The sequence below is a fragment of the Thermobia domestica genome, chromosome 5 (assembly GCF_964235325.1).
Source record: "Thermobia domestica chromosome 5, izTheDome1.hap1.1, whole genome shotgun sequence".
In the NCBI taxonomy this organism is placed as follows: domain Eukaryota; kingdom Metazoa; phylum Arthropoda; class Insecta; order Zygentoma; family Lepismatidae; genus Thermobia; species Thermobia domestica.
This window is the reverse complement of record NC_137458.1, coordinates 237,181,675-237,303,570: the sequence shown is the minus strand read 5'-3', so window position 1 is coordinate 237,303,570 and position 121,896 is coordinate 237,181,675. Positions and strand designations below refer to the sequence as shown.

Here is a 121,896-nt window from a genome sequence, read left to right as displayed (position 1 = left end):
GCTTAAAGAAAGGAACTAAATTTAGTATATACACCCTCCATTCCAAAAGAAACCGAACGTTTTAAAAAAAACAAAAAAGCAATGTACATTTTGGAACAAATCATTTTTATTAATCAATGTATTCCCCTTCTGCATCGATACACATATTTGCACGCTCCAACAAGTTGTCAAACGACTTCTCCATGTCCTTTATTGGAATGGTCTTTAGGACGGCGGTCGTCGCCTTCTCAATGGCATCAATCGATGCGTGCTACTTTCCTTTCATCGCCAAATGCAGTTTCGGGAACAGATAGAAATCGCACGGAGCGAGATCTGGTGAATAGGGCGGATGATGCAACCGAATAATGTGATTTTTGACCAAAAATTCAGTTACAAGTCGCGAACGATGTGATGGTGCATTATCGTCCAAAAGAGTCCAACTGCCGATTTCGCGATATTCGGGCCGAATACGACGAATTCTTGCCAGCAAACGCTTCATGACGCCCAAGTAAAACTCTCCAGTGACTGTCTGGCCGGGCTGAACAAATTCTTTGTGGATAATTCCTTTTGAATCGTAAAAACAAATCAGCATCACCTTAACTTTTGACTTCACCAAGCGACTTTTTTTGGGTGTTCCTTCATCCGGCGCTCTCCATTCAGCACTTTGCCGCTTTGTTTCGGGCTCATATTCAAAACACCACGTCTCGTCACCAGTTACAATCGATTTCAAGAAGTTTCGATCCTGCCGAGCACTTTTAACGATGTCTTTGCAATGCGCAATTCGATCAACTTTTTGGTCTTCGGTGAGTTTGTGTGGTACAAACCGCGAATTAACCTTCTTAAGGCCCAAAACTTCGGTCAAAATGCGGTATGCGGTTGTTTGAGGAATGCCTAATTCCATTTCAATAACTTTCACCGACGATTTTTTGTTATGTTTGATGAATTCACGCACTTTTTCGATGTTTTCTTCCGATAATCCGGTTCTGGGACGGCCTGATCTTTCGTCATCATCCAGCGTCTCTCTACCCGATTTGAATCGCCTGAACCACTCGTAAACTTGCGTACGGGATAGACACTCATCACCATATGCATTTTGTAGCATTTGGTGCGTTCCACTAAAAGTTTTACCCAGTTTAACACAAAACTCAATTGCAGCTCGTTGTTTGAAATTCATTTTCCGACCGATGTACACAACAACACTGACAGTTGAAACGCAATAACTTTGTTGCCGTGCATCCAAATGTCATGACATTTATACCAGTTGTCAATGAGGGACTACGCCATCTACCGGTAAAATATTACAACAGATGGCACTAGTGGTACTATTTGTTTTCAAAAGTTCGGTTTCTTTTGGAATGGAGGGTGTATGACAGAAAGACGGGGTTGGTTTACAGAATACCAATCATTCACGGACACGAATTTATTATGGATAACGCAGAGAAGCGGACACAAAATATTGACCGCCGTAATAGCTAATCATTAACGACTGACTAATCTGATGAATTGTCTGAATTTGGAAAGTTTCACTTTGATTTAGGCACAATATTTTCATCAGTCGAAAGAAGGTCTTTGAACATTTATTACATACAATCAGCTTTATTTAGTGTTTTTATTTTTAAACACACTGTAGTAGGGAACGTTTCTAATGAGAATAAATATTTCTCAGGGCTCTCATTGTTTATTTACAATTTCGTCTTCAAATAGCAATTACATTTCTTTCAAACAAACAATACATTTAAATTGATAGGTCATTGTCTTAATTTCTTGTTCAATAAAATCAGAAAAAAATCTTAAACCACTCCAAAGAATCTCAGACTGCATCATCTTGCTTAAGGTTATTATTTAATCATAACATATTGAAACACATGTTATACTGAGAGAGAAATAATGGCAGTCAAGTACCTTTATTATGCAATTTTACTGCTCCCAGAACGAAATTAATAAGCTCATGCTAAATGAAGTTTTCGACTTACGTCAAGTTTCATCTGAGATCACAGATTATTAAAATACGGAGATCACACACTCACACATACACGTATATATTATATATAAACACACTTATCTATATACAAGTTTTGACGATACTTTTCTATTTACAAGACAGTCTTGATATTAAAAGGAAAGAAATACACACATATAAATGCTAGAAAAGTTGTCATAACAATTTCTAGTATTTCTTCTCTTTTTTCAAAGAAATCAAATACTTGGGTATCACATTCATGCTGACACTGTTACAGATTTAATTCTCTGAGAACACATTTATGTACCCCTTCACATTGAGATATTGGCAAATGAATGACATAAGTTCGTATTTTTGTGTACCTTAAATCACTATCATCGATGCCGTGCTTTTTTATTGCCTTTTTTAATACGATGTACAGTCTTTGATTCTTTACTTAGAGTATCCTTTTGTGGTGGTGTATCTGTTCCATTCACTGTACCATTTGTATTTTTCCCAGAATCTTTACTGTTATCTTCACTTCCACTATTTCCCGTCTGAGATTCTGTTTCACTATTTCTGTCTGCAACAGAAACAATAACACTACATGAAATATTTATGATTTTTGCAATCACTGTTTAAACATTATTTGGTCATAAAACATAAATAAAAGCAATATTTTTGGGAATAAATCACAAAACCCAGAACAAAACTGTCTATTTTAAATTGTCAACTTTACAGCTAAAAAAGACATTAAAAATATATAAAGAAACTTGAACATTTTTCTGTTTTTGAGAGTTGTAAGTTAGTTCAATATAACTTAGTTTCAATATATATAGTACTAATTATACAGGGTGATTTTTTTTAAGACTCACGGATTTCATTTGGGTCTAGAATTTCTAACTGAAATCGATTTTCATGCGGTTTGTGACAAATGATTAAAGAAGGATGGGGGATTTATGAAACTACGTTCACTGCTTTAAAATCATACGGGTTAATATCGGACACGTCTAAAGAAAAACAGTAAATATAAAAGGTCTATTCACCTAAGGTGGCCAAAGTTTGTGCGCTCATCTGCTCACGACAATCTCTTCCTCCACCAATGGTTGTGCTCGATGTGGTGGCCACGAGCCTGGACTATCGCTCTGCAAGTCCAACGCAATTTCCATTGAAGCAGTGCGCGTCGAAGTTCTGTGAGGGAATTGTAGACCACACAGCTTGTCAAACTTTCAGAGTCCCGCTATGGTGATGGGACGCCTTCAAACGAGGCCTTGTTTCAGAAGGCCAAAGGCGCAGAAATTCTCGGCGACGCATCTGGTGACTTCACAGGTGTGGACGAGAAGGGTATGACAGACACACCAGTCTCCGTGGCCATACGCCGATAATACGCGACAGAACTGCGAGCAGTGTGACTGGATGCTTTGTTCATGTAGATCCACACCTTCCGGGTGTCCCTGCCATACAACTGTGGGATGTGCGTTGTGTATATAAGGATTTCATGGTATTCGTTTGAAAGTAGGCTGTATTCACCTTGGCCTTCGAATCCACACGATGCATTGGCAACTTCCCACGGATGCAGAAACCTGCCACCACCATGAAGCCTTTCGAAAACTTCTCGCGACATTCACGAACGAATTCGCACCGGCCCTTCGCATCATGTGGTGAATAAAAAATGGTCCTGGGCTTATTGGTGTCATCAAGGTAGATCCAGACTTCATCCAAAGTGACAACCCACTACCATTTGTCACCTGAGAGGTACTGTTCATATAACTTTCATACAGTGCTGGCTTACACTTGGTACTGTGCGCCTGCTGATATTGTTGCTCCCTGCAGCACACATTTTTACTATCACTGATGCACTGAATTGTGCATCGGAAAGTGCACATATGTACCCTTCCCATAACAGATATAATAGCTGTTCACCACAAACTTCCACACAGCGTTGTACGTGACTCACTACTGGATTCACGGGCTACTGACTTCTGGTTCCTTCTTCTAGCTGTGTTCGTCATCAGTTCTGTAAAATTGGGCACCTTAGGTGAATTGACCTTCTGTATTCAGCACTGTACCTTACGATTGGAATCAGGTGATGTTTGGTATGGAAATTTCAGTTTTCTTCGTTAGATGGCAACCTCACCAGGGTCAATAAGAAACATGAAACTGGTCCGTTGTATTGGGAATTGTGCTGCACAGCTCTGTGTTACTGTGTGAGTATGATCAGGACACAGTGAGAATAGTGTACTCTTTGGAACAACATGAGTTTATCGTTAAAATTTTTTGGAGAACGGAATCTGCTGCTGCTACGTAAAGGGCATTTAGAAACAAATTTGCCTCACGTTCTGCCTTAGACAGGAATATAATATGATCGCTAGTGAATTAATTGGAAGAAACAGGATCGCTTCTGAGTGGGAGAGGGAAGCATCGCACCCCGTAGGCGCGTGTTGTGGAAGATATCAGTAATCGACTTCTTAGCTCGCCAAGAAATCTTTCCGTCGTTTGTCGCAAGAAACCGGCTGTAACTATTCAACATGGGATTTATGGGCGTTACCACTAACACTTAATATTCTGCAATTTCGCTTCAAAAATCCGAAACCTCATTCCAATTGTAAGGTACATTGGCGAATATTTGCTGTTTTTCTTGAAACGAGGTCGATATTACCATGGATGAATTTAAACCAGTAAACATAGTTCCATACATCTCCCATCCTTCCTTGATTATTTGCCACAAACCGCATAAACATCGGACTTCAGTTCGAAATTCTAGACCCAAATGAAATCCGTGAGTTTTAAAAAAGTCAGCCTGTAGTATATAAAATCTTTCTTAAATACATACAAATTACAATTATAACTCATAGATAAAAACGTAGTTTGAATTACGACAGTCTTATTCGGGAAATGCGATACATTCTTTCAATAAGCTCCTTTGAAATCTGGAGTACATAATATTTTCGGAAAACTACCATGTTTATCAACAGTGTATGTTCCTGGAAACTATGATAGTTATGGTTAAATTGGTGTCAAGCGAAGAGAAGAAAATAGAAACCATTCTATAAACAAAATTTCTGTAATACAACCGCATTATCTTGAAACGTACTTACTTCAAAATTTCTTTTGTTGTGGAGAGTTACTTCAATATTCATTAAACAATACTTATCCCTAAGTATGCAAAATTATCTAAATATGAACATTTCAGAAAAATCACGGGATGTAGTTCCAAAGACAACGTTAATTTTTTGAAACGATACGTGCTGAAGGCAGTAATGTTTGGCCGAAACGCTCACACGTAGATAATTTTGGATCGTTTTGGGATAAATAGTTTTTAGTAAGTATTAAATAAGCATCTTATTAAACCAAGTAGCTACTTCAGTATTGCTTGTTCAATACCAAGTTAGGAATATAACCGAATTTTAATAAAAAGATTTCAGTATTTTTATGAAACTTAATAATGTTTTGTCATTATTTATCGAGATTTCTAGTGTCCAAATTGAATTCAAGTTCTCCCGTCAATATTTAATATGGTTCGTGACTAATTCTGTTTCTTCGCTTTTTAAACTTAAGTAAAATAAATTGCATGCAAACACCATCTATATTAGTGGTCATCCGGATAATTATGACTACAGAAATTTATTTTAGTGATTAGAATAACCTATTTGCATATACAAGCAACTATTTAATACTAAATGACTTCTACCCACATGTCTACTCCAAAGTATGATTTTGAATCCAAGTATACTTGTAACTATCTCAAGTATACTCTAGATTCATTCTATAAAGAAACTAGAAAATACGGGAGATTTATTGAGTACTTCGGTTAAAGAAGCACAGTGCGCTGAAAGAAAGCTGAAGTCGTAAGAAAAAGAATAAGGATTTGTAAAAGAAAAACATTGGGTATAAAACCCTATGTAAAATATCTGAAGTGTTGGAAGGCCAAAACACAGGTGAAGTTGATGGAGTGAATATTCGGTATATGCCCCTTTCCAATACGCATGGTTAACATCGTGTGATGTAGAATGTTCCTTTTTCTAGATTTAAGGCATTATTCCGTGACAATAGGCTTAGCTTTACGATAGACAATTTGGAAAACATGTTAGTTATTCACTGCATGCATATGGAATTTCGACATCTGATGAATAGGAGCTATTAGTGAGTACTAGTGTTTATTTTTCTTATGTGGGACGTTTTCCCGTACTTTTCCTTGTTATTTTTTGTTAAATATTTTAAAATTTTTTTCAGCAATTTTTTTTTCATTTTTAGCACATGAAAAATAAATATTTTACAGTTTTTTAGCACAAAAATCAGGGCCCTAATTATCATTCTTTATAATCTACCCTGTATTTTTTAACTCTGAAAGTCCAGGGAATAACAATCTTGAATTATAACTAGAATAAAATAATACACGATTATTTATACAAGTTATAATATAACTGAATAATACATTTATATAATACAAATAATGCTCTTGGCTCACTGTATCAGGCCTACGAGCATGATGTCTACGGTCCATGAAAGTCATGAATTGAGGTTGTCGGTCCAAGGAAAGTAGTGAAATTGAGCTTCAGATCATGATAAAAGTGATTTTATAGAACAACAATACTTACGTAATACAGTACAGTTACTGAAATAATAAACTGTGATTTTCCCTAATGATCCGGCGTTAACAAGTGACGCCATCTCTCTTTGGGTTGCAGATAGTCACTAACTTCCCCCTTTCTACTAGTACTGTTTTCAGTTTCCGCTTTTTTTCAATACCTCACGTATAATAACAATGGATGCATTATATCATATGCAATGCTTCAAGTACTAGTCAGTAAAGTAAGTAAAAGTATGCCCAATGATGGGAAACTGAGGACCAGTTTTAATGATGCTTGGTATGGATGTGGCACATTGCTTGTGTAAAAATTTCAGCGCTTTCATGAGCAGCTACATACACCTAATCATTTGTATTTCAAAGTAATCAAGGCTAATTAAATTTATTAAATATAAAATAGACATTTGATGGTAAAAAAAAAAATTACAAACATGAAATCATCAAGAGTGTGATTATTCCTAAAGAATTAAAAAAAAAAAAAAAAAAAAATCATTGTATTAGGTACTGGAATTTTGCTCATAGTTATACTGAATATACTGAAAATATACTGGAATTTTGAAACTGAAACTCAGTTGACTCCCTGTATCGTAACTCTAGGAAACCTTTCCTGCTTTACCGACCTCTAACAAGTCCTTCTCAGTAAAAACAATGTACTGCAAAACAGTGGTTTGTTGATTGTTCTCCTTCCTAATTTTTTGAGGAGTGTTAGAAAACACAGCGGTTTATCATTTAAGAAAAGAGTGCCTGTGATTCAAAATGTTGTGAATAGTGAATGAAGCATTAAAATGTTGCAAATAAGTTAACTCAGGACATTTTAAAAAACAAGGACATTTCTCGATTTTCTAGGCGCCTTCGCAACACGCAGGACAGCTCTAAAAAAACAGTACTGTACTGCGAAAATCAGTACGTCTGGTTACCCTACCCTACTATTCTCCATTGCTTCATGTGAAAAGCATAGTAAGGCAGAAAAAATAAACTAGGATACCATGTAAAGTACACTGCTGCCTGTTAATGTTGTGGTAAATTTAAAATGCGCTTATGTCTATTTCTCTTCGTAGTCTCCCCCCCCCCCTCCTATCTGACGAACTTGAATGACGAAATTCATAAAGATAATGTTATTTGTGAAGAGGAAATGACAAAGAAGATCCTACTGCTTTCGATAAAACCTCAAATTTATCCAGCTATTTTTGAGAACTCGTTTTCAAATTGGAATGTATTTCTAAATTTGACGTGAACCTAGACGGTGATATCCAATAGAAATTATATTGTAACAGAAACCACTTACCTTTATCTTGGTTCTGATCCACAAGTCCACTTACAGCCTACAAAGAGACAAAGTGGAAGACATGATAATTATATACATTGTTTCTTTTGATAATCTAGAACTTATTAATAACAATCTTCCCTCAGGTTCTACGTGTGACTCACTACTCTGAACCTCAGTTAAGCACAGGATCAAAAGTCAGTTTTACCTTGCGCCAGACCAGAAAGAATAACAAAATAATTTGTTTAAAGAGAAAAATGAAACATATCAGTAATAGTAATAATTAATAATGATAAGTTTTGCACTTAATTGCATTTAACGAAGTTAAATTTGTACCGTTTCGTAGCTTTTGCTTGGGTTCTTACAAGCACATCTAATCATTTATTTGAAAGATATCTGCATTATATTTACCACTGGAAACACAAAATTCTTAACTTAAAATCTTAGCATCTAGATCTCCAATACACTAATATTATGTTAAAATAGCATTTCTTATTGAATTATAGTATTAGGCCTATATAAACAATGAAGTATTTTTAAGAAATATAATATAAAAAGAGTAATATAGGAGAAACGTTAGTAGGGAAATTTGCTGACAAACAAACTCATCCAGGCTAATTGAATGTTCAGAAACGTACATTGGAATGACAAAACGGAATATAGAAGCTAGAATTAAGGAATTTATCGGAACAAAAATAATGAAGATTCCACAAACAATCTAAACAATATATATATATATGTATGTATGTCCAATATGTCCAATTACATGATGATAAATGGGTTTTTTGATATGGACTAAGCATTTCAAGAATAACCATTTCGATCTTTCTTCCTCTATGAATACCGGAAGTGGTGGAAATCTACGGTTTCCGTTTCCAACACTGATCGCCATAGTGAAATAGGGTAATAAATTGCGATAAACAGATTTTTGAAAGGAGTTCAGTACCTCAAGAAAAGGTTTCCATTTCCAATTTTACTCCTGTATTACAACCAAAAGTGGTAGGAATCAACGACCGCTTCCTGTTCTAATATAGATTCTCATATAGTAAAAACATTAACAGGTACAACAAACGGATTTTAGTATAGATTTTAAATCTCAAAAATGGATTTAATTTATTTTGTTCTTCTATTGAAGCCGAAAGTAGTAAGAACTAGTGCGACTTCTGACTTCGATTTTGATTTTTCTATAGTAATAACAGTAACAAGTAGTGATTAATTATTTTTCATGTGGATTCGGCGTTCGATGCACAGGTTCCACCTCTTACATTAACCCTCTATTGCAGCTGAAACTTATAATCCACTCCCTCCGATTTTAATACTGAATTCGCATAGTTTGGGAGTGTGCCGTACTTTCACCATGTGTAACAAAACTCATTTGCCTCTCAGAAACAAAGAACGTAACCAAAAATCACTGTTTTTAATTGGCTGCAATTCTGCCCCTCTTTCTATTATGAGAAAGTGCACTTTACCGAAACATCTAATGTGTTGAAAATATTTCAAGTCTGTCAGCGAGAATCAAACCCATGATCCCGTGCAACAAAGACGTGCCCACTACTCTTTAAACCAGCGAGAGCAATTATTATTTTCATCAAGATTTGTTTATCATCCAGAGTTTCATTTGCAACTGTCAACAAAAAATGTTAAGAAAATCGATTTACTTCAAACCACAACGAATGTTTGAAGTTCATATACTATAATTAATTTTCTATTTAATTTTTGGGAAGTGTGGAACGCAGACTGTCTATATTTATAAATATTATCACACTAGAAGTTGTAGTTTCTTCTAGATAAGACATTTTTAATTTTCAGTACTAAACAGAATAATTCTCAACACTATATAAAGGAACCCGGTTTCTCAAATTTTCTGAGTTCATCTTTACCCAGCTTTGGTCCAAAATGTCTTTCTATGAAGTAACTAATAAGATGCGCTTGTGAGTAACCCAGTTGTGTCAAAAAAGATAAAACTACCGACACTGTTTAGATTCATTAGACAAAGTTAAGATAAGTGCAGAACTTATCATTATGATTAGTAACAGAATAATACTACCATGAAAATACATTTACTTTATTTTACTTAAAACCATTAAAAAGTACAAGTAAAACTACTAAAGATGCTTCACTGCAGCTGACTGGAAATAAATTTTAAGCATGTTAAAAAAAAAATCTTTGTTAAGCCTAATGAGAGTAAAGGACAATAACCAATATTCGAAAACATTTATCTTATTTCCCTAATGTCCGATTAATGATTCGGATCGCTGAATTTAAGTAAACTGTGCTGCAACTTATTCCGAAGCTATGGCTAGGAGTTTGATGAATTTGCAGTTGGATATGAGAAGGAAAGCTATGAAGTTTATAATAAATATTTTTTCCTCAATATTAAGGAATAATTATGTTCCTTTTCTGTTTCTACTATTTCAGTACCTGCTCGTGGCCGAGTGATTAAAGAGTGAATGCCTGTTGTGCGCGTAGTCCTGGATTTGATTTCCGGTGGAGGGACTTGCTTCCGATACAAACCTGAGTAATGGTTCGGATTCTTCTTCAAAAAATAGGCTCCGTCTCATATAGCCTCGGTGCTGAAAAGAGGCTTAAAAACTCACAATTAATCCACTGCAATTTTTCTTCTCTTTTTCATAATGAATATTAAACATAAATTCATAACTCAACACTGCTATAATTTAGTAAATTGTCTTTCCTTTTCAGTTTCTTCTATGACATCAAAATGTATTTTGCCAACTCTTTGCACCTTCCAATATTTTGCTTTGAAAAATCTCTAACTGAATAATTAGTAACAAGTGATACACTAACAAAAGTTGTACTTACCAAAAGCGCTTCCACTGTGAACGTTTTAGCAGAAATTTATTGTCATTCTTATCAGAAAACGAAAGTTGCTATAAGCATTACACCACTGTCAATAACCTTTCCTGTATCAATCACTTGAGGATTTCTAGTAGTAATGTTTCTCTAAAGGTAGACAGAGAATTTCGTGGAAACGTTACTACTGAATGTGTACAAGTCATTGTATACAGGGAATTGCTAGGTACAACTTTTGCTAGTATTTAATATGTATCATATCAAATCATGTACCAACATATGGCATAATTAAATTATGAAGATCGTAATGATTATTAATAAATAAGTGGATAATTTTATTGAAATCTCTGCTTGCTATTATCTATCCCGTGTTCAATATAGGTTACTATTCTGTTCAACATGGGATGTTTCGGCGTAGGAGACCCGGGTTCCCGATGGGCGCTCACGTGGTTCGGATCCCATATCAAGCTAGGTCCACATCTTATATAGCCTTGATGCTCAACGGGACGCTAAACTCTAAATTAATCAACCAAAAAGGATGTACTATATGTGTACGTGTGTGCAGAATGACTCTTATATATATATATATTACAATCTGTGAGTTGGATTTATGGAAGATTTCTTCATATTTTATGTTCCTTATCCCTAAAAGTCTGGAAAGGCCATATAAATGGCAGCATCGTTGTTTTTATATACACGCGCTCTTTAACTCTTTTTATATTCCTTTTCGTCATCTCTGTACATATGCCTTCATTCATATTCAACTTGATGCACTCATAATACTTTTTGCTGTTTTAAAATACTGTCTAAACTGGTTAATTTCTTGAAAATTCTCTAAATTTTAAACTTGGTACTCCTTAAAGACGTGTTAACCTTCGAGTTTTTTTTTATTTACTTATTTATTTATTTTTTTTACTTTTAACCGTTTTATATCCTTATATAGCACTTCTAGTTTAATGTCCCGCAGATATGTCCTGTGGGCTAAAGGAGAGATGATTAATAAAAGTTACTGATTATGAGACAATTGATACATGAGAATATGGGAGGAAACGGGAAAACCCCAAGAAAACACATGCACATGATGCTGGCACCACAAACTCACGTAGCTCTGGGATCGAATCAGAAATTCCTCACACCAGAGGTAAGCCGCTGTGCTCTCCCTTATAAGAGACTGGACCTACTATTAATGTGGGCTTCGAACTACGACTGGGACTTAAATCTGGACACAGATCATCATGCAAAACCAGTGATTTCATAGTATAGACCGTTCACCACCAACCCAAAATGCAAATATTAAAATAAAATTACCCATAACTTCTTACAATAGATGTTCTTTAATCTAGCACGTTCGCGACCACAGCCGTGCCGGATTAGTGTGTGTGTGTGTTTCAGATTATCGAACGTCAATATTATTTTAACAGGAATGCCACAGTCGTGCCGGATTTTTTGTTTTTTTTTCACGGAGTATGGAACATCTATATAATTTAAAGCGTAACACCAAAGATATATCATTTTCGATACAAATACAAACAATTAAGATAGTATTTTAAGTGTTTACGCACACTGTAAGCATGTGGAGATGATTTATATGTATTTCACTGTATCAAGTATTTCCTCATTTATTATTTGATAAATAATCGAAGAACCAATATTGAAACCACGCATTCTTAAGTTACTGTTTTCACCTTTTTCGAGATTATTAATTATCTCTAATTGCTGTATAGTGAGAATCACATGCTTAAGCTTATTTATTTTATTAGTAGTTAAAAAACTCATGCTGAACTTCGAGAACATTTTACAATATACTACACTATATGTACACAGTTGAATTTTTGTAATTTGTAACCCACTACAAAACATGAAATATTGTACTGAAACGAAAGCTGACAGTCATGATAAACACTTAGTGAACTAAAAACCCGGGCAGTGCAATGGTGCGCCGGATTGCAGAATAAGCCGAACCGTAGAATTCGGGATTAAAAAGTGTCTACTGTAATAACCATTTATTACTACAGTCACAGAAGGGTGTTCTCGTTAAATCCATCCGATTCTCAAAGTGTATTAACCCTGTGAAAAGCGGTGCGACTATCACCGGTTGTGTTCTCTTGGACAACCAGACTGTGAACTATCGCCAGACATTATAGTTTCCACTGCAACAATCTAAGTTGAAGCATAGGTATAGCAATTCCATCCCATTTCTCCCTACAGGTTTTCCATAGACCAGTGAGGAGATGCAGCAGACATTGTCATAAGCAAAGCATTATCAGTCAGCGTTTTTGACAGGACTGTAATGAAAGGAATTAACAATGATTCCTGTTTCCTGCTTCATGTTACGACAAAACCCGTGGGTATGGGTGGACGCTTGGAACATGTGGATTCGCACTTGGTCCTTGGCTACTCCGATGAGTCTTTCCGACAGATTAGGGACATGACGGATCCCATTTACTTTCACATTTTAGTCTACCTTATGCACAGTTTTCCTTGTTCAAGGAAAACATGACATTCACCTCTCTTTCAAAAGCCCTGTATACTTATCTACAGTTGGAATTAAATTAAACAAATGATGATCCCCTTTTGTCATTTGAAATCTTAAAGCCAAAGTATTATAATTCATTATAGTGTCAGCTAAATGGGTGAACAACTTCCCCTTGTAACCGTATCCAGTGAAAACAGTGATTTCATATGGGAAACTTCCTCTATACTGGCGGCAAAACTCGGTACGTCCATTATCAATAAAGTCACGGTATGTAATCGCCCGAATGATACCACTACGCGTGAAATAAATGCAGGCCTCTTCAACATTCGTCGTCCATTTTTACCTTCACTCCAAGTGTCCTTCCTACAGCTTGCGGCAGTTTGTCTTACGTTTAAGAATGTGGCTCGAGAGGAGGCTGTGGCTGACAGTGGACTGGGTCAAATTTAAACTCTAAGCCATGTCACGTTCGAGTAGTGGATTATCCTGGCCGGCAGTCGACGAATTCCACGAAATACCTTTAGGCGTCATTTTCGCTGGTAATGTCAAACAGGTTCTATTTGTTGGCGAATGTTTCTGAATGGGTCCCATTTATGTTTAACTATCCACAATATTTTCAACTGTGCACATTCCGATACTTATGAATATTTACTCGACACTAGATTGTACGAAAAATATGTATGGAGAAGACTATGATGCACATTCGCAATAACAGTTCACTTTTGGCGGTATTTCACTACTACCAACACGATAGCCTGGCACCTGCAACCTGAAAGACCACACTGATAACACGGCTGGTCTCAGGTTTCTGGCGCAGCTACACAAGTGACAACAGCTAGTCCCTGCAAATCACATTTTGATGTTATAGAAGCACAGAGAAACCTGACTGAATTACAGGACTTTTGGACCTTTTTAGTTACTGAATTTATGAATAGTACGAGGCATATTCCAAAAGCAAAATGAATGAATGAAAGGAAGGAAGGAAGGAAGGAAGGAGAAAAAAAAAAAAAAAAAAGCTCGTGTGGAACGGGATTTATTGCCAGAAATAGATGCCAACAGAGCTACTTCACTTTTCCACTTTTCCACATAATCACCATGCCATTCCAAACACTTTTCGTAACGCTGCATCATCTTTCGTAAACCCTCTAAAAAGAAGTTTGCCGTCTGGGATTGAAACCAGTTGACAACGTCAGTCTTGAGATCCTCGTCGTTTTCAAACCGTTGTCCACCAAGCCACTGTTTCAAATGCAAGAAGAGGAAGTAATCGCTGGGGGCAAGGTTGGAACTGTATGGAGGGTGGTCAAACAGGTCCCAACGAAAATTTTGAATTTTCTTCTTAATGACGGCAGCGGTACGAGGACGCGCGTTGTCGTGAACGAGGATGATTCCGCAGTACAGTTTCCCGCGCAGTTCCCACGTCAGCTGTGACTATTGTCCCACGTTCTATGAAATCAACCAACAGGACACCTTTGTCGTCCCAAAAGACGATAGCTATCAGTTTGCGACTCGAGTGCGGCCATTGCTTAAACTTTTCTTTGGTTTGGGAGAACCTGGATGGCGCCACTGCATGGACTGTTGTTTGGATTCCGCGTTGGTGTATGAGATCCACGTTTCGTCGACCGTCACAATGTGGGAAAACAAAATTATCTCCCTGATATCGATAGCGATCCAAAAGCTGTCGGGCAATGCACATTCGTTGCTCTTTGTGCTGATCCGTTAGTATTTTTGGGACCCACATTGCACTCAATTTGTGATATCCAACCGTTTCTGTGACAATCCTGTACATGTGGTTCGTGCAACGTGGGAATCGATCACTTCGCAGTTTCTGGTTTACTTGCTCCACGAGGTCATCAGTTTGAACACTAGGCCTACCACTCCAGTCTTCATCGTGCACGTTGGTATGGCCATTTTGAAACTCGCGAAACCATTTGCGAAACTTTCCTGCACTCATTACTGTAGGTCTATACCTTAGGCACAACTTCCGATGGATATCAGCAGCAGAAGTGCCTTTTGCAAGCAAAAATGATATCACACCGCGTACTTCACAACTAGCAGGAGAAACAATTCTCGCGGCTATTGCGATCTGCCTTCCACGGCTGCCAAACTCCTACTGACTCAAGACAATCACTGCAGTGGCTTCTTCAATAATCAGTCGTTTGCGCTGCATGCGTGAAATTGTGTTCCGGCCTACTCCATTTAACTATATGTCGACAGCCCTTACTTTTGGAATACGCCTCGTATTCGTCGTTAAGACGAAGATTAAACAGATTAACCACCATTTAGAGTTTAGGATGAGGTATTTATAATGAGAATTCAATTTTCCCCTTCTCGTAACTAATCTCAAACTCAACAAACTATAAATACATTCATAGCTATAAGCTCGGAAGAAGGTGGCACTGAAGCTCACCGAAATTCCATCAGTTTACAAAACCAACCAATCTTACTTCTATTTTTTGTTTGTAGAGGCTATTTCTATAATTTGGCAGTTCTCGAAGTAATGAAGAGGTTTTGAGTATGAAAAATGAGATATTTAATGCAGTACTTTCAAAAGATGCAAAATTCGCATTGTTGATAATGATAATATCCTGACAAATAAAGATGGCTATTAGAATTTTACATACTTTCACAGTGCTGTAATTAAAAACTCCACTTCAACTTTCACTCATTAAAGAACTCAAACCTCCTTTTTGGGCGTCGAATTCTACTGAAATTTTGAAGAAAATTCTATAAACACTTGGGAGACACCAAATGAAAGCTACTTACAGCTCTTGAAGTTATAGATGACTTTGAGAATAATCTTTCTGCTTCTTTGAACTTCCTATTCCGCTTGTCTGCTTTACTATTTGTGTTTTTGTTGCTGGCAAGATAACGATCCCATCCTCTGATTATATTACCATACAATTGAGTGTCTTCTAAGTAACTTCCTTCAAACGCATATATCTGCCTTTCCAAATTTGCTAATGTTTCCTATAACAAAAAAATTTGACTATTATAATGTAAACAAAATAATATTAAAAGGCAGTACTACAGTAAACAACAGTACAAAAAAAGGCAGACAGACAGGCAGAAAGGAATAAATATATTTTTAGGTGCACTCTTAAATCAAAATATATCTTTACACTTCTTTTACTTCTTACACATCTTACACTTCAAAATACATCCATCTATAGTTCTTTCACAGTTCCTTTTGGATTCAAGCAGTTCCAGTTTCAATTATTACGTAAGTTCCTATATAATTCGTTAATCAGTTCTTCGCTCCGAATCTGTGTAGTTGCTGCACAATGTCTGGTTCGTTAGTGATATTTAATAGCAATTTTTTATTGGTGTTTCTCTAGCAACACGCGGAAAAAATAATTATTAAATTAAACTACTAACAAGTGGTTGCGACAGTCGGTAACCGAACTCAGAAGCTCCCAGCGTACAAAGTTGTGGCAGAGCTGAGCCACGCAAAGCTTGTCCCTGACCGAGCTAGGCCACCAAATATGGTATAGATTCGACAGTAGATATTGAGAAATAAAGTGCGATGTAAATTTGAGGCGATCCAAGTATGGCCCTGGCCCAGCTCGGTCACCAAATTGAGCGACCGTTATTCTTTAGATATGGGTTACTTCCCCACCAAATTAATACAGATCCGGCCAGTAGTTATCGAAAAAAAAAAAGAAAAAAAAAAGTGCCACACAAGTCGAGTCGAGCCTGTCCCTAGTGGAATTTGGCCACCAAATATAGCGATATTTATTCTATAGATAATGGCCTACTGTCCCACTAAATTTTGTTCAGATTCTGCCAGCAGTTACCGATAAATAAAACTACAATATACAAGACGAACAGAGCCTGTCCCTGTCCGGGTTCGGCCACCAAACACAATGGTTTTTATTCCTTAGACGATGGATTAGTATTATAGGGAGCTGGCTTGTTTACCAGCGGGAGCTGAGGAAGAGGGGGAAAATTTTCAACATTTTTTCTGCCTGACTCTTGCGATACTCCCTTGCCCTCCTTCTATATGTCAGCGTTGCCAGGGTTAGAACATTGTCATATGAATGTCATTCTGAAGAGTTAGTGTGAGTTGGTTATTTGTTGGGTGCTGTTGTGGTTTTGTTGCTTATTATTCATTTGACAATGGCTTCACAGCGTAAGAGAGGGCAAACTATACACAGCGAAGCTAGAGAAGTAATAAGGAAGGTCATAGTGCAGTGCGACGAAGAAGGGAGGGAGAAAAAACTGTATCATTTGTTATCACAGCCTAATCTGCGCGTGTCTACGTATACAGGGATCTTCGATAGGGATTGCATAATTACATAAACTCTTTGCATTAAGTGAGTATTAGGTGAATTTTTTGACAACGCACTGGCAACCCTGCCCACGACCGTTTCTTGGTGACGGGGTGGGGCACCTGTCAATCAACTCTGAATTCCTCAGCCTTGCAGTAAAGCCAACTCCCTATAATACTTGTTCATCAAATTTGGTTCAGATTTGGCTAGTAGTTACCGACAAATAAGGGATCATAAAGTCGAGCCGAGCCAAATAAAGTGATCTTTATTCCTTAAAGGATGGTTTACTTCTCACCGACTTTCGCACAGATTCCGTCAGTAGTTTCTGAGAAATAGAGCACCACATACACTTGGAAATCTAACTGTAAGTTTTCGTATGCCTAGGCCGAAATCTATTAAAGGGTATTGGGAAATATATTTTTGTAACGGATACTACGCATTTACTGCACTAAACAACGGTACTAAGGATCCTACATCGAAGTATCAGAAAAAAAGTTTTGGGCGCTGCTGTAATTTTCGCGCACAACTTTTTGAAAGATTTACAGGTAAAATTGAATACTTTGCATAAAAAGACATAGTTACAGTATAAAGAACAATTTTCTGCACGTGACAGAATTAATACGCTGTAGGCCTATTTTAAGTTTATAAGTGTAGAGTTACTAGTGTAAAATCACTAGAAGTGCTTTACGACGGATAAAATAAGTGAGTACATATGAAAGATAACTATTAGAAGCTACTTTCCATCCTCAGTGTATTTCTGTATAGTGTATGAGTTGTATTTAATTTTCAGTGGAGAATTACTATGAAACCACGACAAGTGCTATTGAAACTCGTATCATCAACTACTACTTTTCACTACCCTCGTTTATGCATATACACTCATCGCTGAAACGCCTGCTCCCTACGGACGTCCCCCCGCGCTGTGCCGGATCACTCTTTTCGCCCTGCTCTTACTCGGTTAGATAGCATTCGTGATTTTTATTGGTCACACAACACAAGTTGGTTTGTATTTTTTGCACTGTAGCTTTTATGTATTAGATTCGGAAGCCGTATTTATATGCAGATCACAAAAGAACTATAATTTTTCAACAAATACTTCTGGTGAGCCCTTGAATTTTATCTATGCCAAGTGAGATATTTTCATGTCGCCCACCGCAAATTTTTAAGGAGACAATTAAAAGAAAATTACTGAAAGAATTATATTTTTTCAATAATTATTTTGAATGTTGCGCCAAAAGTAAACCTGCACGAAGTTTTGATACGACGAAAGCACCTACTATGCAAGTAAAGCTTATGAAATATGAGTTCTAAACTCTGTTATTTTGTAATATTGTCAAAAGAGAGATGCAGTTGAATTTCTGCATCGATGTTAGTATTATTTAATGAAAAAAGTACAATGATTCGTGATTTTGAATTTCTTTGTGTTTGTAATTAATATAAAATACTTCAGCTCTATCCTAATTAGAATAAGTATGTTTATTTCATCGTTATGATCAATTAGGCTGATTACAATACATTGAAATTACTGTTAGATTTAGATCGGTTTATTTTTGTTTTTCATTTAAACTGTTCTAAAAATAAATTTACACTATCGAGTACATTCATATTTTGTAAATTTACTGGTTAGTACTTAACTATCTACTGGATTATGATGTTTTTATTTACTGCTCCAAAAACTGTGATATGCTCAGGTGATTCATCAGATAATAAAATCAATTGTAATCGCAGCAGTAAAATTGAGGAGCATTACTCAAGGAGATGGTTCTCGGGAATTTTGACACATTTCTTACATTTCCAGGTTAGGTTACAGTTATGTATATCTTTTAGCAGAGCCAACTTGTGCTAGCACGAATGCTATCTAACCGAGTCAGAACAGCAGCGCAGCAGGAGGGTCTAAATGGTATCGACTGGGTGCATCCGTAGAGGGCAGGCACGTCATCGAAGTGGGTATACGCATACGTAAGGATAGTGGAAGAGCGCACTACACATACAATATGTTTAGCAGAAGGGGTCCAGCTCTTTTCTCCAAAAAATGTTATGATTTTGGTCATTTCTGTTCACATTTGGATAGTTTAGGGTAGGTTATGTTAGTTTAGCTTAGGTTGGGTTAGTTTAGTTTGTTATATTAGTGTAGGGGTCCCGCATAACTTTCCAAAAATTGATAGAATTTCGCTTATTTCTACTAATATTACGTAGTTTAGGTTAGCTTAGGTTAGTTTATGTTAGATTTGGTTCCGTTATGTTACGTCTAAGTACTTGCATCATTCATTTCTACTGTACATTTAGTGTTTTTTACGTGCTTCTGGACCCCTTGTACTAAACATACTCCTCACTATCACTCAAAATTTATTTATTTTAATATGGTGTGCACTGGCGGTAATTATTTATATTCAACTCTCATTCCTTCACGAAAAATGTTTTACATCGTATTTTACCTAAAAATTTCTATTTGGTGGAACCGTCTGTTAGAGTGAATCCGAAAACTGTAATGACTCTACCATAAACTATGGGTTAAACTCAATAACACTGTGTTGTTTATATTATAGTAAACCAAGCAGAATTTAATTTAATCGAATTTAGCAAAACCTAATGTGTGTTTTATAACCTGGCAGGAGTTAAAAAAAAAATTGCTAAAATAAGAGCTAGTACTCTTCTTTAACCTCAAATTAACAACGTATGCATTTCCCATTTTCCTAATACAAAACGTCCAGTTTGAAGCACAACTTCAATTTCCATCAAGGTATTTTCAAATTACTTGACGATGAACTCGTAATATTTTTCACACATATGATAGTAACTTGTACAGTTGCAAAAAGGGGATGAACTCTTTAAGGTATAATAATTGCTCCTATACAAAAAAAAGTGTGTGTTTAAACCTACACAACATAAATAAATATCTTCAAAAATTAAAACATCAAAGCGATCTCGACAGATAGCGTTACGGAAATTATACTAATTTATGAATATCAGTGCTTAAATCATTGCAGCAACAACATAACAAAAGAAACAAACATTTATGTTATATTGTGTAAACTATTCTTACCGCTATTTCAGCTTTTCTTTTAACTAATTCCGCCAATTCTGCTCGCGTGTCAATCGTTGTTGTTGTTTTGGAAGCCATTTTACAATCGCGATATATCGAAATATGAAAATTCGATTACCGGAAAAGTTAAAAGCGTCAGTTTAAAATTTATGCCCATAATACTTCGCTTAAATGAATACAATAGTATCAGAACAGAAAAAGACTGATTTTTAAACATTTTGTTCACTATCCTCTCTTTTCTGACAAGTGATAGAATGCGTATATACTTTCGTCCCGTTAACCGAGTACAATTATGACACAAAAGTATCAATGGTCCGAAATGTTTATGAACGAAATGGTAAATCATCAGTATGTTTTATAACGAATCTTATTACATAGGTTAAAAGTTGTAAAATATGAGCGCATCTACAAAGTAATCCTTGAAAGTAACGTTAGTAAAAGAAAAATATATGATGTAAGTTAACCTGTGTTATATATAATATTAACTTGAAAATATTACGGAAATAACTGTTCAAAAATATTGTAGCGTGTTGTGATCATACTTCGAGCTTGATAAGATTTTCTAGAATTTGATAAATAATTATGATTACAGTTCTAGTGCAAGGATAATTGATAGTGTAGATTCATGATATGAAAAAATGAAATGAAATCTTTAAGTTTTACGTCCCACGATTATGCCGGTTAGGCTAAAGGAGACGGTGATGATGAGAGATGAGTGATATGGTGGAATGAAGAAAGTGGGAGAAAGCGGGAGAACCCCGATAAAACCCACGAGCACGGTGTTTGTCCACCACAAAGACCACACGGCGCACATTCATGATATGGTACGCAGGGTAATCTAATTGACAATATTGGAAAATTCACGCAAAATAAACTCATTCGCAAAGAAAGAACGGTGGGGATTGAGGATACAGGACCATACATAAATTTATTGTGTATGTATAGGTACTACTTTCACGAATTTTTGGTGCATGGACATGCATTCCTCGGAGCAGATTCGCTTGAGGAGGGCGTAAGTGTACGTATACTATAAAACGTATTGTGCAAAGAACACTAACCAACTTGTGCTAAGTAGTCACTAAAGAGCAGGAATGCTGCCATCCGATTTGATTTTGAGTTTAGCGTTTCTTTCAGCAGCAAGGCTGTGTGAGACGGGCATACCGGACATGAGCTCCGGCCGAGTATTGAACCCGAGTTTCCATGCCAAAGGTGCGTACGCTAACGGGTTATGCACAAGGGAGGTCATGCTACTAATTGAGTCAGGGCAAGAGCGAAGCAGAGCTGTCCGTAGGCAGCAGGCACGTTCGCGATAGTGGATTTACACAAACAAGGACAGCTGAATAACACTATATGGCATAAGAGCACCTTACATGTTGGATTCATAATATTTGTACGTTATTATGAATAATCCAAGTAGGACCTATATATTTTTTAAGTGCTCCCACTTGCTGTATTAAAATTCAGGATTAAGTGCTGCAGATGGTGCCCCGACTACAAAATTTATGTAGAAATCAACAATCAAACTAAATGTCAGCATGAAAATAAGAAAAAGGGAATTAGTGTCATCAGTGTAAGATGATTAATTAGGAAGAGAAACAAATTTAAATTCTGGACTATAAGAGTTTGCGTAGTGATATAATATTCGGTGTACAATCAATGGAGCATAGTCAGTGTTTCAAACACACTGTCTTATTAACTAACCTAGGACGTGTGTGCTGCATTAATGGAGAGAAGTACAGAAATATATTGCGAAAACTAATTAGAGGGGAATTGCAACTGAACTAAAAGTGGTAAAATGGGGCCAAATTTTGAATGCTTCCATTTTACGGAGGCATAAATTTATAAAATCCACGAAAGAAATATGTTATTTGATTTCACAACAAGATTTTATAAGTAACCAAAATATATCGAGATCCCACCTCTTGCAAAGTAAAAATATGAAATGGAAAGTGTGGTTTTTACCACATAGTATTCCATAAGAAAGGCATGATGAAGTGAAGAGCTGTGTAAACGCAATGAACAAAATATAATCATAGAAGTTTTAGAAAGCTGCGTCATATGCAAAGCATCTGGTTTTATGGCATATAAAGTGTTCTTCGAGTATCCTCGTTTATGTGTATACCCAGTGTCGCCGACGCGTCTGCTCACGTCGGGCGAACCCTTGCTGCCGCTCGGCCCTGGGCATCGCTGATTATGGAGGGCCAGGCGTACTTCCATTGTGGTACCAAAAGTGAGTTCCTGGGTGCAATGTGAGAACGCACCGTCTCAAAAAACAATAGCAACAATAGTAAAACGTACCTTAATGACCTTAAGTCTCATAATTGCACAAGATTTAATTTGATAAAAAAAGCATAAAGCTCGTATTTATTTTTCCGTCCGTGACGTATCATGGGCAGAAAGACATACAGTCGGAGCTGTACGGTACGAACGCCATCTTGCTGGAGACAGGAGGAACTTCGTAGCGTCTCTAGATGAGCAGAGGTGTCTGTCCGAGTGTGATAAAATGAAATATCTTCTATAGTCTTCGTGATTAGAGAGCGGTATATAAATGCAGAAAGTTTTCTACGTAGTTTATGGTTGTTGGTGTTTATTACAAGAGGGACAGAAAGGCTAAAATAAGTGTAATTATTACCACACAAAAATTTTGGAGCCATTAATATATTGCCATGATATTCCATCCCCAAATGGCAGGGACACATCTCACGCTGTCATTCGGGACGACGAGATGTCCTGCCGTACGGCGAAGCCATTAATGACGTACATGGAGCGGATGGCACATGAAACGGAAATTTATGCAATACCGTTTGCAGATATTTCTGTAAAATCCCCTGATGCATTTCCGATGGAATTTTGTGGGTTCCCTTTTGATGAAACGTTCGCTGGATCGTCGACAGCTATGTACGCTCTGCGGTCTTTGAAAAGTTTATCAAGAGAAATAGAATAGACTTGATCATATTGCGTCACCCAAGTCTTATTCAGTAGAAACGGAGATGTAGAGCGATAACCAACACAGAGGGAGGACTTACAAATCGAGGTCAATCGTTGGTGGCATTGGGGTATTCTTAAGCTGGTAAAGATGGAAAATTCGTTACTACATATCAGGGTTGGCTGGTTTAAACCAAGGTGGTTTAAACCATGGTTTAAACCAAGGTTTAAACCAGCTGGTTTTTTCAAAAAAACCAACTGGTTTAAACCAAAAAACAAAAAAATGTTCGTAAAAATGTAAGTGTTTGTAAAATCTTGATGAACACACATTTGTAGGTTATCACGTTTCACTCCCGTATATTATTCGTATTATATTCAGACCTAAATTCCCCATTCATTACTCAAAAAGATTATACTACAAAAGCAACTTTTTTTTTACAAGTTTATAAATGTTTATTTTGTGATTTTTTTGTAGTTGTTATTATTGTTATGTAATTGCAATCGAAGAAAAATTCTAAATATTATTTCGTTTCAATGTTTACTATTGATAAAATACATCGAAAATGCCATACTTTTTGTGGGGGGGGGGGGGGGGGGAGAGTCATACAGACCCCACGAGAGGCATTTAGTGAAATAAGTATCTTAGGTATCTATTTATGTATAAATGAGTTTGAGCCAAAGTGGACTCAAATAATTCGTATCTTTATTCACTTTTCTTATTGATATGCAGATTAAGTCGGTGCATTTCTTTAATTTGGACCAATAAAAGTCGTTGTTAACTAACTTAAACTAAATTAGTTCTTCAGTACTCCGTAGTACTTTGATATTGTTCATATGTAATTCTGTGTAATGGTTTCACTTGTGCAACTGTTTATCTTTTTGTTCTTCTGAAATGACTTCACAGTTATATTAACAAGTAGGCCTACGTAAAGATCAGTACAACGTATTTTTTTTTTTTTATCAGGATTCCTTCGTGAGTGAGTCGGCAGACGTATCGCATTTGTGGCCAAGTAGTCCTGGTTCTGAGTTCATATGGAGGACAATTTCTCTCGGATGTAACTCGAGAAGCGGTTTTTATTCCGCTTTAAGCTTATGGGACCCCTTCCAGCATAACCCGGTTGTTGAATAACAACATCAAGGCGAAACAAACTTATTTCTGTCCATATATGATATGAATATATGGAGCAAATCATTTAAACCATAAAAACCTGGTTTAAACCAAAAAAACCTGGTTTAAACCAAAAAAACCGTTTTTTTTGTTTTTTTTAATAAAAACCATGGTTTTTGCCAACCCTGCTACATATATATACTGGATAAAGCTGGAAACTATAGTTTAGCTCCTCCCTTGTTCATATCCTGGATCCGCCAATATATATATATATATATATATATATATATATATATATATATATATATATATATATATATATATATATATTATCTCTGCGTTCCTCTTGCTCAAGAAATTTCTGGATCCGCCTATGCGTTTTATATAGCCTCTGTGCTGAAAAGGCTGAGTGATGAGCTGCCGGTACAAAGAAAATGATACAAATATAAAACTCTTTTGGTAAAACATTATCTATCTTCAGATTACTTATTAGGGGGCGCGGTGGCTTAGTGGTAGAGGGTTCACCTCCGGTGCTTGGGGTCCCTGGTTCGATCCCAGCTCGCGCCTTGTGGACTTTGTGGTGAACGAACATCGTGCTCCTGGGTTTTCTCGGGGTTCTCTCGTTTCCTCCCACTTTCCACTATTTCATTCCTCATAATCACCGTTTCCTTTAGCCTAACCGGCATAACCATGAGACGTAAAAACTGAAAGATTTTATTTTTTCAGATTACTTAGTCTATTGGCAGATTTCGTAAGCACACTTTCACAACTTTACAATCTAAGTACACACTGATACACACTGATAAAGGCTACAAGATTACTCTTTTTTTTTTTTTTTTTTTTTTAAATATATATATATAAAGCGTTCTTTCTCCTATCGTAATAATGTGCAATCACCATAGTTCTGCACAGATGAAGTGTTTCGGGATAAAAAATGATGGCTATACTTATGATGTCAATGATTTCAGAATTCTTAACCTCATGAGTAATTTTTCATTTGTATTAGATGTGTTTGCACAAGGGGACTTCTTTCGTGACTGTCCTAGAAGAGGAGAAAGTCAAGAAACACAGAAGGTTAAGGCGCCAGAAAATAACGCGGTTAATTAGTGCTCCGGAGGTACAGTAGAGTTTATGCTTCCTACTTGATCTTGTAACAAAAGTAAAAGGTTGTAAATCAAAAATCAATTCGTCAATCAATGATTATCAATCTTACATGACAAGGATATGTAACCAAGGTTTTATTCCCGGTTGGTATACAAATTCTCGGAGGAAATCCAAAGTAGTGGTTTGGTCTTAAATAGGATCAGTGAGTATTGAAACTGTAACTTAAACTCCAGTAATGAGTGAAGAAACGACCTGTATTAAAACTTAGGGAAAGTCACAAGGGGAAAGGGGTTTTGACAAAGTTGCTATTTAAGGTTGAGGGAAAAGAAAAGATGTTGAAATTAGTGAGAAACAAGAGATTGAATAAAAGGTGTGTGATTTGCACTAAAATAACATATTTTTAAGTTAAGGTTGTACCTAGAGCTAAATTTGTAAGTATTGGGCGAAAAAACCAGTAAGTTAGTTTAAAGGCACCAGAACAATATTAACTCCCACTGGAAATCGATCCCAAAACATCTGCACAGACATGGTTTTCTTCGTATTTATATAATACTGACAAACAAGATGCAAATCTGTTGCCCGAGAAACTAATAATATTATTTAAAGTCTGCTCTCTAAAGTATGCTTTAAAAAAAAATAAATATTTTTTTTAATCTGCTCTCATGCTCAGAAAATTAAATGATGTTTACGTCGTTTCATTCTAGCTTTACATGAGTCGATCTCGATATATATTGTAGCTTACATCGAGAATCACTAATCTTAAGTCAGACGCTAATATAAGGCTACTGTCTTTTTAAAACTAAAACGTAGTTTTAGTCTTGCAACTAAAACTTCAGCAATAAAAAAAAGAAAGAAAAAAAAAACGTGCCAGTTCGTCGGTATCATTAAACTTTTGATTCAGTAATAACCGGTTTACATAATGCTCTGACGAAGAAAATATGTTTTTTTGAACGTTTGAGTAGTTAAAAAAAAAGTCCAATTACAAATTACTATCAGGTGTAGTATCTGCTAATTTTATAATTACCATTTTTTTCTGTTTCATTCATTGTTGATCAGGTTAGATTCATCTGCTCATATAATTCTGGTTTATTGGACTGTACGCCACTGAAAACGGAATTCTTGTTTCAACTTCGGTTTTTATTTATTTTTATTTATTTATTTATTTATTTTTATTGAATGCTTTCGGTCTATTTCTCTAGGCAGGACCATACATTTCTTCCCCAAATTTCCATTAACACTTCAATCATGTAACTGTGAACTGTAATTGTACAAAAGTTGTCAAGTTTCGTAGAATGTTGTCTATAGTAGGTAATTCAATTACCTTCTGTTCTTGAATTTTAATAAATACTAATTGTTTCAGATGATAAAAATGACCGAAAAGGGTGCTTCAGGAGTTGAAGATATCAAGAAAAATTCCGTTAAAAATGAATTCGTTCAAAGGGTTACTCAGGTATGTATATTAATAACAGTAGTTCTATTAATAAATACCCCTCAGTATTTTTGACGCCGAAATAAGATTTCTGTATTAATATGTACTAAAATAAGCAATGTAAAAGAATAATGAATTTTAATATTTAGTAGTATTTTTAAAGATGTTTCATGAATGGAAACCGATGGACCTCGCTGCGCGGTAGCAAAAAATAAGCGCAGTAAATATGATATTACAGGGCGCCTATCCAACCGTGAAAACGGCGAATAAGCCGTGGATTTCGTATACCATGAAAAACATGGAATAAGCAGTGAATTTCATTATCTAGAATTTTATTTTTATCTAGAAAATTTTCAAGTAATAATAATAATAGTAATAGTAATAGTAAACTTATCAAAAATTGCACTGCGCGGTTTCTGTTGTTGTGCAGTCATTAAAGGTTATTTTTATGAAGTCTGACTGTGAAATTGAGAAAATGTGGACCCTAACAACCTTGAAACCATGAATTCGATTATTTAGTTTGAATAGGAACACTGTATTAAGAAATATTAAATTCTTATACAGTGTAAATGCTCTATGTATTAATCAGGTTTAGTCATGAAACTCCAACAAGTATTTATTATTATTATTATTATTATTATTGTAAGGTAGAAGAGTGTACTAATGACCTCGAAGTTGAAATAATTCTTTCCAATTGTGACTTCGTAATACTTTACTCTTACTTTTTAGACTTCAGAACTATACCGTGCATAAGTATGGGAGCTCTTGTCAAACGGCTGTGTCAGTCGGTCCGTTTGCCTGTCGACAGGTACCGGACAAACAACGGCAAAAGGTAGTGAGAAGCTGTTTCTTTTTTAAAACCGATTCAGCGTCAGAAGAATAAATTCCATCTCCCTGTATTCAAATGAAAAGTGGTAGAAGTTAAACATTTCCAATTTCAACGTTGATCACCGCAGACTAAAAAACGATAATAGATAGCGAGAATCTTATCTTTTATTTATTTATTTATTTATTGACTTAAGTCACAGTGAGAAAATAGTAATAGATAGCGAGGGACAGTTTTATATTATATTGTATTATATATTGCATTGTTTTCGGTCCAGGATTTAAGCCCTTCACCTATTTATTTATAAATATATATATATATAATTACAAAGTTTCTTTATGATATAATAAAATGTTTCTTAGTGTTTAAAGAATCCTCAGCACACAGTAGTGGCTTCGGAGATAGGCACAGTCGTTTTAGGTTAAAGTAGATGTCTTAGGTTCGTTCATTGCAACCTCAGGCGTAGGTGATTACAAGAAATCTTCTTTGTCCAATGCGACCTTGGGAGATAGGATTCCTCCGTAGCTCAATGCAGTCCTAGAAGGAAGGTAGTTCAGGGGCGTCATTTAGGGGGGTCAGGGAGGGGCATTTGCCCCTCCCTGAGTTTGAGATTTATATAGATTTTATCAATAGAGTAGTAGTAAATGAATGAAAAACGCGAAATTTTACTTATATCGAGGGGTTCCCCCCCCCCCCAAGCAAAATCTGAAATGACGCTCCTGAGGTAGTTGTTGGATATCTCTTTCGCCCAGTGCAGACTCCACAAATAAGGTTTAGAAGGATTTTTCCATGGCTCAAGGAAAGATGTGTTGGTAGGTTAATGATCAGTTGTTAACTGATACTTCTGTTCACTTATGGTCCTCTTTTATGGGTGTCTTCTGAGAGGGTCGTCCATTTTCGTTTTCCTTCCGAACCAACTTCGTGATTTCCTGGTGCTCTCTTTCGATTGTTTGCTGCTGATTTCTATAGAGTAAAAAGTGTTATTGAAGAAGACTTTAATGTACGATTCAGGATTTCAAGAATAGATTTCGTCTCAGCTTTTATTTCTATGCCGAACCCAGAAGTAATAAAAACTATTACAACTTCGGTTTCAGTATTGATTCCTATATAGTGATAACATAAGAGATTGCGAGAAACTGATTTTTGATGTGGATTCAACATCCGAAGAACAGGTTCCATATCTTCTGCCTGATGATAGCACAGTATTTCCAGCATTTCCTATTAGAGGCGAAGCGTCCACAAACAAAATAGTAGTAAACACCACTTCTTGAACGGTGATACGTTCTATAATTTGATATTTAGAACAGGCATTTACTGTTAAACAGAGTATTTTTAACATGATGGTAATGGTAAATTTTAATTCTAGAAAATAGTTAAAGGTTTATACCAAAAAACCAAACATTTTAAAAACTTTTTTTTTTTTAATTTTTAAGGAAAAAGGAAGCTTGACTGACTTATATTTTAATTAGACAAACATCCACTCCAAATTATAATGTCAATAGGGCAGAACGTGATTTTATCAATACCATAAAAGTAAAACATAATTCTGTGATTTCTGTATGTGAAGTTTGCACTTGCTATCTCAGTATCAGCTGCTTCTATTTTTATCAGACATACAGATGGTGATCAGAAAAATGGAAACACCTGGACAAAATTGCAACGTACCAGATTAATATGGTGTCGGGCCACCTTTCGCCTTCAGAACAGCTCTGATGTGACGTGGGATGGAGGCATAGAGGTTGTGAATGGTAGCAAGCGGAATTTTACACCATTCCTCGTGCAGGGCATCGGCCAGTTCTGTGAGAGATGATGGAGGTGGAAATCGTCACCGGAGTCGTGTTTCCAAGACGGACCACAGATGTTCAATTATGTTGAGACCTGAGGATTGGGCGGGCCAGGGGAGGTGTTGAACTTCATCCCGATGATCCTCAAAGCACGCTGCAACAACGCCAGTTGTGTGAATGGGTGCATTATCATCCTGGAAGATGGCGTCATTGTCCGGGAACAACATCCGGACCATAGAATGCAAGTGGTCTCCTAAAATTGCGACATATTCGTTGGCAGTGATTCGTCCGCTAAGTGTGACCACAGGACCCAATGAAAACCATGATATGGCGTCCCACAGCATCACCGAGCCGCCGCCATGTTTCACAGTTGGGCGGAGACACTGCAGATCATAGGCTTCTTTGAGCGTTCTCCACACATAAACACGGCCCGTGGTTGGGAATAGGGTGAAGGATCACTCATCCGACCATATCACACGTTTCCAGTCCTCAACGGTCCAAGTTGCATGGTCGCGGCACCATTTGCGGCGTGCGAAAGCGTTATGGTTCCTGATGAGCGGTTTGGCCCGTGCAACACGACCCTGTAAGTTTATGTCATGTAATTCGCGGCGGACTGTGATTGTCGAAACAGGGTGGGGGAGGTGCTGATTGAGTTCCTCCGTCACTTGCTCCGCAGTGGCACGACGGTTCTGCGTGACAATGCGCTTTAATAACCGGCGTGACCTGTCACTCATGATTTTCTTCCGCCCACTATTCCGCTTCCCCGATGTGGTTTTCCCGTGTCTTGTGTAGGCCGTCATCACCTTCGACACTGTCCCACGCGACACACCTAACACAGTAGCCACTGCCGTCACACTCACTCCACATAACCGCGCACCAACAATTTGCCCTCTTTGAAAATCTGAGAGGTCTCCCATTTTACACTACCTCCGTCTGCTGCAGCCACTGGACACTGCTGTTCCACTGCGCCTGACGTAGTATGGAGACCGACCTAACACACCACCAGCAGCGGTCCGGCGCTGCGGGCGCCACCACATCACTACCAACCCATACATCTGACGTGTTGCCAACTACAGGTGTTTCCATTTTTCTGATCACCATCTGTACATGTTATATATATAAAGGTGTATAAAAAAAAAAAGGTGAATTTTCGATTTTCTGAAAAATGTGCAGAGATATATATCTGAAATGGTAATATTCGACACTTATTACCAGAGTAACATTCAACATACAAGCCATTGCGGTCCAACTATACTTCCAATGTGACACCAAATCGTCCATGCTCTTTGCAAAGAAATATTGCTCCATGTTTCCTAACCAGGCAACCGTAGCCTGTTAGCCTCTTTCAAAGTATCGAAATGCCTCCCACGGAGGTGAATACGGGTCCAAAAGAAAAAACGAATAGTTGTTGGAATTGACTAAATCAGGGCTGTACGGATGATGGTCAAGAATTTCCCAGTTGAAACTCGTGATGTGGATACGGACCCGTTGGTCTGCATGAAGTCTTAAGTTATCGTGCAGTAACAACACCTTCTCTCGTAGTGCCCCTTTTCGTTTCTGATGTATGGATTCTTTCAGCCTGTCTATGGTTTGGCAGTACCTGTCCGCAATAATGCTTATACCTTTTGCCAGAAATTCAATATAAGTAGCGGGGCCGCGGTGGCTCAGTGGTAGAGCGTTCACCTCTGGTGCTTGGGGTCCCGGGTTCGATCCCAGCCCCCGCCACGTGAACTTTGTGGTGGACAAACACCGTGTGCGTGGGTTTTCTCGGGGCTCTCCCGTTTCCTCCCACTTTCTTCATTCCACCATTTCATTCATTACTCATCATCACCGTCTCCTTTAGCCTAACCGGCATAACCGTGGGACGTAAAACTCAAAGATTTCATTTCATTTTCAATATAAGTAGCACCCTGATAGTCCGAAAACACAGTAGCTAGTATTGAATTTCTTGGCCGGCGGTGAGGTCGGATGTTTCCATGTATTTTGATTTGTATTCTGTAGTATTTTGATTTATATACCCATAGGGATATTGAGATTCCATCGCCCGTTGTGATGCGATGAAGAAATCAATTTCCTTCATGGACATATCATATGAGGTGGATCAGGAAAATGCCCATTCGAAAGTGTTTTTAGTCCTCACTCAGATGTTTTGGAGCTCAGCGCGCGCACACTTTCTTGAAGCCAAGTTGGTCATGGACGATACTCCTCACTGAGCCATCTGCATGTTACGCAACCTCACTGTTCACGAATCATTGCATCGACGTCACACACATTTCTGCCGGTGATGGACGTTGCTCCTCTGCCACTTCTGTCATCATTTGCCACAGTCCTCTTATCACTTACGAATTCGTTGCATCACACATACACTCGTTTCTGTCACATAACACTCTCTCCGTACACTTGCACCAATTCTCGATGAATGTCAGATGGTTTCTTTCTCTTGATCCGTTAAAAACGAACAACACCACGCATATCTCCTTCTTGGGGTAATTCAAGTTGATGCGCTACCTTTAAATTGCTGTAGATAAAAGGCTGTAATTACCATCAGGCTTCCCTCATTTTGGTATCTACAACACACAAAAGAACTAATTGTGATAGCTACACAAAAAACCCTTTGTTTTAGAGACGAATTCACCTTATTTTTTGATACATTTTTCTATATATATTATGGTGTCCCTTATATAAGGTAATTTTGATCATTCAATTTAGGTATCCAATTTAGGTCATTCGATTTATAAAAAACAACTTTCTCTTGGGTTGGCAACACTGTTCATCCGGTGATGTTCGTCAATACACGGGCAAGTGTGTTCCTTTCTCTAATTGCTTTCATACAAAGTTTCGTTTCTCTGTCTCATTTGGTTTCTCCGTTATCACAGTTGGACATTCCAAATTATATTATAATGTGGAAACGTCATTTCATGACTTTGTCGTCAAGTCGGCACGAGTAAACGTTCTTTTAGGGAGCTGCTATTTCACTAATGCGTGTTTACGGTCACATAGAGTATATTTGGCAGGTGTGCGTATCGTAACACGAAATTACCTTATATAAAGGATACTCTAATATATATATATATATATATATATATATATATATATATATATATATATATATATATATATATACAGTGAAACCTGTCTTTAGCGGAATCGAGCGGGACTCGCAAAAATTTCCGTTAAAGTCAGGTTTCCGCTTAATTGAGGTAGACGTTGTCTTTTTTAAAATACATGCTTATAATGGACATACTCAGAAAATGTTCTACGTACCTTTTTCAATTACAGTATTTCTTCAGTATTTCTTTCTTCTACGAATTAATACACAAAAAGTTTAAAATTAATACAAAATATGCTAAGCACATGCTTTTTTTTATTTTTTCCAGTAGTCAAACAGTGTTTTCTGTATGCATTGTTGCTTGGCTGCTTTACTTTCCGCACACACTTTAGCCTGAGAAATTGCACTAAGTAAATCAGAGTCATTTTTTCGTAAGGCAAATTGTTGCAGTTCTTTCAAACTTCTGAGAGCATCTTAATACGTCTTTATTCTAATCTCTTTTTGGAACACGGTATTCCTCTTCTTCTTCCATCTCGTCTTCTCCTTTCCGGCTTTCCGTATGATTCTTGATTAAAGGGAGGGGATTAAGAACAGATTGTGGGGGTGAATATGAGTAGTGGTTGGGGAAGGTCAACAATGCCAAAAAGATTTAACAAAAGAACGAAGAATTTATCACAGACAGTATAATGTATATCAGAGGTAGCTGGTTAAAGATTGAAGTCAGTGGAGAGATTTTGTGAACCGGCATGGAGCCTCGGGTTCCATAGACCATAAAGAGAGAGTATATGTGTGTAAATGTATGTGTATCCCCTCTCACAGAGCGCTTGGGGTCCCTGGTTCGATCCCAGCTCGCGCCGTGTGGACTTTGTGGTGGACAAACACCGTGCTCGTGGGTTTTCTCGGGGTTCTCCCGTTTCCTCCTACTTTCTTCATTCCACCATTTCACTCATTTCTCATTATCACCGTCTCCTTTAGCCTAACCGGCATAACCGTGGGACGTTAAACTTAAAGATTTCATTTTTCCCCTCTCACAGAATGTCTAAATGCTGTAGTCCGGAACTCAGAATTTTCCGTTAAAGGTTTATTTTGCTTTCCGTTGCCCGCATAACACAGTTTCCGCTTAATGAAGGGACTTTTACACGTTTTTTACTGGAAAATTCACGGGACTGTGAAATATTTCCGTTTAAGACAGTTTTCCGTTTAATAAAGGGTCCGTTGAAGGCAGGTTTTACTGTATATATATATATATATATATATATATATATAGGGTGTCCAATATACAATGCAACCCGGAGTTTCTGATAGTACAACTTTTGAACCTAAAGGGATACACAAATATAGTTACACCAAAATGAAACTTTGTTCATGCATATATTTTTAAACTAGGAAGCAACGATTGAAGTCCACTACGAACCACACAATGTTGCCAGATGTAACCGAAGGTGTAAATCAATTTTTTTTGCAAAACACGTAAATTGACTCATAACTCATACGTATGGATGTTCTGTCTTTAATTTTCAGTTAGTTTAGTTGGAGTAGCTGAGGAACTATGAAGCAGAAAAAAGAATATTTCACTTCCACCGATAACTAATCGGATAAGGTCTCTGTAAGGGGGAACTAGGGAAATTGTAGTTTTCATAAATTAACACTCTGAATTGGCAGCATTGCTGATGTTTCAGTGCATCAAAAGGTGTGTTAAGGATCTGTTTACATTATGCAATTCCTGAAAAGAACGAAAAAGAAACTTTGAAATTATCATGATAAAACATTTACTTATATGCACCCGGAAACACGGATATCATCACGAAATGAATTATTAGCTCTACAACAGATGCTGAAAGTGCTTCTTGTTTTGATTCAAACACTGGTTCACACGTTTCATCATGTTGGCAGCAACTTTACGAAGAATACAAGTGTTAATGTTCTCAATGGCACTGCAAATGTTCGTTTCCAGGTTTTGTATAGTTCGAGAATTGTTCTTGTATACCTCTTGCTTCAAGTAGCCCATAGAAATGTAGCAGTGTAGCTCAAAATAGAAGTAGGTTTGAACGTAAAATAATACTCCATTTCAAGCTCCATTCAGGGTTTTATCTGTTTCTTCAAATGTTAACCATTTTGAAGTTTGCTGCTGTTAAACTCTAGGAAAATAAAGGTATGTTTATGAAGATAAAGATTAGCTAAAACGACTATAACAAATGAACTTACCATTATCGTTAGTAGTTAATTGGACTTTACAATCTCTTTTCAACGCAGAGACTATATAGGACGTGAACCTACAAATTAAGGTGTCTGAATCACCGTAATGCATTCAAATTTCAAGGCTCTTCTACCGAAAATCAAACCTGAGATCCTGTACACCACAGGCACGTGCATTAACTACTGGCCCAGGGGGAGGGTCACACCAATGGGCATAATAATTGCCAGCCTTATTCCCCGTTCTTCATCGAATTTCCAAATATCATTCCTTACGCCACAAATCTGAAGTACTGTTTAAATTTAGGTTTCTAGCTTAAGCATTTTGACCTGTGCTTTGATGACTCAGCCAATCACTCACTGAGGATTGCTTTTTGTATATATATTGAGATTATGACTCAAAGGACGATACCCTGTGTCTACTAAATTTAATTAATGAGATAGATTTTAGTTTTATTCTGCACTTGTGCTAAATGTACGTACCCATTCTGTGTTCTTCCCGTTACTAACTTAAAAACAAATCATCCAATTTGAGTATGGTTTTCGAAAACGCATAATAATATTCTTTTCATGAAAGAAGACTGCATTAAAATAATCATATTTAAATATGAAAATGTTACAGAAAACATGTAATGGCGGGGTGCATGATTTTGCTGGTGATTACGAGCACTGTATCAGTGACAGTTAGTATTACTTTTGAGTTAAAAATTTATTTTTTGTGAAGGTAAATCCACACTCAGTAGCTATAATATAATTACAAATGAAATTGAGAGTATGTTAATGAATTTTTTCTAGCTTGATGCAGTAGAACTAGATGGTGAAGTACTCCGAGTTCTGAAGAATCAAGTAGTTCGTGCCTTCAGATTTATCCAGGTATGTCTTTGTTTTCATTTTTGTAGCTTTTACTCTTAAAGCAAACTGTGAATTTTTCTTGTTGCGTGTGGAAACTAATAATAATGTATGGAAAGTAGGGTATGTATGTATGTATATTTGTTTGTTCCTTTGTTAAGGAATTAGATTTCTACACTTTCAGCAGCTATGGTCGTGTTGGCCCGTCAAGTATGAGGGATGATCCCTCGGCGATCACACTGCTCGGGAAATGGGGTTGGAAGGAGGGGTTCTGAAATAATTATGATAGGTACTTTCCTGGCATTTGCCTAGTGCGAATGAGGAAATTTCAGGAAAAACTCACTCAGGATGAGTGGCCTGGAAAGCTGTCACTTCTTTCCGACCGAGTGTCCCCACTGAAAATCGAACCCAGGACCACTGCTACCAAAGACGAGAGCTATGTATTAATTTATTTCTTGGTAACTACGTAACTACTGGTCGGATCTGAACCAAATTTGATGGGCATTTATCCCATCGTGTGAACAATAAAGATCGTTATATTTGGTGGCCTAGCTCGTTAGGGATTGTGCTTGGTTCGGCTCGGCCGCATCTTTGCATGCCGGGAACTTCTCAGTTGGATTCATCGATTTGTTTTAATTATATTTAAGAAATCTGCAAATTTTTATTCAAAAATACGAAATGCAGAAATTTATAAAATGGATTTTGTATTACTAACTTTTATTCATGGTTTCCACAAAAAGTAGCCAGTCGTTGTCGTGTTAATGTCTCAAACTCTTCTATTTTTTGCCCTATTATAGCATTAGAAGGGTTTAGTTTATAATTAATACCATTGAATCACTAACCATTATATATTATTTTATTTTATTTTTTCTTATTTTTTTCTGAAAATAATATTTTCGTTTCTATCTGCAGCCAGGGTATCTAGGAAAATGGGATCCCGAGATCGATGCTGCATTACGATTTATTGTGTGGAAGGTGCGTATTTATGTTTCTTTTACAACTTAATGTTAAAGTTAAAAGTTTTTTACTGTACGTGATACATGACATTTTCAGAAACAGATAATGTATTTCATCAAAATCAAGAAGTAAAGCCCTTGGTTATAATACTGACTTTTTTTTTTTTTTTTTTTGACAACATAAGTAGTGTTGTTTTAGGAGGCATTAAGTAATGCATGTTCAATAAAAAGTATCTTCTTCGCACCCCGCAGAAAGTGAGGTAATTTCGTGATACATTTCCTCAGCGTCAGGATATGCGACACGTTATAACTCACAGACAATATTTGTAATGCAGTCTTGAATAGACAAATTATAATCCTAGAAGTACCGTGAATTCTAACTTAATAAAGAAGATACAATACATATTTAGTATCAGTGTTATATAGCTTCGGGACTTTCACCCAATATTTCAATTTTACGCCCAGCGATTTTCACTTGTTTCTGCATCTAAAAAAAAAAAAAGTAACTAAACTAACTAGCTAACTCTGTGGCTTATGGAACCCGGAGGTTCGATGCCGCTTTCACAAAAGCTCTCCATTGGCATTTATCCGTAGCGAACTGGATCCAGTTTCTACTTTGTATTCCTATTTCTGCGAGATCCGTCTTCATATTATTCTCCCATCTGCGCCTAGGTCTTCGTAATGGTCTTCTTTTCTGATTAATTTCCAGTTAAAACTTTGAAAGTGTTCGTACTTTCTTCCGTTTTGGCTACATGACCTGGCTACCTGAGCCTCTTACATTTGATGAGCCTAACAATGTTTGGTAAACAGTATAAATTATGTGGTTCCTTGTTATGAAGTTTCCGCCATTTCCCATTCCCGTTCCTCATGAGTCCAAATATTCATCTCAGGATCTTGTTCTCAAATACTTTCAGTCTTGTTCTTCCCTCAAAGTAAGCGACCACGTTTCGCAACCATATAGAAAATGCGGTCAGGAAAATATTCCATTGTGACAATGAGGTGAGGAAAGACATCAGATGTGTTTCAAAGATATGGCTATCATATAAATCTCTGAAATTCGTACATTACTGCTTTTGTGCGTTTGGTTTGTTTGTTTATTTGGAATTTGTTGAGGCTGTATGGGACGGAGCACCGAGGCTGCATGGGACAGGCATTTACACTTTGATGTGGCATCTGTACGTGTGGTATCATTGGAGAACGAACTCAGAAAACAAAGTGTCGATTACTTGGAAGTCCTGGGGCATTTACGGTGATTTGTCTAAAAATAATGTTGTAAGTAATTTTTGGTAAAAACCTAAAAATATTTATTTGCTTAACTGTTAGTATGAGAAGGAAAACACACAAAAGTTACGTTAAAATGTAAAACCGTTAGCAGAGTATGTATGGTTTTCTAAGAACAATTGGAACATATTGAAATAACGTTATTTTATGTTGTTTTTATGCAGCACATACACTAGCTACTAAACACTCATTTTTCGTAGAGTGGATGAGTTTTCTTGTTTACCTAGTGCAGTCGATTTTTCAGAGATACCAATGGCTAACGGAAGGGTCAATACAAAACCAAGCTTGTGAGAGCCAAGACCAGAGGCAGAGACTATAATGATAACATATAGCAGTATGTCTGTGAAGTGAAGCTTCAAATCTCTTACTCCTCACAACGAGCATATGAAGAATAGAGAAAATGGTGGCCCCGCATAGCGTAGTCACTAACGCTCTCGCCTTCGGTCCCGGGTTCGAAAAAATGAAATGAAATCTTTGAGTTTTACGTCCCACGGTTATGCCGGTTAGGCTAAAGGAGACGGTGATGATGAGTAATCAATGAAATGGTGGAATGAAGAAAGTGGGAGGAAACGGGAGTACCCCGAGGAAACCCTCGCACACGGTGTTTGTGTACCACAAAGTTCACTTGGCGGGGGCTGGGATCGAACCCGGACCCCAAACACCAGAGGTGAACGCTCTACCACTGAGCCACCGCGGCCCCTCCCGGGTTCGATTTTCTGAAGATAATAATTTGAAATTTAAATAAGAGTTAATTTAAATAACTGATAATAACATTTAAATAAGATATGCTTGCAAGAACCAGAAATATTCATCCGCTAATTTCGCAGAACTTTAAATGAGCTAGCAATTACATTCCTTAGACAACATGATGATTATGATCATCTTTTATTATTATTATTATTATTATTATTATTATTATTATTATTATTATTATTATTATTATTATTATTATTATCGAGAGACATGTGTTTTCATGTTGTCCTATAAGAAACTAGTTCAGAAAATTTATGATTTTCTCCACTTCCTATCTTAATTTTAATCGAAATGTCACACAGTGGTTATTTGACTTGCAGCGACAATATGCAGTTTTTCATTTGTTACACTTTTCGTGTTCGGTTGATGCAGTTTATTAAAAGCTCCTTATACTTGGTCTTTTTCAGTTTTCCGTTCGGAAGTGGTATGGAACATTTGGGCAACAGCTCTTAGGTGTGAAGTATGGAGGATCATACTCTGAGAGGAAAGTTTGGTGCTATGCTTTTTTGACAGTAGGTCTAAAATATATCCAAGACCGCTCAGTGGACATAGCTCTTGCAAGTAGAGATACAGTCACTTCGGATTTGGTAAGCTTCATGTTGAATTACTTGTTGATCATCTTAATCTGTTTACTTCGTAATTTTTGTGTGTACATACGAGATATTTTAAAAGTAGCAGATGTAATAGATATGTTAAAATATTGCTTGCAAATGAGAATGACGTGATTTTGAAAGTTCCTGAAGTGTGAAGATACCTACTACTATTATCACTGTCGCATTCAAAGTTTGGTTATAGATTATTCAAAATTACCGAAATTTTTTGCTTGATTTTGCAACATAATTCTTACAAAATTTAATTGTACTAACTTCAATATGCACTTTTCAAAAAGTAGTTATTGAGATAAACGGTATAGATAAAAGTAAACTTAACTAGCATTTGATAGAATTTAAATTCTTACTGTTAGCACAGAATTACAAGCTATATATACGAGGGTCATTTGAAAAGTTAACGGAATTTCGTATAAAACATAGACCTACCTCTTAAAAGTTAAGTTTATTTTGCAACATAATCTGTCTTAACACTATTCCCTTGGTCTGAGGTTGTTTTAAATCGTTATGCCATCGTGGAAACCATATTCCTCCAGCCTTGGAAGATACAACTGCACCGATATTTTAGGCTTTGCATCTGAAAGAAAGAAAAAAAAAAGTCCGCGGAGGTATTTTTCCATCTTCGGGAACAATGGAAGTCTAATTAAACCAGATCTCCTGAATAAGGTGGTTGTTGTAGTAGTAAATCATACCCAACTCATTGATTTTGGCCGCTGCAGGGACACCAATATAAGGATGAGCATTATCGTGATGCAGGATAGGTTTCTCCCTCGATAATTCTGGTTCTTTTTTCCGTCATTTTTCCTGTAGTTGGTTCAAAACTACTCCATAGTATACGGCGATGATTATTTTGCCAGGTGAAAAATAGTTAATATATAGGGTTAATTATTATTATTATTATTATTATTATTATTATTATTATTATTATTATTATTATTATTATTATTATTATTATTATTATTAAAGCTCCAGAAAACTGGAGACAACCTTTCTGTCAGACTTCATATAATGACCTTCTTTAAAGTAGAAAAACAGGTTTCGGTTCTGGGGTCCACTTTGATTTGATTTTAGCGTCTCTTTCAGCAGCGAGACTATATGAAACTTAAACCTACAGCTTAATGTGGGATCCGAACCATGTGAGTTCCCGCCGGGAATCGAACTCGGGTTTCCTGCGCCGAAGGTGCGTACGTTATTCACATAGCCAGCAGGAGGGAGTTTGTTTCTAGCGTTCAGTGGTGTACCCATTCCTCATCGGTGACTATTAATCGACGTATGAAATCAATTGGATTTCTCTTAGAACAGGTAAATTGTGCTTAAAAATTTGCATTCTGATTCGCATACATCTTGAAGACAGTTTCTTCACGTGCAGTTCTGTGGGCAGAATTTGAATTCTCTCACCAGAAATGTCAAAAAGTTCTGAAATATGATTCACCAATAATCGGTGTTCTCGTAGAGTACCATATCTGCATTTTTTCAATAATTTATGATGCAGTGAATAGTGACAAATCTTTCTCGTTCGCTTAGCTGGTTATCTTCCAGGATTTCACGACCACATTTAAACTTCGATGTCCACTTACTGATCGCTTGGTCTTCAAAATTTGTGTATTTTTGTAAAATAACAAACACGCCTGTTACAGTTGTATGACAATTACATATGGCCTTAACTTGTTTAATGAGCCAGACAATAGTGCAAAGTGATCATAACAGAAGATCGTTTACAATAATAACATAGGGTCAGTGAGGGTAATTATGAGACATTGCCTATGAAGGATAATTATGAGACACCCCTCACTGATCTTCATCCACTGTAGGTAAATACAAATTAAGAGCACAGGCATTTAGTAACATACTTCACAATGCTCTGTCTACATTTTTAAGTTTCAGTTTTCAAAAGTTTAGATGTACCAATTGCTTTAACAAACTCATTAAAAAAAAAAAATTGTTTTGAAATTTGAAATTCTATCATTAACTTTTATATTTATTCGTGCAGTAATATCACTGTTGTAAAACCAATGGATGTTGGTAGAAGCCTGGTAGGTCAGCAGTTACATAGGTTAAGTTAAATTTGTCCCTTGGACTTTCGTTTCAGAGTTACAAATTTTTGTTGTTGTATCTCATTTTGCTTATATGGAGGGTAATTATGAGATGCATGTTAGATTAATGTGTTTGAGAAATAACTGGAATCTGTCTCTGTATCCTAGTATGTTAAGTTTCCAAAACGCTGTACTTAGTAGTTTAGGAAGTCCTATAATCTTGTTTCTTAGTAACTTTCAAAATTGTATACCACATTTCCAGGCCTTGAAAAACCCACCGCCTGCTCGCCAGTGGCGAGTACTTTTTTTATTGGGCGAGTAAAGACACTGTGACTGCAAAATGGTCTGGCTAGTAGATCTTTTTGGCTACCTACTACTTGCAAGCAAGATTTTTCAAGCCCTGTACATTATTTTGTTGAAAATAGCCTAGACTGCATATCAATATACTAAAACATCAAGAAATAGAAGTAGCCTCAGCTGTTTTTCAGTGGACAGTCTAGAACTTGTTCTAAATTTGTTTCATAAGTCTGTTTTGTAACCTCAAACTATCTAAATATAGACTATTAGCCTTTAGGCCTATTATAATCAACTCACAAAATGTTAGAGTAACATCATAGCTATTTACACTTTCTTTCTTAGTTATTTTCTTGTAACTCAGCCAAATATTCGTATATATTTACTAATAAACACAAAATAATGAAGACTTCTTTGTCACAGAATTGGAATTCTTCACGCCTCAATATCACATATAGAAAGCTGGGGATAACAGATGTCTCATAATCATCCACCCGCTGTCTCATAATTACCCTTTTGGAGGGAAATTATGAGACAGTACAAATTTAACATTTACTCATCAACTTATGAAATGACAGGACATTTACACCGTGTGCGTGGGTTTCCTCGGGGTTCTCCCGTTCCTCCCACTTTCTTCATTCCACCATTTCATTCATTACTCATCATCACCGTCTCCTTTAGCCTAACCGGCATAACCGTGGGACGTAAAACTTAAAGATTTCATTTCATTTTCATGACAGGAAATTTCTTGGCAGCAAATTGTTACTCTATTGGCACCATAAACTGCTGCCTAGGTTAACTACTTTCAAAACTAATATAATCTGAGTAACGTGGAAAAATTGTGAAATCTGTCTCATAATTACCCTCACTGACCCTACTCGGTTTGGAACTAGTGCTACCGTCTGTAAATCATTCCAAGAACTTACCAAACCACCCACATATATGTAAAGGTCAAAATTTATATTAATAAGTCTTCACTTGTTTTTCCGAACAACTTTTGATATAGATCTGTGTTTGGAACAGTATGTTTTGCTACAATAAATTTACACAACCAATGAATTTTGCAGATACATCGTGCCGTTCATTGGACAGAAGTGTTAATCCAGATTGGAAGCATTATTAATTTTTTAATATTCTTGCGAGAGGGGAAATATCCAACTCTGGTTGATCGAGTTCTTCGATTACAACCCGTTTCTGCTCATCCTGGACAGAGAAGAACAGTAGGATACACGTATTTGATACGTGAATTGCTGTGGCATGGCTTCATTGTAAGTAAATGTTTGTAATTTTTATGTCCTAATCTTCATAACTTAACACATCATAAGTAATACATTATCAGTCCTTCCATTGTGTGTATGTAAGGGTCCATCCATCATTACTGGTACCTATTCATAAGAAATGACAGTATAATATTATTCATACGACAGATCAAGTTTCGATGTACATAGTATCGTGACATTTTCCAGTCAATGAGAATGTAAAATTAAAAATTAGCAATTAAAAAACGTATGATATGAGGATACAGAATCTCCGTAAGCCCTGCACAGTCTAAGCGGTACTTAAAGCAACGTATGAGAGTGATTCAAATGGAAACCTTAAAAGTGCTATAAAATGCCTAAAAGTTGTAAGACAGAATTAGTATTTGGCAGTAGTGTTCCTTGATTTTCATAAAATGACGGACAGGTGGGATAGTGACATACAGCGCAGGAGACGACAACAGCATTAGTACGAAGATGGCGACGCCACTATTAACATGCACGTTAGAGCAGCGATCTATGATATGTTTTTTGAATAGTGAGGTTGTTAAACCTATTGAAATTCAACGCAGAATGACAGCACAGTACGGTGATTCGTGTTTGTCCCTGCAGCAAGTGTACGAGTCGTGTAGAAAGTTTAGAAATGGCGTGACATCTGTGGAGAATGCTCCACAACTGGGTCAGGCTCACCACGTGGTGACGGACGAAAACAGTGATTTAGTGGAAGATCTTACAAAGGATAACAGACGTATTACTCTGAAGGAAATAGCCACCAGTTTGAACATTAGTGTTGATTCAGCTCACAATATTGTCCATAGCGTGCTGCAGTTCAATAAAGTGTCTACAAGATGGGTGCCTCGTCACTTGGCAGCTGAATTGAAAGACCGTCGCGTCGATGCCTGTGAAGAACTGTTCCGTTGTTTCCACGTCGAAGGGGATTCATTTCTGTTAAAAGTGGTTATACTCGTAGATGATGAGACCTTGGTTCACTACCACCAACCAGAAACAAAAATATCACTGCAACTTTGCTCTCAAGAGTCTACAAATGTTCGAAAAACATGGTGTCCTCTTCATGATGCATGATAATACACGCGGAAATTTCACTCAAAGGACGTTGTAGATTCTCCATGAGTTGCAAGATAAAACACTTTCTCATCCACCTTAATCTCCTTGTGTCTGCCCCACCGATGTCTCAAGGCATCTCGAACACTCCTTGGAAGGAAAGACTTTCCATGATGATCGGACGGTGCAACGTGCGAACAAGGACTTCTTTGCATCGCAATATCCGGACTCCTTTAGTTGCGGAATTCAGTCGTTGGTTGGGCGATGGAAAAAGTGTGTGGTTGCAGATGGCGATTGTTTCGATTAACCAGGTATTGTAGTTTTATTTATCATTATTATATTTTCTTTTAGAAATGATGCATTTGAGGTGGACATTTTAGTCGGACCAACCTAATACCTAAACATAATATTAAGAAAGTAAAAAATAGTCGAAAAACATTTACACATATCGAAAGAAATGTTTTTGAATCGTATTAAATCGAAAGGATTTAACATTCAGTATTAAATCTAAATGAAGGGAGCCTCGCTAACAACTGGGGTGCTGTTACCAAAAATTTCACTTGAAAATATGTGCCTCAGAGTGGTCATTATAAATAGTTAACTTACATGTAATTTTCCGATCACACTGAGAAGCTGCATGAAGGACAATTTGGTAACAATGAAGATTTGCCAATCTTAGTCTTATACGTATAAATACAAGATGGCTGACTTGTATTGGTCAAAATTTTGTTAAATGACTGCAGTGGTGTATATTTTATCGCGTATAATATACTTCAATGGAAAGAAGCTAATGCAGTGACTTCGGTTCATGTTTTATGATGAGTGAACTAAATTGAATGTCAAGTCATTTCAAGTAGCAGAGATGTTTCCATTCTCCGATTATTCAGATTGACAGGGAAAGCAGGAGACAGGACACTAAAATTATTTTAACATTGAACGTCATAGAATTATTGTAAGCGCATAAATTGGCTAGTGAGGTTGTTCGTTGTACCAAATATGTGCTAGACATTTTTCTGTATTACGAAATAACTTGTAGGCTTTTATCCTTGTATAGGGAAGTCAACACACTTCTTTGTTTTTTCCTATATCAAAATGTTCTTTTATTCCTCGAGATGTTGTCACCTGTTAATTACCCTACGCAACCATTACTAATACGTATCGAAACGAAAATTCCAATCTTTTGAGAAATATGGTGACACAAATTGTGTCTGGAGGGTTTGCAGGTAAATTGATGTCATCTCATGCAATGAATTACTGTATATATATATATATATATATATATATATATATATATATATATATATATATATATATATATAAGTTTGTTCGCAAAAATTGCCACCTTCATTGGGTACTGGTAACACCTTACACTGGTACAGAAAACACTTGTACACTCAATACTTTATCAACAGAAATATCTATTTTTGTTATACAGTGTATCTATATAATATATATGGTATATTTATATACAATACCTCTTCTTGGAAACAGAAAAGCAACTTTGTTTAACAAAACTGCGTCAGTTTGTTTGTAACCATGATTGATTTGCTAATTATATTCCCACCGTCTCAGCATCACCAGCGTCTGATTCTCCACCCTCGCTAGACGATCCAGAATGCTGCTCAGAGTCACTATCACAAAGAAGGTCATCATCTGTCCCATCAAAATTCTTGGAATTTTTTTTTTTTTTTCCGAAACTTCATGACAAGTTCTTCCGATATTGACAGCCAAAATCCAACGGCACACTTCTGACAGAGATGCACGTTGCAAACTGCCTCCTGGCGTCGAAGTTCCTTTGTTCATGATGTAATTTCTATTAAATTGCTTTACACTAGCTTTGAATGGATGTCTGATACACATATCCAAAGCTACAAAACACACAACTTTCTCTAAATTTAGTTGTGCGGCCTATATTTGCGCAAATACGGTATATATATATATATATATATATATATATATATATATATATATATATATATATATATATATATATATATGAAATAAATTGAAACAATAATTTTAGTAAAATAGAATAGCTAAAGGATAGTTATTAAATTAAATGATAAATTTAAGTAACAAACTGCTTTCTTTCTTTTACAGGAACTTGTGGGGTTTACACTGCCTTTAATTAATTTCCATTATTTTAGAAGAAAATTTCTAAATATATTTTCTCATAGGAAGCAAGTATTTTCAAGGCGGTCGCTTGTATTTACCAAAGATACTTTATGTGCTGTGTGTAACGATAAGCCAATTCTACCATACCATATAGGATGCTCTCATGTATTTTGCTACTATTGTATTCACGTAAGTTATTAATATACGTTTTAGTAAATTTTCTAGTTTAATGTCTTTTTGAACAATAATTCTATATGATATAGTATCCTCAATTGCATATGGGATGAAAATCTTGTGTCACAGATCTAATTTCCACACAGAGAGAATGCGCAGTAGCCAACTGACTATCGGAAACTCTTGTAATTATTAGTTTCATAAAATATCTAATTGTATGAACAGCTGCATTTGTTGGGTTTTACTTAACAGATCCATAATTTCGAACCAAGGAAAGTCACAATTGATTGGAAATACTGTAATGGAAAAATCAGATAAATATTCTGTCTTAGTAAATTTTTTATAGTAATAATATTAATAAATTTTTAAGAATGCATGTGTACACTCATGTCCAAAATTATTGTCGTATGTCTATAAATATGTTGTTGTAGGAATATAATTTGAGAACGAATTCTCCTCGTATTTCTTATAATGTTAGTATGTGTATAATCGGCAAAGACATGTATGTGGCAAATTTCATGTCAAAAGAGCAGTAAATAAAAACAATAAAACGAAAATAAAACTTTCTTGTCCATTTAGCAACATTTTGCTTTACTCATTCTAATTTTCGTGTTTATAGTTCTTTTCCTATGAAATTTACCACAAATATACATTTCCTGATTATACACATAGTATCAGTATTAAAAGTACCTTGCAAAATCATTATCAAATTATATTCTGACAAGAAGACAGTTATAGATATGCGACATCATTTTGGACATGAGTGAACGTATGCAAATGCATATTTTAAAGATTAGTACATATTCTAAGGGTGTTTGTGTATTTCTGCATATGTTCCAAATTCCGAATCACTTTAATATTTTTGACGTCCTGAGAGTCTGTAGTTTCGTGTGTATTAGACAGCCCTTTAGGAACAATTAAGCAACTGAAAACTCAGGGTACATCTCTACAAGCTCGTACTCGAACTTCTTAAGAAAAGACCTTAATAATTTTTTTAAGTTCTACCCTATGCGAAACTGGAAAAACGCGAAGAATCTAGCTCATAAAAGATACAAAATTACATCAAATTATGAAGACTATTTAATATTTGTCAATTACAGTGAAGTCTTTGTACCGTGAAGATGCAACAAAAAGATCACAAACGTATTTACCACAGCAAAATAGAAAATCAGTTAAATAGTAATCTTGAGAAATTTTAGAGATATCTATCTAAAGATAATGACAGTTCCATCTGGAATTGTTAAAAATAATTCCTTGATTATTGATTGTGGGTTGTAGGCAAACTTATTTGTTGAGTACTTCACATCAGTGGCGGCTAATGTTAGTGTTGCAGCGTTGCGCAACGACCAAAGTATTTCAAGAAAAAATATTATTAGCAATAGTAGTAAAGAACAGAAAAAATACTTTTTAATACTTGCATATATACACTTTAAATAACATATTTTTTTACTTCTGTAACTGTCTGTTCCGTTAATCCGTTTTAAAAAGCGAAAAATAATCCGTCACAGATCCTCTAATTTACATTGTGTTGCAGCGAGCATGCAACGACCAGATTCCTTCAGCGCGGCAATTGGAGCAAATGTTAAGTCTCCTTTCCCCTATCTCAGAAGTTAAAGGGACTGGTCGTTGCAGTGCTTCTGCAACACAGCATGGCGGAACGAGAAGGTTTTTCACGCTAAATAAGATTTCTGAATTTTCTTTCACTAGCAATTAACAAATGGAATTTGTTTTTATGCATTCATATTTTTAAATTACAGGACCATACTGAAGCAAATCAATATAATGACAATTAAAAAAAAGTGATTGCAAAATTACAAATTAAGAAAGAAAATATCTAGTAGAGGAGAAAACAAATGAAAGTAGTCCCGCATTTACAAGTTAATTCTTAGCTTATATTGATAATGAAGGCTTCTTCTACAGTAATTTGTGAATCAAATATTAATAAGTCTGTATGTAGAATCGCTCCCCTCCCCCCGCTGTGGATAGTATTTTAGTATGAACATATTTCTTTTATAAAATAAGTATATTTTATACTCTTGATAATTTCCACATAAAACTGTATGATGGGGAACGCCACATTGAATTTGGGACTAGTTAGCAATGCTCAGGGGTGTAGCCACGAGGGGGTCCACCGGGTCCGGATCTCCCAAAAATTTCGAAACTTGACCAACATTTGTAGACTTTCTTAATAAACTATACTTTTTTAACACAGAAACGATTGATGTATGCTAAATATTTTATTTTACGCCTCATCATGTACTCTTCTTTTCTTATAAAAATAATCGTTCTGTCATTTTTTCTAAAAATATAGGTGACAGTAAGTAAGAATTACTTATCGTCTTTTCGGGTGCAGTATAAGACAGGTTACATATTATGTAGACGTATTGGACCTCCCTCAAATACTTTGGACCCCTCCCAGTTAACATTTCTGGGTGTAGAACTGGCAGTGCTGTTTGTTTTGATGTTCTTTGATTTTTTTGGCTTCTGTTACATGCTGATCCTTCATCTGGCGTGTTTCGAGGTTTCCTTTTCAGAACATATCACATTGGTAAGCATTGTTTCGCTTCATGTGGAAGTATATTGTGTTCATCGTGCATTGCGTAACAAGCAAGACGGATGATTTGGAATGTAGTTTTTTCTTTTACGCGCATGTGTGTGTGTTGATGTATGAATATGTGACATTCGGAATTCATATACCAGTACCTATTTTGTATCAGCTGGTTTGGTTTTTAATTATTAGGTTTAATTTTATTGTGTGTGCTTTAATTCTGTAAATAACCTACAAATTCTGAATGAATTGTATACCATGACTTCTGTAAATAACTTACAGAAAACATTGACCAGCTTTCAACTGAGAAAAAATTTGCAATTAAGGCTTAGACAAAACAAGCAAAGGGCAAATCAGGAGAGTGTTCGAAAATAAAAATTACAATTTAAATTTACAGGATATCTTATGCAGTAGTGTTGTTTGCACCAGATACATTTCCTAAATTTAGTTTAAATTTTCCTGGATAAACTGTGAATAAAGTGTGTTCAATGTACATTTTTTATAACACTAATCTCTGCTACGAACTCTCTTCAGTCAACGCTGAAGAAGAATTCGGATCACTGTCAAGGACTGAGTTTGCTAGAATAAATCGTTCGCAATAATCTAGAAAAAATATTTAGTAAATCTACAAAGCTTTGAAATTAATATTAACAGTACCTATGGCGTCAGCAAAAGACGAAAAGTTTTTTTCCACATGAGAAAGAAATGACACTTTCAAGGAATTGAATGTCCCAAGAAAGGTTATCAGAATTGGTTATGCTTTCCATCGAAAAAGATCTTACACTAAGAATACCAGAGTTCAACCAGCATGTAAGTTATTAGACAGATTGCTCCAATCAAAGAGAAGATAATGAACTTACTAATTAATTAAGGTGATTAATCGGATAAAATGTTCTGCATCTTTTATTTTTAAAAAACAGAAAATTTTATTTAATTTAACATGTCACATAGCATTTGCATCTAAAGTTATGCTGATTAGTCATATATATCAACTTTATATCTTCTGTCTCTTATCGTTCGTACTGCAACACCCGAAACCATAATCCACCGGCCGCCACTGCTTCACATCAGTTTATCAGACATTTCCAATTGCCAGTAATATAAGTAATTATTTGACATTATCAGAAACCTCTGATTACAACTAAAGATGCTATTAAATCCTTGCATCTGGCATAGATGGAGTACGTTTTCATTATAAAGGGAGTGGCTGAGTTAATTTCACCAGCGTTAGCATCCGTATTTATTTGGAGCTTAAATGAAAATATTTATCCTGAAGCTTAGAAAGTAGTAGCCATAACACCCTACCCAAGACTAATGATGATAATTTCGATGATTATAAACTCGTTTCTATAATGGGGCCACGGTGGCTCAGTGGTAGAGCGTTCACCTCTGGTGCTTGGGGTCCCGAGTTCGATCCCAGTCCTCGCCAAGTGAACTTTGTGGTGGAAAAACACCGTGTGCGTGGTTTTTCTCGGAGTTCTCCCGTTTCCTCCCACTTTCTTCATTCCACAATTTCATCCATTACTCATCATCACCGTCTCCTTTAGCCTAACCGGCATAACCGTGGGACGTAAAACTTAAAGATTTCATTTCATTTCATTTCGTTTCTATAATGAATGTTATTCCTAAAATTTTTGAAAAAAAAAAAAAAATAATATACAACTATTTGTATTGCACTGTCTGTGACTCAATTGGATACTTATGAGTTCATAAATGGTAAATCAGTTATTACAAACTTGGCGAGTTTTATACAAAGTCAATTGTCTGTTATTCGATCTTGTGGTCAGATTCATGTTATTTATTTTGATTTTGCAAAAGCGTTTGATAAACTGCATCGTCATTTGTTAATAGTAAGCTGTAAAAATACAAATTGTCAAATCGTATAATAAAATGGTTAGATTCATATTTAAGTAATAGGAAATTTAGAGTTAGATGTAATGGCTATACTTCCTCTATTTACAACATAACATATGGAGTACTCCAGGGTTCTAACCTGCGTTCATTGCTGTTTTTACTGTACATACATGATAGCTGATAAGTTAACCTATAAATGTTTTATATATGCTGATGACATTAAAATATTTAATAAAATTAATACTGTTCAAGATTAAATTATATTGCAAGAAAACATTGATATATTAGTTAAGTAGTTAATAACACTTTGGGTTGCATCAAAATCCTTAATTGAACGAAGTAGTATGATATAGAGAAAAGGATGCTCAAATTAATATTATCAAAGAACGGTAATGATTTCATTGTATTTTACACAATATATACAAATATAAAATGAAACTATTTTACCTTAAGGTTGTGTGTTGTGTTCCTCTTCGGAATCAATTATTTCCCCTCCGATATTCCAGCCGTTGGAACTGCTGCGAACTTCTGGACAAACGCAGTTTCAAGCAGCAGGCGCGAATGAAATTCCCAACATTTTATTTAATACTCGTTTTATTTTAAAATCCACAGTTAAAAGTAAATAAATAAATAAATAAATAAATAAAAACTAGGATTGTTGGTTCAAACTGCAACACTAAAATATGCTTTGTTGCCAGATATCATTTTCTTGCTGATGCTTCGAATCTTTGGCAATAAATCACCTTGTTGTACGTTATAATTATGCACAATTGTAGACACTGAGACAACAACGGTTGTAGAATCATAACTTACATTGTGCTCAATAATTTCAAATGTACTATTTCTTGAGACCTTGTCTCGGAGTCACTAAAACATTGTCGGCTGAACATTACTCTCTGTTTACACCCAAATCATTTTCCAATAAAATAGATTTCTACTTTTGAAATATCTTCTGCGAATTCGTGTACATCTTCATAATAGTCAAGAACTTCATTGCATTTTCTCTTGTCTGGAAAAGTGAGTTAAAACTGAAGAATAATTTTCTTATTCCCATTATTTGATGCATTTGACCCAATTGAAAACGACACATTGGCTTTTATATTCCTAAGTAAGGAGAGATGAAATTTCACTAACACTTCATGTTTGGTTCTATCGCAGCTTACTTTTGAAGCTATAGAGGAATCTTTGAAAGCATGAGGATATAACCTACTACCACAGTCTTGAGAATTATAAGAATGGTGGCATTTGACACCATGATAAGTCAAAGTTAATTTCATTACAGTAATATGCAGAAAATCGCTTTATTAGGAACTTAACACCGAATTGTTTTGTCTTTTGACCGCTAGCAGTTGCTTTGCGTCTGTCCGACTATAATCACTGCTTTGGTAATGTTATATTTAACCATAAATAAATAAAAAACAGCATATTGTGAATTTACATATGCACTCACCACTGTCAACTTTTTGTAACCATAGATCTCCAAGGTTGTTGCGTGACAATACAGGCGCAACAATGAAAAGAATTAAAACATAGTTTTTTTGTTACAATAAAAACATTATGACTGTCAATAAATAACAGCAACCAAGTACAACTATATTATAAGATTTGAATGGCATAGGTAATTAATTATAGATATATTAATATTTTAGCCCGTAGAGTTAGTTCGTTGGTCCGTAGATCCGTAGAATGTATTTCGAACTGGACGGTGTCCAGATGTCTGGTAATCCTAAGTCTGGTACAGAACAGTTGATGCTTTCAGAACTGTATAAAGAGACAAATGATTGCCTGTGAAAAATAATGGAAAGTTACATGGATTGGTCGTATGGGATGTTCTCATACAAGCTTAATTTGTAGATAGTGGCAATTTATAGATGCTTAACTGTTTTTTGCAATTATAGATTCACATCGTGGTCTCTGAGTTGTTTCATTTTTGCAGCTAATAAACATACACGAGATATGGACAGACTTGAATGGAGATTACAAAGATCATTTGTGTCACTTGTGGGCTGAGCACCTAGAGAAAATAAATGTATAAATATTATAAGCATCGGCTAAATGCTAACTTAAAACTTTTAAATTTCCACTATCAATGCTTTTTCTAAAAACGACAGCAAACTTTTGATGACTTAAGGTGCCTGATGTATGAGTCATTACTCATGTTGTTAGCTTCACCACTATGGTATGTATGTTGAACTATATTTGACATTTCACATGCAATACTTGATTATCTAATAAGAAAATTACCAATCTGGCTACTTTTCTGTATCCTGAAATTTATTTAGTATAAACGGAGAAATAAGGAAGAATTTTAGTATCACACATTCTGAGATAAACTAATATGGTTGACGCTATGATCCCACCATAATTTTCCCTGTTGTCAGTCATTGTAACGTCCCTCAGAATGGTCTTCTCCTAAAATAATGATTTTCTGAATGTCAAATGATTGCAGGAGATAAAGGTAATCGATTTACAGATTTTCTTCGTATCTGTATACTAATCGGCGAAGCACTGAGAATGTTGCAGTGGACTGTAGTGAAAGCGAAAGCTTTACAGCTGTACCACGCGGCGTCATTACTGTTAATGGTAAAAATAAATAGCCAAATGTCAGTAGAGGTACGGTTGTATATCCCAACAACAATTGATAGTTATGTATGCAGTACAGTAATTTAAACAAATTTCATTCAGATTGGGAACCACTGATTTAAAGACTCGGAGGTTTTACTGACAATAAATGTTTCTTTTACGTGTTACTGAAATTTTGTTCGGTTTGACTTTGAGTAATCAAAGCATGAAGGCTTGTAGTCGCGATTATATGTGTCTTGTAATAAACGAAGTGTGTGTATAGAATAAGAAAGTTCTTCATTATGCGATTAGTGAATAAAAATAATAAGATCCTCTCTCCTTTCTAGGCAAATCATATGGCAGATCCAGAATTCTCATGCCCATTGTGTGGATATATTGTTGAAGATTCTTCGTCTATAGTGCCGGTGAAGATGTGACTGAAAGTAGCTATATATAAACTCGGTAGTAATTAGAGAATTTTCAATTTTATTATGTTACTATTTTTTTTTCTTTCTTCATTGAAAGAAGTATTATAAAGAGCGTCTCAAAAAGATGGAAAGTTTTGAACGTGAGATAGTGAAGGTATGTGGTAGGTTGTACTGAGTAACATGCAATATTGTGCGAAAGACAACTTGCCATTTATAACCACACTGCAGAGACGTGGTGAAGCTTATTATTAAAAAAATGACGGTAAAGTGACCACTTGTAGCGAATTGAACGCCATATATAACTAGCATGACATAAAGAAGGTCCACCCAATCATAATTTTAAATAAGTAATAAATACCGAAGTAATAAAGGTCGCCAGTATAACGTTAAGAAAACTTCAATGGCATATTTTCATTCCCTAAGTCATAGTACGTGAAAATAAGACGGTCTTTACCTACTGTATAACGCTTCGAACTTCATAGCGTGCGTATTTAAACACCTAAGGAAATCTCTATTTTGAAGCATTGTACACTGTGCCATATCTATTATTCTGCCCTCATTAACCTTATAAACTATTGAGGTGTAATTTAGAATACTGCCTCAATCCCGGGTTCTTCCTAATGTTTTGTCTGTTTTATCCTAGAAATGACAAGCTATTTTTCTGACACAAAATTAAAAGATGAGTCCGTTGGAGTCATAATGATTTTCAAGCTTAATTGTGATTACTGCATGGTGCTTAATGCAATCGTAATGTGTTAGTAACTGATTTTATTATTGTTGGGTTACATAGTGTCTTACAGCGATATTTCACGTACAGGCTACTACAAAAGCAATGCGTTTTCAATATTTATTCTTTATTTTAGAAATTTATATATAAGGTTGTTTTCAATAATAATAACCTCGTGGACAATGTAAGAAACACAGCTGTCTTCAATGTTAATTATCAACATTCAACTTTTCATGATAGATCTTACCAGAGGATCTACATGTTACTTTTCAAACAATTTACCCAACACCTTATTTGTACAGAAATGTTCACAACAAATATTTCTTTTACATTTATGGCACACTTCTTCTGCATTCTTCCTTTCTTCGAATCGCATAGGTAACATCGCCTTTTCTTCATTGTTGGTTCTCATTGTCATCTTCAATTGTTGCAGTTGCTTTTTCTCCTCTGCATAAGACAATTGTGCGTTGGTGCGGCTTGTGAAGTCCCACTAAGCTCCTTCTGTCAATGTGGGTCTGCAGCAATCCTCCAGCTACAGCAATCAGGAATTCCCTTCTTGGCATAGGACTTGTAGCTTTCCGGTTATGATTCTTAAGCTTGTCTCAGGCGAAACTGAAGTAAGATTGTGATTCACGATCTAAAACTCACGACCTTACTTAACAATCGTGTGAGAAGTAACTTGCCCTTAGTCCAGATTGAAATTTTCTGCTGTCCTTATTTGGATCCTGACGGAAGAAATAGAAGCAGTTTCTATTTCCTCCTGGACTTGCATACAAGTACCAATCAGAAAAGAGTAGCGCCTGAGGACATTCAACTTTATTTCTCGCTGTAATTTCAAAACAATGCTGCCTGGACAAGAGAGGCATTAATGGTATTACTAGTCATATGAAAAATATAATTTTTTGTATAATGTGAAGCACGATATATATCATTTAAAAAAAAAATGCAAAAATAAAGACCTTAGAGAAGGTATGCAGTGAAGTAAGTAGTGTCCGCCCGAACACTACAGGTGTGAACAAATGTAATTACATCTTTTAAAAGAATAAAAATAGGTGATTTAAGTATATTGTGCAATTTGTATACCAAAAATGTAACATGATAAATTAGCGGTGCGGGTAAATGTTAAAAAAGCGTGCAGGTTTACTTTTGGCGCACCACTCGAAATAATTGTTCAAAAAGTAGAATTCCTTCACTAATTTCCTTCTTATTGTTTTCTAAATGATTGTGCTGGGAAACACGACAATGTCCACATGGCATAGTTAAAATTCAAGGGGGCATCGTAAGCAATTGTTGAAAAATTATAATTCTTTTAAGATTTGTGTATAAATCCAGCGTCCGGATGCATGCATTAAAACTACAGCCCAAAAAACACAAAACAAGCTGCGCTAGGTCACCACTGAAAAGCACGAATACTATCTAACCGAGTCGTAGCAGGGTGAAGCTGAAGGGCCCGAGCGTTAGCAAGGGGGTGCGTCTGAAGCGAGCAGCGCGTCAGCGAAGGTGGGTATCCGCTTAAGCGAGGGTAGTGAAAACGAGTGGGTTTTGGCAATGATACGAGTTTCAGTAGCATTTGTCATGGTTTCATACTAGTAGCGTTCCACTTGTAAACAAAATAAACTTTTGTACACTGTGCAGAAATTCACCGCCAGTGGAAAATAGTTTCTATACAGGCATCTTTCATATGAACTCACTTATTTTATCCGTCGTAAGGCATTGTAATCATTGTACACTAGTAATCCTACACTTGTAAACATAAAATCCAGATGTGGCGCGTCAAAAGTAAACCAGCACCAAAAGTAGAAACAATGAAAGTTAATTGTCATCAGTGTTGTGTGGCCTTCGTACAATTTTAGGGAACAGTTGTATAATGCTGGCACAAAACAAAAAGTCTGGGTGTAGTGAATGAGAGGGGCTCTCGGCGCGGTATAAGTTTACTTTATGGGCTATGTGGGCATTTTTTGTGGGTAGTGAGCTGAGCGGATACACTCAGTACCTATACTAAAAAAATTGCTCTTCTTTATTTTAGCTTGCCGCGCCTGGTAACTGCCCTCATTTACATATTTGGACAAGTCATTTGATTTTCAATTTTACAATCTGGTGGATGCAAGTATCTACAGACCTTTTTTCAGCTGATATAGACTCCTTCATGTTCGTATCTCGCTGTCGAATTCTCGAAGTTACTAATTTCAATTTCCACCGTTCCATTCATTACTTATCACCGTCTCCTTTAGCCTAACCGGCATAATCATGGGACGTAAAACTCAAAGATTTCATTTCATTTCATTTTTTGTCTGCTGTATAAATGTTGTACAGCAGTGGCAAAATGCATGAGCCTTGCGGTACTCCTGCTCGTATTGGTCTGGGATCAATCTTGCTCATAGAATGTTTGAAAGGATATTAAGATGTTGACAGAAGAGATATGCCTCGATAATTATTAGTCAGTTTTGTCGCCTTTCTTGTGAATTGGAACAGTGATTGATTCTTTCCACTCTTGTGGCAATTCTTCCTTGTTCCAGATAAGGAGAATGAGTTTGTGTATCTTGTTTCACAATTTTTCGCCTCCAGCTAGAAATAACTCAGCCGGAATTTCGTCTGTACCCGGAGATTTGTGTTTAATTTCTTTGTAGCGCTTTCTACTTCTATTCGGTTAGGTTCTGGAATATACGGTTCTGCGGTGTATATTTCATTTTCTCCACGCACATTAGTTTTTGGCTGCGCGTTAAGCAAATCGTCAAAGAAATCTTTCCATCTATTAAAGATGCTATCTGCATCAGTGAGAATTGTTCGGTCAGCTTTCGTTGATCCCTTTATACATGTCCTGATTCAAGTTCTTTATCTTCAAGTTCCTTAATTTTAGCTTTCAAAAAATCGCGTTTCTTTGTTCTAAAAGTTTTGGAAGTTTTCCGCCTGATGTCTACGAGTTCGGATTTTGTAGCCAACGTAATTTTGCCTGGCAAAATACAGTTTTAGTTCAAGGATTTCTTCTTTTTCAACTTTTAAAATCCTTCAACCCATGCGTTCGCTCAAAACAAACAAAATATAATGTTATTACATTTTAATAATACCTTCATCTTCTTTTTTCTTTATTTATGTATATTCGCTTTCTTATTTCAAAACAATTATTATCAGATTAAAAATAGTATCCTACATCTCCCACATCCATTGGGTTTCTCAAAAGCGGACTTTCAGTGTTCTTAATACCCCATCTCTTTAGCTCAAATACGTATTCACTATATGTACATAGCGGCATATAATGTCAAAAGGAATCATTACGCCCACCTCCCTCATCTCCCAACGCATTAGAGACATGTACTAGAGCTATTAGAAGAGTTATAAAGCAATTTAACGAATCCTTAATGACCCGTGGTATCCTACGCAGACATTTCTACATGATCCTACTGTAGTTACCTCCATTGTTGATAGAAAGCGCAAAGGTGATGCAAAATGCACGCTGCATTGTTAGTGACAACCCGACATTTTTTAACTTCTTAAAAAAAAAATCGTCCCGACTACGTCGTGGCAAAGAGCAGTACCCGCTGTTGGACAACACGCGCCCCACCACTGTAGATACTCCATCCGAACCCGTGGCTCTCCCAGATCGAGGAGTTACTTGGTGCTACAAAAGAGAGAAGTCCGTAACTGTATAAATTATGGTTACACTTCTTCACAAGGAGTATTATACAGATACTTATACAGGGTGGCTAAGATAAAAGAGAATCCATGGCTTTTACTCGTTTATTGTTAAAAAAAAAAGCTTCTCTCGATCCTGCTTCCAGTCTCAAGTTGCTCGAACTGAGCTGCTCCCACCTGACTCCCAGCGCTCTGATTGGTTGAGGATAGCCGCAGGATCGAGCTGAAGGCTCGTGAGAGTCCATTAGCTTTATTGTATTCAGAAATCACATGTACAAGTTGAAAGTTGTCTAACAGGTATACAATTGACAACAAATAGTGAACACGACAAATTTTTCGGGTAAAACAATATACCACTGCCATATTATCCGAGTAAATGGTAAAATTATGAGGATAATATAGCATCACAGCAAGGGCCGCAGCCAAAAATTTCATTACAAAGATAGGCAATTCAGTAATATTTGTCCATTGAGACACAATTTCTCCATAGATATCAACTATCGCAAGCGATGTTGGCGTGGCATCGACGTAGCATTGATGCGTAAAGTTTCGGTATGCCAAATCGGCTCCCCTGTGGTTATTGTAAAAGCAGATTACAGAATAGTAAATTATTACAAGTATTATGAAGCAATGTATTATTATCAAGAACAATATACTGAACACTCAATAGGTCAGTAGTTCTCAGGTGCTGAAAATGTTCGTATGAACTGCGATACACAACTCAGCACGTCTGGAAATTTTTGCCAATGCATTGCGAATGTTTGTTTTCAATTCTTCAATTGTATGCTTGTTGTTACTGTAGACTTTACCCTTTAAATTACCCCACAAATAAAAATTGCAGATAGACAGGTCGGACGATCTGGGAGGCCATAAACGTGCGGAAACTACGTTCTTCTCCGAAAGCTTCATGAACATTTAAAACCGTGAAGTATGTGCCGTAGCGCCATCTTGCTGGAAAAACGCATACTCTCGTTCTTCCTCCGGTAACTGCCCTATAAATGGTTGCAACAATTCCGTTACATACACTTGAGAGTTCACGTTGTTATTAAAGAAAATGGGGTCTACAATCCGTTGGCCTGAAACTGCACACCGAACGCCTATTTTCAAATCATACAGAGGGCACCTCAAAGTGTTTCCTGGGATTGTCTATTGACCAATAGCGTGTGTTTTGAGATTGACCAATAGCGTGTGTTTTCAGAGTTATCGTACCCGCTAAACTGAAACCATGCTTCGTCTATCATGAAGTAAAGATTTGGATCCAGATAACCATTAACGATATGCATAAGTAACCATTCGCAATAGTGTTGTTGTTGTGCGTAATCCGCAGGTTGTAATGTTTGTATGACCCTTACTTTGCATGCTCGCATACGTAACTGTTTCAACATGTTCTGGCATGGGGCCGCGGTGGCTCAGTGGTAGAGCGTTCACCTCTGGTGCTTGGGGTCCCGGGTTCGATCCCAGCCCCCGTCAAGTGAACTTTGTGGTGGACAAACACCGTGTGCGTGGGTTTCCTCGGGGTTCTCCCGTTTCCTCCCACTTTCTTCATTCCACCATTTCATTCATTACTCATCATCACCGTCTCCTTTAGCCTAACCGACATAACCGTGGGACGTAAAACCCAAAGATTTCATTTCATTTTTTCATGTTCTGGCATGACGTTCGTTTGATGTTTAATTGGGAAGATAGCTGTCTAGTTGATTTCCGTGGACTTCTTACCATAGTCTCTTGAACGCGTTTCATGTTTTCCGACGAACAAACTACCTTTGCACGGTTACGTTTAGCGTTAGCGACTGAACCTGTTGCCTTAAATTTAGTGATTAATTTCTGCACAACACTTTTTGCAGGAGCAGCTGTCTGTGGATATTTTATCGTGAACCTTTCTTTTAAGGTTTTAAACGATTTACATTTACATACGATTTACGACGATTTACATGCAAAATAAGTTTCGACAATAAACACACACTGTTCGATTGAAAAAGGCGTTGTGTAGAACTGTATTCACACACACAACAAGCTTCAAACTGACTACTGACAACGCAGCACTGATCACTAACAGCCGCTCGATATCACGTGACATCACACGACCCCGCTCGAGCTCCGCACTAACGTTAAGAAATAACAACAGCTAGAAAACTGCAAATTTCACGTTCAGTATCACACAGGGCATCTTTTATTTTGGCCACTCTGTACATTAAAATACAAGATAATAAAACAATTGTTCCGAAGGAAATCGTTAATAATTCAAATGCGTATTGGTAAGTTCTAGATTGTCTTCTTAACAGTATCAACTTCCTTTTAAACCTTCTCTGTGAACCCATCTGCTTCCTCTAACCACTAGTAATATTGGAATCGGCATTTTCTGCAAACATCATCTGTAACGAGCCTAACTCTACCTTCGTGTCAGAAGTATTTGTTCTAACCTTACCAGTTTCGATAAAGCGATTATCGCTCATTAACCCTTAATCAGAAAATAATTATTTGGGATGCCTAGCCCTGAAAATATTTTATTCTATTTCCTTGACTTTCCAATTTTCATCAGTTTCTTAATTGTAAACTCTTCCCGTAACTCCAATTTCGCTTCCTTGTTTTCTGAGCTTCCCTTGTATTCGGCTCCTAATGGTAGGAGCTCTAATTTTTTCATTCCTATTCTCTCGCAATCTCAAGTGACCTGTAACAATTTTCCTGCTAATTATAAATTTGATGCAAGGGAATGCTGAACCTTCAATTTTTCTTGCATAGATTAGTCCATTGGTTGTAGAATTTGGAAGATGAAATAGTTCCTTTACAAAATTTCTAATGGTGTCAATTCTTTCCATTATTGTTGTCTTGATTTCTGCTATTGTTAATCTATAATACAATTTGGACAGAAGATGTGTAGTTAGGAGTAACACTCTAATCTGTATGGGTATCAGTCTTAAACGTCCAAGTTTTCGTAATGTAAGTACTACGTAGATATTCTTCAGTCAAGAAGGCAAATTTTCCGTCCTGTATGGTAAATATACATCCTAGGTATTTAAAACCTTCATTAACTTCGAGAGATCTAATCTTCCCTACACCAATTACTTTAGGATTAGCGACATACTTTACGTGAATCCACTATTTGAAAAATTATCCATTTACCCATTGATATTTTCAAACTCTTGAACAATATCAAATGTCCCTTCAGGAGCTTCTGGCGTTTTTTAAATGTTTTATATGTCAGGAGTAGATCGCCGGCTTAAGCTAATACTCTGATTTACTGATCTTTGATGTCCACTTTGTCTGTCGTTCTTCATTCAGCCTCTTGAGTAATTCGTCTATTACTATTTTGAATAGCAGTGAGTTAAGGGAATCATCTGCTTCACTTCTCTTCTTAGCTGCAGTTCTATTTGAAGATCGTCGATTGCAGTTATATTCCTATTATTAGAGTATGAATAACTAATAACGGCATCATCTCATCGTTAACTCCTCTGGCTCTCAGAGCTTTAATTATTGTCGTATGGGGTACTGTATCTAACCTTTTGCGGACGGGAAACTTTTTAGCATCTTTATAAATATTTGGCACTGGTGTCGAAGATCCCTGATATATTTCAAAATCCAGCACTGTACACTCGATGTTTCCAATACAAAGTTTTTCAAACCAACAGGTCTTGGTTTTGTTTTCACTACTTAGGATGACAGTAACCTAAAAAGGGAATTATTTGTTCATCTATTGAATAAATATCATTGTCGCAGGGTAACTTGAGGCACGCACTTCTCACACTATCAATCAGTGTCTGCAATTTCCACAGCTTATTTTCATCGTTTGTAGGAATAGCGTTCACATCAACAACATTGAAGTTCTGTCGTAAAGGTATAAATCTATCTCGAGGAATAACATCAGCTATCACTGGAAGTCTAAGGTCACCACTCCCGTACACTTTGATTCTTGGATATTTTATTGCATCCATCAATAGATTTACACCATAGAAGCGCTTCTGTTCTACATCATTAGTGTTCATAGATTTCCCTATCTTCTGAGTGGAATATAGATTCGTAAAGTGGGCCGGATCTTCAAATAAACTGTCTGGAAAATATTCCTTGAAGTATTCCAAAGGAATTCTCACAAATTGCGGGTTCTGGAAAGAAACAGATACCACAATTAGCATCTCATCTAAAATGTTTGTTTATTGGGTGTCTATTAAAACATCGACTTCCAAAATACAGACAAATTTAAATTAGAAGGGAAGACCTTTGGTGAACAGAGCCATAGTTTAAGTGGCTGAAATTTTCTGTAAAAATCTTAGAGACACAATCAACGTAGTTCGTGGTTTACTCATCATTAAAAATAAATAAATAAATAAAATAAAAATGATCACAGTTGCTTAAGTCCATAGGCAGTTTACTATTCTCTTCATATACTTTGTTATATACGAACATAAATTCATCTTACCTATAAAAATAGATGAAAACCGCCTATAAAGAAATACATTCCTTGCTCTTCTTTGACACGACTCACACTGATAGGAAACAAATGCCAGTCAACACACGACCTCATACATACATCAGCATGGTTACCAACACGTACATAACGTTCATTTTTCTTAGATGCGATTGTCACAACAAATCTCGGTCTCTTATACACTTGAGGTAGCTGCCCATTCTTGATTCCGAGTATCCAACTAACAGTTCTGTCTTCTTTACCTTGTCTGCATTCATTCATTTATTTATTTTGAGTTTTACATTCCACACTTGTACTTTATACTAAAGAAACCAATGAGAAATGAATGATGATACTGAAAATGAAGGACGAAAGGACAATACTTTATTTGCATGCTCTGAGTGAGGTTCGAACCCCTGATGGTGTGGGAAAATGTATCTGTCTGGCAATTACTGATTTTTTTTTTCTTCCTCACGCTATTAATTTTCAACGTTACAAAATGCCGCCATACTTTTTGCATTTATCTTTTTCACTCACGCTGCAATGCTATTGATGGAGTAAATTGAAGCTTAGAGTACAGTTACAGCTACTCCATATGCACCATTAACAAGAACATCATAGCTCTACCCGGTGGTTTCATGGCTAGTACGCTCGCCTTTGGTTCGATACCTGGTGGGTGAGCATTGAAAATTGAACGCATTACGATGGTTCAGATTCCACCTTAAACTGAAAGTTCACGTCCCACATAGCTTCTGTGCTGGAAAGGGACGCTAAAATCCAACCAATTAACGAACACAGTAGGGCAGTCATGGCTGGTGTACGAGGTAGAAGCGTGCTTGCACAGTGTAAGAGATTCCAGAGAGAAACAGTAGAAGAAAGGAAAAGAGGGAATGAGGTAGGAAAACGCGTTGGCAATGTACATGTAGTATTGAATGCATGAGTAGCATGTTCGCAAAATCATCGACTATGATATTGATACTCTTGTTTGCATGTCACGACTTGCTTTCATCAACGTCATGTTTCGTACCTGCTTCTTCTCTCAATGTAGTTCAGTGAGAAGATAAGGAACTGCAAACTTTAGTAGGAAATTACCACTGAAGGAAATCACTGACAAACTAAAGAAACAAAGAAAAATATTTTTATGTAGACGTTACATTAATATGGTTGGTAAGCGGTTCTGCTTAAGATAAAAGTGGGTGCAATTTAGAGGGAAGTTACTTAGACAATGAACTATTTGTATTTTTTCTTACTTTTATATTATTTGTATGTTTGTTTTCCTAATAAACCCAAGATTTTGCTGTAAATATTTCAGAGAATGACTTGTTAGATATTTAAGAGAAAATAAAGAACAGTAAATTTGAAAATAAATGTAATCAAGTTTTTCTTTTGGATGCCCAAAGATTTTGTGTATAATAAAGATTGTATTGAAAGTTCCAAAGAGCGAAAATTGAAGAAGCTTGTTAAAACGGATGGTCTTTTTGGGTTCTCTTTTATTATACTTTTATGCTGAGATATATTGTATGTTTTCGTGTATACATTTTATGTTCTATTACGATTGTGTATTTGTTGTACTTTCTTTTGTAAGATCTATATATTTTAAGTACGTGTCAATCAAATTTTGTTGGTATGTAGATAAACGAAATAAATAACTATTTTTTATACAGGTGTATTAAAGACCATTTTTTATTGAACAGTGTGTTGAAGGTTATGTTAGCGTGGGATTTTTAAAAAATAAACTAAGATTTATGGGTATTAGAAGTCTCCTATACATTTTTAGCATGTGTTAAGTCATATAACATGGTATTGTGATGTATTGCTGTCTGGTTACTTTTGAAACGTAAAATGTTGCAAAAATACTGTTTTTATTAAAGATATTGGGAACTTGAATGCTGACTGTATTGCGGCCAAAATCAATACAACTGGCATAACGATATCGATATTTTTGTACGCAAAGAAGCTTTACTTCTTACAAAGAGACCAGGAAGTGTCCGTGTTATTTAGAAGAAAGATGATGGTGTTAGCGGTATTGAAGTCAATTTAACTTCATCACAAGGAAATGTTGCAAGGCCCACTCTGCCATTTAAATTGTATCCAATGCAGGAACCGGAAATCGAATAGCAAGTTCCGCTAGCATCACCACACTAAAAGAAGCTGGTGAGCGAGATTTCTTTTGTGAAGATGAAGAAAGCGCCAAAACAGAGAGCGACAGCGAATAGTTATAGGGAATATCATCTCCGTATTTATTTGAATTACCTCAATGATTAGTGATTGAATGTACAGTTCTTTTGAGTTTCCGAGGCCTGTGTTAAAGCAGCAACCTTAAGAAATTGGAAGTCAAACTCAGTATTTATGTGTGAAAACCGAATTCGTAGGCCTTCAAGAATACTCATGCCGAAGTTTTTTTTTTTTTTTTTAAAAAAAAAAAGCAGAAATCTATTTCTTTTCTCTTTTATAACTGTCCTCTAACATGCTTTTAAAGTTGGAACTAATGTCAATCCAAAACAAGAGGCTATACTGAGAAGCTTCTAGAAAATACACTCCATATTTAATAAAAGATCTGATAAAATTTTGGGACGATACTTTTATATATGTATATTTCAAGATTTACTCCTTTATCTTGGCTCTTCTCAAGTCCAAACGATACACCTCATTGAAAGTTTTTAAAAAAGCACACGCCATGTTTAATGAAAATGGAGTAATTTTTAAGGATTTTTTGTTAAGCCTGTTTTCTTACGAGATACGGTAAATTTCCTCCTTTGCCTGTAATTTTAAATAGTAGTAGTCAGGGTTGGCTGGTTTAAACCAGCTTTTTTTTTTTTCAGGAAAAAATGGTTTAAAAAAAAAACGAAAAATTCTTTAAATCGTGTGAACTTCATGGTGACGTTTCCACATATCAAACCATCTCCATTAGTTTTATCTTCTTTTCACCTTTTAATCAAGGCGTTTCATGTTCAATTCTCGGTCGAACCACATCCCTTCTTTCAAGTGTAAACCAAGTAGCGATTCGAATGTCGCTTTAAGCGAAAGTCTTCTCCTTGATAACGTCGGTATTACATAAGGTTGTTAAGCCTAAACATACGAAACGACACTAAACTGTATATTTTTGAATGCCTGTTGTTTTATAAAGAAGCCCAAGTTACTTAAATATATTAATAGAAATTCGTAAAACTTATCGACTGCCTACGTAGCTTCCAACATTAGCTTGGATTGGACTTTCAGTTTTAATTTTATTGAATGATATCTACATACTAAGTTCGTAATTTAATCACTTAATTTTAACGTACTGATTATGATACGTTGACCTTAAAATTTTACATACCAAGCAATAACGGGATTTTCTCGATTTATATATAATTGTCTATAATGGTTTCACTTGTGCAACTATTTATCTTTTTGTCCTTCTGAAATGACTCTTGACGATTATATTATAAGATCAGTACAACGTATTTTTATCAGGAGTGCTTCGTGAGTGAGTCGACAGACTCATCGTATTTGTGGCCAATTTGTCCCGGTTTCAAGTCCAAATGGAGGGCAATTTCTCTCGGATGTAAGCCGAGAAGCTACTTGGATTCCGCTTTAAGCTTGTAATATACAATTACAGTCTAATGTGATGACGTTTTTAATAGGAGGGTGCCCGAAATTTTTTGCACCGACTGTACTTGACGTTTAACAAAAAAATTTCTGGCTGTTCATATAATTCGTAATTTTGTTTGTTATTCTATTTCAAATTAACATGGAAAACTGTAAAACTTCATTAGGAATTATAGTTTTGGGAATCGATATCTTTATTTATATATTAAATTAGTTATAAGTCTTGTATATGGATATGTAAATGGATTATTACAATTCTTACAGTGTCAGTGCGATCTGAAAATATAGGTCCACCATTGGACGGAACTTTTCCAATAAATAACCAATCTAAAATTCGACAGAATTTTCAGGACCACCCTTCACCTCTCTTTTAGATATCTAGGTCCTTCTGAAATCTAGTTTAATCCAGATTTTACCAAATTTTATTCGTTTCAAAGCCCCACCGCCAAAAATGCTTTGTTTTGATTGGAGGATTCACCCACGCTATGATGTTAGAGCGCGATTACGACGACTCATGCCCAGAATTTTGCCGAAGACAGAGGACCCAGATTTTCCCAGTTCTGGAAAGTAGAAATTAGCTAGAAAAGCTGCATTAAGAAGGTAAAACTAGTGTAATGATTGAATAAATATCATCCAGGAAGCCACGGAGCCATAATTGACTAAATTTCATAGTAAAAAACCAGACTGTAGAGCTAAAATAGGAAGTGTAATTCAGTGACGCCATGTTTTTGCAGATATAATTAGTGGTGGACAGTTTCTACCAAGCGAAGTGCATCAGTTCGTTAGTTGTTCATAAAGATCTATAAACAGTTTCGGAAGAGCACTGTTTCTCCCTTAAAATATTCTCATCCTGAAAAAATTATTCCTTTAAGAGTTACGTAAGGCCTGCCCCACTGCCGTTTGTGTTCGTGTATGTAGTGGATGTGATTTCTTTTTGTACTTATTTAGTAGTAACATGGCGGTATTTAATTTCTTTGTAGTTAGAATAGTGATCATAATGCACGTGTAAAGTTTCAGGAGGGCTCCTGTCTACTCCCAACTTGGGGGTACGGCTTCCAGCAGGGATGGGTTGAAAGTATAGTTGTCATAAGGTTCTTTTCCCTTCAGGAAAGGGGCATATATTTCTCAATAAATAGTTTGGGTATTAACTAAACAGTTTAAGAATGTGATTTAGTGAATACAAGGGCCAATTGGCCCTGTTCCTTTCTTTCCCTTTCCTTTCGTAAACGATAGAGCCGATTCTAAAGAAAACGGTAAAATCTGAATGTTGTTTATGTGAGTAAGTAGTAATGATTAATATGTATTATAACATGTATTAATGTAGTTTGTAGTTATGGATGTGGCATGTATGTGTTTGTAATGTAGTATTAGTAGTGATTGTAGTTAAGTGATGGAAGAGTGTGTGAAATAATGAAGTATGGACAGTGTATCATTCGTATTCGATCAATAGTTAAACGCAACATATTCGATTTATAGTAATATCAGAAAATGAGAGTGTCGTAGTATCAAAATTTCCGTGTACAAGGTCACATTCGGTGGTTCAAGGGTTGATCATATCGTCGCTAGCCCCCTAGTGTCAAAAGTCAGTACTAACCGTCATTCTTATGTCGATGCTCTTAGTGATTTAGTTTCCATGGAATTGACCTTTCTTTTCGAAATAAAACCTAGTAAATATAATTCCCAGCCCAAATGCATATACAGTTAGGTTAGGTGATCCAAAATTAATATTTTATGAAAATTACAACATTCTACTTAGTCTAGAAATCGAAATATTTAAGTAAATAAACAATACGTAAATTCTTAACAGAAGTCAGGCGATATGATGCTAGTTTTTCGCTTTGAAATTATATTAAATGTTCATTTTTTTTCTTTCCTTCTGTGGCTGCAGAATAATTTCATTGTTGTTAGAATTTTATAAAATTAAATAATATCGTGGATAACTCTACTTTCTGTGAACATACATATTTCTCTCTCTCTCTCTCTTTTTTTTTTTTTTTTTTTTTTTTTTACATGAAGCTACGAAGTATAACATAGTATTGTTTGCGTGGTAAGGGAGTCTTGAGTTCGAGGGATGTTTCGTGTGGTGGCCGGAACATGAAACGTTGGCAATGATTTATAGATTTAGAAGTATATGACGAAGTGTGCATATAGTCTGGGTGTAGTTAAAGAAATAGGGTGGTTATGAAATACGACGTCGTAATAAATGAATAAAATGATAGTATGAATATATTGTGAAACGAAATGAATGAGAGGACACCCATATACATAGATATACATATAGATATATAAGCCCAGTTTATGATTAGTCACGTTTCGGTAAAAGAATATATAAATATATTTAAGGATCATGTATAGCTAGCAACATCTCGGGTTCTGGCCCCTACACCGGAGCATCCTGCGAACATGTGGGTGAGATATTGCCGGACTATGTTAGTGCTTAATAGCTTAATTTGTTATTGCAGTCGTATTCGTTCATAATAATCTCGTTTAATAATATTTGTAGCATCATATAATCGCTGACTGGACATATTTAATAATCAATTATGTAAACACAATAGTTGTTACATAACGGGGCTGTAGTGAATTATATTTTTCGGTCGGTTTTAAAATAGAATATCCTGCTCTGTGAGATTTTTTTTTCTTCACGTTACCTACTCGGGCTAGCTTACAATATTCATGGAGGCGACAGCTCTGACAGGGTTACAGAATCAAAACAATTAGTTATTGAAAGTTATTTTCGCGTACCCGGATGTCGACCCCTAGTCCCCTTAAGTATTTTCATTTCTTTTCTTAGTTTAATTAGATGAGGGAAATTAACGACATCCCAGACTGTGGCATGTCTGCGCAGGGGAGCTATCGGTGATGTTTTGGTAATTGAAATCACCGATCCAAAATTCAGTTTATTTAATTTTTTTTATTTTGGTAAATTACTAATTAGGGACATCTTAGCTATTTTTTTTCTTCCCTCTAATTTCATTACTATTCTGGATTCTTTTACTTTCCGAGAGGTCGGATGATTTTTTTTTTTCCTTTTTGAAATTCTAAATTAACGCCTTCTCTAACCTTCCGGTGGATTTCCGGGATCTCCAAGGACTCAACCGGATACAGCGAGGAGGGGAATTTCCTTAAAGCTTTCGTCTTTCTGAAAATTCCCTTGCGGGCACAGACTAGTTGTGTGTTTGGAGATAACTTTTGAGTTTACGTATTTAAGTAAACCAACCCTTTTTGGCACAAAAAAATATTTGGTTATAGTATGTTGTATACGTAAATTCGACCACTTATCTTTCGTAGTTGTAGTGTTCTGTCTCCTCTCTCCTTACCTATACTTCTTCTACTTCTTCTCTAGAGGTTTTTTTTAAATTTTCAACCTCCCCCCCCGATTTTGAACTTGTCGCTTACAATTTATTTAATGTACAACTCTGATCTGAAATTACCAGCTGAGACGTTGCAAGACACAATTCATGGATAGAGTAGATAATGATTGGGTCCTCCATCACATTTTGACCTATTGCCAAAATGAATAACGACTTCATATTTGACGACACTTCAATTACGTTCTTTCACCGTCGTCCCTCTAAGTTTTTTTTTAATCCATTGGTCACTTTCCTTTCTGTTTTGGTTTTCGTTTATCTTGTAGTTAACCTGGGCCCAGAAATTGTATTTTGGTTTATCTATTTATATCTTTAGGAATGTTCTGTGTTACGTGTCTGCCTCACAAAGTTTTTTATTATTTAAGCACGAATTGACTATATGAAAGTTAAAATTTATAGACGCGCGGTATCAGGTAAAAAGATCAATTTTTTTTAATGTAATGTCGCAAGCCATTTGTTTTTCTTGTACAATGTTTGCAACCTTTTCTGAAATTATTGTTGGGGTTATTACTTAAAATGTGTGCGCGATTATTAAATATGAATATATTTATATATATAGATAAATGAATACGTCGAAATGTACATGTGCTTAGTATGTGAATATGATGTTAAAGTAAAGTATGATATTAAATGTATTATATGGACATATGTAAGAGCGCTCGTGTCTGTCCCCCCAAACGTGTATTGGTTGCTATAGTTTACAAGTAAGTTTCCGACGAATATAATAATATAAATTTTTGTCAAGAATACCGCCGTGCACTCAAATAATTTTCCCTTCTTCTGAATAGATGTAAATCATAACTTATGTAATCATTATTTAATGGCATGTACTAAGAAGTAACGGCAGGTCTAAATGTAACCCACATTATAATGAATATTATCTCTGAGCTGCCAACCTAAAACCATTGTGGAAAGTGTACCTTTAATCCCTCTCACCTGCATATGTATCCTGTGACTTGACCAGTGTTTTTTTTTTTATCCTCAATTTAAATCATCATACTCCTTACACCTGTGGAAGATCGTCTTAAATTCGAACCATATATACATATATACAAAAGTGATCCTAAGGAAAGGTTTCATGACGTGTTCCAGTGTTAAACAAATAACTTGAAATTATCCAATTAATAAATTTGGAAATGGACTGACTAAGAGGAGGAACATCCTCTGGCGGAAAGTGATTTCAAAATCTCTAGATGGGTATAAACGTTGTAGTATGCGAGTGCAGCTATAAACTGCTAATAGTCACAAACTAAATATAGTTGATGAATGGTTTTATAAACCAATAGTTATATATACATAGATATATATATATATAAACACAAACTAAGTTAAATGGAGCGAAATGTTTTGGACGCTACAAGTAGTGCGCGATTTGTGATTTGAACGCTCAAAATTATTAATATTTCATTGCTCAATGTGAAGTAGAGACTCATAAGTGCTATTACAGCCAAAAGCTTTATTTCTTTTTTCTTTCTTTCTTTTTTTTTTTTTTTTTTTTTTTGTAAAACAAGTGTCTTCTTTGCGTATGTCGCAAATCATAATTTTGCTTTAGCATGCCTAAGATATAATATATGTAATTATTTTTTTTTCCTTTTCCATTTGTCAAGATGATTGAATATATAAAGATTTACTAAAATATAACTCTATGTATTCTATTGATATATAACCAAGAACTTGTATTTTTTTTAATACTTTCTTTATAATTATTTTTCCTTTTCACCATGAATGTAATAAACTATTTGTACCTTTGTAGCTAGTTGGTTTCCTTTAGAAATATATACACTGTCCTCAGTGAGTGAGCGAGTGAATGCATGATAGATTTAATTTAAGTAATTTTAGTAATATCATTTGTCATATTAACGTCTATAATATATGTGTCATGTTTTAATATATGTGGTAAGGTAAATAACCTAGGTCATGAAGGACCGCTACTAACAGTCTAAATCGGCCCTAGGAGTGAGACGAAAATAGCAGGATGAGCCTAGATATGACATTTTTCTTCCAGGAAGTTGAAATCCTTATTGATATGATACATAAATTTATATTGAGTTTATAACTTTGATTTTTTTTTTTTTTTTTTTTAGCTAATTCATATGTGTGGTCGATCCTAGAGATACTGGATGGTTATCAATCATCGTTCGGATTAACTTTACAAAGAATAATTTCGATTTTCTCATTTCCTGGTCTAAGTCTGGGCAACCCCACGAACGTGGTGCCTGGAGCTAAGTCGGGGTGGTATGGAAGAACATGTGTCTATTCCGAAGCATTCTAAAATTGATTAGTCGTTAATAACGCTTGAAATGATTCATCTTTCAACGACTTTCCCGACTTCTTACTATATTTCCGGAAGTATCTAGTAATCTATTTCTTATTAAAATACTCTATTTGTCTTTTCTTTCTTCCTCCCTTTTCCTACCTCCTTCTTTTACCATTCTACTTTCTTCTCTTCCTTTTCTATTTCTGAATGAAAGAAAACGGAGTCATGACTGGGAGTAGTCGCTATTGGCGCGGTTAATAAATTGTTTCGATGAGTTTCTTCGGAAGTCCGATATGGGATAATTAACCATGAGATGAGTATGCATTGAGGGACGAACAATAACAAGAAAGTTTATTGAATTTTACTTTATTGGAAAATAATCATGATTTCAATTAGTAGGTGATGTTTCGAAATCGCCTTCGTTGAAAAATTAATTTTAGCGACTCCTCTACACTACATGCAGCTCTTTCTTCGTTTACTACTACTTTTTTTTTACCGTTTTCTTTCAAGCTTATGTGACTCCTTCCAGCATAACCCTGTTGTTGCATAACAACACCAAGGCGAAACAAACTTATTTCTGTCCATATGTAATATAAATACATAGAAGAAATTATTTAAACCAAAAAAACCGGGTTTAAACAAAAAAAAAAAAGTTTTTTGGTTTTTTCGACTGATAGTAATAAGTCTTAAGTCTCAAAGAAAACATACTATATTTAATAAATAGGGTATTTTTTTGAAATTTGTTAAGTATATATATAGAAATTTGTTAAGTAGATATCATATTGGCCCGAATATAAGCCACATCCTAAAAATCGAAGGAGCGAAAAAAAAGATATCCGAATATAAGCCGAGAGAAGAAAAGAATGTACTTGCAATGATTTACCAGCAGGTTCAGAGAAATTTGGTAGGTACATATTTTATTTTGTCAAATACAGTACATACAAAATGCATATCATTATTGAAAAATTAAGGATACAATTGAAGACCAGAATTGAAAAACGTAATAAGTCCATCGGAGTATTTTTTTTTTCAGGGAAAACAAAAAAAAAAAACATTGTAATATTGAATGCTTTTGTTTGGAGATGTTTCTTTGTGATTTGCCTTATTATATTCCTTGTTATCCCTTAAAATTCCAACTGCGTGAAACAAATATATCAACGTGTAAATTATGTATATATAATATGTCTGTGCACTTGTTTTTTTTTTTTTTTTTTCAATTCAGATCCTTAATTTGAAAAGAATTTGTTTTTAAATACTGTTACATGTTCAAAGTGTGAATAGTTGGTTACATTTTAATTTACTAATGAAAAACGTAAAACCCTACTTCTATCGAAGAGTCTTATCCTCCAGCCCCAAGCAAACTCTGAAATAATGCCGCTATGTTGTGTTATTTGTTGAGTGATTATTGTTTGATTTTTGATTTCATTTTGAGTTTAGCGGCCCTTTCAGCAGAGAAACTATATGAGACGAGGACATAGCTTAACGTGGTATCCGAACCACATGAGCTCCCGCCAGGTAATTACGATATATGTATTTTTGTGATCGTTGTGATATTACGTATAAAAATGTATCGAAATCAAGCAGCTAAACAAGTGTTGCCGCACCGATTTCAAAAGGCGGGCGAAAGAGTTCAAGTTGTTATTAATGTCTGAGAGGGGACTAACTTTTTTTTTTTTTTTTTTTTTTTTTGCGATAAAGGTCAAATAAAGCATTATGTAGGAATAAAATTTTCATCAGCCATTAACATTTTCCATTTTAGCGATGTGATTTATCTGAATCCAGAAACGTCCTAAATCTTTCAACTGGATTGAGTAACATCCGACTTATGTTATTCTATTCAGCTGAAATTATTCTGCATTAAAAAGACGGTTTTAAGTTGGACGTAGGCTGTAATATTATGCAAGCGAATAACCCTTGGAACACAGAACCTTTAGCGAATAGCCGTCGAAAAAACGAGAAAGTGGACTTGGCATGCTTTTTCAATTCAGGTCTTCAATTATGTTTTATATAGTGCTTTAAATTCAGTTGGAAAATCTGAAGAGAAAATCAATAAACTGTTAGAAAATTTGAGAAAGGCCTGTGAATAATATGCGATGAAAAATGTTAGAAAGACAAAAACCATGGTGATTGGAACGAAGTGGTCTGTGTCAAATATGGAACTAGGAGGGGAGAAAATAGAACAGGTGACTAGTTTTTCGATCCCGAATAGCATTATTAGTGATGATATGAAGTGTGAACGTGAAATAAAAAGCATGGATAGGAATGGCGAAAGAAGTCTTTAGGAGGAAGAAAATACTATTTTGTGGGACCTTGAATGAAGAGTTGAGAAAAAGAACTCATAAAATGCTTCGTGTGAGTAGGGGAGAAACCTAAGTTCTAGCACACCCCTCCCCACCACCCTTGACTGCTATAACTACTGGGCCACGCCTGACTCACCCACCACTAGCCCATATTATTTAGCGCAGTACTTTAGTTAAGTTATACAGCATCGATATTACCCAATACGCCACTGATCCATAAGCCATTAAACAGAGGAGAATGAAATAGTATAGAGTTTATAGTAAAAGCAATTCCATTTCCTACAGTTTTTGTTTCATTCAAATCGGTTCACAGATGGCTGTGTAATGAGAAATTGAAATTTAGAATGTTGCACACAGCCAATTGTATATATTCTCATCTGTCTCGCTGTTATATATATTGGCGCCTTTGCATCCATTCTTCCTCAAGACAAAGAGAAAAAAAATAATACGTGACTTAGTACATATATGTATGAGTTGAATTTTCTTGTATGCGTACGTGACCTGCATTATACCAGTCAACATATTTTCTTTCTTTCCTTTTTTAGAAGACAACTCCGACAGTAACCCAGACAAAAATAACTCAGATAAAAACGCCAGCGGAGCATCTGTCTTTATATTTTGAAACGTCCGTCGATTCGTTTCACAGCCTTCGCTTATGCAAATTACTAAATGGAGAAGTTTAGCCATACAAATGAACTTCCACGCAAGCATCAGCGAGGAACTGGTTATACAAGCCAGATGTCAGCTATAGTCAATCAGTTATAGTTGAAAGAAAGATGTTTACTGCTAGATGGTTCTAGTTGTAGAGCAGTGTTGGAAATTCATATAATTATAATTATCGTTCTTCCCAGTTTCACTTGAAGCATAACAAAGTATATATTTCGAACTAGTTTTAACGAGTGGATTTAAGTATATACGAGGGTAGGTTAATAAGTAAATTTTTGATATAATGCTTAAAAACTCGAAAAGTATTAATCACAAGTTTAACAATGTATATTATGTGAGCAGGATTTAACGAGATGCATCTATATTCGATGATAACTTTTATGATATAACCATAAAAATTTACTTTCTAAATTCTGTGTGTTACTTGTTTACATGATTACAAGTTTCGATACTGATAGTAAAATCTTATCTCGTTCTCCATAGAAAACAATGACTTCCTAAACTCAGTCCATTGGTCATAGTTTGAAGAAAATAGACAGCCTCAAAAACGATTTCAGTATGGTCCTGAACGTTCTTGATGACGTTGAATGTGTTGGTAAGAATAAACTTCTGCGGTTCCAAACTAGCAACTTTTCTATGAACTTCATTTTTGTTTCTAATAGTCTCCACTTACGTTAAGTATATCATTGCTTCTATTAAATTAAAAATAGCCTTCACATTTTCATCTGTAAATTCACCATTCATTAACTTAATTACATTAAGCTCATCTTTAAACAACTCATTTTGATTCACCATATTTTTATGATACTCTTCGTAGCTATATTAAATCGTGTTGAGAGGGCAGTAATTACGGCCGAAGTAGAAGCAAAAGCAGTTGTAATAATTGAATACACAGTAACAGGAATAAACACATTAATAAACCCTGTAGAAGCTGATAGTAGAATGGATAACGTAATAAGAATAGTATAGATACATTTTGTTCTCTTGAACTTCCTTTTGTTTTCTCTTAATAGTTTCCCAAGAATTAATATAATATCCTCAATTAACGCAATAAGATTCGTGGAATGTTATCTGGTATATTTATTTTATTAAATGAATCTTTATGATATTCTCATAAAAACACAAACTAAAATCTAATAAACATATAATTGATTACATTTTCTCTACCATTTTGTTCTTTCTGTACATAGTATTCGAAGTTCTTACCAATCATAAGAATATAACAAATCGTTTTATCTGGAACATCGCTTGTAAAATTAAGGCAATTTCAAATTAGTTCTATCACTTAGTTACTGATTTATGTTTGCTTGTATTAACTACAAACATTGGTCTCTTTTCTAAGAACTCTTGGATAGTAATACATCTCAGTGTTTCCAATGGTAGCTCTCTTATATATGGTATACATTTCGTGAGCTTTAGGATATTTGCGTTTTTCGAAATCCAAGTTCAGACTTTAAGGGAAACTTCATTTCTAGAATTACGAAAATGGTTATTCTGAACTTTACAGTGATCAAAATAGTTTGTGTCTTTTTCTTCATTGTCATTTCTATCAGTTTGAAAGAAGACAATTACAACATTAGGCATATCAAATTCACTCGAGTTAAATGGTGTGGTTAGATCGAATTCTAAATATTTGCCTGTAACTGTCTTCTGTAAACATAGATATGTGTTGAAGGAAGTAAAAATCTTACCCTCTTTTAACATGTTAGATCTTAGCAAGGTGGCATAGTTAGGTTCACAACTAACAAACTTTCTCAACTCCATATTTGTAATCTTAACTTTACCTGGATGTAGTTGATCATTCTCAAATGTTCCATCTTGTTCTTTGTTTTCCAAATAACAAATGCATTATCATCAGAACCACTTCTTTTAAATGTATATTTTAATCCTCCTTTCCACGTAATAGCTTTATAATCAGAACAAAATCCTGGCAAAAGTTTTAGCAAAACACTATTTCCTCATCTGTTCTTTGCCAAGTAATTTTCCCATCCACTTTCATCATAATGATTTGTTTCTGGTTTTGAAATCGTACATGAATTTACAGATGTCGAAGTTAAACCAGGATAATCTATAATATCTGTCCGTGCTTACTAACTTGTATTTGAGAAAACAAATGTGGAAAGAATTTATTAATAACTAATATTTGGCTTACCGCTGTACTTACCGTCTGAGTCCCTTCCACGTATTTCAAAAGTTACATACATATCAGCATAATAAGGATGAATAAAACCTACTCCAACATCTATATCAAACTCAATAGATCTGTTTGGTTTATTTAAAGTCTCGATTACCTTTTGATTAGGCTTAAAGGATTGTAATTTATATGACTATTTTATCCATATTTATTATAAAGAAAATAATTTACGAATTAAACTCAAAGTAAGCTCCACACATCTTTATTTAGTTCGCTAATAATATCTGAAAACTATATCCATCTCTAAACATTTTAACACTATAATACATAAATGTCCACAGATGTTAAAATGTTACATACGATTGCTGCTGTACTCTATATTATTATGATTGAGATATTTTATGAGTGTTTTTGATGGATTACTTCCGAATGAATCAAACACAGTTTCTATTTTCTTCTTTCTAATAACAAATCCAGTGTGTTCCTATATTTTTAGACGTATGAAAATTAACAATACATCACTCATTCTTCTTTGACTCTTTAGGTAATTCATCACTCATACACCTCTAAAGTTTCTTATCTTAAGCTGTTTAGCAAGATGTATTAGATCCTAGTTACTTGAAGGTTTAATTTCTTTACTCTTGGGCTTTACGTTTTTTGGAAGCTTACCATCTTGTTTCTCTTCCATTGCTAAGTTATCTCTTTTGTTCTTCTAATTCCTTTTTATTCTTTTTCACATCATCTACCGTTTTGGCTACATCAGCAATTTCAGTAGCAGCAGAACCAAGAGCACCTATTAAAGCTAAAATGGTTGGATTAGTAAATATAAAACCACCGTAATGAACTTCATTATTATTTGTCTTCATTTCTTTGTTTATTCTCTTAACTTGTGGTATAGAAAGAGTTAAAGATATACATTGCCCTTTATTTAGTTTCGCTTCTTTCTGTTTGATTTGTTTTTAGTTAAAATGGGATCAATATTTAACTCCTTAAGTTCCTCGTTAGGAATTGTAAATGTAAAACTACCCAACTTCATACTTATATTTATTATAAAAGTAAAAAAATATTTCCATAAAAATTAAACACAATACATATTTATAAACCTAAACACATTAAATACTTATAAACCTAAACCAAACCTTACTTTTGTATTCATCGCTAATGCAGTACCTAAAGCTGGTAAACGTTCTATAGTCAAGTTAGTATCTTTAGCAAAAGCTTTTTCCCATGCTTTATTTTCTAATTTGTCTAGAAGCTGTATCTCTATTATCTTTGTAGTAGATATCATGTTCTCTATAGCTTCATCTAATAAATTAATACTTTTATCCCCTCTTTCTAACCTTTCTTGTAGCTTCGTAAAAGGCCCGTTGTAACTTTCCTGGAATATGTAATCTGGTATTCCCTTCATGTTTAAAATCCTTTTCCATACTTCTCACTATTCCAAAATTTTGGTGGTAACGTATTCAATATCTGTATCAAATAACCTATACCATTTGAATCATTAGCGGGGTTGCCACAGACCTGGAAAGTCAGGAAAGGTCATGGAAAGTCATGAAATTTGAAAGTGGTCAGGGAAAGTTATGGAAACAAGGTCAAAAGGGATGAAGGTCATGGAATGTCATGGAAAATTGTATGAAGATGTATGTTTTAAATTATTTTGCTGTGTTAAGACTTTTTCGCAGACTAAGTGGGTATCTTAATAATGGTAGTAGTACATAGCTTTTGTTTGTGTGACAATAATAATAATAAGTCTTGAAACTACAACATACGAACAACCCAGTGATGACAGAAGTAATATGACTTACTGTTTTGCTGAGCGTTAATGTTGTAATGCATATAAGGGTTAGGGGGTGTTCACGACGAAGAGATAAAACTCTGACGGAGAGATCGCTATGATATTGGTACTGGAATGCGAGGAGTTGGTTGGGAGGTGAACTTATTTCTGAGAGATTTGTACTATATTTTTAATAACTCACCAGCAAGACGTGGGGAATATACAGCAGTTACAGGTAGTTCAGTGTTCCCCATGAAGTATTGCGCAACAAGATGGCTGGAAAATGAAAAATGCACTGAAAGGGCATTGCAAATATTTGAGTATGTAAAAAAAAAAAAAAAAAAAAGTACATTCATGAAACAAAACCATTGAATTTTGAGCCATACAAAAGTATTACTCAGCGCATGCGGGACCCCTTTCTGAAATGTAAATTGAGTTTCTTTAAGACCATTCCATGTGATTGCCAAAGCTTTTTGAGAAGATTCCAGACTTCGGATCCACTGTCTCCATATTTGTATGGAGAGCTTTTGCATCTGTTGAGGGTCCTCATGGCTCGAAATATCAAACCAAGAGTAATGGAAGAAGCTACTACTGTCAAGCAGCTGTATGCTGTACACATGGATAAAGAGTCAGATGCCTTGCTTCTTGCCTCCAAAGTAGACATTAGATTCGAGCGTGAAAAGTTTTTAAAAGAAGTCAAAGGTGAAAAAGATGTCCGTGTTTTACAGTTTCTGAATGAGTGTAGAACATTTCTCATGAAAATGGTGGACAAGTTGAAAGAGAGATACCCCCTTCAATATCCTGAAGTAAGAGGAATGTCTTGTTTTGATCCAGCAATTATAATGAACGAACCTGAGGTAGGGAAATCTAGAGCAAATGTTCTCCTTAAGAGACTTCAGTTTAAACAGAATAAGTGGAAGTGTTTCAGAGAAAGCAAAGCATCAATATTTTCAACTATGTTTTGAGGCAAACGGTTCTTTAAAGAACATATTCGAAGAACCACAGCGATTAGATGATTTCTATATACGTATTCTTTAGGATAAAAAGTATGCCGAACTGTGGCAAGTTGTAAAATTAGTGTTGATTGTTTCGCATGGTAATGCATCTATGGAGTCTGGATTTTCGATCAAGAAAGACTTCATGGTTGAGAATCAGAATGAGTTCAGCATCATAGCACAGAGAAATGTTTATGAGGCCATTCAGTTTCACGGTGGCAGAGAACATGTAACCATTACAAGTAAAATGTTGGGATATGTTCGAGCAACAAGACAGAGGTATGACATTTTTTTGGAAGAGGCACGAAAGCAGAAGACAGAGGAGAAGAAAGAGAAAACTGACAAACTTAGGATTGCAAAAGAACTACAGAAACTACAAGAAGAGAGAAAGGTCATTAGTAAAGCCCGGAATTAATGGCGAAATAAAAGCCCGAAAATGACTGGCAAAATTGCAAAATAAACACCCAAAAATGGCAGGTAAAATGAGAACTAAGGGAAAAAGTGAACCACTCATTCATAACAAATCACTTGTTAACACATAACAAATCATTTAGACTTCATAGTAAGCATTCAAGACAAAAATTTTTCTTGCACTCACACAAAATTATTTTTAAAACGCATGTTAAACATACTTAACGAATCGTTTAGACTGCATAGTGATCGTTTTCTTTCTCACACTAAACATATATCCAAATGTTATATGCATGTAAATATATTTTGTAAAGTGTTTGCGTTGGGCGACTATGGGTATGGTGGAGGCCGTAAAAATTATGTATTATTTTAATTTTTCATCTAGCGGTCATGGAAAATAAGTACAAAACAGCTGGAAAGTCATGGAAAATTATTTTTAAAATTTTGTGGCAACCCTGATTAGGAGAGTTTGGAATTAATCATATCCATAATGCTTACTTTCGCATTATGAAATTTATTATTTCCAGCTTTTTCTTCTCCATCGAATCAGTCGATCAATTAGTTTTCTCACATCATCCATTCATATGTATTCTTTTGGTACTTCGTTGTATATCTTGATTTATTCTGTTTTTTGTTGGTGTTGGAGCAAAAGTTGGTTTTATTTATTTATCCCAGATAAGTGATTTCTTTATATTTTTCGCTTTTGCTAGATCGTTGTTCTCTTGTATTTGGAACATTGTTATGGAATGCAACATTAGAATCGATGACTATTCGTGTATATTTTTAGGTCATCATCATTATAGTTTGTTGGATTATGTTAGTAGTTCCCATAAACCTTCTGTTCCTGTGTAATATCGATTATTAATGACTAAATCATCTCCATGAATTTTAACTTCTGTATCTCCTATCATATGTATGATTTTCCTATCTTTATCATATGGCTGTATTCCAAAACTTTTATGATCTCTAGTTGCATAATATCTTGAGGCAATCTTACCAAAATGAGTAGTTGCTAAAGACCCTACTCCTTGTACTTTGTACTTAATTTGCTTTTTCATTTGTTTTATTTCTTCTGTTATAGGTGTATCACTTTCACTTATAGGACTATCATACATAGAAGGTATCACTAATAAGCTTGAATCTACTCACACTTTTATGTACAACTGGAACTAACTCTTGTATTAGATTTTTATTTGCTTCTGGTACCTTTGATATATCTTGTCCTAGATCTTTAATTGCATCGATAACAGGTGGATCTTGTTCTTTATTTCTCATATTTACCTCAATTAGCCTGTTTGATTTCCTTAAATCTTTTAACAACTTCTCTTAACTTTATATATTTCTTAGCTTTATTAACATCCATTTATCATATAAAGAAAAAATAAAAAACGTAACACAACATACACGTTCATACACGTTCACTTATATAGAAAGAAAATAAAAAAACACAACACAACGTTCACCTACGTTCATCTACGTTCAACTTACACTTTCAGAAACTCTAATTTTATTTCTATATTTACCATTATTCGTTTTCCTAGTCATATCTATTGTTAAGAAACCGTGTTCTTCACTCCAACACTTATTGCATAAAGATTATAATTTTTCGAAAGACATCAGATCCAACAAATTCATCATATATGTGTTTTAGATTCACATTGTCCTGGATAAAGATACAAAGAAAGTTTATGTTATCCCTAATTAATTGTTTGGGAACTTTAGAATAGGTTTGTCCGAGATAGAAACAGTTTAAACTTTTATGACGACCTCGAGTAAAATATTCTCTTACATGGTTTTGTTTTAAAATGAAATCATCAAACCCTACCACAAAATCATCCTCACATTCATCTAGTGGAATGATCTCTTCGTTGTTTCCTCTTACTATTGCTACTGTATCTTTAATATCACGTTCTATATCGCGAAAAAGTTGTATTAGTTGTTGGTATTTAGGTTGATTCAGACTTTTAGAATAGATATAAACATTTGTATATTTCAATCAGTCAGGTGCTATCAAGAAATTATCAATCATTAACGTCGTTTTTCCACACTCACTAGGCCCCATTATTAAACATCTTATAGCATCAGGAAGTAATACACCATTCCTCTTTCTTTTCGTTGTTTGTTCTGTTAACCTTACTTTAATATCCCAAATATCCATTTTATTTGTATTATATAATAAATGAAAGTATTTAATTTAAATGGTTATTCCTTTGTCTTAAGTATGTCTCTGCACTATGCATTTGAAAACAATTTAAAAATAGCTTTTGCAGGATTTTATACAACATACCAAACTCCTAATATTACAGAAAAAATAATAAATTAACAGTGTAATAAGGCAGAAACACTTTCAGAGCAACTCGCAGTTCCACCTGGTCAATATAATTTAAAAGAATTAGAAGAATATATTGATTCAATTATTCCATATCCCGGTGTTTTAGGAGGTAGTGTTAAATTTACCGAAGACAGAAATAAAAATAGAGTTAAAATATTCAGCAAAGGTTGTGACATAACCTTAGACACCATTAATACTATATTACGTATTAGTGAGAATAATTTACTCTACGGAACAGAATACGTTGGAGATAATCCACCAAAGTTTCATCCATTTGATACTATAAATGTTCACTGTGATTTAGCAGAAGGTATGATTTTAAAACACAATGACAACGCATACCGAAACTGATTTAATGGCAACATTTAGAAAAATGCAGCGTTTAGAGAACCAATCATATATGTACCCAAAGAAAAGATATTTTCCCAATACACCGTAATAAATTTAACAGTATCAAAGTTTCAATTCGAGATGAGAATGGTGATTCGATTGATTTTTGTGGAGCTCGTAGCACTGTTCTTGCTGTTAAGCAATCTACATTTTTATACATAATAAATATGGATATCTTTGGTAATATTAAAAGTAGAACTACAAATATTAATATTAGTGAAGAGCAATTGGAACTATTACAAAATTTAAGTGATCTGGTTAAAGTTTTTACATCAATAATACATGGGTTGATTTTGCAAATAAAAGACTTGTCAATGTAGCTAATGCTATTGATCAACAAGATGTAGTAACATTAGAACAACTTGAGGCAATAAATAATAAACTAGAAAGTGATAGAGACAAATTTGAAGCAGAGCCCTGCACGGGCCGGGCGCGCCCGGTTCGGCCCGGTGCCGGCCCGACCCGTTTCAAGTAATATCAAACTGGACCGGGCCCTAACCGGGCCGGGCACATTTCGGGCCGAGCACATATCGGGCCGAACCGGGCCGGCCCGGCTCGGCCCGGATACTCTGAAAGACGGTTCGGAAACTAATGTCAGCCTATTTGTTTTTTTAATGTCCTCCACTACCTCTATTTTTGCCGTGTTTGTACGGTTTTACTGTCAGCCTATGTTAATCGTAATGTGTTTGGGAAACTGACTCTTTATTCAAGACTGCGATGTACTGGTAATACTATTACTAATACTACTTCTACTACTACTATTACTACTTCTACTATTACTACTACGACCACTGCTAATACTACTACAAGTGCTACGACTTCGCGTCAGAGTTGACATGTATGGTGGTACCGAATTTACCTTCTAAGTACAGAATAAAATTGAGAAATGCTAGTTATTATGGCCGGTCTGCGTAGAATGTGAACCGATGCTTGATCTACGAGGGAGAATAGTGGCTCAATAGAAAAAACACTCACATCTGGTGCTAGAGGTTGTCGGATCAATCCCTGCTCATGCTATGTGAGCTTTGTTGTGGACAAACATCGTGTGCATGGGAGTTTCTGGAGTGGTCCCGCTTCCTCCCACTGTTTTCTTTCCACCAATTCATCCCATCATCATCCATTCAGCCTGAGCCGTAGTTACCTAAAGAACGTATGATAAAGTCAAGTACTTGACCTAGTAAGTAGAATTTGGTACACTACCATTGGACCACGGAGGGCAAAACCATAAACTGGCGTGCTCATAAGATCAGTGCAATTTGTAGTAATGTTCAATTAGCAAGGCAAATATCGAATGGTGTTACATGTTCATGTATTGTTTATAGTATGATGCTACAAATATAACAAAATATAATGATCAAATAAATCACCAAATCGCCAGGGTCGATTAGGTGTTCCTGGAACGGTGGCTCAGTGGTTGAGCGTTCACCTCTGGTGTATGGGGTCCCTGGTTTGATCCGAGCTCTCGCCAAGTGAACTTTGTGGTGGACAAACACCGTGTGGGGGGTTCGCGGCGTTCTCCTGTTTCCTTCCACTTTATTTACTCCACTATTTCATTTATTTCTCACCATCGTCTCCTTTAGGCTAGTTGGCATAACTTGGAACCACCTACCAAGAAGAATAAACTAATGGATTGGGAAGATAGACATTCAGTCTCTGGTGAATTTGATGATGAAGTAGACATCTACCTCAACATGTCATCATGTGTAAGAGAACTAGACATACTGCAGTGGTGGAAGCAACAAGAACAAACATTACCAAAATTGTGTAAATTAACGCGTCAGTATCTCGTTATCCCTGCTTCTAGTGCGTCTACTGAAAGAGATTTTAGTACTCAGGAACGGAGAAATGCTCTAAAGCCTGAAACTGTTGACTCTGTTTCCGTGCTATTCGATGCGTACAAGGACATACAGTAAAGCGATGTTCATTTTGCACTATTGGTTTCTTAGGAAACCTTATATTTTCATTTTCTTAATATCAACTATCCCTTCTATTATATGTGATGTTAAGAGGCATTTTTGATAGCTGATATCTAGGCCTATACATTTTTCATTCAGGGGACTTTTGAGGTATTTTTTGATCAAGAATGATATGTGTGGATTTTGTTTTGATTTACTGCCTCGCATTCCGTCATATAGCTCTGTTATTTACTTGTTACGCACCGTTCCAGGAACACTTCATCGATCCTGGGGTCTGGATGATTTATTTGATCATTGTTTTTTGTTATTATTATTGTAGCATCGAATTATAAAGAATACAGGAACATGTAATATGATTTGGAATCTGCCGTGCTAATTGAACATTACTACAAATTGCGCTAATCTTATGAACACGCCAGTTCATGGTTTCGGTCTCCGTGGTCTAATGGTAGCGGAACAAATTCTAATTAGTAGGTCAAGGACTTGACTTTCTCATATGTTCTTTAGGCAATTACGGCTCAAGACGTATGGATGAATTGGTGGAATGAAGACAGTGGACGAAAACGGGCTAATCCAAAAACTCCCACGCTCACGATGTTTGTCCACCACAAAGCTCACATAACACGAGGAGGGATCGATCCGACGACCTCTAGCACCAGATGTGAATGCATTCTACTGGCCAGACTACGCAGACTGGCCATAATAACTAGTATTTCTTCGATTTTTTCTGTACTTAGATTGTAAAGTATGTACCACCAGACATGTCAACTCTGACGCTCGTAGCAGTTGTAGTAGTAGAAGTAATAATAATAATAATAATAATAATAATAATAATAATAATAATAATAATAATAATAATAATAATAATAATAGCAGTAGCAGTAGTAGTAGTAATAAGAGTAGTAGAAGTACAGTACTTTACAGTCTTGAATAAAGAGTTAATTTCCCAAACACCAGTGGCGGCGGTTGGACGTTAAAAGTGAGGGGGCAAGACATGATCTGAATATTTGTATATAAATGTTAGTTTTCCTGGTTGTTTCTAACATTTTGTTTGACGAAAGGTTGTATAACTAATAGGATACTATATTTTCAGTTAAAACACCGTATATCGTATATAATAGTTTATTAAGTAAATTGAGAAGAACAAAGCAAGTAGATACTAGCCCTTTGTACTCTTAAACAACGAAAGTGTAAGAAGAGATTTGATTCCTTGCTCATGAACATCTTAAAATTCTGTCTGGAAAATTGTGTGATCAGATTATTTACTAAATTTGCAAAACAAATAAATAGAAAGGATAATATTAATCATAGTAATGAATAATGATGCTTGTTTTGCTAAAGTTATATTGAAACTGAGGATTAATGAAAAACTTAATATTTAATTCCACACATGCTATTAAATGTATGTTATTACTCTTAGAAAATGAAAGGCAGTAAATACTACAAGCATATGCTACGACATTTAAAGAAATATTTGCTTTTGCAACTTCTTGAAGTATGTTCGTTGCCATTAGGTGCAGTTTTCACTTTCTTGGAACACATCAAAACACAACAATACTTAGAATCAATCCACACTTCAGTTATACAAAATAAACTTAAAACCTAGAATTATGTTCAATTTACTAAATTTTATTGTATATACACTCGTACATCCTTAAACACAACACTTCACTCGTATATTACACTACAAAACAATGGAAAAGGTAGAAGTTGTTTCTTATCACGCTCTTTTTAATCGATATTTCTTACTTTAGAAAGAAGAAAAGACATTTTAGGAACTGTCAATTGTTGTGCAATTAAAGAATAACTTGTGAAATAGGCCCTACTTTTTTTGCATAATGTTCTTTCGATTAGCTTCAAAGCGGCTCACTAACATATCGAGCCCTTGTAAGAAGAAATGAAAGTATGCTGAAATTGTGCTCCAATAGGTTATTTTTGGGGGTTATTTTCTGTGGAGATTAAAACGCAATTACTGTAGCTTTCTTTACTCCACGGGAAGACAACCAATACGTATTCACGCAACAGCAAATATTATATGGCAGCATTTTTTCCTATTAATCAGTAACACATACAAAATCGTTACATTTCCAAATGAAACTATATACATTAATTGGTTACTTCAAAAAAGTGCGGGGGCAACTGCCCCCCTTTGCCCCCCCTAATCGCCGCCCATGCCAAACACATTACGATTAACACAGGCTGCCAACAGTTCATTAGAGATTTTAAAAACAACTTTTCTTGGTTTATCATATCACGTGACCAAGTGTTATCTGAAGATTTCATTATAGAGTTTTGGGATAGAGTCTTTTGGTGTGAGATTGTAAGATATCAAAAACTCTCTTCTGATTTTAAATTTAAATTTATCAATGGATTTTATGATGAGATAGAGCTGGCTGATGACATCAATTGTTCTATTTGTCTTTGGAATAATATTTACAAAGTTAAAACCATATGCGATTACATCTTTTGTAAGAGATGTTTAAGAAAGTGGTTGTATTGAAATGTTAACTGTCAATTATGTAGAAAAGGTCTTAGAATGTATCCTGAAATCATTGAACGAGGAATGGTTGAAAGGTATTAGTACATTTAGATTATACCTTTAAAACTATATTACCAGATAGATACAACGAAGACAGAGAGTACAGAGTGATTTGAAGAAGATGAGAATATTTATGCAGTACGAAGGTTTAAAGAAGTTTAGTAATGGATTTACAAAACATATATTTCTTTTTGAACCAAAACCTAGAAACTAGATTAAGTATTGTTAGAGCTAGTTCAACTAATAACAGTATGCCAGTCATTAAACATTATTAGAGCTAATTCAACTGAATAACAGTGTGTCGCTCATCAACTGATTAACAGTATGTAACACTTATGATAATATCTATGTAATGTGGGTTCCTGTCACCACAGCATGGCGCGTCCTCAGGTTGCGGATAGAGAGGACTCTAGATATAGAGGTTAGTAGCGAATATACTGAATAAGCAGTCGCGGACAGACGGTATGGAATATACTGAATAAGCAGTCGCAGACAGACAGTATGGTAGAAGTGAAGATGCAGATGGATCCCGGGGTCCATAGGTAACCACAAAAATGAAATTTGAGAAAAATTTACTTGTTCTAAGAAATAAGATGAGTTATAATAGACGCACTGTCATTCAGTTGAAGCAGCTCTGCAGAGAAAGGGGTATTAGAGGTTACTCCCCACTGCGGAAAGCTCAACTTATTTACTTACTAGAGAAAGATGATCTTAAAACATTCAAAGAAAAACTAAGAAGACAGAAGGTATTCCCATTTGAGGAAGACATCTTTGGAGAACTGAAACCTAAAAGTCTAGATAGAAAGAAAGTTTTAACACTATTCCCACTTGAAGAAGAGAAAAATGAAGAACCGAAACCTAAAATACTAGATAGAAAGAAAGCTCTAAAACTGTTTTCATTTGAAGAAGAAGTAATTGAAGAACCAAGAGTGAAACCCGAATCACTACTAATTGATGTAAAGCTCCAAGACAGCACCAAAATCAAGATTAGAGACACGGAGATTCAAAACAGATTATAAAGAACATGATCCTCTAGAACAGTATATCACTTCAACATCAAAGGCTTTATTTAACAAATAGACTGAACATCAGCTTAGAGAAACATAGTGTCAATATAAGAAAAGTAAAGAAATTCAAAACTTTTACTTCAACACTAACAACAAAGAGATATTCCAATCAACAAATCTAAAAGAGTTCATAACTGATGCTAAAGAAATATTAAGAACAAGAATGGATGAGTTCAAAGCTAGAGGTTCCGGACGGGCTCTTTGTAAAATACATAGAGTTAGCTCTTAATAAGTATGTCTCGTATAGAGGATCATCATACATAGAACTACCAAATAAAATTAAACGGAAAAGGCCTGTTATCAATGTAAAGAACAAAAATGAAAAAGTTTCTTATATTAAATTGCTTCTTCATTACGTCCTGTTGAAAATAATCCACAACGACCATAAAAGTAAAAGCCTGTTTTTAAAGACTAAAGAAAAATTAAAAGGTATTGATTGTCCTGTAAAACTAAGTGACATCCCAAAAATTGAAAGACGATTCGATATATCGATTAACGTTTATACGTACAACGAAAAATATATGGTGTACGTTTTATATCATACTAAAAACAAAAAAGACACCCATGTGAATCTATTATATGTAAAAAAAGACAAACTATTGTTGGATTAAAGACCTAAGTAGATTAGTTAGTAGTCAAATAAATAAATGGGGAGCTCGGAAATACTTATATGATAGATGCTTGTTATACTTTTACCCACAAGATGCATTAGATAAACATGAGAAAGATTGTTCTACTCACGAAGCTGTTAAATTAGAAATACCACCAGAAGATACATATGTTGAATTTCAGAACTACCAATATACAATGAAAATACCATTTGTGATTTACGTTGATTTCGAATGTCTACTGCATAAGGTTATGGGATGTAAAGAATGTTATCCAGAAGACGAATCATATACGAAAAAATATCAACAGCATAAACCATGTGGGCTCTGTTACTATATTGTAAGAAGTAGTGGCGGCTAATGTTAGTGTTGCAGCGTTGCGCAACGACCAAAGTATTTCAAGAAAAAAATATTATTAGCAATAGTAGTAAAGAACAGAAAAAAATACTTTCTAATACTCCCATGTATACTTTAAATAACATATTTTTTTACTTCTCTAACTCTCCGTTTCGTTAATCCGTTTTAAAAAGCGAAAAATAATCCGTCACAGAGTCTCTAATTTATATTGTGTTGCAACGAGCATGCAACGACCAGATTCCTTCAGCGCGGGAATTGGAGCAAATGTTAAGTCTCCATTCCCCTATCTCAGAAGTTAAAGGGCCTGGTCGTTGCTCTGCTTCTGCAACACAGCACGGTTTCGAGTGAACGAGAAGCTTTTCGCGCTAAATAAGATTTCTAAATTTTATTTCACTAGCAGTTAACAAATGGAATTTGTTTTTATGCATTCATACTTTTATATTACGGTACTAATACTGAAGCAAATCAATATAATGACAATTAAAAAAAGTGATAGCAGAATTACAAAATAAAAAAGAAAATATATAGTAGAGCAGAAATAAAATGAAAGTAGATCCGCATTTACAAGTTAATTCTTAGCTTATATAGATAATGAAAATTTCTTCTACAGTAATTTGTGAACCAAATATTAATAAGTCAATATGCAGAATCCCCCCCCCCCTCTGTGGATAGTATTTTAGTATATACATATTTCTTTTATAAAATAAGTATATTTTATACTCTTGATAGAAAGAACTGTATGGTGGGGAACGCCACATTGAATTTGGGACTAGTTAGCAATGCTCAGAGGCGTAGCCACGAGGGGGTCCACCGGGTCCGGACCTCCCCAAAATTTTGAAAGTCGACTAGCATTTGTAGACTTTCTTAACGAACTATACTTGTTTAACAGAGAAATGATTGATGTAAGCTAAATATTTTATTTTACGCCTCATCATGTACGCTTTCTTTTCTTATAGAAATAATCGTTCTATCATTTTTTCTAAAAATATAGGTGACAGTAATTAAGAATTATTTATCTTTTAGGGTACAGTAAAAGACAGGTTCGTTATTACGTAGACGTATTGGACCTTCCTCAAATACTTTGGACCCCTCCCAGCTAACGTGTTGTGACTATGTCTGGCGGGTTTCAAGGTTGCTTTCCAGAACGTTGATAAACATTGTTTCGCCTCATGTGGAAGTATATTGTGTTCATCGCATAGATGTTCATTTTACTTCGACCTCACTCTACCTCGCCCTCGCAGTAGCAGTTGGCCCTCGCCCTCGCAGTAGCAGTTGGCCCTCGCCCTCGTTCACCCTCGCCCTCGCGAATGGAATTGTCCATCGCCCTCGCGCGCCCTCACCCTCGCTGTCGAAACTTGTCCTCGCTCTCGCGCACCCTCGCCCTCGCCGTCGAAGCTTGTCCTCGCCCTCGCGCACCCTCGCCCTCGCGGCCAAAACTTGTCCTCGCCCTCGCACACTCTCACCCTCGCCATCGAAGCTTGTCCTCGCCCTCGCGTACCCTCACCCTCGCCATCGAAGCTTGTCCTCGTCCTCGCGCACCCTCGCCCTCGCTGCCGAAACTTGTCCTCGCCCTCGCGCACCCTCGCCCTCGCCGTCGAAGCTTTTCCTCGCCCTCTCGCACCCTCACCCTCGCCATCGAAGCTTGTCCTTGCCCTCGCGATAGATGTTGTCCATTATCCTCGCTCGCCCTCGCCTTCGTGCTCAAAACTTTTCCTCGCCCTCGCGCACCCTCGCCCTCATATCATTGAGGGCGAGGGTAATTGAGGGTGAGGAGGCCTCGAGAGGGCCTCCTTCGTGAGGATCAGAGCATCAATTATTCAACCTATTTGTTGAATTATTTTCTTATCGTCAGTGGCGGATCCAGGGGGGGCGATCACTAAATTTAATTGTATATACAAAATTGTATATGTACACCCCTGAGCTCGTATATTACACTGCAAAACAATGCCGTAACTTTGACGTGGGAGACCCGGGTTCGATTCCTGGCGGGAGCTCATGTGGTTCGTATTCTACGTTAATCGGTAGGTTTACGTCTCATATAGTCTCACTGCTGAAGGGATATTAAAAAAATCAAATCAAATATTCCTTACCATTAGAAAGAAGAAAAGACATTTCAGGAACTGTCGATTTTTGTGCAATTACAGAATAAGTTGTGAAGAGTGTTTCTTCCAGACATGTTTTTTTGGGGAGTACTGCACCCCGAAGCTCTGAGAGCCTCCCCCCGAAGGAGACCAAAATAATACGTCTATAATATAATAATGAATAGAATAGTACCTGCAGTGCCGCCCCGGGATACTAAGTGTGCCCCTCCCCCAGAACATTGTTTCTGAAAGAAACACTGCTTATGAAGGACTTCTTTTTCTGCGAAATGTTATCTCAATTAGTTCCAAAGCGGCTGACTAACATATCGAGCTCTTGTAAGAAGAAATGAATATGGAAGTACACTCGGATATGTTAATTTTTGAGCCATTTTTCGTGGCAATTAAAACGCAACTCCTGTAGCTTTCTTAACTACACGGGAAGACAACTAATACGTACTCACGGAACGGCAAATATTTTATGGCACCATTTTCATTCTATGAACCTTAATACATACAAAAACTTTATATTTCCAAATGAAACTATACAGCGACATTAATGGGTCATTTCAAAAGAGTGGGGGGTAACTGTCCCCCTTTTCCCCCCTAATCGCCGCCCATGCTATGATGTGTGGCACATTTGTGCGAAATTAATAGAAATGTAATTAAACTGTTTACCCACAACAAAATCCTGCTCGTTTTGCTGAAGTGGCTTTTCCTAAGCTTTATATGTTTCATATATCCTACAATTTTTTTTTCAGACCTTTTTTTAATTTGTCCAAGTTTATATTTCTCCTTTTACCACACAATCGTTCAATACTTGCACTATAATATTTACAATCAGTATAGTATCCTGTAACGTATTTTATTCCTAATAAAAATCATTGAACAACACAACATACAAACCCTATCTCACTGGCTTGCACGCGAACCTTTGGTGCATGGGGTCCTGGGGACAATTCCGAGTGGGAGAACATTGAACGACAGTAGATCGAATTCCGCGTTAAACCTATAGGTCCACTTCTCATATAGCCTCGCCGACGAAAGAGGACGCTAAACGGCAATCAGTCAACAGTTGCAAATTTCGGCTGCATAAACAACTTATGTCTTGTGGAACTTATTAAATTTATTTTGTTAAAGCAGCTCTTTTAACAAAATTTCAGTATTAACGTGTCCGATATTTCTATTTAAGGACAAGAAAAAACATATTATTTATTTTGTAACTAAATGATATCTCTACCCACGTAGATTATAAAAGCAGAAACAATGAAAATCGATACAATAGTGACTGACATTATTTTAACAAATATCGATTCAGATAATAGTTTGGGCTGTCACAAAACTATGAGAAGTTAAAAATTCCAATTAATTGTAACAACTTCATCAGTGGTGGACATTGGAGGAGGATGTATGTTATTAATCAGCCCATTTCATGGGCATCCACACTCACGAGCCCAACGCTCACTAGCTCGGCATTCGCGCTCAACCGTTCTCGGGTTCAATAATTAAGCGCTACCCCGAGCACCAATGAAATAAGTCAGCGCGAGTCCAACTGAGGGAAGTGAGCCCGAGCACGATTCCCAAAGGAATAAATGAGCGAGAGCCCAGTTGAAAAAATTGAGTCCGAGTCCGAGAGAGTCCAGAGCAAAATGGCCATCTATTAACCAAAGTCATTCCATCAAGTCTTTTTCCATCTGATCTACTGCATTCTGATGGTTCTCTCATTGATTGTTTTTGTTCAGATATCAGCGCTCTTGTCATTTACTGCTGAATGACGTGAGTGACTGTCTGTCTGTCTACCAACACTCTTTAAACATGACAGTGTAGTAGACACTTCTTATCTAAAACATCTCCAGCACAGGAGGGCAACAATCAGGCACGCTTACTTCTTAATGTAGCGCTATTTCTGCCCGGAAACTTTCATGGGAAAAATCAAATATTATTCTTATTTGCATTATTATTTTTAATAATTATGTACGTACACACGAGAAATTGTCTACTGCAATTAATTGAAAGGAAAAATATGATTAATGTATAACCTTGCTATGACACTAATTTTTCATCTAGGGGACATGGCAGATGATATTTTAAATTTTGCCTCTCTCCAAAAGAGGTCAAACAGCAAACTCCAAAACAGTTGCTTTTAAGGAAGCTTGTCCTCCTCCCTCGCATGCCCTTGTTCTCCTGAAGGAAGTTGTCTCTAGCCATCGTGCACCCTCGCTCCCGCAGTAACACTTGGCCCTCACCCTCGTTCACCCTCGCCCTCTTCGTCGAAGCTTTTCCTCGCCCTCGCGCACCCTCACCCCCGCCATCGAAGCTTGTCCTCGCCCTCGCGCATCCTCACCCTCGCTGCCGAAACTTGTCCTCGCCCTCGCGCACCCTCACCCTCGCCATCGAAGCTTGTCCTCACCCTCGCGCACCATCGCCCTCGCTGCCGAAACTTGTCCTCGCCCTCGCGCACCCTCGCCCTCTTCGTCGAAGCTTTTCCTCGCCCTCGCGCACCCTCACCCTCGCCATCGAAGCTTGTCCTCGCCCTCGCGCACCCTCGCCCTCGCGGCCAAAACTTTTCCTCGCCCTCGCGCACCCTCGCCCTTGCGGCCAAAACTTGTCCTCGCCCTCGCGCTCCCTCGCCCTCGCGTCACTGTGGGCGAGGGAACTTGAGGGTGAGGTTGCCCTCGAGAGGGCCACCCTCGCGAGGGTAAACATCTCTGGTTCATCGTGCATTGCGTAACAACCAAGGCGGATGATTTGGAATGTAGTTCTTTTTTCTTTTACGTACAAGTGTGTGTGTGTGTGTGTGTGTGTGTGTGTTTTGATATATGAATAGGGTTGCCAACTCTGTAAAATAAAAAGAACCGACACTTCCTTAAAATTCTCTGTGATATAGGTCTCAGCGTGAAGTATCTCTTTTCGGACCTATCCATGGAAAGGAAATGTACTATCGTGAACGAAAGTGCATTAACACATATATTCTGTATGTCCTTAGAACATTCACTAATAACCAAATAGATACATTGTGCTATAAATGAGAAACTGAAATTGATCAATCGGCATTGATCAATTTATTGTATTTGCCAGTAACTACCATTCCTTTAAAATTATCGAAACAGATGAACAAAAGTATAATAATATTTACGTGACAATTTTGGATTTGGAAAATGAAATTCACTCTTTAAACATATAGTCTCTACTTCAACTATAGGAAATTGCTTTAAGAAGCCCTTTTCCACTCTTAATAAATGTATAAAATTCCTTGAAAGTAAATTTCAAATTTTCCCTGATATAGTCCCTGTCATCTCTCTAAAATTTTCTAAACAGGTGAACAAAATATATTAATCATTGATACATGGTGAAAGGTAACAGTTTTGAGTTTACAGAATGACAGCTACTTATCAATATCTATACTTCGAACTAGATACAAATTTGAAAAAAAAAAAAAAAAAAAACGGTTATAAAGGTGCTGGTGAGAAGTTTGTACACGTCACCGGCTTTAATCAAAATAACATCAGTTTTTCCGGCCAGGCCAATGAAAAGCCGGCCAGTTTACAGCCCTATGTATGAATATGTGACATTCGCAATTCATATACTAGTATCTCTTTTGTATCAGCTGTTTTGGTTATTAGTTATTAGATTTAATTTTATTGTGTGTGCTTTAATTCTGTTCATAACCTACAAATTCTGAATGAATTGCATATCATGACTTCTGTAAATAACTTACAAAAAAAAAAAAAAAAAAAAAAGATGCCCAGCTTTCAACTGAGGAAAACACAATTAAGGCTTAGGCAAAACAAGCAAACTGCAATTCAGGAGACTGTTCGAAAAAAAAAAAAAGAAACGGTTTAAGTTTACAGGACACCTTATGGCAGTAATGTATACACTAGGTACATTTCCACAATTTATTTGAAATTTTCCTAGATAAATTGTGAATAAAGCGTGTTCAATGTACATTTTTTTTATAACATTAATCTCTGCTACGAACTCTCTTCAGTCTACACTGAAGAGGAATTCGGATCACTGTCAGGGACTGAGTTTGCTAGAATGAATTGTTCACAAAAATCTAGAAAATATATTTAGTGAATCTACAAAGCTTCTACACTTAATATTAACTGTACCTATGGCGTCAGTGAAAGAAGAAAAGTTCTTTTTCACATCAAAAAGAATTGACACTTTCAAGAAATTGAATGTCCCAAGAAAGGTTATCACCATTGATTATGCTTTCCATCGAAAAAGACATGACAATAAGAATACTAGAGTTCAACCAGCATGTATTAGGCAGATTTGTTCCAATCAAAGAGAAAAGAATAAACTTACTAATTAAAGAAGGTGATTAATCGGATTAAATGTTCTCCATTTTTTTTATTTTTTAAAAACAGATTTTTATTTAATTTAACATGTCGCATAGCATTTGCATCTAAATTTATGCTGATTAGTCAATGAGTCCACTTTATATCTTCTGTCTCCGATCGTTCGTACTGCAACACCCGAAACCACAAACCACCGGCCGCCACTGGTAAGAAGTGATGGAAGTAAATAGATCCTGTTGTGTATAGAGGTAAAGATGCAGCTAAGAAGTTCATAAGAATATTAAAGAAAGAAGCCAAATAAATATCAAACATATCCAGACAAATTAACGAGTTACCTTTAACAAGTGAACAGATAGAAGAATTCAACGAATCTGAATCCTGCCTTTACTGTAAAGTAGAATATACTCCAGAGAACCATAAAGTTAAACATCACGATCATATAACTGGAGGATTTGTAGCTGCATTATGTAATAATTGTAATCTAAAAGTTAGAGTACCTAAGTTTGTACTAGTGATTATACATAACTTATCAGGATATGACTCTCACTTGTTTATAAAAGAGCTAGGATATAATAAAGAACAAATAGTTTTAATACCTAATAATGAACAACGATACATATCATTCAGTAAAAAGGTTTGAACTATCAAATTAAAATTCATAGATTCATTTAGATTTATTGCATGTAGTTTAGAGAAATTATCCAACCTAACTAGAGAACAAATGACTCACACACAACACTTCTATCCTGACGAAGAGCAATTCAAACTTGTAATAATAAAAGGTGTTTACCCGTATGATTATGTTAGTGACTGGGATAAGTTCAGACAGAATTACCACCAAAGGAAGCATTCTTCAAAAAGCTTACCCACACACATATAAGTAATGAGGATTATGAGCATGCAAAGAAAGTATGGGAAACATTTAAAGTTAATAATCTTGGGGAATACCATGACCTATATCTAAAAACTGATGTGTTATTATTGGCAGATGTGTTTGAGAACATAGAGAGACGTGTCTTAAAGCTTATGGCTTTGATCCAGCTTGGTATATAACAGCACCAGGTTTAGCTTGATATGCAATGGTAAAGATGACAAATATAAAACTAGAGTTACTAACAGATTACAATATGCTTTTGATGATAGAGAAAAGTATGAGGTGGAATTAGTCAATGCCCGAGAAGATATGTAAAAGCAAACAACAAATATATGGAAGATTAATATGAGAATAAAGAAGATTCTTACATCATGTACCTAAATGCCAAAAACCTCTACGGCTGGGCTATGAATCAATATTTACCGTATAAGCTATTTAGATGGTTAAGCGAAGAAGAAATAAGAGAAATAGATTTCACAAGTATACCTGATAATTCCGATACTGGTTATATATTAGAAGTAGATCTTGAGTATCCAAAAGAAATACATGACTATCACAAAGACTATCCATTAGCTCCTCAAAATGTGTGTCCATATGGTTCAAAGAATAAAGCTATTAACAACCCTATATGATAAAGAAAAATTTGTGATTCATTATCGGAACCTAAAACAGTGTCTATCACTTGGATTGAAACTTAAGAAAATACATAGGGTAATGGAGTTCAAACAGTCAGATTGGTTAAAGAATTATATCGATTTAAATACACAGAATTAGAGCAGAACTAGAGCAACAAATGATTTTGAGAAAGACTTCTACAAGCTCATGAATAACTCAGTATTCGGGAAGACAATAGAAAATATTAGAAAGAGATGTAAACCTATAAAAATAGAATGTGACCCAGCAAGAGTGGAAAAACTAATTGCTAAACCGAATTTTAAAGATAGAATTATTTATACAGAGAATCTATGTGCAATCATAATGAATAAAACCAAATTGACTTTCAATAAACCAATATATGTTGGAATGAGCATCTTAGATCTATCAAAGTATTTAATGTACGACTTCCATTATAATGTGATGAAGCCAAAATACCAAGACAAAATACCATGAAAAATTATATTATTTCGACACAAGTGATTACCCTAAAGATAACAAATACAGGATACCCCAGATCAATAAGAAAATACTTGGTAAGATGAAGGACGAGGTTAAAGGTACCATTAGAGAGGAGCTTGTAGGTTTAAGATCTAAGATGTACTCAATAAAATCACCTCAAATGGATCTAACAAAGACTTTAAAGGTAAGTTCGATAAGAAAGTGTAAGAAAGCCAAAGTTTTTTTTTTTTTTTTAAAAAGGTATAAAGGCTGTTTGTTCAACCAAAGGGACTACTATAAGAAGATGAATTTGATAAGAAGTTATAGGTATGATATATATAGTATAGAAGTAAATAAGTTAGCTTTAAGTTGTATAGATGATAAGCGGTGTGTTTTAAAGGATGGGATAAATACCCCACGATGGGGACATTATAAGATAGAAGAGTTGTAGATATTGTTCTTAGATATAAGTTGGATATAAGTTAGTTGTAGGTTTAGATATGTTAGATATAAGTTAGCTATAGTTGTAGATATATAAGTATACTTTATGGAATGTAACTATAAAGTAATGTGGATGCTGGATAACTTAACTAAAGTACTGTGGTCAGTCAGGGGTGGCCCAGTAGTTATAGGCAGTCAGGGGTGGTGGTGGGGTGTGTGCTTGAACTTAGGTTTCTCCCCTATTCGTGTGGAGTAATGTACTGTATCGGTCACACTAGTTTTCTGTTAACTACCGAGACTGTATTTGTCAGGCAGCAATTGACTTCACTTCCGGTACTCACTCCATTATCCTCACTGCTTTCTTCTGCATCCTTCCCAGGGCCATAGTTAAGTTTTTGCCATTCTAGGGCACTAACAATGCCTCCTCGAGTAGAATTTGGGACAGTGAAGTCAATAATATTTAAGTGGATTGACACGCATTGAACACTGTATTATCTGTCAGGAAAGTAAATGTACACCTATTTTTCGAGTCTGGCATTCCTGCTCTCCATCCGTGGAGAGTATGAGAATTAAATCAATCAAATGTTTACTGAGGGGCAAAAAGAAAAGTTTAATCTGAATAAGACATTGCAGAGGGACACAAGCTGTGAATACGAATAGTGCATAGTGTAAATAAAGGACGACACCAAAAGAGAACGCCAGATACAGCTGTTAAACTTAGAAAAAAGAGTAAAAATTGTTGAAGTGGGAACATAAAACACAAATACAATAAATACGCCCACAACTAAACGATCACCATGCCATGATCTTGGTGTAGTGGTTAAGGTGCTGGCTTACAAATGCAAAGGTCGCCAGTTCGAATCTTCGGTGAGGACATTTTTAAAATTTTTTGTTAATAATACATGCAGCTCATGAGAGATGGTAAAAGAGGTCGTATTTAGTCTTTCGTAGCAATTATTATTGGTAATGTTTAGTACTGATAATACTTTTTTGTCTTTGCGTATTGCTTTTATTCTTTTCTTCATTTCAAAAGAGAAGAATATCCGAACAAAGAATACAAATTGAACGTTCCGATGTAGCTGCAAAAAGTAAAAAGAAAAACATGGAAGTAGACCATACTCATGGTTATTCAAAATACAATTTCTACAATGCCTTACACCTCCCGACCACGTTTCTACGTTAGCAAGTAAGAGGTTTGTGTTTAGGTCAGGCTGATCAATACGTTTTGCAAAGGGGCCCGGTTTAGCTCTGACGCACCACAGGTGCGAGAAGGGAGCAAAACACTTTTTCTCTCTCCCTCTGTGTGTCTATTTATCTATCTATCTGTATATATATAACGCTATTTGTGAATGCCATAACCACCCTAATTTTCAGCGGATTGAGATTAAAGTTGGCACAAACATTAATTGTTGAAATATCTTGATGTGTTCGTTAACCAGAATAATCAGACGAAAATGTTCAAAATGGCGGCCCTTCAAACTCTCAAAAACTTCCAAGGGAACCAAATTTCGCCCATAAATGGGTATTTAAAAAGTTTAAATAACTTTTCCTCTTTTACTGAAATATTTGTGTGCAGAGACTTATTGAAATATTGGACCCGATTAATCGCATAAATAATGTTCACGCCCTTTCGCTACGGTCAGGCTTTTTTTTTTTTTTTTTTTTTTTTTTTTGCAGGAGGGGGTTATTTTCGTATCAGAACAAGATGATTGTTAGTGATGATATGAAATTACACATTGAAAGTGAAGTAACTTGTGAAACGTGTTATTCGAAAGAATAATATAATAAATGTTCTTTCCCCTAACACAGAGAACTGTAAATCATTTCGAGTTCGGGGGCGTGAATGGCGAGGAATGTTATTTGATTTGCTTTTAGTAACACATTGCATTGCAAATAAAGGTAAGGAACATTAGTAGTAAGTAAAACAATAATAATAATAATAATAATAATAATAATAATAATAATAATAATAATAATAATAATAATAATAATAATAATAATAATAATAATAATAATTGGTGTTTTTTGTGGCAAGGCAATATCTTCCTCAATTCTTCTTCAAACGTAATGATTGTAACGCCATATCTCCCTTACAACCAAATATTAGCAATTTATATCGAAAGAACGGGAAACTGTTGAGTTATGGGAGCAACGTTGGACAGTATGCACTCATAGTACTCAGAAAAATAAGCGATTTCAATGCAAAATGAACGAAGAGTCATTGTCATGGGTAGTCATGGAGCCAAGCAAAGCCCTCTTTAGGCAAAATGTCGATAACTTATATCGAGAGAACAGGAGGTGATAGTGAGATGGGACCAACGTTGGACACCGTGGACCCATAAGACGCATCGAAAAAATTAGGGGGGCGGACGCCAGCCAGCCTTACTTATTTCCACATAATAATATAAAATTATATTGTCGAAATACACACACGAGTTAGCTATAATATTATTATTATTATTATTATTATTATTATTATTATTATTATTATTATTATTATTATTATTATTATTATCGACAGCGTCTTTTGATTACATGTGCATGTTTGACATGAAGCCAAAGAGAAGATCCATCATTCGTAGAAAGAATAAGAATAGCCAGCTACTTTAATTGTGAACGACGGCGGAAAATACGAAAAGAGTGAGAACCTTAGCGAAAAGAAACAATACTTTCTCTCAAATGGATAAAAAATCAAGCCGAGATAGATTAGAACTCGCATGGACGGCGCGAAAAATCAGTTCATTGTCCACTTTTTTTAACTGACTCACCGAACGTGTTTTAGTAACTTACTTATTGCTAATTTTACTTGCTTTAGTAACTTACTTATTGCTTTTTCTAATAACTTATAACGACAGGGACACGAAAACAGAAACATAAGGAACAGTTAAAAATCATAGATGCTCTCCCGCCGGGAATCGAACCCGGGACACCATACACCAAAGGCGCACGTGCTAGCCACTAGCCCAGCGGGCAGGGCACTGTTCACATTCTGTGTCGTTAGGGATTACGACCACTGTATTGCCAGCTATCACTTCTGTGGGTTGTATAATATGATCACATGTTTCTTCTTTGCTGGAAGAGTTAAACCTATATTCTATGTAATACATGAGGTATTTAGACCTACATGCTCTTCATATCATGTAATAAAAGGGTCATGCTGGGAATAAGAAAAAGAACATTCCTTGGACAAAACGGAAACTATTGGCATCAGAAATATTTATCTACGAGGCATGCGCAGTAGTATATTTCAGAATAGTTACTGTTTAGTTCAGTAAACGAAGAAAGTGGTATAAAAAAGCAAATATGTCCCGTCAACGAGATCGACCAGAGTTGACAAGAGGCGGAAGCAGATGTGTAGTAATACAACAACTTGGTTAAATTGATAATTGGTTCTTTATTCTGTAGTAGATCGTATCACAACTTTACGGGAGAGCAGAGAAAGACTTACTAACGCTGTCATATAGTAAGCTTTAGTAACACGATCATACAGACACAAATAGATGTAACTGTGAGTACTACAACTTGGATTTAACGAAAGCCGTTTAGATATTCAGTTGTTTGCAGGGTTGTATAAGACACAATACAATTCTTCATACCTCAGCTTCCAGTAACTAGATACATGCAATTTCTGGATAGTTACTGAAACTGCTGTCGGATTTTAATACATGACGTATTGCAGGATACAAAATGCTTTGCATTACTTGTTTGTTTTGTAGACAGCTACTAGCTTAGTGTTCTGAAAGGTTGTGTATAAACTAGAGATAGCCAATTCCGGAATTATTACTTTAAGGACTCCCGAAGGTAAAACCGGACAAATTCCGGAATTCGGAAAAATCCGGAATTTAGAAATTTCTGATTTCGTTTACATTCCGGAATTCGGAACAATCCGGATTTTTTTCGAAATCCGGAGTTTTTCTCAATTCCGGAATTTTCTAAATTCCTGATTCTTCCCGAGTTCCGGAATTCTTCTGAATTATGGAGTTTAACTGAATTTCATAATTTTCCGAAATCCGGAAAGTGAAAGTTAGGCTTCCAAAAAATGAATTTATTTTGGTTAATATGAATCGTGGTGGAAATAAGTCTTTGACCAGGTAATGGCGACTGCTTTGAAAGAAATAGAGAGTATGAGAATTCAATCTGTCATATTTGTAGTTTCGTGTGGAGAAAAAACAAACTTGTGAAGCAACGGTTTAAGAAAAACTCAAGTTATTAATGTAAACTTTTCCGACATCATAAAAGAAATACGAAAGACATTTTGAATCGAAGAAATATAACATACAAGTTTGCAAGCGGAGACAAAGAAACCTAACGTAACCAGACTAAAGACGAATCGTTTACCGCGTAGCGATCAAGGTCAAGCTGTTTTCCAGGGCGAGTTTCGAGTTGAGTCGAGTTTGATAATGGCTCGCTCGCTCGTTCAGATCGTTTTAACTCTTTTTTTAAATAATGGCCTGATTAGACTGGAAAGCGAAAGCCATGAGAAATGTAAGCACTAATGTGGAATACTTTTTAGTGTTGCTCACGACAGGGGTGCGTCTCGTCTCGTAATTTTAGTGCATCTCGTGGGGCAATTTTTGTGTATCTCGTCTCGTCTAGATAACGAAAAGACAAGGTTTTTTTTATTATTAGGAGACAGCCTCAAATGTCGTAATCACCAATGTAAGTATATACTGTTGTTCTTAAAATCAAGGCTGAGACCTTCACTGTCGAATTTTTGAGCCCAAGCAGAAGACCAACTCGGGTAGCGATATCAACCGGCTCGGTTCGTATCAACTGAGCGAACAGCTCGAGTCGGCTCGGTTGGGATGAGCCGATGACCCGAGCCGGCTCAGTTGGAACGAGCCATCGACTCAGCTCAATTGAGCTGAGTCGATGGCTCGAGCTTTCTCGGTTCGGATGGGTCCCCTACTCGGCTCATGTGAACCGGTTCAAGCCAGCTAAGTTGAAATTAGTCCATCGGCACGTTTCGATTCAGCTCTACTAAGCCGATGGCTCAAATCGGCTCGGTTGGTTGAGCTGTTGGCTCGGCTCACTTCTTGGTTCGGTTCGATAGTGAATGAGCTGTAAGCCGAGCCGCTCGAGCCGTTGATAGGCCTAAACCCGGTCCCAGCTGTTTTGAACATGTTTGGCTGAAGCCTATGACTTTTAACAATTTTTGGCTCGAGCTCGAAAACTTGCCCCTTCGGAACTCAAACCCAGAACGTGACCGATGTCCTTCCCTCCTGAAGATTATACACGGTGTTGATATAATAATAATAATAATAATAATAATAATAATAATAATAATAATAATAATAATAATAATAATAATAATAATAATAAAAGTTTTAAGCTTGCCGTTGAAATTTGGCAAAACTTACTTAAAAGTAGAGATTTCGGGGAAAGGGTTCCGTACCTTCAAGACAGTGGCGTAGGGAAAGGCGGGCCCAGAGGGGCCGGCCTTCCCCAAAGAGGTCCGACAATGTACTTTGGTACTTTGATGTTTGTAATTTTTTATATATTTTTATGTTTATATATTTTTTGTTTGTAATTTTTCTATATGTGCCTATAACAGCAATTGCCTCCCCCAAACACACATCCTGGCTACGCTACTGCTTCAAGACACACCTCTGCAACTACCAACATTTTAAACTACAACGTTACATTGAAGTTTCATGTAGAAAGTATTCTACTGTATGTTTTAAGGAAAATAACTGTAATAAAAATAACTGAATATCACGCAACAGTAAGGCATATAATAAACTATTTTTTAGGATATGCAGAGGTAAATATAAAAGCTTTGCTACAAAATACCTACACAGAGTATAATTCAATGAGCTCTGAAATATAATGTAACGAAATAGCCTATGAGATTCAGTCTACAGAGCAATTGTTACTTAAAGAATGGACATACACTATTTCGAGAATCGAGGCAAGACGGGAAATGTTTACCATACTTTTCGTCTCGTCTCGATACCCATCTCCAAAGAGAGACGAAAATTTTGAGTTAGCCTTGACCCGTCTCGAATGTAAAATGTTAATTCTCATGTTATTTTATTTGTTTTAGAAACGAGATGAGAAACTCCTCTTCTCGTGAGCAACATTAAACCAAACCGAAATATTCTTTCCAAATGTCACGTTTCTGCTTCTAATGGTATGACCTGAGCGATAATTAGCTCCTAGCTTTTAATCTTCTACGAGATAATAATAATAATTATTAGTTTATTATTATTATTATTCCTGAAGATTTGATAATTCAAATATTGAAACATACGAGCATTCAAATATCTGAATATAATAAAACATATGTTATCGCTGATCAATCGCCATCAAAAATCCTAAAGTAAAAAAAAAATTACAATGTGCATTCGCACAAGCACCTTAACCACTGAACCGCGATCGCTACGCGGTAAAAGATTCGTTTTTAGTATGGTTACGTTAGGTTTCTTTTTCTCCGCTTGCAAACTTGTATGTTATATTTATTCGATTCAAAATGCCTTTCGTATTTCTTTTATGAAGTCGGAAAAGTTTACATTAATAACTTGAGTTGTTCTTAAACCGCTGGTTCACAAGTTTGTTTTTTCTCCACACGAAACTACAAATATGACAGATTGAATTCTCATACACCCCATTTCTTTCAAAGAAGTCGCAATTACCGCCACGATTCATATTAACCAAAATAAATCCATTTATCGGAAGCGGAACTTTCACTTTCCGGATTTCGGAAAATTATGAAATTCAGTTAAACTCCGGAATTTAGAATAATTTCGAAACTCGGAAACAATCCGGAATTTAGAAAATTCCGGAATTGAGAAAAACTCCGGATTTCGAAAAAATCGGATTTTTCCGAATTCCGGAATGTAAACGAAATCAGAAATTTCTAAATTCCGGATTTTTCCGAGTTCCGGAATTATTCCAAAATCGGAATTTTCCGAATTCCGGAATTTGTCCGGTTTTACTTTCGGGAGTCCAAAAAGTAATATTTCCGGAATTGACTATCCCTAGTTTATACACAACCTTTCAGAACACTAAGCTAGTAGCTGTCTACAAACAAACAAGTAATGCAAAGCATTTTGTATCCTGCAATACGTCATGTATTAAAATCCGACAGCAGTTTCAGTATCTATCCAGAAATTGCATGTATCTAGTTACTGGAAGCTGAGGTATGAAGAATTGTATTGTGTCTTATACAACCCTGCAAACCACTGAATATCTAAACGGCTTTCGTTAAATCCAAGTTGTAGTACTCACAGTTACATCCATTTGTGTCTGTATGATCGTGTTACTAAAGCTTACTATATGACAGCGTTAATAAGTCTTTCTCTGCTCTCCCGTAAAGTTGTGATACGATCTACTACAGAATAAAGAACCAATTATCAATTTAACCAAGTTGTTGTATTACTACACATCTGCTTCCGCCTCTTGTCAACTCTGGTCGATCTCGTTGACGGGACATATTTGCTTTTTTATACCCCTTTCTTCGTTTACTGAACTAAACAGTAACTATTCTGAAATATACTACTGCGCATGCCTCGTAGATAAATATTTCTGATGCCAATAGTTTCCGTTTTGTCCAAGGAATGTTCTTTTTCTTATTCCCAGCATGACCCTTTTATTACATTATATGAAGAGCATGTAGGTCTAAATACCTCATGTATTACATAGAATGTATGTTTAACTCTTCCAGCAAAGAAGAAAGAAACATGTGATCATATTATACAACCCACAGAAGTGATAGCTGGCAATACAGTGGTCGTAATCCCTAACGACACAGAATGTGAACAGTGCCCTCACCGCTGGTGTAGTGACTAGCAAGTGCGCCTTTGGTGTATGGTGTCCCGGGTTCGATTCCCGGCGGGAGAGCATCTATGATTTTTAACTGTTCCTTATGTTTCTGTGTTCGTGTCCGTGTCATTATAAGTTATTAGAAAAAGCAAGTTAAACGAGTGAAGCAAGTAAAATTAGCAATAAGTAAGTTACTGAAACACGTTCGGTGAGCCAGTTAAAGAAAAGAAAGTGGACAAAGCACTGACTTTTCGCGCCGTCCATGCGAGTTCTAATCTATCTCGGCTTGATTTTTTATCCATTTGAGAGAAAGTATTGTTTCTTTTCGCTACAGGCAGAGACGTATCCAGGACCGACTTCTGTGGGGGGGGGGGGAACGGTGGGTTGTCATACTGTTACTTTTAAGGGCTCCAAACTTTGAGATGGGTTTTATTTATATATATAAAATGAAAAATGTTCCCTCTTCTGGGGGGCGATCGGCCCCTGGCTACAGGTAATCACTCTTTTCGTATTTTTCGCTGTCGTTCACAGTTAAAGTAACTGACTACTCTTATTCTTTCTACGAATGATGACTCTTCTCTTTGGCTTCATGTCAAACATGCACACGTAATGAAAAGACGCTGTCGATAATAATAATAATAATAATATGAAATATACTAGCTAACTCGTGTGTGTATTTCGACAATATAATTTTATATTATTATGTGGAAATAAGTAAGGCTGGCTGGCGCCCCCCTCCTAATTTTTTTCGATGCGCCTTATCGGTCCACGGTGTCCAACGTTGGTCCCATCTCACTATCACCTCCTGTTCTCTCGATATAAGTTATCGACATTTTGCCTAAAGAGGGCTCTGCCGTGGCTCCATGACTACCCATGACAATGACTCTTCGTTCATTTTGCATTGAAATCGCTTATTTTTCTGATTACTATGAGTGCATACTGTCCAACGTTGCTCCCATCACTCTACAATTTCCCGTTCTCTCAATATAAATTGCTAATATTTTGTTTGTAAGGGAGATATGGCGTTACAATTATTACGTTTGAAGAAGAATTGAGGAAGATATTGCCTTGCCACAAACAACACCAATTATTATTATTATTATTATTATTATTATTATTATTATTATTTTACTTACCACTAATGTTGTCTACCTTTATTTCCAATGCAATGTGTTACTAAAAAGCAAATCAAATAACATTCCTCGCCATTCACGCCCCCGAACTCGAAATGATTTACAGTTCTCTGTGTTAGGGGAAATAACATTTATTATATTATTCTTTCGAATAACACGTTTCACAAGTTACTTCACTTTCAATGTGTAATTTCATATCATCACTAACAATCATCTTGTTCCGATACGAAAATAACCCCCTCCTGCAAAAAAAAAAAAAAAAAAAAAAAAGCCTGACAGTAGCGAAAGGGCGTGAACATTATTTATGCGATTAATCGGGTCCAATATTTCAATAAGTCTCTGCACACAAATATTTCAGTAAAAGAGGAAAAGTTATACAAACTTTCTAAATACCTATTTATTGGCGAAATTTGTTTCTCTTGGAAATTTTTGAGAGTTTGAAGGGCCGCCATTTTGAACATTTTCATCTGATTATTCTGGTTAACGAACTCATCAAGATATTTCAACAGTTAATGTTTGTGCCAAGTTTCGTCTCAATCCGCTGAAAATTAGGGTGGTTATGGCATTCACAAATAGCGTTATATATATACAGATAGATAGATAAATAGACACACAGAGGGAGAGAGAAAAAGTGTTTTGCTCCCTTCTCGCACCTGTGGTGCGTCAGAGCTAAACCGGGCCCCTTTGCAAAACGTATTGATCAGCCTAACCTAAACACAAACCTCCTACTTCCTAACGTAGAAACGTGGTCGGGAGGTGTAAGGCATGTAGATATTGTATTTTAATAACCATGAGTATGGTCTACTTCCATGTTTTTCTTTTTACTTTTTGCAGCTACATCGGAACGTTCAATTTTTATCCTTTACTAATTGCAAATGGCGTTTACATTCAAAATATGAGGAATTTCGGTGGCATTTATTCGGATATTCTTCTCTTTTGAAATGAAGAAAAGGATAAAAGCAATACGCAAAGAGAAAAAGTATTATCAGTCCTAAACATTACCAATAATAATTGCTACGAAAGACTAAATACGACCTCTTTTACCATCTCTCAGGAGATGCATGTATTATTAACAAAAAATTTTAAAAATGTCCTCACCGAAGATTCGAACTGGTGACCTTTGCATTTGTAAGTCAGCACCTTAACCACTACACCAAGATCATGGCATGGTGATCGTTTAGTTGTGGGCGTATTTATTGTATTTGTGTTTTATGTTCCCACTTCAACAATTTTTACTCTTTTTTCTAAGTTTAACAGCTGTTTCTGGCTTTCTCTTTTGGTGTCGTCCTTTATTTGCACTATGCACTATTCGTATTCACAGCTTGTGTCCCTCTGCAATGTCTTATTCAGATAAAAACTTTTCTTTTTGCCCCTCAGTAAACATTTGATTGATTTAATTCTCATACTCTCCACGGATGGAGAGCAGGAATGCCAGACTCGAAAAATAGGTGTACATTTACTTTCCTGACAGATAATACATAATTCTGGAAGTTAATCGACAATGGAAGGGGTTTTGAAAATTACAGTAAAAGAATATGGTATCAATAATGGAAAAAAGAGGAAGAAAGTAATGTAAATTTCTAATTAAAATGTTAATTGCCATTTGCTAGTCAAACAGATTCTTGTCACGTGGATATTTACAAAATTTAAAAGTTCGTATTGTATCCAGATACTCGTACATAATAAATTTTCGAAATTTCCACAATTGGAGTATACAAAAATTGTTCCCAGAAAATGTTTCCTCCCCCAACACTTGCCGCCATAATCCATTCTAAACACGCTCTACTTCTCCCACAATATGTCGTCCTTGCTACCACCCAACGCATTCAGCAAACAGCATCTTTTGAAATCCATGATGATGCAATCTGATGATACTGTTGATCATGAAACAGGTCAGCGAACAAATTGTAGAATCCATTGGCACAGAAGTGTAACTGACGAATTTCTAATCTTATCAGATGGTATGAGGGCATGATTGGCTTCCAGAAGCCATTCCGAATACTGTTTTATAAATTACCTTTGAACGGCTTGCTCATCACGACATGAAGTACTTGCAGTTTTGAAGTCATTCCACTAAGCATGACGACGAAGTCTGTCTTCTGTGCAACACATTTGGTTTTCAGTTCTGGCATAAGATGACCTTAAAAACATCCAAAACTAGCATGATTTTCTTGGTAAGTAAAGCTTCAGGTCTGCAGTTCCAAACGACAGCCAGCCTTTTTCTGCCACGAATCAATAAACTATTTGGGAAGAGTTTTTTCTAAAGCTTTTCATTTCAGAGTAGCATAGAAGGGGAGCCTTCATCTATTGGGCGTAACGGTCGATATAATCGTTATTCTTAGTATGATCTTTTTGCCTCTTTCTCATCCACTGTCTTATTAGCATGTCGAAAAATAAAGCATTTTCATCAGCATTACCTATTTATTATAATGGGTATGAGTGACGCTGCCGCATTTGGATAACGTTTGTTGGAAAACCATCAGTTTCTCTTTAAATTTGCTGGCAGTGTCTGTGCTAATGAGGTGCTTCGCCGGAGAGCAAGTCCATTTCCCTGCTTAAACTGTTGGTGTCAACCGATACTCGCTTGGAATTCTTTCCGTGAGGTGTTTAATGTCCTTAAAATTTCAAAGCCTTCAGCTGGATTGTTTCGCGCGAAATGGACATCTACTCTTTTATCCTCTTTTGTACGTAGGAGAGAACTCTAAGTTCCCGATATTTAGCACGTTTTGGTCTCCTGAAAGATCTCGTTGAAAGTACACTTGAAAAGTGCCTTATTAGCATTTCGGTTCAGCAGCAAGCCAACGTCGCACACTATATTCGTCGAAGTCTATATTGCTTTCTAGCCTGTGTTGCTTGCCACTTTGGCGTAACGAATAACTGCAAATCTGAAACTTGAATCTTAACTACGCGTTGTTCCTAGGCTTGGAGTTTTCTTTGCGCGATAATTCTTATTGGCGACAGACCAGTAGATCAACTCTTCAGTAAAAATGAATAGCAATATAAGCTTAGAACACAACGAATACAATGGTAAAATCAAAGAGCACATTATCAAGCATGTTGACAATTTCGACAATGGTATTGTTGTATTTCCTCATCAGACACGTAGCCAGGATTTCGTGAGGGGGGGGGGTTCCGTGACATGAAATACTGTGGTCATCACAACAGGGGCTCGATCATTCTAAACTATTTTACTGGAACATATATTGGTTCGTTCAGCCAGGATTTCGTAACGGGGGTGGGGGATGTGACATGAAATTCTGAATGCACAGGAGCTCGATCAATCTAAACTACTTTACTATCAACATATATTGGTTTATTAGGACAATAAAATGAGAATATGTTGGTAAGTATTTTAATAACAAACTATGAGAAATCTCGAGTAAAATAATAATAATAATAATAATAATAACAACGTACTAAAAAAGATTTTACAATATTTACATCCTTCCTCTGTTCATTCAAATATAACAATTTTCCTTTCATTATGACCCCAACTACTATAAAAAGTACATACTCAATAATGTCTTGTAAAATATTGTATAATATCTGCGTTCCTTTCTCTGTTGAATCAAATGTTAACAGAACTTTCTTTCCATATAAATTTTTGTTTTTATTATTCCGTCAACTACTGTCTGTTCCAATGACAGGTTAAAGAAGCAGTAGAAAATTGTTTTTGAAATAACGTGTTTGATACTGCAAGGATGCGATGACGAAAATTTATGATAAAAAAATGTTCACGTTGTTACACAACGGTACTATACTTTCGGAAGCTTGAAATCTCCCTTGAAATCTCCCTGACTAGTAGCAGAAATTCTGAGAATTCCGTAACTCTTCTAGAAATTTCAAATTCTCTGACTCTTCCAGGGTATCTCGCTCACCTCGCCACTATGTATTTCGAGTAATACAAATCTCCTCATAAGAAAGAGTAACCAAAAGCTTCCTGATTAAAAAAAAAAAAAAAAAATTAACGTGATCCTTCATTTTCTCAATTTATTTTTTCATCCTTCCTTATTTTTTTCGTTTTTGGCCTCTAAGGGGGGAAGGGTCCGGACCCCCCTGGCTACGTGCCTGACCTCATGGTATCTACAATGCGGTCAGTTTCTACAATTTTGCTATTGTTGAATTATTGTTATTTCAAAATGAAAAATCTGCACATTTTTTAAACAGCATTCAATATGACGAAATGTCATAATTTTTGTAAGATCGCGAACATAAGACAATATCTTAACTTATTATAATTATTTCCAAGAGTTCATACTTCACTTACAATTCTTTCCACGATTGCTTTTACGTATTGAAAGTTTTCTAGAATTCCGACCAGAAAGCAATTTATTCTGTACAGAGGAAAGAATAATTTCAAATTCATCTTAAAACTCGTGTGAGGGAGTTCACCAGGGATCTATTTCTCAAAGCTAGTAGACTCGTAGTACTTATTCATACACTTGTGATATTAGTCTAACAAGTAAAAGTCACGTTTGGGTGAATCGAGTTGCAGCCCGAGACATACGTGATAGAGTAGTACTAAGAGTGCTCAATATGTCAGGGAAGTTGTAGGTGCAAAGCTCAAAGGGTTTTAGGAGATACAGCTACTAGAAGGTGTGACGACATCAGTACGTAATGTTATAATCGCTGATGACATTCCAGTTGCCAATGTCTTCAATGTAGATCAAAGTCGCTTTGAGAAGGAATTACATTCGTACCGGCCGTTAAGGGAGATAGGATCAGTGAAGATCAGTACAACAGTGGGATATGTGAGTGCATCATCTCATTCCTACATGATAATGCCGTTTGTGTCCATGGACAGAGAAATTCTGCGTCCCATGTATGTTCTGGTGATTGAACCAAACGGTAGGTTCCCTGCAGTAAAGCCAGCTCTTCCGGCTAATATTATCTTAAACTCATTTGCTGGTAAAACAGTGAACATTAACAAGCAGGATATTAAGACTTTCTATTCGCAAGTCGTGTGGAAAAGCATTCCAACTGATAGGAAAACCTCCTGTTACTTGATTCGGTGTCTGCAAGCAAAGGCGACAGTCTTTCGTCAGTCTGTGTGTCAGAAGGCTTTGAATTGATCAAAGGGCTATACCTGGGCAAAGGGCTATCATAATTCAATCTCTGGGTGTTCACTTCTTCTGTCCATACAAAATATTTGTTCGTTTCATCATTGATACAGCAATAACAGAAAGTAAAGTGAACATTTGGTATCGTGACAGGTTCATACAACTTCAGTCGTTCACAATTTACCAGTTCAATGCTCCTCGTTTTCCCAACATGATTCGATTCGCTTTCCATAAGGCTGGATACTTGAGTGAGGAGCGTGTGACTTGGATCGTTCCTTACGAAAACTGCTTTGATGGAATTGTGAATGACAAATATTTCAAGTGCGACTTGATTGCGTGTTAGATGTGCTCACTGTGAACAGAGTATTTGTGCGAGGCATGCACTCTTTTCTGCACTGGATATTAATTGCAGTAATTGGTAACTAGTGCTCTCAACGGGTCGGGTCGGGTTGAAGACCGACCCGACTCGACCCGTGACCCGAATTCACTGACCCGACCCGAGTTGACCCGACCCGTTTCAGAGCACTGGTCACGACACTGGGTGAACGCCAAAATACACTCCCATTGGGAATTAAACAAGGACCACGTGTGCCGAAGTCTTACACGTTAACCACTAGCTAGATCAAGCGGGGGATTTGTATATGCATCTTAGGGAATATTTGGCACTTTTGAGGTTTGGTTATTTCTTTTTATAACTGATACCAATGTCCGACGTGGGAGAAATTTATTTATTTTTCTTGCTTTCGTTCTACGTGACGAAATTTTTCTTCAGGGTCAGTGTTCTCACCTGCTCGGAAGGCAGGGGTCTTCTCGGAAGGAAGTAGCAAGAGTCTCTTGGCGCAGGCAAAAGGAAATCGTTTAACTAAAATGATAAGGGTTGAGGAAACGGGAGAACATATGTGATTTTTTCCAACCCTTCAACTTTCCTTCCAAAATAGGTTCTTATGATTCCGGGACCCGCGCCACTTTGATTCTTCTTTCTCGGTAATAAAACATATTTTACAGTATATATAGTTGCAAGCAAGAAGATACATAATATGAATTTTGTAATTGAAAATTTAAAAATACAGTATGATAATTAATTATAAAGAACTAATTTTATTTCATCTCTTTCAGCCCAACAAATGAAATTTAAACAATTCGCAACCTGGGTCTTGGTCATCAATACTGCGTCTTATTCTTTGTCTGGCACAGTCAAGTCTTGGTCCTGCATTTCGTAGTCATGGTGGTCCTTCATGCTATACAAGAGCCAAGAACGCTAGCCTCATCGGTACAAATGAAGACCAAGTGTGATTTTGATTATGGTCTTTCGTACTATACGGAAAGCAAGAAAATATACTCATCTCTACTTGCTGATCACCAAAACAAGGCCAAGAAAAAGATTACTATGCACTTCGTCTTGCATATCCAATCTTTATCTTCTTCTTGTATCGATGTTCTTGGGCTTGGTGAAATGAAATGAAATATTCAGTTTAAGGTCCCTCGATTCTGCACCGAGGCTAAGGGATATGGTGACCATGAGAAATGAATGAAATGGTGGAATGAAGTGGAAGGAAACAGGAGGACCCCGAGAAAACCCACTACACGGCGTTTCTTCACCACAAACCCCACTTAGCACAAGCTGGGATCGAACCATGCACCAGAGCTGAATTCTCTACCACTGAGCCACCGCGGCCCCGCTTGGGCTTGGTCGTCCATATCCACTTTTGGCCTTGCTCAGTGTGCGAATTTAAAAATTTTCCCAGGGGGGGATGAATTTCACCCATATGCGCAAGCAGTCCTCCCCCCCACACATATATATATATATATATATATATATATATATATATATATATATATATATATATATATATATATATATATATATATATATATATATATATATATACACTAACAAGTACAAAACAGTTGAGATGTGAGATCTTTCATAAATTTTCACTCAAGTAATATTTAGGTTAGCTACGCAAAGTAGACCTACTTATCTTTATGTCCACTTAAAAATACTCCAGAGGGGAAAAAGTTATCCCTGCCAGGGATAAAATTTTTCTTCTCCAGGGTGGGAAAGATTTTTGTCAGGGGGGGGAAATCCCTGGCATCCCCCCCGCCAATTCGCACCCTGGCCTTGCTTAACCAACTTCTAGTTTTGTTCTAAATCCAGACCCCATATTGGCGTAGATATTAATATTACAGTCGATTGGTAAAATCAATCTTGCACATTTAAAAATTAAAGTACGCACAAGTACAGAAATAAACATTTACCATAAAAACACTAGCTGCAAGTGTTCAAAATAGATTTATGGTTTCTATAAAATCAATTGAAAATTGCTATTTTTAATTAGGCAGCTAGTGAGAAACAGCAGCTTTCGACTTCAGCTGAGTTTAAGCTCAACCTAAACTCAGTTGACGAAAGTGACCCGACCCGACAACCGGACCCGAGCTGATCCGACTGACCCAACCCGAGCTGACCCGATTGACCCGACCCGAGCTGACCCGATTGACCCGACCCGAGTAGCCTCACCCGACAACCTGACTCGAGTTGACCCGACCCGTTTGAGAGAACTATTGGTAACTTTTCTATGCAATAACAAAACCACTTAGAATTTGCAAAACAAACAACTTTCTCTTGTATTTCATCACTTAAATATGCTGGAAACACGAACATAATCTAGTCTACAGGAAATAATGGTGTTAGATTTATCTCTTATGTTTTAGACTATGTATTACGACTATAGTATGTACCTCCATGTGACGTTCTAGTGGCTGTATCTCCTAAACCCTTTAAGCTTTGCACCTAAAACTTCCTTGACATATTGAACACACTTAGTACTACTCTAACACATAATGTTTTGGGCAGCAACTTGATTCACGCAAACGTGGCGTTTACTTATATCATAAGTACACGAATGCATGTTTATAGCTACAAATCCTTATCAGTGGTCCTATTTCATAGAACGCTAGTTTAATGCAATATGCGTATAATTTACTAGTAAATATCCACAAGAGATTGGAGGCTTGTACCGCGTTTATGTAATATTACAAATATAAGTAACTTAAATGTTTTCCCACTCAAATAATTAAAATTTAAGAAATGCAGGCCACCATATTAAAACTTATCGCTTTATTTTTTAAAATTATATGCCATGTTTGTTGTTACTGAGGTATTTATTTATAAAATATGAATAAAATTATAATTAATATGAACAAAACTATATTTTTTGATTCTCTTACATTCAAAATATTCAATTTCGTTCTAAAATGAAATGGAAGAAATTAATGCTAATAGAAAATACTGAAAGACGTCGTATTTCACACAGTACTAGGTTCCTATGTATTTAGCAGTTTGATCACGGGACTAGTGGAATCCCTGCCTTATTTATAGGTTGTTGAAATATTTTTGAGAAACAGATATTACAAGAACTTGTGAAACTTACAATTTTAGCTTGTAACTTGTGAGATAGTAGAGTAGTACTTTTGAGAAATAGGTCCCGGATCGTTGATTTATAAATCAAATATATTTTGTATAGAAGGCATTTCCTGTTTACAAACTGTAGAAATTATTTATTCTCTGTGCTAAATATGTACCGGTATGTATTGGCAATACTTCCTATCAGTGATGATTTCAGATTTCCCCGAGAGGAATTTCAATACACTAGGGGTGAAAGGTAGTATTACGAAAATGTTGGGAATCTACATTTTAAATCCGGATCCCCTTTGTGACCGCCACTGTCTACTGTAATACAAAATTATTTTGATTGCAATAAATAAAACTTTTATATTTTTTTATTCACACTAAAATCATAAAAGTAAATGACCAGGAGAAAAGGCTATTATGAAACAATATAAGCAAATTTGTCATTGTTCAAAAACAGATTTGTATAAGCAATTACTAGGGCTTAGAAGCTGAGAAAAAAATCCCCTTTTTTACGAGTGCCCGAAGACGAGGCTTAACGTATTATATGTTCATTTTGGGTCATTGTAGGCCAGAAAATGGTGGATTTTATTTGCCCGCTTTTGCCTTTTCCGGCGTTTCTTTGTTTTGTTTTGTTTTGTTTATTGGTCTTTTTAAAGCTTTTCATAGGTCTTAATGTCTTTTTTTTTCTACTTCATCTTCCGACAATAAATTTACTGGCCGTTAACTCGAATCACCACCTCCTCTTAAACATCTTTTCTTTAGTAAAGAAAATTCAAAAGATAAGACATTCTTCAACGACTGGACTGATACGACCAGATCTGCAACAATCACAAGTCAGATAAGGAGGCGTAACAATGTCCTCCAGCAAGGGAGGTGAGGGGGGGAAGATTTCTTATTTTAGTTTGTACTTCAGTTTGTGGAAGAAGGACAGGTCGTTAACCTACCAGAAGCTTGTATTTCTTGAGAATTATCTTCATTAAATATGCAATTCCAATTAAACTAGGTCTTATTTTTACGCCCTTTTTTCCAGTTTTTAGGTCCTTTTTCAGATATTTTTAGGTCTTTTTATAGGTCCTTTTTAGGCAATTTATAGGTCTTCAACTTCCGAGCCCTAGCAATTACCTTTATAAAACGTTTAAACTGCTCCCTTCTTGCTTTTTTCCGAGCGATGTCTACTACATCATGATACTGAATATCCACTCAATTTTAAGTCAATGATTGAAGCCAATAGAATAGTTAAGTAAATTATTACTTGGAAGTCGTTATTTCTTCTTCTTCTTCTTCTTCTTCTTCTTCTTCTTCTTATTATTATTATTATTATTATTATTATTATTAGTGGCGGATCTAGCCTGGGGCTGAGAGGGCCTAGGCCCCCTTTTTTCCGAGTGACAAAAATAATTTAAGCTATTATTTGTTTATTTTTGAAAGCTTATAGTAAACTCATGATGTACCTATCATAGTCTGATAGTCTGGGTTTTGGCTTCCCCCCAGTTTTTACCTTCTAGATCCGGCACTGATTATTATTATTATTATTATTATTATTATTATTATTATTATTATTATTATTATTATTATTATTATTATTATTATTATTATTATTATTATTCAACCTTAGATTTTTTCGTGTTGTTTATTAGGATTTCGACAAACGTGCCTCCGTAGGCCCGGCCTAGTGGTAAATCCGGCCCTGGATCTCGCCCATAATAATACATATATTTTTGGTGGGGCAAAAAGTTTGGCCGTATTACAGAAGTGTCTGTTAAGGAAAATTTTACTATATATACACGTATCACTAGTGGATCCAAGAGGGTTGTTCGGGGGGAGGGGAAATTGCCTCCTGAACGATAAATTAATGCTTGAAATAGAAAGTTTTATATTAAACCATAGGCTAATAAAATAGCGCAATATTTTATACATAAGCATATAAAAAGGTAGCCTTTGAGGAGGGGGCGGCACCTCCACATTCCCCCAGTGGATCTTCCAGTGATTATATATATATATATTTTCTCACCCTCTCACACACCAATTTTCACAATTAAACGCTTACTAAAATCGAAAAGAGATGTTTGTAGATGGCGGTGTACCACTGTATTTCGTTATTTTTATATTTCGTGCGAATAATACATAAATTTCAGAAGCAAATTGGAGGCGTAGGAAAGGTTAATTCGTTTGTTTCGTGGTGAGATCCGTGCCACAGTAGATAACACGAAATCATATTCCAATATGGAATGGCCGGAATCGATAAGCTTGTTTCCGTCGGATTCTAAATATATTTAGGTCACAACAAATGACTGATTGGCATGAAGAAATATTACGTCGAAACAAAATATTTCTCACTAAGATAAACTCATATTTTACTGTTTTACTTATAAAGAAAGCACAGAAATTATTGTGCACAAATGTATCATAGCAAGACAAATCACACACATCTGTGTTGAAAATGATTTGACTTGTAATTTAAACTTGAATTTTAAAACGTGTCCAGTGAAATGAGAGAAACTGAAGTATACTGCGGTGTATGAAAATCGTAATACAAATTATACATATGTAACTGGAACAAATTATACACATGTAACAAATTATACACATGAAATTTATTAACCTGGGAACGGTCGAGTGTTGATTTGTAACGCGAACGGTCACAGTGTTATTAACACATATTACGATTAATTACATGACTATACTGAAACTGTACAACTCTGACCTTGATAAATCAGGATGATGTGAAGCCTCCACGTGCTTCAATCAGAGCCTTTATATGTAGTGACATCGAACCAAATATGTGTTGGATGCATTTTTGAGGATTTTTTTTTTTTTGCTTGCTCCTTGTATTTGATTTGACAAAACAGCGTGATTGTCTGCGAGGACCGTGACGTTTAAGGTACCGATCATCCTATCTCATCCATGTTGTATGTTTTACATGTCAGTCGACAGTGCTATGCTAGGGTAGAAGCGATACTCGTCTTACCTCGAGGAAGACTTTCACATTCCTGGATACATGTAAGTCTGTCATACATCATACATGGCATCTGGAGTCCTCTGAAGTAAAGGAATGATCTCAGCCTCTCAGAACTTTCTAGATGTTATCATTTTTGAGGTTGCCCTTAATGATACTAATCGAAATCACGTATTATGCTCAATGATTTTCCACACAATCACATCTAACATTCAGCCACTAATGCAGTTTAGCCCGTCACTATGGCGTTTAACACGTATAGGGCCATCCCTGTATTACAAGCTTTAGGGGGGACACCTGAAAACACATCTGTCTACTACTCAATATGCCAGTGACGGTGTTCAAGCTCCCGTTATAGTCAACGGCGTTTATAGCTAAGAATCAGTGGAAGCTGGTGCAGAAGTATGTGTAACGTGAGTCCAGTGTTCAACAGACCATCGAGCCATCGACGCAAATAACGTGCTCCAGCATCGCGCTAATAATGTGCACAAACGCTATACGCTGTACGGCAGTGCCGGATTTACGTATAAGCTAAACAAGGTATAGTTTAGGGCCCCACTCTCTTGGGGGCCCCAAAATCTAAAGAAAAACTGGATATACATTTCCAAAGTATAAGAAAATTAATAAATGAAATAAAATTTACATAGCTATACGTAGCAACAGTGCTTCCTGCTGTGTAGGCTTCTTTGATGTAAGTAATGAGGCCGTTTCTACTAGTCCCTTCCTAAATTATCACTAGTTTCTTTATTTCTGTATATAGGGTGCCTATATTCATCTGGACATATAAAGGGCTCCATTACTTTAAACAGCTTAGGGCCCCATTAAATCTAAATCCGACTCTGCTGTACGGTCATTACCTGTTAAGCTTCGGTGTGGCTACATCACGTGGTCCTTTGTCCAATCGTCGCGGCGTATTTTTTCCTAATCATTGCTTGCACATGCACATTACTGTCATGTCTTGTCTGTAAGCGCACCAATTTCGTTGTTCTAGAAGTCTCTTCCCGTAGGCCGACAATACAGTTCTCTTCGACCGCATTGTCTATTATATTGTACCCTTTGACGTTGACCTCTACGAGGCATAGTGATCCTTGCTCACGCGTTTCCTAGTCATTTCGCAACGCTGTACCATATTAATGCTGCATAAATCGTCTCCTCACCGTAGTACCCTACACACCGAACCGGGGACGCTGCTAAGTCCATACACGCACCGTCTCACTGAAATTGTAGTCCATTATGCTCAATACATTCCCGCACAGTTCTTGTGCGTTTGGATGCATTACCTGTCACTCCTTCTTGCTGCAATTTTCACAAACATCATTGCATTTGAATGTATTCAGGTCTATCTTCATTACAGATTTCTAGCGAATACCATTATCACTATCATAGGTTCTGCCATCATTGGCAGGTCGCTTTCTGCAAACTGAGAAGCTTCTTTGTACCACGGTCTTAAGCTAACCTCTTCGTCGTGGCATACGAATTTTCTGTTTTAATACTGTTCATCAACTGCAGGCTCTTTCACACCTCCCTTTTTTCCATCACCATACCTTTTAGCACATCCCTCATGATACAGTTTCTTCTCCTCAGGCAGTGTTTCAACAGGTTTCTCTTCTTCTTTCTAATTAGACTTAACATTTTCTTGTATCTCGTACTATTTCCAACACATTCTTGTTCGTTTTCTGTTCCATCCAGCTAATTCTCCTCAATCTTCTTCACACTCACATTTGGAGAGCCATATTATTTTGTCACTTACGCGTAGTGTCCATGTTTCTACCCCGTAAAGTGCAATACTACACATTTTATGAGTATTTTTTCTTAGTCTTTATTCAAGGACCCACAAAATATAAATTTCTTCCTCTTAAATGTTTTTGTTTTCGCTATTCTTATGCTGGCTTTTATTTCAGGTCACACTTCATGTCCTCACTAATAATAATAATAATAATAATAATAATAATAATAATAATAATAATAATAATAATAATAATAATAATAATAATAAACACTCAGGTATCGAAAACTGGTCACTTATTCTATTTTCTCCCTTCCTACTTCTATATTTGACACCGACCAATTCGACCCAATCATTATCCCAGACAACACGTACGTGTACGACACATGTGCACTATCCATGCATAAGCCGTACATGTGCACATGTGCATTTATGTAGATGATGCACACATACATAACGCGTGCATAAGCCGTACACGTGAATTTGCGTGGATGAAGCATACATACATAACCCGTGTATGTGCACATATGCATTTGCGTGGGTTGTGCACACGTACATAACCCGTGACTAAGTCGTGCACATGCACATGTGTATTTGCATGGATAAAGCAAACATTTATATAAGCCGTGCCCAAGCCGTTACGAGCACATGTGCATTTGCGGGGATGAAGGACACGTACAGAACCCGTGCTTAGGCCGTTATGTGCACATGTGCATTTGCATGGATGAAGCATACATTTATATAACCCATGCTTAAGCCATTATGTACACACGTGCATTTGAGTGGATGCAGCGCACGTACGTAACCAGTACTTAAGCCGTTATGTACACATGTGCATTTGCGTGGATGCAGCGCGCGTGCATAACCCATGCTTGAACCGTGCGTGTGCACATGTGCATTTGCATGGATGAAGCAAATTTAAATTACCCGTGCTTAAGCCGTTGTGTGCACATGTGCATTTGCACGGCTACTGCACATGTGTATGACACATCCATAATACCGTGCAAGTGTATACTTTTACTTTCATTATTTTAGTCTCATTCTCATCAACAATATAAAGTAACCTCCATTTTTGGTAGGAGTCGTTTTTCCTTCAGGCGGTGTTATAGAGACTTTTCGACGAATAACAGCTGAACGATTGTAAAAAACTCCATAACGTCCGCTGAGCCAGGATACAAGATAAACAGGTGGCAGCACTGTAGTGATGTAACTACTGTCTAACAGTTCATAGGTTTACAAAATTATTTCGTGACTGATTACAGCACAACATGTTGTGTTATTTTCTTACTTGGCAAACATGTCAAATATAAATATACTACCTAAAGCTTTACTCGTTGCAAATAATGGACTCCAAAAGTAAAATTCTCACTGACAATTATTAGTTACTTGTGATATATTTTGAAGGCGATGTCTTTGGTGTTAAGGGGCTGCGGTGGCTCAGTGGTAGAGCGTTCACCTCTGGTGCTTGGGGTCCCGGGTTCGATCCCAGCCTCCGCCAAGTGAACTTTGTGGTGGACAAACACCGTGTGCGTGGGTTTTCTCGGGGGTACTCCCGTTTCCTCCCACTTTCTTCATTCCACCATTTCATTCATTACTCATCATCATCGTCTCCTTTAGCCTAACCGGCATAAGCGTGGGACGTAAAACTCAAAGATTTCATTTCCAGCATGGCAACATGCGGCACTCTGTCACCTGCGCACGATCGAGAGTGTGCAAACCAGGGCAGCTCGTATCATAACAGGCCATGACCGATATACGCGTAATCGTCAACTTTTAGAGGACTTAAACATATATTCTATCCGGGACGTGTTACATCAACACCATACTCGTTTTTGGGCCAACCTCCCCCGCCACGTCAACCCCGCTATAGCAGCCATTGGCACAGCGCATACACACCGACGAACTTACAGGACGCCACGGTTGTAGCATAACTATTTACCCACACTCTCCCCCTCACTGCGACAGTTGCAGCTGAAGGTCACATGACGTCGTCGTATCTCATATTCTAACTCACCCCCCACAGGTCTATTCAT

The 121,896-nt window shown here is 36.1% G+C and overlaps 2 protein-coding genes across 4 annotated transcripts; one reads left to right on the top strand and one right to left on the bottom strand.

The window, feature by feature from the left end:
- Window positions 1–1,637: 1,637 nt before the first annotated feature.
- Eaf6 (chromatin modification-related protein EAF6/MEAF6) lies at window positions 1,638–20,522 on the bottom strand. Its single transcript, XM_081759808.1, has 4 exons — window positions 20,366–20,522; window positions 15,818–16,021; window positions 7,792–7,828; window positions 1,638–2,501 (listed from the first exon to the last, which is right to left on the bottom strand). Exons 1-4 carry the CDS (start codon window positions 20,441–20,443, stop codon window positions 2,314–2,316), a joined length of 507 nt encoding a protein of 168 aa, XP_081615934.1. The 5' UTR covers window positions 20,444–20,522; the 3' UTR covers window positions 1,638–2,313.
- On the top strand, window positions 20,507–64,277 carry Pex2 (peroxisomal biogenesis factor 2). 3 transcript variants are annotated; one of them, XM_081759805.1, is made up of 8 exons: window positions 20,507–20,702; window positions 26,863–26,952; window positions 35,579–35,656; window positions 36,545–36,607; window positions 39,030–39,209; window positions 42,625–42,825; window positions 45,976–46,179; window positions 53,476–64,271. In XM_081759805.1, the coding sequence occupies exons 1-8, from the start codon at window positions 20,658–20,660 to the stop codon at window positions 53,563–53,565; spliced, it is 951 nt and encodes a 316-aa protein (XP_081615931.1). In that variant the 5' UTR covers window positions 20,507–20,657; the 3' UTR covers window positions 53,566–64,271. The 3 variants fall into 3 exon arrangements, with proteins under 3 accessions (XP_081615931.1, XP_081615933.1, XP_081615932.1); XM_081759806.1 differs by having other exon boundaries at window positions 20,689–20,819; window positions 53,476–64,269; XM_081759807.1 differs by lacking the exon at window positions 42,625–42,825 and having other exon boundaries at window positions 53,476–64,277.
- The last annotated feature ends 57,619 nt before the right edge of the window (window positions 64,278–121,896 follow it).

Coding starts and splice junctions, on each gene's coding strand:
- Eaf6 (XM_081759808.1), bottom strand. CDS start 20,443: ATGGCTTCCAAAACAACAACAACGATTGACACGCGAGCAGAATTGGCG. Junction 16,022..20,365: donor AAAGAAAAGCTGAAATAGCG/GTAAGAATAGTT, acceptor TTTTTGTTATAG/GAAACATTAGCAAATTTGGA. Junction 7,829..15,817: donor CATCTATAACTTCAAGAGCT/GTAAGTAGCTTT, acceptor GTCTCTTTGTAG/GCTGTAAGTGGACTTGTGGA.
- Pex2 (XM_081759805.1), top strand. CDS start 20,658: ATGACACAAAAGTATCAATGGTCCGAAATGTTTATGAACGAAATG. Junction 36,608..39,029: donor TACGATTTATTGTGTGGAAG/GTGCGTATTTAT, acceptor GGTCTTTTTCAG/TTTTCCGTTCGGAAGTGGTA. Junction 46,180..53,475: donor TTTGCTACTATTGTATTCAC/GTAAGTTATTAA, acceptor TCTCCTTTCTAG/GCAAATCATATGGCAGATCC.